This window comes from Lipophrys pholis (genome assembly GCF_963383615.2).
Source record: "Lipophrys pholis genome assembly, chromosome: 15".
NCBI classification, from domain to species: domain Eukaryota; kingdom Metazoa; phylum Chordata; class Actinopteri; order Blenniiformes; family Blenniidae; genus Lipophrys; species Lipophrys pholis.
Genome location: NC_137642.1, coordinates 22,622,441 through 22,764,747, shown reverse-complemented (window position 1 = coordinate 22,764,747; position 142,307 = coordinate 22,622,441). Strand labels below are relative to the sequence as shown.

General features: G+C 42.2%; 10 protein-coding genes across 12 annotated transcripts in view; 7 read left to right on the top strand and 3 right to left on the bottom strand.

Moving 5' to 3' along the window:
• LOC308120809 (poly(rC)-binding protein 3) overlaps positions 1–1,719 on the bottom strand; it is a 15,649-nt gene extending 13,930 nt beyond the window's left edge. The window contains exon 1 of one of the 2 annotated variants that reach the window (XM_080481650.1): positions 1,072–1,719. The gene's annotated coding sequence lies outside the window, so the exon portion shown is untranslated. The remainder of the gene's footprint in view (positions 1–1,071) is intronic. The other variant, XM_080481651.1, reaches the window with a different exon arrangement.
• A 3,162-nt stretch (positions 1,720–4,881) lies between these two features.
• Positions 4,882–15,841, top strand: mocos (molybdenum cofactor sulfurase). Its single transcript, XM_080481748.1, has 15 exons — positions 4,882–5,068; positions 5,168–5,257; positions 5,369–5,435; positions 5,528–6,172; positions 6,288–6,364; positions 6,518–6,717; positions 6,829–6,945; positions 7,037–7,417; positions 7,522–7,684; positions 7,794–7,881; positions 8,316–8,440; positions 14,264–14,360; positions 14,507–14,648; positions 14,745–14,849; positions 14,982–15,841. Exons 1-15 carry the CDS (start codon positions 4,957–4,959, stop codon positions 15,087–15,089), a joined length of 2,517 nt encoding a protein of 838 aa, XP_080337874.1. The 5' UTR covers positions 4,882–4,956; the 3' UTR covers positions 15,090–15,841.
• A 5,614-nt stretch (positions 15,842–21,455) lies between these two features.
• Positions 21,456–33,750, top strand: LOC308121102 (lysophosphatidylserine lipase ABHD12). Its single transcript, XM_080482179.1, has 13 exons — positions 21,456–21,741; positions 28,678–28,793; positions 28,888–28,993; positions 29,115–29,234; positions 29,374–29,404; positions 29,503–29,548; positions 29,872–30,001; positions 31,156–31,193; positions 31,285–31,364; positions 31,469–31,551; positions 31,658–31,736; positions 32,369–32,490; positions 32,604–33,750. The coding sequence occupies exons 1-13, from the start codon at positions 21,650–21,652 to the stop codon at positions 32,629–32,631; spliced, it is 1,071 nt and encodes a 356-aa protein (XP_080338305.1). The 5' UTR covers positions 21,456–21,649; the 3' UTR covers positions 32,632–33,750.
• Positions 33,751–36,262: 2,512 nt separating this feature from the next.
• tm9sf3 (transmembrane 9 superfamily member 3) lies at positions 36,263–49,787 on the top strand. The gene is made up of 15 exons (XM_080481481.1): positions 36,263–36,795; positions 37,883–38,078; positions 38,214–38,336; positions 40,868–41,028; positions 41,194–41,271; positions 41,727–41,858; positions 42,803–42,969; positions 43,119–43,213; positions 43,303–43,433; positions 46,089–46,228; positions 46,953–47,021; positions 47,104–47,250; positions 47,335–47,418; positions 47,512–47,588; positions 48,530–49,787. The coding sequence occupies exons 1-15, from the start codon at positions 36,703–36,705 to the stop codon at positions 48,595–48,597; spliced, it is 1,761 nt and encodes a 586-aa protein (XP_080337607.1). The 5' UTR covers positions 36,263–36,702; the 3' UTR covers positions 48,598–49,787.
• Positions 49,788–49,935: 148 nt separating this feature from the next.
• On the bottom strand, positions 49,936–55,758 carry prdx3 (peroxiredoxin 3). Its single transcript, XM_080481482.1, has 7 exons — positions 55,666–55,758; positions 52,915–53,017; positions 51,897–52,038; positions 51,673–51,808; positions 51,373–51,476; positions 51,129–51,294; positions 49,936–50,404 (listed from the first exon to the last, which is right to left on the bottom strand). Exons 1-7 carry the CDS (start codon positions 55,699–55,701, stop codon positions 50,354–50,356), a joined length of 738 nt encoding a protein of 245 aa, XP_080337608.1. The 5' UTR covers positions 55,702–55,758; the 3' UTR covers positions 49,936–50,353.
• Positions 55,759–58,755: 2,997 nt separating this feature from the next.
• LOC308120476 (uncharacterized protein) lies at positions 58,756–67,578 on the top strand (the record flags this gene model as incomplete). The annotated part of the gene is made up of 3 exons (XM_080481092.1): positions 58,756–58,842; positions 59,840–61,489; positions 65,923–67,578. Exons 2-3 carry the CDS (start codon positions 59,849–59,851, stop codon positions 67,576–67,578), a joined length of 3,297 nt encoding a protein of 1,098 aa, XP_080337218.1. The 5' UTR covers positions 58,756–58,842; positions 59,840–59,848.
• A 1,735-nt stretch (positions 67,579–69,313) lies between these two features.
• Positions 69,314–75,640, top strand: sfxn4 (sideroflexin 4). 2 transcript variants are annotated; one of them, XM_080481677.1, is made up of 14 exons: positions 69,314–69,497; positions 69,574–69,639; positions 69,715–69,771; positions 69,862–69,888; positions 70,517–70,571; positions 71,775–71,800; positions 71,892–71,945; positions 72,026–72,088; positions 72,181–72,249; positions 73,440–73,530; positions 73,637–73,752; positions 74,844–74,929; positions 75,024–75,141; positions 75,210–75,640. In XM_080481677.1, exons 1-14 carry the CDS (start codon positions 69,459–69,461, stop codon positions 75,285–75,287), a joined length of 945 nt encoding a protein of 314 aa, XP_080337803.1. In that variant the 5' UTR covers positions 69,314–69,458; the 3' UTR covers positions 75,288–75,640. The 2 variants fall into 2 exon arrangements, with proteins under 2 accessions (XP_080337803.1, XP_080337802.1); XM_080481676.1 differs by having other exon boundaries at positions 72,178–72,249.
• Positions 75,385–80,641, bottom strand: dennd10 (DENN domain containing 10). Its single transcript, XM_080481675.1, has 10 exons — positions 80,471–80,641; positions 80,086–80,140; positions 79,687–79,883; positions 78,853–78,932; positions 78,618–78,766; positions 77,866–77,977; positions 77,683–77,783; positions 77,442–77,549; positions 77,259–77,353; positions 75,385–77,179 (listed from the first exon to the last, which is right to left on the bottom strand). The coding sequence occupies exons 2-10, from the start codon at positions 80,129–80,131 to the stop codon at positions 77,012–77,014; spliced, it is 1,056 nt and encodes a 351-aa protein (XP_080337801.1). The 5' UTR covers positions 80,132–80,140; positions 80,471–80,641; the 3' UTR covers positions 75,385–77,011.
• A 1,323-nt stretch (positions 80,642–81,964) lies between these two features.
• eif3s10 (eukaryotic translation initiation factor 3, subunit 10 (theta)) lies at positions 81,965–90,123 on the top strand. Its single transcript, XM_080481643.1, has 22 exons — positions 81,965–82,137; positions 82,751–82,941; positions 83,021–83,157; positions 83,552–83,715; positions 83,927–84,126; positions 84,225–84,433; positions 84,513–84,684; positions 84,832–84,936; positions 85,024–85,122; positions 85,206–85,322; positions 85,405–85,590; positions 85,683–86,030; positions 86,115–86,219; positions 86,305–86,418; positions 86,516–86,638; positions 86,720–86,873; positions 87,030–87,214; positions 87,459–87,544; positions 87,621–88,132; positions 88,751–88,883; positions 88,966–89,210; positions 89,407–90,123. The coding sequence occupies exons 1-22, from the start codon at positions 82,089–82,091 to the stop codon at positions 89,586–89,588; spliced, it is 3,816 nt and encodes a 1,271-aa protein (XP_080337769.1). The 5' UTR covers positions 81,965–82,088; the 3' UTR covers positions 89,589–90,123.
• A 4,319-nt stretch (positions 90,124–94,442) lies between these two features.
• On the top strand, positions 94,443–98,802 carry emx2 (empty spiracles homeobox 2). Its single transcript, XM_080481213.1, has 3 exons — positions 94,443–95,167; positions 96,182–96,366; positions 97,632–98,802. The coding sequence occupies exons 1-3, from the start codon at positions 94,777–94,779 to the stop codon at positions 97,797–97,799; spliced, it is 744 nt and encodes a 247-aa protein (XP_080337339.1). The 5' UTR covers positions 94,443–94,776; the 3' UTR covers positions 97,800–98,802.
• Positions 98,803–142,307: the final 43,505 nt, after the last annotated feature.

Sequence of the window (142,307 nt, the reverse complement as noted above, 5' to 3'; positions counted from 1 at the left end):
GTATCTTTCCTCTAACGAGAGACTCAGCTATTCTCCCCGGTGTGTATCATCATAAAGTTACAGTGAATACATCAAATAAACAGCAACATCTCTGACTAATCCTATAGGCTGGGATTTGTTTGGTTAATGCTAAGACCCTTTTGACCTATTTCTGTCACCTCTAGCACGTCAGCGCCCACTCAAGACTTCCGAACAAAAATGCTCGTGAAAAACAGCACCCACAGAGTGTACATGATAAAACAAGAGAATCTACAGGAACTCAGCTCCCACAATACTGACAGGCAGAAGTGTGTTTCAGATAATAATAATAATCATTTAGAAAAAATGAAAAATAAAACCAGGGCATTAATCCTTGAGGGAAATAGAAAACAATGTCTAAGTGGATTACTTGAAGGATTTCAAGTGTATTCAAAATTTGAGGGCAAAACAAAGGATATACTATCACGTAAAATGTAAAAAATGATTACATTTCATAGGATTATTAAATACAATTGTGATAAAGTATAAAATTAATTCTTGTAAATATACAATTTATTTTTATAGAGTTTAAACATGTCAAATTACTAATTTTCATCACAGTAAAAGGTTTTCAGTGATCCAACAGAGATCACTGCTTAAATAAGTCTATTTTTAGCTCTTTGTGAGCCACCGCATATCAGACGATGTGCGTGAGGCCTGACAGCGTGGCATTCCTCCCTCAACACAAAGGTTACATTATTGGAGATTCATCACATGTCTGGTTTAATATGTTAATTAATTCCAGCCCAGTCTGCGTCTGAAGAGAACAGCACAACAAAATGCATTTACAGCACAGCAGAGTGCAGAAAAACAAGCAGCTCAAATTATCTCAGCCTAATGGGAGTCAGGAGTGGTGCATTAAAACCGAGCCTCGCATTATTTAGCTCCCATTAAAAGTGTAACATCCAACAACTTCAACTTTCTTTGCTGCTAAATCTCACCGCGAGCGTAGTCCACAACGACTGAACTTACCAGTAAATAACATAACATAGTCATACACTCACAACTTAGCTGGAGACCTGTAATCTGACAATGATTAGTGATAATACTGACCTGATACACAAAATTCTTGCTCCTTTGCTTTATTTCCGATAACTTCCAAAGGAACGGCCTTTGAGTTGGTTGTCCGTGTTCAGTGTTTGCCCCCTTTGTTGTCAGTTATCCACAGAGTGGACAGATGGCTCCCTGTGCCCTCAGACCGGCTGGAGCGGAGGCTGGCTTTGCTATTAGTCCCTCAGCTTAGCCCAAGATAAGCCCCTACGCAGGGCAAGTGAACCCGCATCTCTTGCCTAATTCTCCCTGTCACAGCCACCAAAGAGGCGTTCCTCCGCACGGAGATCCACGAACCGAAGAGGCCCGAGGGCAGAGCGAAGAGCCTCTTTGGCTGGACACCGTCCAGCACAGATAGAGCGGGCTACAGTTACAGCACCACAACCCCAAAAAAAGAAAGGAAGGGGGAGAAAAAAACCCGGGAAGGTGTTGCCTTTTTGCAGCCGTTCAAAAACAGAGAGATGGTGAAGAGAAGCTTTGTTAAGCGATGTGGCTTTGTGACTAACAACTCTGCATGACTGCTGTGTTCTTCATTAGATTTTCAGAGCGCTTCCTGCCTGCACAGGGCCGGATTTTCTCTAAAAATAAATCTCCCTGTATGAAATCATCGCTTTGTACAAGGAACCCGACTAATTGAGGCTTGGGAGGAACAATGTGGCGTTTGAGGTATTTAGTGATGTTAAACACAATGTCTTCATGGGGTGCATCCCACCCCCCCCCCCGCCCAACTCCTCATGGCCTCTGCCCTCCCCCACGCCAAGCCCCTCGGCCCCCGTAATGAGGCCATACTGGATACAATACCACCCTTCTGCCCAGAAAAATGTATTCAGCTGAGCTGCGAAATGGTGAAGGAAATGAATCAGTCAAGCATAAGTGGCATATTTAATTACTATTCAGTGCGTTGCACGGAGACAATGATGACTGCTGTGAGCCTCATGGCTGTCGAGCAGATATCTGAGAGCAACGTGCTCCATTCACTTCTCAACCGGGTTTTTTGGTTGTTTTTTTTAAAGAACAACTTCCAAGTTGTATTTCTTTCATAAAAATGTTCACATGAGAACAGGAAGATGAAGATGATCATCTCAAGCACGGTTATTATGACACGTGTTTAGGGTCAGAGGAAGTGGAGGGAGGGTCAAGTAGAGTTCAGAAATGTGTACAAGACCGTTTCTTTTTCATGTGCCAAACAGAATCAGAACCGCGGCCGTGTCGTAAAAACTGGCAAGAACGGGGCCATGTGACAGAGTATGTGGCGGTTCGTTTATCCGTTTAGAGACCGTGAGATGATCTGGCGTTTTATGCCAATCACTTGTGACTAATTTCCTCTCCTCTTTCTACCTTGTGTGGCAATGAGATTAAGGATTGGGTGTAATTGGATTACTCTGAAGTGATTGCTAAGACTTGTTGGTGTGATCAGTTATAGTTGCTGTTATCAGAGTATATTTTGAAGCGTCCTTAAAAACTCACTGAAAAACTTTAGAAGGCAGTTGCAAATAATTCTGGCAGCGCAGAAAACCCGTCTGAAAAGATGCACACGGGTCTTTGCTAGTATCTGTAATTGCTGTTTTGAGGGCTGCTCAGGAAAAAGAAAAATCATTAGACAAGATTAGTGTGAACTAATCAATATTCTTTTTAGCATACTGAGAGCAGGTCAGCCGTGGTCATTGCTCCCCTCAACGCTCTTTACTCATCAGTGAAGAAAAGAGACAGATTGTATGTAACGAGATCACTGACGTGATTACTCGGAGTTGGGGGAGTTATCAGTTAGTCACTTAAAGCTGCATATTGAATTCAAATATGTTATCACAAACAACCCAAATGATGACATTTATGGGCTTTGTTTATTCCAGAGAAGTTTTAACGTCACATAGACTGATAGCAAATAGAACTGTTCAAGTTGCGACAGCGAATGAGGCTTCAGTTTTAAGAACAGTTCTACTAATCGGGTTTTAGGTATCAGCAATGTTGATCTGATCACCTCTATTAACACAGAACAATGCAACGTGCTCACTTTATGCTTGACGGCAGTCACGCATTCTCACGTGATTCCCTAAAGCAGGGTTGTCAAACTCATTTACTTCAGGAGTCACATGGAGCCCAAATTGATCTCCACTGGGGGAAATGACATAATCGTTACATGGAAATACCAACAACTCTGAAGTTTTCCTTCATTGAAGTGTGAAACAATGCATCTTGTATCTCTCAGACATCACTTCTTCAGCCTTTATCATGCTTGTTTTCACAACTGCAGACATACAGTGAAGCACAATGATAGTGATTGTTTGCTTTCTAAGTTCTGTGACATCCACTCAACTACTTTCTATATTATATCTTTTTTTTTTATCTTCAAGAGTTCCCTGGTGTTAGGATGTTGACACTGAAACAAAACAACAACAGCCATTTGTTTCATTGAAAGTTACATTTAAGATTAAGACTACAATGCCTTTATTGTCAATGTATATTAAATACCATGAAATTCTGTTGGAAAGCTCTGACAGTAGCAGCATAGAAAGTCACAACCAAACATGAAAAGTAAAAACAAATAAACATGAATATATACGGGAGTATTGTCAATTATTTGTCATTTCTCCATTGTGTAAAGTAATCCTGTGTGCACTACGGTGCCCTGTGTTGTGCTGTTTTTCTCCCCCACAGCCATTTGACAGCCCTGCCTGAAATCAAAAGGTGTATAGTTTCCATGCTGGCACAGGGGCGGATTTAGAATTTCATCTTTATACTGGTTGTTTCGAGTCAGGTTGTGTTTGTATGTTTAGATTTGGAGTTGTTAATTAAATACATTGTAAAATTATTTGGTTGAGTAATATAGTAATATTGATATTAATAATAAATATAATAATAATAATGACGTGTTAATTGAGAGAGAGAGAGAACGAGAGTGGGAGACCCTAACCAACAATTACATGAGATTTTTTATATCAGTTACTCTTTCTTTTTATTCTTTCCAAAAACTAATAGAAGCAGTTTTTGAAAGAGGCCTTATTCATACTGGTAAAAGAAAATACTGTAAGAATTGTGTGCATTTTACAATATCTTATACAATTTGAACTATAATGAAGTTATTGTGCGTATTTGACAAGATCTCACATGATACACATGAAATGTGTTAAAAATGATTAAAAACATAATAAAGGGGAGAATACATAAAATAAAAGCTTTATTATTTAAGATAAAGTAAAATGAGTTAATCTATTGTTTACATCCTGTACAAACCCAAACAACCACCTCAGCATCGTGCCCCCCCCCCCCCCCCCCCCAACCCCAGTCTTTTTGTGAAAGAGACAATGAGAGTGACCGTGTGAGTCGATCTGCAGTATTGGTTTCCTACAAAGGTCTAGGTGGCATTAAATGCATGTCTTTTTCCTGCCTTCAACCACAACTGAACACAAACCAACATTTTAAAAGATCTTTTACTTTTCTCACCATTGATGTTGTCTTTTCTTTGCGCAAGATTTTCCAAAATGTATAAATAAAAACATCGATGAGAAAAAAAATGGAGAAAAAAAAGATTGTAGGTGGAGTCTAAAGATGTCACGTGATATCAAAACAGTCGTAAAAGTAGGGGTTTTTTTTCTTCTTTTTTTTCAATAATTTACAAACTTTATATTGATATTGTAGTTTCCTGAAACTTCTCAGTGCATCATAGGTAAACGCTAACTTTGTAAGTTAGTTAGTAAGTTGTCGTTTATACACAGTAGGTCTGCGTGGGGACACTTTGACAGACTTGGGAGAGAAAACAGTGTCAGCTGACGGACTTTCACCCGCTGTTATCAAAGAACTGCGTGCGCCAGAGTGCGTAAAAAGACGCACGGCGGCACCACGCGCCGTGACTGCGCTCCTCCTCAGCTCTCCCCCGGCCCACAGCGATCGATGGATTTCCAACAACTTTGCACTTTTGAAACTTTCCAGCAGCTCTGGAGTCACTACGGCTATGGAGAAAACTTCCGAGACGTGATCGAGCAGGAGTTCACCCGGATTAAAGGTAACGATCGTGTTCAGTGGCGGGATAGTCTTTCCCTCGGCTGACTGAGGTTTTTTTTTTTTTCTTCTCAATACATGGCTGCTCCTCTGTTGTAAACAGGAATAACATATCTGGATCATGCTGCAGCCACGCTGTACCCTGAATCTCTGGTCAGGGACTACTGCCAGGACATTATAGGGAATGTTTACGGTCAGACAAGTCACATAAAAAAATCTTGTGAGGTGTTTATTTTTATGTGTCATTTGGCTCCTATAAAATCCAAAGCGTCTAAGTGCTGACCCCCCCCCCCCCCCCCTGCAGGAAACCCTCACAGCCACAGTCCCAGCAGCACACTGACACATGACACCATGGAACGAGTGAGATTCAGGTGAAGACCTTCAGAATAAACTCTCATGAGTTTACTTAATGAGTCCTTTCAATGTAATGGTTTAAAAAGAAAACCTGTCCATTTTCTTACAGGGTCTTGCAGCATTTTAACACCACCCCTGAGGAGTACTCTGTGATATTCACGTCTGGCTCTACGGCCGCGCTCAAATTAGTGGCTGAGAGCTTTCCCTGGAGGCCGCAGGCTGAGAGCGAGGCGGCGAGTCTCTTCTGCTACCTCACTGACAACCACACCTCGGTAGTTGGCATGAGAGGACTGACCTCCACCCGGGGGGCCGTTACACTGCCTGTCCTGCCGCAGGATGTGGAGAGCAGGGCAGAGGGGGAGGCTCCAGTTGACGATGTTATTTGCCAGACAGCTCACCTCTTCTGCTACCCAGCACAGAGCAACTTCTCCGGACGAAAGTATCCGCTCTGCCACGTGAGAGGCATCCAGGCGAGACGCCTCTACCCAGCGTGCGACCACCAGGGCCGCTGGTTCGTGCTGCTCGATGCAGCCTCCTATGTCAGTTGCTCCCCTCTTAACCTCCGAGACTGCCCTGCTGATTTCATCCCCATCTCTTTCTACAAGATGTTTGGATTCCCCACCGGTCTTGGGGCCCTTCTTGTCCGTAATGACGCGGCGAGCATACTAAAGAAGTCTTATTTCGGTGGAGGCACAGCAGCGGCTTACCTCTCCGGAGAAGATTACTACGTGCAGGCTGCAAACATCACTGACAGGTAGAGTGCCGAACAAGGCTGTCAAATCCTAGATATTCTCAGAGAAATTCACGGTAGCTTTATTACCCCTGCACCTTCATTCGGAGGCGTAATGCTTTCTCTCTGCCTGATAAAGATTCGAAGATGGCACCGTCTCTTTCCTGGACATCATCGCCATAAATCAAGGGTTTGAATCGCTTCAGCGGATCACAGGTGCTGTGACAGAGTGTCTTGATTCACACAAGAACATTAAAATCCCTTCGTTTAATAGCAGTATGCTAATCCATATGCACGGTATTCATTATGGTAATCTGCTTCGGGGTAACACTATCTTTATCCTTTTTTTTTTTTTTTTTTCACCTTCAGGGAACATGCACAACATCCAGCAGCACACATTCGGCTTGGCGCGCTACACTTACATGCTCCTGTCAAGCCTTTGCCATGGCAACGGGAAACCGGCGGCTCACATATACACCGAAGGGCAGTTTGAGAGTTCAATCACACAGGGTGCGATAGTTAACTTCAACCTCATGGACTCTAATGGACAGATAATTGGGTATTCACAGGTGCGTGTGATAAATATGATTTAGATCAAAGTCATAACATTTTAATTGGAGCATGTTTATGTTCGGTGTGGGCTTTTTTTTTTTTAACAAGAAATCCTCTGCTGTCCTCAGGTAGACCGAATGGCCAATCTGTACAATATTCATGTGCGGACAGGCTGCTTCTGCAACACCGGGGCCTGTCAGTTCCTCCTCGGGATCGATGGCCAGCAGATGAGGAGAAATCTGCAGGTGAGAGACGGAGGTTTGAAAAAAAAAATCATTCCGAATCTGTTATGCCATGTGAGGGGAGAGCAAAATGTTGTCTTTTTCTCTCTTTCAGGCCGGCCACGTCTGCGGAGACAGCGTCGACCATGTGGACGGCCAGCCGACCGGATCTGTTCGAGTGTCCTTTGGCTACATGTCAACGTTTGAAGACTGTCAAAAGTTCCTGAAGTTTGTTGCCGAGTGCTTCGTGGAGAAACCGGTCACGGTGGACCACGCCAGGCTGCAGAAGCTCAAAACAGCCACAGCAGCATCAGAAGGCTCCAGCGAATATCCTTCAATGAAAAAGACTAATGGAGAAGTGTATAAAGTAGGTGAGGAGAAGCCTACAGAAGCGTCACTGAAGGGATTTGGATTCAGAGACTCAAACAGCCATGGGGGGGCTTATACTCTGACCAGCATCTACATTTATCCCATCAAATCCTGCGGAGCGTGTGAGGTTTGAGCACAACCCAAAGTTACTCTTTTTCTCTCTTCTCTTTCTTTCCTGCTTTCTCGCTCCACCTGCTTTGGCTCGACCTCGATCCTCTGCTCTCCATGCAGGTCCACGACTGGCCGGTGGGACCGCAAGGTTTACTGTATGACAGAGGCTGGATGGTGGTGAATGGGAACGGCGTGTGTCTGAGTCAGAAGAGAGAGCCCCGCCTGTGCCTCGTACGCCCACAAGTCCACCTCTCTTCAAACAAATTGCTCCTGCAGGCCTCAGGTTAGGCAGTCGGCGCACGGCGGCGACGAGAACTTTCAATCAGTCGGACTTTCAGCTGCGAATTTGTCAGAGAATTTTCTGACTTTTGTCTGTGTCCATTGTCCCGCAGGGATGAATACCATTTCAGTTCCACTGAAAGACAACGCTCAATTGCACCCAGGCTACCGGGTGTGTCAGACTAAAGTTTGTGGTGACAGGTGAGCTGGATCTGTGATCACATCTGAGAGCAGCAGCAGCAGGAAACGCTGTGACACACATCTTTTGTCCCAGATTTTCCTCTCGTATCGTTTGCTTCATGTCTGCATGGGTTTTTATGCCGTCCTCCTTTACTGGTCGCTATTATAAGGCCTGCCTCTCTCCGCTTCTTATGACATTCTGCCTGCTTCCTACTTTTTCTTTTTTTATGGACCACAAACAAACAATGAGCAGGAGGTGATATTAATCTGGTCTGACAGATCCCCCACATGACGAGGCACGGTTAAAAAAAAAAGAAGAAAAAGCTATTCATGCCGAGATTCTTGGATTTAGATGTCATAACAAGTAGTAAGCAGCATCCATATTCGGTAGATTTCCCCAGGGACCTCCTGAATGTAACCCCCACCCCCAACCTGAAGTCCTCCTCCCCCCGCAGGGTGGAGACCGTCGACTGTGGAGACGAAGCCGCATCCTGGCTCTCAGACTTCCTCGGACAGCCATGCCGCCTGATAAGACAAAGGCCTGATTTTACCCGAGAAATGAAGAAAAAGCCCATCGGAGGTATCTATTCATGCATCCCACCTGTTTCACTTGCTTTTCTCTGGGTGCTCATTGTCAGTGTGCGATTTGTAGGAAGGGATGGGGAAATCTGAAAAACCCTGATCTGCTCCTCATCTGAATTATTTTCACTTCTCGTGGGGGTTAAAACCTGTCTTGCTCATTAGAAAGCGACTTCACCATCATACCAGACAAAACACATCAAATAAATGAACTAAAGGTGAACATTCGCACACTAGAGAAAAAGTCATGTCATTCCAAAACTCTATATAGGTTTCATGATAAGTAACATATTTTGGTTGATGTCAGACTTCATGTTAGTTACAAATGTAATAAAACCAATAATGTCATAAAATTGTCAAACATTAGGGATTGCCGAATAGTTTGTATCCTATATGAATCAATATGCCAACTATCTCCTCCATTATACACATTTTGGAAAAGCAAACTGCACAAAATTTGGAAAAAATTATTTTATTTTGAAGGAATATCATCCCATTTATGTATTTTGCCATTATTGGCTACAGTTATCACATTTTTTTTATTTTTAATGCAACTTTATAGTATTGTATTAACAAACAATAATTGGTTCAAATATTTTTAGCACACTATTGGAGAGTCATTGCATTATTGACATAATAACATTTAAAATAACCAATATTCAAAGGGTTGTACCTGTGACCCCCAGTCATCCTTCTGTCGTACTGTAATTCACAACAGCTCTGGGTCAGAGCAGGCGTCCGTGTTGTGAAGGATGAGTAATTCGCCACGCGGTCATGAGCATGCATGTGAGGGAGGAGTGTGTGAGAACTGCACTGCTGCTCGCTAAGTCGTCTATATTAGTATAGGGAGTACAAAGATATTCATGGGTCACTTAGAGACGGCAGTGGACTGCCACAGTTGGAAGTAATTACAATTTAGTTTTCAATTTTAAACTGTAATACCACTCACTGTCACAAAATGTTTTCACCGACTGCAGGCCCATCTCGGGGAGAAGAGCTTTCCGGTGTTTCAGATTAAATGGTTTCCTGGTTTACTGGTGATCCTTTAGCGTCCCTTGTTGCTACTACTTACAGATGTTAAAAACCCGACAAAAATCCAAATCCGTCCTGACGAACGCCATTTAACACCTTTTACAATGAAGTTCCCAAGTGTCGTACCTTTTGTGATTCTTATTTTATTATCTGCTGTTTCTCATCTGCGAAGATGAACACTGAAGGAAGTCAGTCACCATTTACCAGGGAAAGCAGTTAATCTGAAACACCGGGACCATGCACTAATTTTAACGGTGGATTTATTGCTATGACTCACAGAAGCACTGTAGTTCAACCAGTTAGAACCAGAATCTGCCCCAGAGGGAGAGGATTGTGTTATTTAGTTTGGTCCTATGTTTTTGGAACAGTTACTACCAAGCAGCTAACACTAGCTCCTGCTAACTTTAAGGGTAAATGTTCCGGTTTTTCATATTATGCTGATTTTATTGAGGATATCAGGAAATCTTTCTACGTTTTTATTATCAACTTGTGAGAGCGTCAAAGTGAGTATCCACCACCAGGGGGAGTGGTTATATCCCTGCATGACATCGTGAAGGGGAAATCTCAGATTCACCTGTATGAGCACACGTTTGCTACAAAAAAAGGTGGAGCAAGCAAATGAGGGAGGTGAGAGACTTTCTTCACTTAAGTGAATTATGCATAATATGGGGAACTTTATAACCGTATTGCTGATTAAGGACTTAGTTAAACCTAGTTATTTATCCAACACTGACAACGCTGAAACCTCTTCACATCCACAGAACTCTGCAAGCGACCAAACCAGAATGTTTGCCTCAGACCACTTTAGTTTCAGCTTTTGCCCAGGATGATCAGTGAGTCTCTGAGATCTTGTCGAGATTGAAATGTGAAACTGAGGTGTTTAGAAAACAGAACAAAACAAAGAATCAGAAGCTAAATTATTTTCTAGAAAATAACACAGGTAAACAAAACCTGACAGCACTTTAAACCAAACACTCTCAGTTCCAATTAATTCCTTTTATTTTAAAAGACTTTCACATTTGACATATGCACTATATGATGAAATAAACTCGCCACTGTCCATTGCTCCAGACTCTGTACATGCCTCTCAGTGGTTAAAACAAGGAACATGTAGATAGTACAAGTAAAAGGTTTTTGTCGCACACTGATTTGTTTTGGGGAACAAAAAGAGCAACTGTTTCCAAAGTTCTAAAAAAATAAATTACTTTGTCGTATGAAGAAAACATCGGCAACAAATGTTTTTCTTCACCTGTATCAGCTTCAAATTTCACAAAACCGGAAACCACGTGAGTGACTTTTCTGGGGCTCGCAAATAAGAAGGAGAAAAGAAGTATTCATATTTCATTTTCTTCATACTCTATGAACCAAGTAATCCACTTCTCTCCTTTTAAACTTTACTGAGTACGGCCACAGTCAGAATGATTATGAAAACCTTTTGATCTGCATTTTAACAAGCAATAAGCTTATTAATTTAACATGAAAATCAAATTTTTTAGTTATTTTTGCATGACTTCTATGCACTTTATGGGAGAAATGTGCTTTAGATGGTTCATACAGCTGAATTGAACTGACTTCTCTAATTAATTAACATAATTAATACTTTGATTTTTGCAGCGATTCCTTTGTACCTGATTAGTGTTAACGTGTGACCACATCTCTGCAACGTGTTCCACCACAATATTCTATAATTCACTTTATTGATCAGATTCGACCGCTACTCCTCTTTATAATCAACACAATGTACAGATTATTAAGCTTTAAATGATTTTCAAGTCATTTAACTTTCACAAATTGTATGCCTCTGGAGATTCTGCCGAGGTTTGCTATAATTGTTGGGTTTGCAAGATTGCAGTTTTCTGGAAAGTCTGATTAAATATTCTAAGATGTATAAATATGGATATCTACAGCACTTGTGAAGTCGAACTGCAGGAAGTTTGAAGTTTTCAGATCGTACTTGTGTGATCAGGACCAGAAACTTGGTTTTATACTGGTCGGCATGCTTGATGAAATCGGATTTTCTGACTGATTTTATTGTAAAGAGACTGGTAGTTAAGAAAAAAACCTTGTGCCTCAAAACCTCCAAAAAATGTATATCCAGGAATTTATTGTGTCCTTCATGAAACACAATGTTGAGATCCAAGAATGACTTTTTCCTAAATATATCACCCTGACATACTTGTTCCAGGTATATTGGCCCTCAGCGTGGGAATCGTACATGTTCTGATGCACTCTCAATCAGAAAATGATCTTTGTCATTTGTATTCGTATTAGATGAAGTAGCAACAGATGATTCAGGTTGATCAATTCAGAACAAGCCTGACACATTAATGCAAACATCATTTTGAATCTCCAATTCCTACTCATGTTTCAACCAAAGTCTTCCATATTACCGTAGCGGTTTCAGAGATCTCAGCTTGATGCACCAGAGATTCAGGAGGTCGAGGTATTATTTCTTTTCTTTTCATTTTTGGGAAGAAAACTAATCTTAAGAACAGTTTTTTAATGTAATCCAAAAGAATACACGAGGAAGTAACCAAGGAAATGAAAATAGGGAAGGATATCAGCACTATTGTGAGACGTTTCTATTCAATCTCATCTTTTAAGTAGTGCACAACAACCCAAGATCGCACATTGTTCAACATTTGTAGCTAAAAAATCAGTTTTTTGTGTGTGTGTTACAAATTTAAAAAGTATCTAAAAACCACACTGAAATAGGATTTACTTGAAAAAACAACTAGACGTATTGGATACATATAATAAATACTAATAATTGAAATATAACAGGTGTTTGGAATGCCTATAGGCTCTGCATCAGTTTTAATAAAACCGTGTAAATTCAGTAATCTCAGTTTGAGCAACAGATATTCAATGCAAAGCTGCTGTTACAAAACTGGTTGTTAGGAATCTGAAAGTCGCTAGTGTTTCACAGCCGGGGAGGATCACAGGAAGAGATTTAAAAATACTGAAGTTTATTACAGGAGGTGTAGTGTGTGAAACTAGATAGGACGTCTTCTGTTCGGAATCTGACCATTTCTTAAATGATGAATACATTTTTATTTTTTTTTTTCACTTTTCTGAATGATCCTGCCAGCTTTGTTTCCACATTGTGGGTTAAGCTCCACAAGCCTTACATTTCTCACATCTATTAGTTCCCATATTGCAATAGATACGGCTCCTGTAATCCTCCCAGACTGGTGAACGCCCACGGCTTTCATCGGCTTGAATCCAGGTTTTCCGTTGAATGATTGTCTCCAAAATTCGGCGTGAGATACCCTCCGATGACTTCCCCGGGAGTATTCTCGGAGGTGTGGAGACGCTCCCTGCAGAGCCACAGGAAACTTTTAGGCAAATGCTTTTACCGGCTGAGTAGTTCTGCTTGCAACAACCAGAGTAACCCTCATGAGTCCCATCTTTAAGACCTGGAGCTGTGCTGGGCCTCCCTTTGCAGTGTTGCACATAAATAAGCTGGACGGCTGTGTGCCGTTATAAAAATCACTACTATCGTGCTCTCGGTGGGGGGGATTTAAGGTGCTTTTTTCCATCTTTTGTGTGTTTATGTGTTAGGATTTTATCCATAGGAATTGTATCAGTTGACTTACTAGTGTTGTTGTAAATTGCAACGACTATACTTAAGTAGATTTGTTTTTCACCCAGGGTCAGTTTTTGCCACTTTCTACCAAGTCAAGTTTAACCAGAGCGAGAAAAAAAGTTAAACATCCAAAAACACAGCTCTTAAAGTTTCAAACACAGTTTTTATATATGAACGTAAAGTGTGTTCTTTTGTTGCAATTATGACGTTTCAATTATACTTTAGGATGGTAAACAGTTCATGACATTCCCGTCTGGTTTTGTTTCTGATATTAGATGTTTTAACCTTCTTTTTCAGCATTTTTTAAATTTTTATTTTAGTTGTTTTGGCTCTTTTTTTGAAGCAGTTTTGTGTTTGGACTGGAGACCTGGTCAGGGTGAAACTTATTAAAAACATCCAGCACAGTCAGGTCAGGTCACAGTCGTAGGTCATCCGCACATAGAGAATCTTCCTTCTATCTGTGTATTTACCTTGCTGCTGCCGATGGCAAATAGTAAAAAGGATTAAGCAGCTCTCCTGGGTCCCTCGACATAGATCAAAATATTCAGAGTAAATGATTCCATTCGACTCTATTAAATGCTTTATCAGCATCCAAAGAGACAAGGCATCTGACTCAGTGTGTTTGGAAGAATACAAGATGCTGAACGTTTAATGAATGTTAATATATGAATGACGTCCTTTTATGAACCATGTTTGATCAGGTGCTAAAACAGAGAAAAGAATACGTTTCAGTCTGTGGGCTTGGACTTAAACATGAGCTTTACATCTGTGTTTGGTGATGAAATTGTTCTAAGAGAACAATCTAGGTGTTCTATATCTAGGAGACAAAAGCTTGGCGAGTCAAATTTAGTAAATATTGAGCATAGAAGACAGAGCCTCTCTCTAGTTCTAATCAAATGATTAAATGTATATGCTTGTAATTATCTGATGAATCTTTCATTCTTGGAACAGTTCAATCAGTCATTAGAAAAAGGTTTTAAAGATTTCTTCCCCCCAGGCTCATAATGGTCAAACTGTAAATGCACATCGTGATAAGTTTCCACTCCAGGCACACACTTCACTCTCTGTGTTGCAGTACAGCCCTTTTTTTTCCCTTTTTTTTTTCTTCACGTTGCTGTCTGCTCAACCTGCAAATCAAAATACTGTATTTGCTGATTTGGTACCAAAATCACTGTGGGTAATAATACTGTCTTTCCTCTCTAGCTGCCACCTCCACGTCCCTCTCCCTGGTGAACGAGGCTCAGTACCTCATGATCAACTCTGCCAGCGTGGAGCTCATTCACAAACTAATGAGCTGCAGGTTTGAGCGCATGACACGTTATTCAGAATACGCTGCGCTCCGGCGAAATGATTGGGCCGCTGCCACGCGCGTGGCATTTACATTACAGGGAATCGTTTACGCCGAGCGGCAAAATAACATGCAATTTCCACATTCGTCTCTCTCAGGCAGGACAATCGGGAGGGTGATCAGCTCCTTGACACACAGAGCGTCATTAGCCGCTTCCGAGCCAATTTAGTCATCGCTGGAGAAGAACCATTCGAGGAGGATAATTGGTCACACTTGATTATTGGCAGCACCCGATTCGTGGTGAGCAAGCGCTTCCGGATAAACGATGAAATCTACAGATGTGTTGAAAGGGCGATTTTGAAGAAGTCACGCGCTCAATGTGGGATCAATCCGAAGGTTGCAGGTCAGTGCGGACGATGCCACATGGTTGGAGTCGACCAGGAGACGGGGACCAAAACAAAAGAGCCACTGCTCTCCCTGTCTGCCCATCGCAAGGGGAAGGTCAGTGTGTGTGTGTGCGTGCGTGCGTGCGTGCGTGCGTGCGTGCGTGCGTGCGTGCGTGCGTGCGTGCGTGCGTGCGTGCGTGTGTGTGTGTGTGTGTGAGAACAGTATAATTCCAGCCATTGTGTTTAGGTGACTTTTGGTGTGTACCTAACCCACGAGCTCCCCGACGGCTCTCCGCCTGCGTCCAGCCTCCTCTCCGTCGGCTCCCCCGTCCAGCCTGAACCGCGCTGCGCTTAAAGAAGCCACCTGGAACATCCTCTCTTATTTATTCTGCCGCCATCTTTCATCCCTAAGTGACCATTTCTATGCTGCTTCTTGACTACCCCGTCGTGCTCTTTAAATATATCCAAGAATGAGCTGTTATTTGATTCAAAATGTCGTTGGATATTCCCACAGAAGGTCATTTGCAGAAATCTAAAGACATATATCAAATCTCTCTGGAATAGAAAAATGCATTGGGCGCTCAGTGACTTGTATATCTAAGGCTCGAGAGAATGAAGAAAGTGTGTCTGGCCTGTGAGCTTCAGGTCTAGATATTGGGGTCACAAGACGTTACAGAGCAAACGTGCCTTCACACAAGAATTGACACAAAAATATCCAAATGGTATCGCTGCATTGTTTTTAAATTATTCCCCAGTAAACTTGTCATCAGATTAGCTTTGGCGGGGGAAAAAAAATCCATCTGATAAATATGGATGTCAGTCACATCAATGTCAAAATGCTCCGCGAGGCCATCTGCAGGCTAAAACATATCTAACGGTATAACCCTGGGAAAATGTGAAAAATGAGCACTTACTTTGAAAATCTTGTATGTATGATGTTATATAATATCCACACTGAGTCCACATGCTTGTATAGTCATGATTCACCCATAATTCCTGTAAATTCCCTTTTAATGAGATGTAAAGAGTTTGACCAGATTCTGAAGATTCTCTTCTTGAAGTCAATTATCAGGATTATATTCTGTGGATTAAAGATTTACCACTGACAAAATGACAGTTTCCAGCTTTATTTAAGTGTTCAGATTTGGCTGACGGGTTGAAATTGGCTTAGAGGCTTTTCTGTGTGGAGTTTGCAGGTTCTCCCTGTGCATGTCTTGATTTTCGCCTGTTTTCCAACTTGGTCGTCTGCCCATGCGGATGTCCGTGTTATCCCATTGTTAATGTTTATAGCGTGTCGTTCTCTGCACGCATATCTGTGTGGTCTCATTACAAAAACTAACAGCACCGACTAGTGGCCCGTCATGAAGGCAAACGTCGCTTTCAAAACGTTTCCGGAAAAAACGCAAAATGTTTCTGAAACGAAAACACAAAAACGAAATGTTCTCACGTTAACACGGCTTCAGTTACAAAAAATAATGCTGCCATTCAGTTTTCTCCGAACCTGTTATTTTCCATCACTTCTCTGGAAAATCTGGGGCCCATAATTGGGTAAATCTGGATAGAAGATATATAAATGACACACAAATAAAAGTGGGTATGAAAAATTACATTTTAATGTCAGTAATTAAAATGGAGCCCGGTGATTTTATTCTAAAATAATGACTAAGTAATTAGACTTAACAGATAACAGATTTATTTCCCTAAAATCAAAAGTAAACCTATTTTGCAGCGCAGTCACCTTCTTTTAAACAACACAATTTGTGGTGGACAACAAGCAAAGTGAAGATAGTGTTTCTCCTCTTATTATTATTTTTTAAAATAGAAAAGGCGAATAGAATTTACTTAACTGCAACACTGCCGTCAACTCAGCTTGAAATATGGCTGATTTACAACTTTAGTTGAGTTAGAACATGTTAGAAAATGTATCATTAATGCAAAACATACTAAAAACTGCATTTCGCAAACAGTTATTGAACATCCTCATCCCCCAAATGTTATAATTTGTTTATAGTGGGAATTAAAATAAATCCATTTCATAACAAATTAGTGTGGGTAGTATTTCAGTACTTTTTGAGTACGTTTGTTCACATTCATGTTGTCATTATCATTATTATTGTCAGAAAAACTTAATAAATCTACAACACACAGCTAAAAAAAAAAACCAATTGCTCACCACTACATTAATTGACCATTACAGTAAAGAAAAAAAGGTCCAAATTCAACAATTCCCTCTTATTGTCATATTCACAATCCATTTTTGTATATTTATCCAAAATGTGTGAGACTGTCTGCAGATTGTGATCAATCGAGTGTTTGGGAATCAGGTTGCAGCTACTTTCCTGTCACAGCCTTCTCTCTACCCGCAAGTAATATCACTAACAGGTATTTGTTTTGCTCTGGAATATTGCCCAAAATAAATCATAGGGAAGGAACAGTCAAGTCCCACACACTTTCTGTATTCATCTGCATTATCTCCTGCCAATATGGCCAAATTAAACAGGACAGAATAGAAAACCTTAATTTATCCCACAGGGAGCATCTTTGTAGTGTTGATCCACAATGAATAAATAGAATAGAAGTTAAAATATCAATAAGACAGAATAAAGATTAAATAAGTAATATTAGATATCATCGATGACTGGCAGAAGAATTGAGAATTAAATTAACATAAAGAAAATATGAAAGTGCCTTGAAATGACTACTGTATGGCATTATATAAATAAAATTGAATTGCATTGAAAATAGTTTAATTTTAAACAAATTCCCACGAGTAGTCGACACAACAAACCACCGAGACCAGAGCTGAGATATCGGCGATGCTGCCATGAACGCCAACCACCTCGTTGTTATCAAACCTTGGGGCTACCAAGGCCATGCTGTCGGGGGGAGTTTGTAAAAACACCCATGATTCTATTTTAATTATTTTGCATTTATTATATATTTATAGCTAGGAGAACCACATTGAGCTTAATAATCTGTTTGACAAGTGTGTCCTGCAGAGCCGGGGGGTCTTGCTCAGGGACCCCCAGTGCATGTTTTTTGGATTCAACAGCTACAGGAGAAGTTTGGTTTTTTTCTGGCATTTCTTTGTATTTTGCACCAGAAAGTTTAATCAAAATTGACTTTATGTTGAGTTTGTACTAATTTTTGTCTGTAATTTTGCTTTGTTTTTAGTGACAACATTGACATTTTGTGCCGCAACAAAGAAATACTTACTTTATTATAGCACTATTTTACTTGTCCGGTCCACACAAGATGAAATTGGGCTGCATGTGGGCCCTGAACAAAAATGTGTTGGACCCTCCTGACATAAAGGATAGACTCATAGAACACCGTCAGCATAGTGTGACTGATGAGGACCTCAGCCGCCTCAACAAATAGAAGCAGCCTTTGCCCTTCTTGTAATGGACTTCAGTGTTCTTCACCCGGTCCAGTTTATAGTCTATGTGGACCCCCAGATATTTATACTTTTCCTAAATGTACACACCACAAATTAATCATGAACAATAAACATTTCAGCTTTTGTTTATAAAGTGCCTCATTGAATTTTTTCAATTAAAATTCTTTCCATTGACCTGAAGAAGTGGAGGTGGGCGGGGCACATATTCGACCATTCATTCTCTAAAGTTACGATCCAAGATCTTTGTCCCATTTCAACGTAATTTTCCAGGTTGAATGATTCTTCCTGGACTCAATACGACTGCACGATACGATTTGAACACCATTTTCTTGTTGTCGTTTACATCAATCATTTACATCTTGAAAAATACCTGAGAAAGTGAATTCTATCCAGACCATGTGCTTCAGAACATTTCTGGAAACTTCACGGTTGAAAGTTTAGGTCAAAGTTCACCCATCACAGCAGTTGGTCTTTCACATGCTGTTGACTTCATTGAAACGGATTTTGAAGGGAACACTTCTCACTTGTTGTCTGTACAAATTCCTTCTGGATCTATTCCTTGCATTTGCTATCAATCATAATACTTTTTCTTATCCAGGTGCAGCGTTAAATAAACACCTGATGGTCAAGTACGTAATCCACGAGTCGCGATCACCCTGAGCCCTCTTCTGCAGGCTGCCTGTCTGGTTTATAAGTGAAGAAGTAGTCAGTTTGTGACACGTACGTCTGTGTGGTAATTAAACTTATCAGGGCCTTTTTTGGAAAAAGAAGCTTCGGATATATATAAAGTGACTTATCTTCAACTAACATCAATGTTTTCGGAAGGTTTTCACAGCCAAACAATGAATAACTTATCGTGTTGCCCATTGGACAGAAGAGCAGGAGACAGAAGAAAATCATGCTTGTTTAAGTTTAACAAGCCTCAAATGTTTGTGGTTATTAATTTTCCTCTGCGGATATTTTGCGAAACACAGGTGTCAAAACTCTGTGTGAAACCAAAATACTGACCAAGCACACTAGTTAGATTATCTGACTGTATAACACCGACATAGAAATAAAATGGCTTTGTGTCGATGTCGGGGAGACCGGGGATGGTTGTAACACTTTTTGCTTCAGCACTTGTAACTCACTGAATTTTTGAGCTCAAGTTCTCAAACGTTCATACAAAGTACTCACATTTATTTACTACAAATGGCATCAATTCAAACCTCTGCAAGAATATCACTGACAGCGTGAGTTTATGTCAAATACATGGTGTTCCTTTGTCACAACCTACCCCACTACTGGGGTAGGTTGTAACACATGCTGGGGTAGGTTGTAACAATTAGATGTTTGTGGGTGTTTTATGTTAAATATAAAAATGCAAACTTTATGATCTAAAAGAAAGTGGAGTAGAAAACCTGAGTACAAAGACATAAACAGTTTTTCAATTTATCTTGCTCTTATGCCAGTATTCAATTCTTCTCTGGTCTAACCTGTCATATTACTGACGAGCCTGGCAAATGCTTAGTCCATAATCCATAAATCCATAATAAAGGTCTGCTGAGTCAAATAGTCAGTTAACATTTCCTCCTGCTCCTCAGAGCTGCTTCAGTAACCTACACTGGGAAGACCACTGGAGCCCTGGTCTCTGAGCTTATGCAGTGTTTGCAGTATCTGCTCAGAGTTCCATGGCAGAGCACATGTGCCTTCGCCACTGATCTGCCTGACTTGCTCTTCTTTGTGACTTCATCAGATGCTTTTTTAAAAACATTTGCAGGTTTGAGGTTAGAGAGGTCGACTTGGGAAATTCCCAGGTTTGATCCCTACAGCTGACAGGTCACTACTGTGGGTCCCTGAGCAAGACCCTTGACCCCCGCCAGCTCCCCAGAGCGCCCTGATGTCGCTGCCCACCGATGGGTCAATGGAGAAAAATTGAATTTCCCTCGAGGGGATTAATGAATGATGATTAGTTTAGTGAACAACTGTTTTTAAGTCATGCCAGAGATTATCAGTTGGATTAAGTTCTGGACTTTGGGCCATTCAAACACATGAATATGCTTTGATCTTAATCACTCCATTCACTCTGTACATTTTTTAGTTTTTAATTTATGAAAAAAATAAAAACATTCATCATTTACCTTCCACTTCGCAATTATGCAGCACGTCGTGTTAGTCCATCGTAAAATATTCATTTACATTTGTGGTTCCAATGTGACAATATGTAGAAAAGTCAAAGGCTATGAAGACTTTTGAAAGCACTATATGTATTGATTTTTGCTCGTGCTTAGTTATATATACACTATACTGTATATTTTACGTGTAACATCATGTCCTGTCCTCAGCCCACTATTTGAATTAACATCAAACCGTTTGATCTTTTGATTTGTACCCTATGACTTTTTATTTATATCCATTTTTGTACACACAACTAATTACTATAGTTTAATTCTGTGTGCCTGTCTCTTTAACAGCCAAGGCACAAAGATTGCTACCCTGGGCTTCCATTTAAATGTTTTTTTTTTCCTTTGTTGGATAACTATTCCTACACTTTTGGAAGCACATGCATAAAAAGCACATCAAAACATGTGGAAAATTCAGAAATAGTGTATTATGACTTTTATTTAAGATTCGGAAAACTTTCTGAAACAATTGCAAAAAACCGAGAACAATTTGCCATTAAAAGCAGATGGAATTTTAGTGAAACTGAGAGCACGTACACAAAATGCACATCAAAACATGTGGGAAATTCAGAAATAGTGTGACTTGTTAACTATTTGGTAAAGTGTCTGAGCAAAAAAAAAAATAACACTGTTAAAAAGAAAAATAAAACTACAGTCAAACCGGGTGGGATTTTGGTGAAAACACAATATGGAGGGGATACTAGTCAGCAGCATAGGTAGGAATACACACAATTTCATCTATAAAATGTTTAGTTTTTATATACTTTACTGCTTGCCTGAGAAATGTGCTTGATTTGTAGAGATTTCTTATTAGTAATTCGAACCGAATAGAATAGATTATATCACCTTTCACAGACATGTGTCACAAGGCGCTTTACAGCACCAAAAACAGAACAAATAAATAAAAACAGAGATAAGATCGGTAAAAATACACAAATATGAAAAGCATGCATAGCCTATACAAAAAAAAGTTAAATTGAGCAACCACAGGTCAAAGGCTTGTCTGAATAAAACAGTTTTTAGCAAGATAAACCTTTGCTTGCAATTCATTTCAACAGTTGAAGTTGAACACAACACATTTTCTTCCAGTGAAGAATAAATCCCACATTCCAGTTCACTTGAGGAAAAGCTGTGCTCGATGACTAATCTAGAGTATTGTGTAGTGGGTAGTATTTAAGGAGGAAACTGGAGTTTGTGGACTTTGGCAGGCTGTGTTTAACATGGAGTTGGTGGTTCTGCCTTAATAGCATTCACCGTCTGTGTTTACACCCACTTTTGAATAGCTGGTAAAAAGCCTTGTGTGGCAGTGTGTGTGAACACAGAGAGACAGAATCAGTCAAATTGTATATTTATATGATGAAGAGGAGAACCGCCAAGCAGGGTCAGCCACCCCCCACCAACAATGCCCAGAGGAAAGTCCAGAGACAGACGATGGAAACACGGCAGTGAGTAAATTCCACCCAGTCATTCAGATTTTACTCACTCCTTTTTCTGCATGTCATCAGACACTGGTTCGGAGCAAAAAGTTTTAACAATTATGCTTAAAGTTCTGTGTAATCAAATTCACCTCTGCTATAATTTCCTGCAGGTTTTTCAGTGTCCGTGAATGCACCATTGAAAGTTGCACAATAGTGCTGCAGCAGCCAATGAGAAGTGTTGACGAGCCTATGACAGATTATTACACCAACCTTTATGACTAAAAGAGCCAAATTGGTCACTTTAAACCAAATAAAATTTACCTGGAGCCGCAAAACACATTTAAACTTTCACATGCGGCTAAAGCAGCTTATAACGTTTCATATAGAGTTTTGATATAAACTGTCTTATGTTGCATTTATGAAGTTTCAATTACAATTTAGGATGGTAAACATTTCATTACATTTTCAGCTGTTTTTCAGAGGTTTCAACTGCTGTTAATATTTTTTTTTAGAAATCCTTCTCATTTGAGTTGTTTGTTTTTTTCAAACCAGTTTCTTTCCCCTAATTTCTTGTGGTTTTAGCAAATTTTCCCCATTTTAGTCATTTTCGTTGTGCCTTTTTTTTTTTTTTTTTTTTTTAAAGCCAGTTAAAAGTCCTTTTTAAAAAGACATAGTGTTCATATATACGATGGAAATTAGAACAAATGTTTATTTCGGTATAACTTAGTGAAAGCTTCATGGAGCCACCACAGAACACAATGCATGTGTGGTAAGACATGCAATGACAACTGGTTCATTTGTCACCATACAAAGTGGACTTTAATGATTCAAAGAAAACAAGGAAGGCTTCACTCAGGGATGAGAGTTAACGTTATATCAGTATGCGTGAGCATATCCATAGTGTTTGCACTATCTGCAATTAATGAGACGATAAGTTGCTGCTCATTGCAGTTTGTTTATCCTCCTTAAGTTCAGTTAATTCCAGTAATGGTCTTCTAACATTTTGTGAAGATCACGACTGCTGAAGATCCTCTTAGTAGTATGTGCAGTGGAGCCCTTGCATTTAGAAATATCTGATCATAATGGCTTTAACGGCTTATTAACTCAAACATATTCAATGTCATGCGGGCACCATGATTTGACTTCCAACTAAGTGATATAACTTCAGCAGGATTTAATGAGTGAATCAGTCAGCAGACTGACTCACACGTCGCTGACAACTCTAATGTGTCACAGCAACACTATATGGTACAGCTGTGTGCACAAGAACACACTGAGGAAAAAGGAATGGTTTTAAAGAAACGAGTTACATTTTGAGAATAATAGCCAGTAAAGTAACTGCACTATGATTTGTAGCGACAGGGGTCTCCAGCATGAGTCATTCCCACCAGCCAGCCGTCTGTCTTTATTGGCAGTTACTACCTTGATTCTACATTTGAAAGCACATTGCGCTTTGATGATTGAAGACAAAATCAGTCTTTTAGGTCGGGGTCACTTTAACTTCACATCTAATGTTTACTTTGACCCAACAGTTGTTACACTTGAATCTCGTTTGCAGATTTAAGCTGAAAATACATTTCTTCTATAAACAAAACAAAAAAGAAACTATAAATAACCATTTGAATAATAAAACATTATTGTATTTACTTTAAGCTACTTTTTAGTTCAAAACCAATTTATTTGCCAACAAAAGTGGCCTCTGATTGAAATGAGGTCAAACTATACATCTGATTTGACATAATTAAGATAAGCTTTAAAGTTTTGTTTTGTGCAGGCAGTATAGACGATCGCCTTTGAAAGTGGGATCATTTACAACATCGATTCGACAATAATATATTGAAATGGTGGGAATTGATTCCCAGTCGACCTGATTCACTAATGGGACTCTGCACGGTCAGTTGGTTCAGGGTTGATTTTGTATTGGCTTGCTGCATCAGAACTCATGATTTGGACTCACCCAAAGCCTTCAATAACTTCAGTATATGTACATCAGTAAGTTGCAAGCCATGCAGCTATAACCATCTCATGAGTTGAATACTAAGCCACTCTCTTCTGTTCTAGGTAATGTAATGAATGTTACTTGTATTGGCTCCTTCACCTTTCTGGCAAACTCATGAAGGCCAGAGATATTCATTAGTAATGCACCAATACCACTTTTTTAAAGGTTGAGTGCAAGTACGAGTACTAACCTTTAGCTATTTGCAGATAACGAATACCGATACAAGTACTTATTAAATGCCAAAAAGCATTATTCGTACGCCAGACACAAACGATATGTAAAGGCGAGGTTTTGCCGCAAACCATCTCCGCACAACCTCGCCTAGGTATCGTGCATCCCTAATATTTATACTTACCTAGTGAACTGCAGGCGGCACAGTGATGTGTTTATCTTCTTGCCTGATCGCAAACACACCCTGCCTGGTTTTCTTTGTGCAGCTCGCATGCCTCTTTGTACATGGATTTCCTGCAGGTACTCATACTAAAAATCCAAAAAGCAGCCTGCGAGGTCCGCTGGGGACTCTAAATTGTGTGGCGCTTTGTGCCTCTCCGTCTCTCCGACCTGCTCATGGTGTATCTGGCCTTTACCCAGCGTTGCCAGCTCCCCTCGACCTTAAATTGAATTGTGCCTGGAGCTGTCTAACCTGGAAAGCAGCAAATGGCTGTATCAACAAAGTAATGATGGATTCACAAACTGTGATGGACAGAAAATGTGGGGGAACTGATGACACCTGAGGGTAATTATCAGAGAGTAACTTGTGCTGAACAGCAGCATTTTAGCAATTATGTTGTTCTGTGGTGAGTTTAGCCGCCTGTTTCGGGGTTGTTTTTTTCTTGTGTTTTTTTTTCCAGCATTTTGAAACCTCGTCCAATAATTCAAAACACTTATTTGGATATTCCTCTGCTCGTGGCAATGCTTGTCATTATGCCATAGGGCATCACACTGTTAAGCTGTACCGATTTCGAGAAGTTGTCATTTTTCCATACTACAAAAATTTTATAATTTTTTTTAATTAATATTTATTTATTTTATTTTTTAAAAGTTGTTTTGCGCTCATTGTCCTCTTTCAGCTACGAAAACCCTCCAGCTCGTACATTTATGGGATCATACAAGCATTGGTACGGTTGTCTTAATAAAACTCAACAAATGCAAATGTCTGCATTGGTGAAATTTATTGTAAATAAGCTTCAAAAGGTCTCTATTGTGAAGATTGTCAAACATTATTGGTGTCAGAATTTATTTTATCACACAATTTAAAAACCAATGGACAGATGTCCCTTTCATTTGTATCAAGGGCACAGGACGGATGCTAACCTTTGGCCGAGCCCCCCAGTGGGTGTAATATTCGGTTACTTCTCCCCCCAACCGGTCAAGGCGGATGGCCGCCCTTCCAGAGTCTAGGGTCCGCCCCACGGTTTCTTCCTGAAGAGGGAGTTCTTATGAACTTCTCTCCATGCGAGGGAGTTTTTCCTGGCCACTGTTGCTTGTTACATCTGCTTGCTTTGGAAGGGTTTAGTTGGGTTCTGTTGTACTCTATCATTGTAAGAGCGCTTTGAGATGTTTGTTGATGTGATTTAGCGCTTTACAAATAAAATTGAATTGAATTGAATTGAATTACTGGGTCACTTGTGGAACTGGCAGTATCTTTACTTTCCCCCTGATTTGCGTTGATTGAAGTCGCTGAGTCGTCGTCACAAAAGTTCCAAAAGCTTTTAAATTTCATCCGTATCCTTGATAATGAATGTTTTGTTTTGTTGTAAGTTTCCCGGATGCAGTTTTCTTCCGTCTTCTTCTCCTCAGCTTTCAATCGCAGGTTTAAACCTATTATCTATTAATGTCTAATCTGGAAAAACAGCCCAGATTAGAGTACCAAACTCCAAAGGTTTCCTCTGCAAGGTTGGTCAAAGGGTCCTAATTAGGAGGCTGTCTTTTTAGGTCAATGTGTAACTACGTATGACAGTATGACTGAAAACCGAATGTAACCTGTGACAAACAAAATTAGCAGGCTCTTTGTCTTTTAACAGATTAGATTAGCGAGCTGAATATTTACACGCTATATCATGGACTTGATGGTAAAAATTAAATGTATCACCCAGCATTGGTCCATATAGAAGCAGAATGAGTTTTTACATTACAGTGTGATAATGTTCGTGCAGTGGAAATTGCTGTGGCTCAGTTGGTAGAGTGGGTCATTTTCCAATCCAGAGGTTGGAGGTCCAGCCGACCCATCTCACTCTGTCCAGATGTGGAAATGGATCCCAGCGGTCCCACCTTCCGTGACAGCTGTCATTATTGGTATTTGTGTGTGAATGGGTGAAAGTGAGCATTTAAAAGCATGTTGGGATTGATTGATGAAGTATTTTAAAAAAACACTGTGGCAGTTTTATGCTTAAATAAACAGTTCACTTTAATTAGAATGATTCTAATATGATTTTTCCAGTTTTGTTCTTGTGTGCTACACAAAAGGTTTGAGTCCCTTTGTTCGGTTCACCGGCACTTCGGCCTCATTTCTTTGTTAAAACAGTGTCTGATTTGTAAGTACACTTGAAAATCTTGGTAATCGACCAAATATCCCTCCCAATTTCAGAAAACTTTAGATTTCGCTTTATTCAGTCACTCCTATGGCCTATTCTATATTGGCCCTTTTTAAGCCCATAGTTTTTGCTTTAGAGTCCCTGGTTTGAAATCGCTGTCATATGCTATCAGATTCAACAGTTTTATCTTGTTTTGTAGTCTGAACTTCCTTAATACTTTAAACCAAATGTCCAAAGTGAATCTGGTGATTGAATCCAGTCTTCATTCTTTTACTTTGAACATATTTCTCTCGGCTTACTCTGTACCGAAACACTCTGACTGAATTTCCTCAAAGCTGTCAGTCAAAATGACAAGACGTTTCAGATATGCCTTGCAATGCAAGTTTTTCACTCGTGTTAAGTACAGCTAATTCAGAGTCACTGATTACTGTAACGTGCTTGTCTTCGGGAGGGCCGAGGAAACCGGAGTATCCTGAGGAAACACATGCATGCACAGAGAGAACATGCAAACCTGATCAAATTCAGGAATTCTTGCTTTGTAACAAAAAAAATAAACTCACTCCATCCATCTATCCATCCATCCATCCATCCATCCATCCATGGAAAAAGCTGCTTCCACTTTGTGATTTTGTTGTCACTGTAACGTGATGTCGTTAAAGTGGCTGAGCACAGGCAGCAGACGCCTCCTCTGTACAATGTTGGATTCGTTACGACACTCGCAATGAAAATCTGGGATGAGATTTTGGATGTTTCCAGACAACGTTTGAAAGTGAATAGTCGAGCGAAGGAGTGAACTCTCGACAGTCTGACAGCTTGTGGAATAAATAACCTGCAAGAAGTTTCCCCCGAGCAGCACAGGGAGATCAGTGTTGCAGTAAAAGTGCTCTTCTGGCTGATTGGAGTGTTAATGGACGGGGCGGCGATGTATTGTTCATTAATTGGCAATAGTCTGAATAGCATCCTCTTTTCTGCCTTTGACTTCAGGGAGTTGAGACAGACTGCAACGACAGCCGGCCGGCTTGATTATATCGTGCAGTTCTTTTCTCCCACATTCAAGCTGCAGCCACACACTGGTGCGTCGTGTATGGAGCAGCTCACTCCATGCCAGTATGTCTGAACACGCTGTACGTTTCCCTTGTACATCTGAAGCACCGGGCTCGGAGACCCTTCAGTGCTTCTCTGAAGGGAGATTTTGGGGGATTTTTCCTTTCTGGCGTCGCCTCCACACTGTGGCAAATGATTCTTTTTACAGCACTGAGCAAAGTCCTTCACACTGCCCCACACCCCCTTCTCTATCTCCACTCACTCGATGCTACTCACATCTGCTGAGTCATCACACTCCTGCAATGTAGTGGAAGTTGGATGTAAAGGGACTGAGTAGGAACGGTGGGATGGAAGTGTTTTTTGTTTTAATGTTAATAAATGTACTTGAGATTAAACAAGTGGGTGAATAAACATATAACCTTTTGGTGCATGTCTGTGCACTACACTGAGTGTTTACTTGTGCAATATTGAAGACGTGCCTGTAAGTTTAAGTCTATAAATACAACTGTAAAGAGCCACCACATACGGCTGAATCAACCGTTCTGAAAGATGTACACGGATTTCCTGACGGTGGATTATTTGGGACTACAGCGGACTACTTAGCATGTTATGAAGGATTGTTGTACTTGTTGGCTTTCTAATCTTCTATGGAGCCAGTTCATCCTCTATGAGCTCCCTCTGGATTCTGTCTCCTCACTATGTACCAAAGCTGATATTTGTATGCACATGGAGTACGTGCGCTGTGCTTTTGGAGTTTCAATTGCACTTTAAGGATTTCTGCAAGAGACATTGCTGTGGAGCTGCAGGTTTTGCTATCTGTCTCATGTATTGACAAGTGGTGATTCGAGGCCCCCCTCTGTGTTGCGTATAAATGTTCTCCCCCTAATTACTCTGGTTTCCTTCCACAGTCCAATGACGTTGCCCTTTTGCCCTTGCCATCTGCAAGTGTTCAGTCGTACTCATCTGGGAACGGTTGCAGCACCCAGTCGAGTCACTGTGTGACTCCAGTCTGCTTGATCAATGAATCCCTTTCATTTAACATTTATTTTCTGCTTGTTGCAGTTTGATCAGCGTTCTTTTTTTGCTTCGCTTTTGATGACTTTCTGAATGCGAGTGTCTTGGTTTAGCTTTAATAAATACTGACTTGTGAAGGAATTGCTTCCATGTGCTATGTAAGTGATAAATGTTTAATCTGTCACGGGTTATCAGTCTACAATAACGGAAAAAGTTATAATCTAATTTATAGCAGAGTTGCTCTGAGACCAGGAGGGTTTTTAAATGTCCACAGTCATAAGTCTGTTCCCTTTATTGACATACAGAATGTGAAATAAAGGTCAGTTAGCCAGTGGTCATTATTTTTTTACTTCTCTCTTTGCTTTTTTCCAGGTCATTCCGGTGGCTGAAAAGGGGCTTATTTGCCCTCCTTATTATCTTTATTGTGCTTCCTTTCTCTGTGAGAGTTTTGCCAGAGTTAATCCAACACCTTGTTTACACTCACAGACGTAAGTGAACATTCAGTCTTTTCTTTGGAGGATCTGTAAATCAGGCGGACATTAAAAAGGCCCACCGTTTCCTCTTCTCTTTCTTGTGCTGCAGTCAGGGTGCCGTTCTTTGCTGACCTCAGCCGACCTGCCGAGTTCTCCCTTAATCACACTATCAACATGTACTTAACATCAGAGGAAGGGATTTCCCTCGGTGTGTGGTGAGTGTAAGCCATTGTTTTATTTTACAGCATAGGTGAAGAGAGAAAAAGGTTCTGAATGAAAGACAAAACTTTTATTAACGACGCAGTAACCAGCCGTTTGTTGTTCAACCAATCCAAGGCACACGGTCCCTGCCAGCCAGTGGGAAGAAGCACAAGGGAAGGACCTGGCTTGGTACCAAAACTCTCTCAGAGCTGGAGGTCCAGTTTTCATATATCTTCATGGGAACACAGGCACAAGGTATGATAAATAATGCATTTGTATTATCAGCGCCTCCTGCTTCTGCAAAAAGTTAAAGTTCCTTCCAGATAGATGTATTTGTTTCTTCTTGGCTCAACACCAATTTATTGACGTGTGTGTTGGTTAATCTTTCTTGCAGGTCATCCCCTCACCGAGTGGGAGTGGCTAAAGTGAGTTATGACCAGCACTAACATATTAATCTTCTCTAGGTCTGATATGAAAGTCTTGCACGCTGTTCTTATGACAAATAAGCATCATGTGTCAACAGATATTGAGTGAACTCGGCTACCACGTGCTGGTGCCCGACTACAGAGGTTGGTGCAAATGAAGATTTATGACTCCTCTTTTCAACATATTTTCCTCTCTATGCTTCTTGGCCTCTATATTGATTATAATGGACTACCTCCTCACATTGATTTCATGCCACTGGCAGCCATCCGATCACAGCAGACTAATGTAGTTGTGCTTGATCACTTGTTTGTTGTAAGGCAGTCAAAAAGACAACAGTTCAACCTCAGGTCAGCATCCTTAAGTGCAGTTTTCTTTCCCTCTGAGTGGCTGCCACCTTGTGGCAGTGAGCCGCGGTGCTGACAGTGAGCCGCAGCCGCTGATCTGATGGGAGAAACTCTCTGGGCAGGTTTTGGAGACTCCACAGGAGAGCCGACCGAAGACGGCCTGACTACTGATGCCCTCTACTTGTACAACTGGGCCAAAGCACACAGCAGAAACAGCCTCGTCATCACTTGGGGACACTCTCTTGGCACAGGGTCAGTAAGGATAGCGTGACTCAGATTATTGTTACATCAGCTATTTTAGATATTAATGTTAAAAATGCTCAACATTGAAGTTGTACTCTGCAACACAACCACTTCCATGACAGTTTTTTACATATGCTGCAGAAAGATTTCTCTATAAATTCATCTACTATGCCACATTTTTGAACTCGGGGGTCATGAGCGGGCGAGAGGCATCCATCAATGCATCCATCTTCTCTATACCGTTTAGTCCTGTGCAGGGTCCCAAGGCGCTGCAGTCAATCACAAATAACTGCGCAAGTGCAGGGTACATCCTGGACAGCAGTCGATCACAGAGCAAACACAATGTATAGTTCCCAATTAACCTGCTGTTTTAGGACTGTTTGTGGAAACCAGAGTACCTGGAGAAAAAAAAACAACAACTATGCACGCCCGGGGAGAACATGCACCTCCACACAAACAAAAAGTCCCTGAAGCAGAGCCGGGACTTTCTCGCTGATGCGCACCACTGCATTACTGCAACACAACAGGATTTTTGCAAAATGCAATTCTAAGCAGCATGTTTTTAATACAAACTTGCTGTCAAGCAAGTTGAAGATTGTCAACCAAGGAATCTGTTTTTAGTTAAACACACACATTACATTATGTAAGGAGATACATAACACTGATTATCATGGCACCTGTCATGGCTGGTATACAACAGGCAGCAGGTGAACTTGTTGTCCTCAAAGTTAATGTGTGACAGGAAGAAAAACGGACAAGCTTGAGGACTTCAGTGAGTCTAGATGACTGGATCAAAGCATCTCCAAAACTGCCACTCTTTAGGGTGTTACTGTCTGCAGCGGTCAGTGTCTATCAGAAGTTGTCCGAGGAAAAAACATGATGACCCAGTGACAAGATCATGGACAGTCGAGACTCGCAGAGCTCAAACCTGCTGTAGAAGTTTCTACTGCTTCTGATGGAAAGCTTTCAGAATACAATTTATTCTAAATGGGAAGCAATGAAAAAGGCAGGCGATCATATAGTTATGACTGACGTGAATATGCAGTGCATCTAGGTCAGAAATGTTTGAAATTGGCCTGGAGCTACAAAAAAAACCTGTCTCATATTAGAACATGTGAAAGGAACCAGACAAACCTGAGACGTTGCTTTGTATCTCCTGTCAGAGTGTCCACGAATGCTGCAGTCAAACTGGTGAAGCAAGGTTGGTTCTCATTCCAGTGATATTAGGCAAGCATTACGATAACTTTGTGATTCAGCATGTCAGAACATAAACGGGTAACTTTTCTCTGTAGGTGTGGTTTTGGATGGCGTCATCCTGGAGGGGGCTTTCAACACCGCTCGACAGAACATTCCAGTTCACCCTTTCCTTTGGGTAAACCCATCAAACCTATTTATTTTGACTTATGTCTCTAGTTTATGTGCCTGCTCCTACTCCCATCACACCTGAATGAAACCAGTTGATCTCTTTTCCTTTAGTTTTACTGGAAATATCCAGGCATCGGATACCTTTTCCAGGAGCCATGGGCAGAAAATAAGGTTGTTTTTCCTACAGAAGAAAAGTAAGTTAGTAGCAACTGTCAAATATTACCAAAAGCATCCTATCAAACACTGACTTGTTAATCTGACAAGTTATGTGTGATGACATTGTGTTTCATTGTTTTCCAGTTTGAAAAAAATTAGAAGCCCGATACTTTTCCTTCATTCAGAAGACGATCACTTGGCTCCTCTTTCATTTGTCCAGCAGGTATTGTTATAGCGAAAATTATCTCATTCAATTGTGACAGCTTGGAATCCGGTTGTGTGAATATCTGTAGTGCGTGCGTGCGTGCGTGTTATAATGGGATTTTATTCCACTGAAAAACAGTTCATTTGAAATCTGGATCACTTTATGTCTGCCACTCCTATTAAAAAGTCCTTTTGTAATTTTCTTCTTTTTTTTTTTTTGTTCCACTATTAAACTCACCAGTTAAGTGTCGGCAAAACAACTGCAGTGTTTTCAAAGATAAAGTTACTGGGGGGGGGGGGGGGGGGGGGGTTTCAATTGCATTTGTTATCTTTGATGTGATCCTCTCAAGTGACACAGGTTTGTACTGGACAGGGAGTGTGTGGTTAATAAATACTCAGGGTTCTGAATCTATGACCTAAAATAAGACCGTTATTACAGTACACTTTATCTTTTCTGTGGTTCCTTGTTTGTGCACAGTTCACTTTAATAAAAAAAAAGGAATAGAAACAGACCCTGTGTTACTATGATGGCGGCTGGTCCTCACCTACAATAAATCTCACTGTTCCTAACTTACTTCAATAACTAAGCACTTCCTTTTGGAGCATTTTCTTTTCAGGGATTAATAAAGTTTCTTTGCATTTCTCTCCCAGTTGTATGAAGTAGCAGCAAGTGCTCAGGATGCAGAGCGAGTGAAGATGGTGACATTTGACGGCTCTCTGGGATATCTACACAACGGCTTATACAGAGACCCCCATCTGCCCGACATCATAAAGTGAGAGAAGATTTCAGTAATAATACACTAGATAGTATTCCATGCCAGCCAGATAAGCCTGTGTTTGCTGAAGGATGTGTTTCATAGCGATATTGTGCACGTCTCCTCTACAGGAAGTTTGTGCAGTCGCTGGAAGGATGAATGAAGCAGAACGACCTCGTCATCATTCAGACTGAAAGCACCGATTTCATTTGATTGAATGAAACATGCGATTTCCTTAAATGAATCTACAATTTTGGAATTTGAATGTACTTAATGTGTTTTCTTTTGCATTTCAAGACCACTTTTCAGAGATGATAAATGTCTGTTTTAACCTGTCACAATTGTTTCAAATTTTCAACTGATGATTTTATCATTGTTAATCAAGACAGGAAATGTAATTATGATACGACAATATCACAGAGGGCGTCCTCTAGGGCGTTGCTCATTTGCTGTTTAATACTGATCAATCAGCCTGTTCCTCTGTTCCCAGGCTTGCGGCCGATGTGACATTATAAGAGGAATGCCGAATAAACAACTCCTGTTGTTTTGTAACTTTCATCACAATAAATCAGCATAGCTGTGTATTTGTAACTATTCAATTTCATTTGTGTAGCACCAAACACAACACAGTCATTTCAAGTCACTTCTATGGAGAAAAAACCAACAATTTCCACATGAGCAGGTAGAGGAGACGGTGGAAAGGGATTCAAACCCTGGGTCAGGTTTGGATGGGGACTGAGGATCAGAGTACGATCTTCCACTTCTACTGTCAGACATCCTGCAGCGAGAAAGAGAGAGGGAGAGAGCAGGAACTACAGGAGAAAGACAAAGGTTAGTGAAATGTAATAGTGAAACCTGGTGAGTGAGAAAGCGAAGAACCTCGGTGTAGTTCCTCCAGAAATCTTAACTTAAATCTTCTGGAGTGACACGAGACTAATGGCTCTTTAAGATATGATGGAGAAGGATTTGAAATTATTTGCTTGATTTAACAGGAAACCAATGAAGATAAGCTAATATTGGAGTGATGTGATGTCTCCTGCTGGTTCCTGTCAGGACTCTTGCTGCAGCACCTAAAAAAAAGACTACACTCATTGGTCTAAGATGTGTGAAGGCCCATGGATGAACTCACGCCATCTTTTTTCAAGTGAAATTGTGAAATGTGTCCTTTCATTATAATGAATGTGTTTTAGATCTAATAACCAAAGATACATGTACGTTAGTATTTCACAGTAATGTTACCATATAGTTTCTGCTTAGTATAAAATCCTACAACACTGGAGGTAATGATTATGTAATGATTGTTTTTGTGATGAACATGCATTTATGGGATGAAGAGCAGAGCTGAGTATGTGAGTGGTGCCCATGAAGAATTGGCCAGGTCTTTGTAAATACTGAACAGTGTTCCTTTGTCGCCGCTATTGAGTCTTGTTTTGAGCTTTATCTCAAGAGTCTGGGCCTTGTATGTTTGGTTTTTGACACTCTACCTTGACTCTTCTTTGTTAAATGGATAAATTGAGTAATCGTCAGTATGTCTTACTTAAGTCAACAGAAGACAAAAGCTGTTTTTTCCCCCCTTGTCCTGTTCGGCAGCTTGGGCCAACAATATTATGTGATTGAGAACCTTCTGGTGTCAGAACAGTTTTTGCTCTCGCAACAAGAAGAGACCTGGAGTCTCCTCCTGTTGCTGCCTTTATTAGAAGTTGGCATGGCTGCCGTACACGACCGGGGGGGGGATGCTCAAAGAGAGAGCAAAGAGAGAAGATTGATGGGGAGCGAGAGGGGGGGGTGCAACATACAATACCCTTGTTGGTGCTACATATATTATTTGCAGTTATCACACTGATCCAAATACTTTCCAACTGTTATTAAATTAAACCAGCCTGAGCAGCTCTATCTAGACAGTAACATGATTTTCGAGATTAAACCAGCCTGAGCAGCTCTATCTAGACAGTAACATGATTTTCTAGATTAAACCAGCCTGAGCAGCTCTATCTAGACAGTAACATGATTTTCGAGATTAAACCAGCCTAAGCAGCTCTATTTAGACAGTAACATGAAGCAGGAACATGAATTAACAAAGAAGCAACAACAAAAGAGGAGCATGATTTTGAATGTTGAGCAAATGATGACAGAAAACATGCAACTTCAGCAATACTTCTCATGAGGAGTGGAAATGTGTGTGTGTGTGTGTGTGTGTGTGTGTGTGTGTGTGTGTGTGTGTGTGTGTGTGCGTGCGTGCGTGCGTGCGTGCGTGCGTGCGTGCGTGCGTGCGTGCGTGCGTGCGTGCGTGCGTGCGTGCGTGTGTGTGTGGTTAGCTGTTTGGCCTCAGCAAAAAAGATTGCAATCCACATCCTTATCTCTGATGCTCATGCCACAAATGCATGTCCCCTGAAATATTCAAATGATCCAATATCTTACTAAAAGTCAAAGATTGGAGAAATAAAATGTACGTTTCATAACTTACTACCCTTCAGTGGGACCAAACATCTTGCTGAGTTTAGTTCACTGCTCAATCACTTCTCCTATCCGTGTAGATAAGGTAACCACTCTTCTTTATTATTTATTTACTAGTCTTTTATGGTTTTTATTGTGTTATTTCTTTTGTGTACAGCACTTTGGCCCCCAGCAATTTTTAAAAAGTGCCTTATGAATAAAGATGGATTGGATTGGACTGTGAACAGGATAGATTAAATGCAGAGGAATAATTTCTTTAAGCGGATCAATAAAAAGTAATTTAACTTTTGGAACCAGTGGAATAAACTTGAACGCCACATCTGAAAGTACAAACAGTGATGCTGCTCACTCACCGATACTTTACACATTTATGTTCTGATGTCAATTTATTAAACTTTGAGTTGCGGGGGACTGGAGCTGGTCCCAGCTGACATTAGACTAAAGACCAGTTTCCCACAGACATGTCACCTTTTTATCAAAGGACAAATGAGAGTCATCAGTTTACCCCAAATACTTGCTTTTTGTTAGGAAAGTTCTGCACATGGACTACATGCAAACTCCACACAGAAAAGCCCCTAAGCCCAGCATCGAACAAAGCATTTTCTCACAGTTTAAAAACTGAGGTCCACTGACACTTTATGTAGACTCTGATGATAATGCATAATTTTGACAAAGATATAAAACACTTAATGCCTGTGGTGGAGTGCTGATCTGGCTCACGAGGTGCCAGCTCTTTGAGCAACAGGCTCCAAATTGAAAAAAATGTCCAGCATATAATATCAAATAACTTTTTAGGAGTAAAAATATCAATAGCTGTAACAAAATCACCAACAGATACTTGGGGTTAGGTTGAAAGCAGGGCCCAAGATAACAAAATGGCTTATTTTTTAGTTTTAAGTCGACAAAAACAAATTTTTGAAGAGATGTTTTACTTTTTCATAGATAGATAGATAGATAGATAGATAGATAGATAGATAGATAGATAGATAGATAGATTTTATTTATTCCAGAAGAAATGTCGTTGCTCCACACAGAATAGAACACACATAATCAAATAGAAGTCGAAATCTCACTTTTTGTTGGTTTTCATGCCTCTATTTTTATATTTTTACCGTTTTTATCTGTACTTTTATTGATTGGTTTTAAGATGCACAGATAGATTGGCACTTTTTTTTATTTCGTTGTACACTTTAACGATGGCAATAAAGATTCTATTCTATACTATCTATTCAGAAAGGCAGAATAATAGACGGATAGATCGCAGCTTTACATAGTTTACTAACTTGTCTTAACACGAGGAAGCCCTCCAACAGGAAGGGGAACACGTAAAGTGTGCAGTGCGCACTTTATACACATGTGACTGTATGAAAGTGTGTTATTGTCCTGCAGCTTTAGGATCATTGAGGGGCCACTGGGCCCAGTGGAGGGTCTCTCGGCCCGCCTGCCGGGGGTCCTGCTGCTTCCTGCCGCGGCTCCAGGACCCGGAGCTTCAAGTCCTGGCACTCGGATGACGTGGCTGAAGGTTGCGGACGCCGCGCCGACACCGTTCCTGAGCTCACCGCTTTCGCACGTCGTTCTCCACGCCGACTGGAGCTCCGCGGTCACGTGGTCCGCATCGGCCAATCCGAGGCGCGTACGATGAGCGCTCGCGCAGCGTTCTACGCCGTATGCGTACGAGAGCATCCCTAAAACTGCCTCTGTCATACAACCAGGAAGAAGGTGGGATAGCCTTCCGAAGCTAACTGCCCCAATCTCTGCTCACTTTCTCCGAAAATCATGGGATCCTCCCGGTGGAAGGTGGCGGCGGTGGCGCTCCTCGCCATAGTGGGCTCTTTCTCACCTGCCGACGCAGACGAACACGACCACACGGTGAGGCGGCGTTTGGAAGAGGCCGATTGAGAAAAAAAAAAAAAGGGGGAGCCTTGAAAAATAATGGACGTTTGTGCTCAGTCTTAACCTGCTGCTATCTGGAGCCGCGACGGCTAGCCGCACGCCAGAAAGCCCCGTCGGGGGACATGACAGGGGGCTGGCGGCTCGGCCCAGCCGGCTCTGCGGCGACATACGGCGGTTTATCAGACCGATACGTGTAGGATTTCTCGGTGAAGTTGTCTCCACTTTATCGGCCTAAGTGCTTACGGCTAACGCTGCTGCTAGCTCGTTAGCACGGCGGAAACTGCTCTCAAGTTAGCAGCCAGCTAGCAGCAGAAGAGTTCTGCGAGCTGCTTCAAAAGCCCCCCGAGAGACGGATTCTGTGGGAAATCGTCTAGTGAAACACGGGTTAAAGCTTTCCAGAGCACCAGATGTGTTTGAATGTCACTCCATGGCCCTCCGGTTACAGTTGGTTAGCCTAGTAATGAGGTGAATTACACTGCTGCCTCCACGTAATCCAGGATGGCTGCACCAACTTCCTCCTCTTGCAACACGGATGCAGTGATCATCTAATGTTTTCCTGGGGTAATTAGGTATTTTGCACCGGGGCTTTGTGCAATAGGTGCAGTGGTAGATGTCACTATGTTATAAACTCCTGCATCAGTCTGATAGGGAGTTATGGATGTTTTGCTGAAACACAATAATGTTTGTGATCTTACTATGAGAAGAGTGAAGGTCCGTAATGTTTATTTTACTAAACGTTGATGAGTCATATTAGACTTTGCTGGCCTCCCACGTTCCCTGTGATTGATACGACACGTTTGTTTGCATGGATTTGACTGCAATTTCAATTTGAATAGGATGTAACAGCCCTATTAATGTCAATGTTAACCCCTGCTGGACCTGTGTTATTACCATGATTATAGACATAGATTCAGAGTGACCCAGAGCTCACCAGTCCAGATTCAGCATTTCATCTGAGCCTGTCAATATAAAACCAGCCAGACTTGCCAAACTGGTGCATGTAATTCAAGACAATATATTCGACCTTTTAAGGATATTTTTTTTGTTTCTTTGTTTCCTACAGTACACAGACAAGGAGGAGGTAGTTTTATGGATGAACACGGTGGGGCCTTACCACAATCGACAGGAGACATACAAGTATTTCTCGTTGCCCTTCTGCGCGGGCTCCAAGAAGACCATCAGTCACTACCATGAAACCCTCGGAGAAGCTCTGCAGGGAGTGGAGCTGGAATTCAGCGGCTTAGACATAAAGTTCAAAGGTATTTTACTGACTCTTGTTCAGCTCGTGCAAAGCAACATGACCAGTAGTGTACTAACTTGTCATGCAACTCAGAATGCAGAGGTCTGAGCTTTTTTTTTCCTTTCTGATGAAACTGTGCTTTTGATTCGTGCAGAGGAGGTCATGCAGACGACATACTGTGAAATTGATTTGGACAAAGCCAAGAGGGACGCCTTTGTGTATGCCATCAAGAATCACTACTGGTACCAAATGTACATAGATGACCTGCCCATCTGGGGTAAGTGAAACCATTTTTCTATTAAAAACAACCTGTTGCTCTGCAGCCTTGAGATCCTTGTGGTATTACTGCAGTATTTATTTTTCCATCTAACCTTGTCTTCGGTTTTGCCTCAGTTAGAAAGTATACTACCAGCCATTACGCTGATCACAAAGGTTATTCCAGCTGCGTCCTGGTCTTATCTGAGTGTTTGAAAAGTTAACCTGTGTATTCATGATTGACCTGCCTTGTAACAATATCCTGTACTGTGTGTCAGCCAGCACAGTAAAAGGCACTGCAGTGTACACCTATGGGCAATCAAGCAGATTTTGTCCCGAGTCTATGGAATTTAACCGTGTGCTGGTTAATCAGCTATTAAAGTTGACCATGAGTCATCATATTGCACAGTAAAGTGCTGACTGAATGTTTTATATGAGGATTAAATGCATCCAACAAAACTCTCATTTAGATATTTTTCTAAAATGTACATGCCAGTCTTTCATAACTTCTGCACTGTTGAACCTGTAGTTGTATGACTTCCATTTCCTATTTCAAATCGAATGTTCAGTGAGAAGGATATTTATAGCTCAGGATCATTGCTGGTTCTTGAGAGTGATCAGAGTTAGCAGTTTGTATAGTGGTGCCACTCCCAAAGCTGCTCAAACATCCCTGTGTAAGATAATGCTGTTGGTGGATTGCCTGTGTTTATTTAGATATTCCTCAGGATTATATGTTGCACTCGAAGATACTTACAATGTGTCCACAAGGCAATCAATTGATATAGAGGTAACCACTGTGGCGCCACTCAAAAAAGAAAAACTCTTTAAAAAAAAATCTATGTACAAACTCGTGAATTTATCAGCTCAACCAAAGCTAGTGGTTTGTGTCTGACTGCCACCAATGGTAAATTGCACTTACTGCGAAGTCTCGCCAGTGTCAACAACCACCAACTAACCAGGCTGATTAATAAAGCCGGTTTAAAACTATAATTGTAACTTATTTCACAAACATGCAGTAATTTAGAATAATTGCTGAGCTCCTGCAAACAATTTTTTATTTTTGAAATGCTGGTCACAACGCAGCATTTCAAGAAAGTTGCATGAAAGACACAAAGTTCATTGGGTGGAAAACAGGGCTGTACAGTAATTTTTCAGAATTCTGGCCTGTTGGCACCAGGTGTGGTTATATGTCTTGTCGATCTAGTGTAGCAGAGCTCCATCTGATCAGCTAATATGTCGACGAATATGCTGCCATGCAGAGCATGAATGAAAATGCATGGAGACATCACATGTGTTGCAGTTGAGTCAGTCTTATGTCCTACGTATATTCATGTTCAATGATGCACATAGTGAGCAGCACTGTGGGAAGTAATCCATTGTGCCTTTTATGTGGACTGTGATCAGTTTCTCCAGTTTGCTCATAATTTCAGTCAAACAGGTCCAATCTTGTCAGAAAAATGTTAAGGTGGTTCAGTTGGATTGGAAGTTATTCAGATTACTGATGGTCCATGTTCTTGGAAGTCGCTGGTGTAAAGTCATTAATGACTATTGAGGTTCCACTTCTTCTCAACTCCTGACTTGTTCTTCAAATCTTGACCCACGCAGAAGATGTGTACATAAAATAAAAGCAGCAGGTAACCTGCAGATTGTAAAAAGTGTTTTCACTTTCATTCCCTTCACGATAAACCTGCTAGCTGTGATAGCGTGCGGTTCAACCCTGGCGCGTGCATCGTATCTCTGTCTGCCCGCCTGCTTCGTCCATTTCAGGGTCCCTGGGCGCCTGAGAGATTCACATTATTTAGTTATCATGTTCTAACATGGGGAAGTTATTTAGAGGCTAATCTTTGAGTTTGTGTTAACCGTTGCGGAATCAACGCAGAGACGCTCCCTGTGGCAGGGAAGCAGATTGAGGACTTGTGTGAACCATATTTTTCCTGTAATTTTATTGTTACAATATGTGTAACCTCGTGGGAAATAAGAGTGGATTTATATATAGACGGCTTCAGTGCTGAAGTATCTTTGGAGGCCAACCAGCAGTTTAGGATCACTGGAGTTTGCTTCTGTTTGGGATTCTGTGACCCACACACTTGGATTATAAATTTTTTACCTGAAAGCACTGAAAGTATGAAGCCGAATAGAGGACTACGACACAGTTAAACACTTTCTAAATTTAAAACTTGTTACTGTACAATCTTCTGAGTTGAATAGTCTTCAAGACGATGGCTGTCAACACAAACTGGCTGTAAAGCTTAAGGACTTAAGCGTTCCAGAGAGTCTCTGTAGTTTCATCAGACTGTTTGTTAGATAAGTAAAAGCCTCAGACCTTGAGTCTGATGTTTGGCGTTTGATGCTGTAACATGTTGGGACTGTGTCGACCACAGACCTTTCCAAACCAAAAGCACAGATTATAGGATGAGTGTTACGAGAGTTTTAAATCCCAAGGATTCCAGAGGAACTGTCTTTTGCAATTTCCTGAAGCGCCAGGGATGAACTTTGACTCTGGATGAAGTTCATTAATCCTCTGAAGTGCACGATCTTGCTCTTATTTTGAAGGGATTGTTGGCGAGGCCGATGAAAACGGCGAGGATCATTACCTGTGGACGTACAAGAAACTGGAGATAGGCTTCAACGGCAACAGAATCGTCGACGTGAATCTCACCAGTGAAGGGAAAGTCAGACTTGTGCCGAACACGAGAATCTCAATGTCTTACTCTGTGAGTATTGATCTGTTTGTTTCTTTTGAGCGATGCCCGCCACGAACTGCGATTTTAACAACGCTATATGTTCACAGCCAGCCACGCTGAACAACATGGTGTTTTCTGTGTGCAGTGACATCTCTGTTTGTGTTGAAAATTGCAAGTGATCCTTTCTTGTCGCAGGTCAAGTGGAAGAAGTCGGACGTGAAGTTTGAGGACAGGTTTGACAAGTACCTGGATCCGTCCTTCTTTCAGCACAGGGTGAGTTCAGCGTCTGGTCTTCATGCACGACAATCAGCAGCTTGCGGTTGCAGCACTCAAGTTTTTTTTTTTCAGAAGGAACAAGTCTTTCTCTGTGCCCAATGTGATGGAGTTGACCAAATCAAGAACTTTGTGCTGACGCTACAACTCTTCCTGCTATTATGGCAGAGAGCCAGCTGTGCTTTTTCTTCTGAGATGATTTTCAGAGTGAATTTTTGGAGTTTGACAGTCTGTTAATGAAAACTGATTTTTCTCCACTATGGCTGGACATCCTCAGAGACTTTAACAATCGACGTCTGCGGCGTCTGTGGTTTCAGTTGTACACTGTAAACATTTTATCCACTTCCAAAATCTACTTTGTTGAGAAAGGGTTCTTCTCCAGTGTGTCCCTGCCATAAAATCTTTAAAAACATTGTTATCTGAAGAGGTGTTGATTTACTGACTGTTGGTTTTAGATTCACTGGTTCTCCATCTTCAACTCCTTCATGATGGTCATCTTCCTGGTGGGCCTGGTGTCCATGATCCTCATGAGGACGCTCAGAAAGGATTACGCCAGATACAGCAAAGAGGAGGAAATGGATGACATGGTAAGTTTGTACTTGAATATGTGTTATTTGCAGAAATATATGAAAGATCTGGGTCATCCCGTATGAACTGTGCTTCTCAACTATATTTTTCCCCCCCTGGGGTTTTCCCATATTTCCTTTTTAAGATGCTCTTCAGACTTGCTCTGTGATCTCTGATTTTATGAAGCATTACAGCGAATCCAAACACTGAACACATCCACTTTCACAAACATAAAAAAAACCGGAACCTTCCAAATCAAAGCAAATCGCAGTTTCCCAGCTACACTCTAGATTTTAGAAAGTATGTTAAGGTTTTCTTTTGGCATGTGCAAATCTGATTCTGACTAACTTCAGAGCAGGCCGAGTGTTGTGACTCTGCAACCTGTAATCTCTGCCACCTTTCAAATAAATATTTAACAAAAAACGATTTGGGATCAACATATTTCTTTATATAATTCATTGTCTAAAACATATACAAAATACAGATAGACACAAAAGAAATATAAAAAAAAAAATACTAATCTATATATAATTAAATCCATATTTTATGAAAATACATTTACACAAAATAAATTATCTATATTCAAGTATACACAGACCTATACATGCACACATAACTGGCTATATTTAATTAACCATGTCTGAAAAGGAGGTAGGAAGAAGTAAAACATATTAAATTCGGCCCCTTCTATGTTCAATGATCAAATTTTATAATTAAGTGTGTATTGTGTAAGTATAAGAACAAAAAGGTATACTTCTTTAAAGCTATAAATGTTTTTACGATGGTGAAACCTCCATAGTGCTGAATCTCACAAACGACATAAACTGCAGAATTTTCACTGTAGCGGTTCGGGACATTTCCATCTTCACAATGAAAACAAGTTAAGCAGATCTTTGATTGATCTTTGACCTGAATCGATCCGTCGGTGGTGTTTTTGGATCAAACTGTGGGTTTCCTCCAACAGGACCGAGACCTGGGAGACGAATACGGGTGGAAGCAGGTGCACGGAGACGTTTTCAGACCGTCGAGCCACCCGCTCATCTTCTCCTCACTCATCGGCTCCGGCTGCCAGATCTTCTCCGTCTCCCTCATCGTCATCATCGTCGCCATGGTGGAGGACCTATACACAGAGTAAGAGCGTGTTCAGAGCGTGGTGGTGCTCCAGCGCAGAGGTGGAGCCGAGTGTAGGAAATACAGTTTATTAAAGGGGAAAGAAGCCCCAACACGTGAAGAAGTGGCCTTCGCCCGGTTCAACATGGCTGATTTTTCCTTCTCTGCAGGAGAGGCTCCATGCTGAGCACAGCCATTTTTGTGTATGCTGCAACTTCGCCCGTTAATGGCTACTTCGGGGGGAGTTTGTATGCAAAACAAGGAGGTAATAAATCGGATCTCACATTTGCTGTGCCATTTCATTTCAGAAGCCATTAAGTTGCTCATGTTGTGATTTTTGTGCGTACATCACAGGCAGGAGATGGATTAAACAAATGTTCATTGGGGCCTTTATGATCCCGGCCATGGTGTGTGGGACTGCCTTCTTCATCAACTTTATTGCCATCTACTACCACGCCTCCAGAGCCATCCCCTTCGGCACCATGGTGGGTTTCTACACCGCAACGCTTCTTTTAAAAGTCAACTTCTTGCAGTTTGTCTGTGTGCCACTGTGGAGGGAACTTAACCATTTACTGAGTGTTGCATTGAAAACCAGGTATTTCCACGAGGTAACTTGCAGGATTTTAAAGATGGGCTCAATACAGAGTTTATATAGATGTTTCTTCAATACATTTTATCTTACTTTCACTGCACAGAAATCCAGGTCCAGTCTCGTTTCAGGCGACTCCTCGCAATGGGCTCTTTTAGCTGTGAATTTAAGAGTTTGAATTGTTGCAAGTTGATCCCTGAAGTTGCACCATCTGTTGTCGGTCCCGCATCCACAATCGGAGGATTTGGAGGTATTTCAAAATGCAGAATATCTACAAAAGTTTAAAACACTGGAGACTGGTGGTATTTTCACACGTGACCAGAAAATGCGAGTGTGATCGGTATTCATCTGAGGGGCCAGTGTGTGGTGTCGGATAATCAAGAAGTAGACAAAGAGGAGACTAGGTCTGCTGGTCTTAAAATGAATAAACATAAGCAAACTGATAATAGACGGTGTGAGATAATGATTGATATTTATGTTGTTTTATTGAACAGAGTGAGCGTCACAACTGCGGTCGTTTTGAGTCCACTCAGATTTTAGCCTCGTTAGATTGTGGAGATTTAAGAAGTTTGATGACAATTCTAACTGCCGGATCTTTTATTGGCTTGAGTCAGAGATCAATTTAATTCACACAAACTTCAGCAAATGAGGGAAATGCTATTGGATGGATTCTTTGAACCAGTATAACTATATAGTATGTTCTATAAAGAGAAAAATAACATCTCAATTAGAGCCCATCCTAATTAGGGCTGATAAAAATTCTGATATCTGGGAATAAAAATAATCTTATTAATCCAAAATATGATGTGGCAGTAAACCTCTGGGTTTATAAAAAATAATCAGACATTTAAAAATACATTAGTAAATAGACGAAAAGATAGACTCTTAAAACTAATATTTCAATGCAAAGAGAAACCATGTTGTGTTTTTCAATCTCACATTTCAGGAAAATCTCAGCCCCGGTTAACATTGGCTCAGTCGACCAACTTTGGGCAGATCACCGATAATTCCCTAATAGCTGTAATTGCTGGGGTCCTAATCCAAATATTGTTCCACCTTCTTTACCAGGGGTGTCAAACATGAGGCCCGTGGACCAAAACCAAGAGGCTCCAATCCGGCTAAACCATCAAGCAAATTGTGAAAATGTCAAAGAAAACATGGGGTTTTAAGCGAATTTCTTTAGAGTAGTGAACACAACACTGAGATGTCGGTGATGCTGCGATGAAAACGAACGACGTCGTTGCTATCACACCAGCCTCAAAGCCATGCCATCAGGGGGAGCTTGTAAATAAGGCGAGAGTACTAACCACTACTACAGCTCAAGAACATTCATTCATTCATTTATTTATCAGGGACAGTGCAATATACATAGAAAAAATCTGATGTGTTGCAAACGGAGTATTTAGCTCGACACTAATTTGCAACTCTTGTCCCTGGAAGGGCTTTTCAGAGGGTAAAAGAGGAAACAACAGTACATACAACACCAAGATACATCAGACAAACAGAAATACACAGAGTAAATATCTGATTCACAATTATCTGTTGTCATAAAACACATTCCCTCCCTCCCTCCCTCAATCATTCACTGGGGTAGGACACATTCCCTCTCTCCTTCCTTCCTTCCTTCACTACAGTAAAAACATTTAACAACACAACACACACACACCTTATGTTTTCTACCTTTATTTGGTGACTTCTGTGCGTTTGCTGCTGGGATTCTTCGTCGTCATTTATTTTACTGACATTTAAAAGTTACTGTTAATTGGTTCTTTGCATTTTTGCGAAGTTTTCTGGTATTTCATTTCATCACTGCCACAAGTGGTGGAATTATAGTGCCGGTAATCCGTCATGTGAGGAGTTGTTTCTACGTCGTTAAAATATCCTTTTTGTTTGCTGCAGAAAACTCTGGAATGTGTTTTTAATCGTTGTTCAGTATTGGTTTCCTAAATCAGGGGCTCTGCTTTTTTTTTTTTTTTTTTTTTTTTTTAAAGCAAACAGGATCAAAATGTCAGTGTGAACAAAGACCCAGCACACGTGGATTTACAGTTTTCTAAAGTTGAGATAAAGTCTGCATTTAAAGTTATTCTTTCAGCCCACAGAGGCTTTCTACACCAACAGCTGCTTGTAATTAGTAGAAAGAGGAGTTTGTTTGGCTCTAGTCAACAGCGGATCAATCATAATTGTTAAGTCAGCATCCTGAAGTGGAGCCTCGCTTCTGTTGCATCTGCCAAGAGGGGGGGGGGGGGATTTGTGGCAGTTTGCCTTTTTTTTAAATTTATTTATTTTTTGTTTCTCTGGACAAACCTGAAGGTCATCAGATAATAACCAGCGTATCCATTTCTTATCCTTCTAATTTAATAAGCAAAGAGGTCTTAACCCAGGATCACTATGAGCATTAATAACGATGGAGATACGGCGCCTCCGAAAACGGATTCCTCACTTTATTAAATGTCATTGAGCTCCAGGAGAGTGTTTCTGGAACACGGTCAAAGGACATTACAAACAAGTCGGGGGATGGCTGTAAAATGAGTCACTCTCGTCTTTTCTGCAGGTTGCCGTCTGCTGCATCTGCTTCTTCGTCATCCTGCCGCTGAACCTGGTGGGAACTATTCTGGGGAGGAATCTGTCCGGCCAGCCCAACTTCCCCTGCCGAGTGAACGCCGTGCCGCGGCCCATCCCGGAGAAGAAATGGTAGGTGGTGGCGAGGATGCGACCATTTGATTCGATCGTGCAAATGACAACAACTAAATCTTAGACTAAACAGGGATTCTCGCTCTCTTTAATGCTAAATGTCAAACCATGTATATATATATGTGTACACACACATAAGAAAACGCTGCAGGAGCCCAGGTGGAAACCAGCAGCCACTCTTCCAGCACCCAAAAAAAAAAAGAGATGAGATGGAGACACAACAGAAAGAGACTGTTCCTACCAATGGAAACTGGTCCAGCAGGAGAAAGGACCTAAAACTGCTCAAACCTGTTGGTCCTGTCAGTGTGCAGGATGCAGAGGAGTGACACAGCGCCCTCTGGTGGGGTCCAACCATCTTTTGCACTTGATTTAAATAATTCATGACATCTCAAAACTAGGCTGCACAGCGAGTAAATCTCGGTTTGATTCTCAGTTGGAGTCCTCCCGATGCGAAGTTTGCATGTTTGCATGCAGGTTTTCTCCCACTCATGGCGTTACACAGTTGTAACACGACCTGCACTGAGCGGGGTGATAACAATGGGAGATCAAACAATGACAGAAATACAAAGCCAACAGGTATAATTACAATAAATGGAGAGGAAAAAGTCACGGGCAATAACATCCCATGATACTTTGCGCTACCCGCTGACCGCTACCATCTACTGCAGTTATTTCCTCAGATCGCCTCCGTGCTCCACTCACTCCCTATGTGTTGAATGTCCAGGTTTATGGAGCCGGCTGTCATCGTCTGCCTCGGAGGGATCCTTCCGTTCGGTTCCATTTTCATCGAAATGTGAGTTGATGCTGTGAAAATCAGTGAGGCGTCGGCGATCAGTGGCGGCTCATCCACATGTTTCCCGTCCTCGTTTTCCCAGGTACTTCATCTTCACGTCGTTCTGGGCCTACAAGATCTACTACGTGTACGGCTTCATGATGCTGGTCCTGGTCATCCTGTGCATCGTGACGGTGTGCGTCACCATCGTGTGCACGTACTTCCTGCTCAACGCCGAGGACTACAGATGGTGAGCCGACACTTTCCGCCGTGCGGCGCTGGAACAGTTTACATGTTAAAAATCCTCACCTCAGGTTTTGTGCTTGATCTGCAGGCAATGGACAAGCTTCCTCTCTGCTGCGTCCACTGCTGTTTATGTTTACATGTACTCTTTTTACTACTATTTCTTCAAAACTAAGTAAGTAGAAGTCTGTTCGTAGACTCCAATATGAGAAGATTCAGTCGGTGAGGGTTGTAACGCGGGGTCCTACCCGTGTTGTTTTCCTTACAGGATGTACGGGCTTTTCCAGACATCTTTCTACTTTGGCTACATGGCTGTGTTCAGCACCGCTCTCGGGATCATGTGTGGTGAGTCTGGACTCAAATAAATTTAAAAAAATTTTTTTAATTCCTGGGACATGTAAACCCCATCGACTGTTGTTTTGTTATAAAACCAACAAGTGTTGAAGAGTTTGGGTCTCATGAGATGGAATTTCTGTCATTTTCTACTGTTTTTATGTGATGTGGCATTTACCTCTTCAGTTTTACTCAAGTTCCCCGCACCACCCCCCTCGCCCCTTTTAGTGTAGTTGGCGCCTCCAAAATGCTATATTTGGTTTAGTTTATAGACAATTTTCATTTAAATGTCAGCCAGGGCTGCGAACAAGGCTTCTTTTTTCTTTTTTTTTTAAATAAAGAGCGACAAGTCTTGCTGTCTGACATCAGCTGATAAAAACAAACTCGGCAGTGAATGTCCCGAAAACAATTTAAAACACAAACACAGCTGTCATTGAAGAGGCTTCAAACTACAATTGACTGGTGAAAATATCCCGTTCCATCAAGGACGGCCATTATTCAGACGGATAGGCTGGAGGAGGGCTGGGCAGTAGATTGATATTTAACAAATGTATTGATGTATAATTGACAAAAAACATTGCGAATACCAATGGGGGGGGGTACATGCAAAACTGCATTTTAAAAGAAAGCAAAAATGGTTTAAACGGCTAAAATGTCAAAATAATGTACGAATAATGTCGCAAAAGAAGAGTGAAACCCGGGTGATAATGGAATGTTTAGCAATAGAATGTTTACCTGGATTGTGATTGAAACTTCATAAATGCAACTTAAGGTGCCGTTTTTCCATAACCATATTTGTAACGTTTTTGCTTTGTACGTCTCGTCTTCCCGGGCTGCTATATTTTGCAGGTATAGAAGTGTTTCTCCCTGACCTTTATGGGAAGCCCTCGCCAGTAATCGCTCCGTCCTGCGATGACGTAACGTCACTCACACGTCTCCTTTTGTCTTCCCAGGCGCCGTGGGATACATGGGAACAAGTGCCTTTGTGAGGAAGATCTACACAAATGTGAAAATTGACTAGGAGCGAGCGAGCGAGCCAAACAGGGATGTTTAATGGATTTGCCTACGTGTACCCTGAGAGACGACGGGCACAAGTCATTCTTTATTCTACTTTTCTTTCTTGCAAAGAGATTGAGAGAAATCTCGCTTTGTACTATGTAGGTTTGTTTTTTCTCGATTTTCTTTCCGATTGAATTTCGACGCCGCAGCTTAAAGCCGACAGGAGGAAGTCTGCGGGAGAGATCTCACTCACCGGGTTCTGTTTTTATCAGTTGCTTTCAAACAAAACGTTGGGTGAATATTTAAGGCCGCCATGGCTTCTCCTTCCTTTCCAACCCGAGACCAGAGAACATAAATGTTTATGGATGGAACAGCGTAGCTCTCTTCAGTGAAGAGGCCTAAAGTGTGTTGAAAGCCTTTGTTCTGTTCTGCCAGGATATCGGAGGGTTTGTGGTCCGTGTCTGTGTTCCGATTTCTCTTTTGTATCCTTGACGTTACTCGATTTGTTGTCGCCACACAGCACAGTAGTTTCTTTTCACTCCCACCGGAAAAAAAAAGAAAGAAGTCTCCACTGGATAATCATTCCCCCAATTTGGACGATTCCCGGTTCCAGTAGCAATCCATCCAGTCCTGCTGTAGTTTACTGTACAGACCGGAGCAGCAGCTAAGGTACTGCAGCAACAGATTTTTAAATGGATGTTTGGTGTGATCCCATTTCCCCGTTGAGTCTTATGTTCTCCTAAATGTTTGGGTTTGAATGAAGTCTACTTGTAAAGATAATATATGGATGGGGGGGGAGTGTATATAACCTTAATGTACCTTTAGATGTAGATCCCGGATGTATTTTCGTTGTACAGATTTACTACAGGGTGTTTTTTTTAAACGAATCTTTGATTTAAAGCAAAAAAAAAAAAAAAAGGATTTTGTTTTTTTGTTTGGTGCTTGGGGTGGGGCTGCTGGCGCTGTTACATCTTGCCTGAAATTGCATGAAGTTTTCATCCGACCATTGATTCTTTTCTGTCGGTAGTTCGGTTTTTATTTCTCAATCTGGAAATGCAACGATGCACATTTTTGACCCGCTTATGTCTTGATTTGATTCCACATATGATTTAAAGCTTTAAAAAAAAAAAAGAAAAAGGCTCTACATCTTCTGGTTAGCCACTTCCCCCTCACTTTCCGTTGCCTAACCTGGAACCATATTTGTGAATGTCGGAAGGAACGAGGCAGTCGTCGCTTTGTTCCTGCGAAAACATACTGTACAAAGTGAAGTTTATGTACACTTAAAACTAGATGTTTTCATAACCACACAGTGCTGCAGAGTGTTTCCAACGCTCCCCCCCCCCCCATTTAATGTAAATACAGTATGTACCCTTGTATGAGAAGTGGCAATGCCTTTTCTTTTTTCTCATTTCCAGTTCTCCCCCACTGAAGTTCATTTCTGGCACCTCATGTTGTGTACCAATGTCTGACGGACATTTTGAACCTGCATATTAACTTGCTGTAAAAAGAGAAAATAAACATGTTTATGTACAGGGGTTATTAGGTGTGCTTCTGACTTTGACAGTAAATATTGGATGGAGTGGCCGGCAGAGTAACTTAACTTAATCAGTGGGTTTATCATCAATCAGCCTGAGGAGCACTTCACTATCTGCCACATTCATCAAGGAGAAGAGCTGTCGCGTAGAAATAATATATTTATTGCATTCAGCTTGTGGGAGTAAGTACATCTACACTGGAAGAGATCACTTTATTTTTGTGTTAAAGCAAGTGTTGAAAGCTTAGTTGACTTTTTCGAAGTACTCCTTGGATCCCTCCGGGGTCGGTTTGATCTGAAAAGCAAAGATACGCAAGATTTAACTTACAATCGCATCTCCAGTAAACATTTAACCGCCAGAGGAAATTAGTTCAGAGGTGAGGAGTTTAAGTTGTGCGTTCAATCTCAAAACCTTTGAGAAGGAAGTTAGTTTGAATAAGATATAAAACAATGTTTGCATTCATTCTCAAAAAGAGTGCAATAGCAGCTCTCGTGGAAACACTTGGTCACTGCAGCTGTTGGGAGACTGACTGACTAACATTATTTTTCTTCACTGAGGTTCAGTACACGTGACGGCGTTTCGAGTGAAAAGGCATCGTTTTTACATTTGTTTCAGAAAAGTTTGGCGTTTACGCAACTGTTCTGAAAATGATGTTGCTGTCATGTTGGGCCACTAGTGGGTGCTTTTTGTTTTTCTAATGAAACCACACACGCATGCACAGAGAACAATACACTCTGGAACACGGACATTCACATGAACAGATGAACCAAGTTGGATGTTATTACGTTGACTAAACAATAAAACTACCAAGTCCCAGGAGAATGTGGACTGGGAGTCGTGACACTCTGGAGGAAAACAAAGTAAAATCCATACAAACCAATAAATAAATATACGCAGACGAACACATAACCTTCTCGCCCAACTTGGTTGGTGAAGGTAGTCATGGTGTTTCATGCAGCTCTGCGCCACTTTCCGAGAAGAAGCCAACAACAGATCAGCCAGTTACAGCGTTACTCACCGTCGGGGACTCGGGGGTCCAGCTCGCCGGACACACCTCCCCGTGAGTTTCCACAAACTGGAAGGCCTTGACCAAGCGCAGGGTCTCCTCCACGCATCGGCCCACCGGCAGGTCGTTCACGCTCATGTGCTTCACCACGCCGTGCGGATCGATGATGAACAGACCCCTGGAGGACGATACGACGGTCGGTCAGAAAGATCAGGACGACATGAGAAACGAAGAAAAGTAGAGGAAAGACAGTCACCTGAGTGCGATGCCGGGACCGTCCAGCAGCACGCCGTAGTCCCTGGAGATCTGCTTGTTGAGGTCCGACAGCAGCGGGATGTGGATGCTTCCCAGCCCTCCCACCTGGACAAACATCCCGAAATGGAATCTGAAATACTGCTGCAGCAATAACTACACTCTAAACTCATTCATATTTTTACAGCAGCCATTAAAGGGGTCAGTCAGTTATTGAGGCTTCCTGAAAGTCCAACGCCAAAGCAAATGAACCTTGAACCGTGTGTGTGTGTTACTGATTAATCCGTCCAGGATGTGTGTCTACCTTCCGTGGCGTGTTGATCCAGGCCAGGTGGGTGAAGTGAGAGTCCACGGACACGCCCACTACCTCACAGTTCACGTCGTGGAACTCGCTGGCCTTGTCGCTGAATGAGATGATCTCTGTTGGACACACGAAGGTGCTGCGGCGCCGCAGCCACGAGGGGAACGTTAGGAATCACGACGAGGAAACTGAAAATACGTGAACAAGCGAGTGTCTCCGCGACTTACAAATCCAGCGGGTAGAAGAAGAGAACCAGATATTTGCCCTTGAAGTCGTCGAGACTCATCTCCTTGAACTCTCCGTTGAGGACGGCGGTCGCCTTAAACGCAGGAGCGGGCTGAGTGACGGCGGCGGCCCATCTGGACGCTCCTGATGAGGAAAAAAGTCAACCTTTAATTCATTCAGCAGGATAAGAAGCCGTGAAGAGAGCAACAGCCTTTTTCTTTTATGTATTAATGAGTGTGAGAGGAGCAGCGCTGCCTTGTAATCTCCTAATGAGACCATCATGACACGGGAATAAAAACAAGCCAAATCATTCAGGGCTTGTTTATTCAAGCCAAGGATCCAGCCACGAGGACTCATACTGATGAATCCTTATCTAAAGTGAAGATAATGTGGAACTACGAGCTCATTTTTTACCGACAACACAACCTACACGTTCAATATTTTAGTGATAAATCTCCACTGATGCGATCTCGGGATTCCTTGTCGTACATTTTGGGACAAAGCGAAGCAATTAATCAAAGCGAGGGCATCTGTTGAACTGAGGCTGAGCGCTCACACCATGTCGGTGTTATTAATGCACATTACTTTAAAGTCGCAGTTACCCGTGGTCACTAAACCCTTATATTTACATCGTGGCCTGAGGGTGAACATGTGTACAAGCACATGCCTGGAAATGTTCACATGTAATGCAATTTATTACTAAATGTATTCGGGATTATATGAAATTTCTTTATAGAGAAAAAAAAAGGCACAATCTTGAATCCTGTTTCTCATCATAACAGGCAAAATCTTCTTGCATGTTTTCACAAATTCATCCTGGGCTGGCTTTAACGGTTTTAACTCGGCGACAATCACCATGTGCCGTCAACTGCTGTTGAGCTTCGGGCCTCAGTATCACGTTACGACCTTTATTCTTACCAGAACAGAGCAACAAAGCTTTCTGTTTTAACTGATTGACGCTATTCTCTTTGTTTGAACGTGACAACGACCAGTTTGTTGTAGTAGGATTAATAGACACACCGGTAGAGAAGCAGCATCTCTGCAGTGCAGGTGCAGCGAGGACTCTGGCAGCTCCATGATGGCCGGCGGCGGCTACTTTCAGCCCTGCAGCTGCAACCCTTACCTAAACAAACGGAAATAAAAACTTACACAATGAATAAAAAGGGGAATGTAAGAAAACAAATCCACTGAGATACATGGACAACGTGTGTGTGTGTGTGTGTGTGTGTGTGTGTGTGTGTGTGTGTGTGTGTGCGTGCGTGCGTGTGCGTGTGCGTGTGACTTCCCCATGTGAGAGCCTATGAAGCCCCATTCACACAACACTTTTTTCGTTTTCATTTCAGAAACATTTCTCATTTACACGGCAACGTTCTGAAAACAATGTCCGTTTACACGGAAACGGCAAGGACGCTTAAAACGACGTAGTTTTAGCATGTCAGGCCACAACTTGGTGCTGTTTGTTTGTTTTTGTAATAAAGTTGGGATTGTTATTACGGTGACTGACAATTCTAAAACTACCAAATCCGAGGAGAATGTGGACCGGGAGTCGTGACTCTCTGAGGCGAACATTGTTGTCATCTACGGAGCATGTGCAGAAGAACCGTTTACTGCAGCCGCGGTGTCGCAGCTCTTCCACCATCTCCACGGAGGCGGAGCCCGAGCATTTTTAGAAAGTGTTGTTTTTCACCCGTTTCCATGGAGACGAAGCCCGAGCATTTTCAGGAAGTTCCACCTTGGGAGCAGTTTTTTCTAAAAGTTACATTTTCAGTGTCTCCGAGCACCGACACTCAAAACGCAACACGTTTTTTTTTTTACCTTTTCACTTGAAGTCGTTGGCGTGTGAACAAGCCTTCAGTCTCCAGAAGTGTTTTTTGTATCTATATCAACTCTTATCACCCAGGAATTGTGCTCTCCTAGTTTGAACTTTAATGACTTTTTCTCTCAACTGTTTTGTTTGTGATTCTGGCTGAACGGAGCCATAGTAAATAAAGAGATTATCAATAGTGGTAATAAGCGAACGGGAAACTCGATGAGTGCGGTTTTAAAGCATAAGATTGAAGGGCGGTTCGGCCTGTGATGGAAACGCTGAAGGGTTTGTCCTTCGTTAGTTTTCTTTCACTCCAGTATCTAGTGAGAGAAAGGACACGTTGAAGCCTGATGCAAATTAGCGAGGCTTGTTTAAGAAACCTTGACAAGTGCTGGTGAAATGGTGTTTTGACGCACTTGACACTTTTGGAGGACTTTTTTTTTTTTTCAGGCTGAATAAAACTTGTGCTGTTCTCTATTCAGGAGATTCGGGGCCCGTTTTCAAGTGAAAACACTAAACCTTTGTCGTGTTTTGGGTGTGGGTTTAAGCGACAATGGTGCTCAGAGCCACTGAAAACTGAACTTTTGGAATTGTCTCCCAAGGTGGGACTTTTCAAAAAACACTCAGATAGAGGAAATGCTGCTAACGTTACATTATCAGGTTAATAGTTCTTGTACTTAAGATATCATATAATACACACCACAAACGATTAATACGTGAGCTGCTTTCAACTGTTTCTCTTCCTCCAACATATTTTGGAGTTACTGAGGGAAACTTGTCCTCTTGTCATGCTGCCATTCCAACGCAAAGAAAAGTGGTTTATTTTTACAGACATTCAGCACTTTCCTGAGACATTAAAAAAGGACTTTCAGGGACACTTGCGTTGGGATGAAAAGTAATGCTGCACTGCTGTCTGGAGGTCAAACGGTCGGCCACAGGGCACCACACCCCAAACTCTGATATCACAGCAGGCGGTCTTAAAACGGACTGCCGTTACAGGCACACAGAAGACCACAGTCTTCCATGGTTTTTTGTTGTCTTCCTACTCAAACACAAATTAATTAAAATTAGTGATAAAACAAAATCTTTGCAAACTTTTCAAATGCCACCTTTTATTGCTATAAACTCATGTGGAACAGTTAGTCTTATCTTATTTATGCGTTTCCCCTGGTCTCAGGATGTTGCATCATATTTTAAACTGCTTGTTTTAATAACTGGCTGTTGTGGCGGGGAAGACTTTGTATGAGGCCTTTGGTGTTTGTTCTTCTCCTGCACAGAACGTCGACCTAGAATAACTATAAAGTACCACATTAAGTTGCAAACCGTCAGCACTGAAACTGGCAGGTGCATTGCAGTTTTCCACCAAATATAATTAGTCTGGAGCCGTAAAACATGCAAATGATCTGAAATGATAAAAAGCCTAAAAATTACATTCATAATATTTAATAGTTACAATTTTACATTGCGATTTTTTTTTACTTCAACAGATAATTTAAGCAATGTTTCATCTTTGTTTTTCATGGATTTCATAATCCCCCCGCCACTTTGTAAAATAGTAAATCTACCGGCTCCATTTGAACTTCCTGTTTGTGTTCCTGCTCCCACACTGTTAATATAAGCAGTGCAGATAAGAATCTTTAAACTGCTCTGAATAAGGCTCGAGTCCCTTACAAACAGGACTTTCCTTCCACCTGTATAGTCAGGATTTGACAAACCCATCCACACGGTCAGTTCTTATGTTGAAAGGTAGCCCTGACCTTGAATTAAAGAGTCTATTTTGAGCCATGTGCGTCTCACAGAGCGGCCGCGGGCCTCAGGTTGGCAGCGCGCTGTCTACGCGACACGCGCGAGCGGACAGCGGCTGCGTACAGCCGCTTGTCTACATGCCGGTGCAGCAGGAGCGGAGGAGACACACGGCGCGGACAGGACGGCTAAACGTTACAAGATATACAAGTTTCACTCACAGAGGTCCCGAGGAGTCTACCCACGGTGGCTGCCATCTTTGCGTCACTGGAGGGCGGGGCCTGCGTTCTGCTGCGTCATTTACGCGCTGACGTAATGCAACGTATTCAAAACATTATTATTCAATCCGTGGTTACTTCACTAACATTACATTTTAAGGATAAAATTAACTAAAATAAAGATGAAAAGCAGTAACCAGGAGTTATTTTAGGCTTAGGCGTGCTGCCTTCAGGTGTCCATCACTCCCACAAAACTCAAGTACAAAGCATGCTGCTAATTATAATAATATATAAAAGAATAATAATAACTAATTAATAAAGCTGCAAGCAACATTGAACTGGTCCTCGTACACCCACGCATGCTGGAACGTGGTGCATGTTGACATTTGATAAACGTCAGAGTGCAATGGAAATGTGGACCAACTATTAAGTGACAAAAATGTCAAAATTCCACAGACACCCCAGAGCTAAAGTCACTGTTGTTATGCAAATGAGCCGGTGTGAGGTTTGGGGGCTTTTCCACAAGAAAGAACCAGGTGCTAGTTCGGAGCCAGGGCCAGACTTAGCACCAGTTCTTTGTCTTTCCACTGCCAAAGCCCCGGCCAAACAGGGGCTAAACTGGTGCTACGCTGGCCCCACTTCGTTGCTGGGCCAAAGAGGAGCCAGTCTGGGGCCCGACGCGTCATCAGCTGGGGGCGGAGTTATCGCTGGAGTTATCGCTATCTAAAAGGCCGAAGCGAGACTGTACCGGTTTTCTGAAAACTACAGCGAACACGGAGCCCAAGAGTGGTTATAGAGAAAAAATAAATAAATATCTGCGTGGGAACGATATACTAAGTCGCTCCCTGAAGTTAATAATACGAGGGAACGGGATTATTTAATTCACGTTCGCGGAGCCGCCGCTCTCGAGAGCGCTGCCATGCTCCTCCGCTGTCAGTCAGCTACGTCACATATAATTTAGAAGCAGTTTTCCATTGTCGTTTGTTTTTCACACTTTTCATGGAAACATTATTATAACTAACGTCACGTCCAGGTCTTGTTTCGCGTTCTGACCGCAGGCTGAGGCGCTGCAGACGCTGCGCAGTGCAGTGTGCGGCTGCATTGCGCTCCGCTCTGAGACGCTCCAATATTATTTACTTTTGGTTCATCAGCAACTAAAAAACAAACTACTGTAAATGAAAGCTTGGATTTTATAGGCATAAAATGAGCCTTTTAACGGTGCTTCATGTGAAAGAGAATTTTAATCAGTGTGTTTACGTAGGTTGCCATTGGAAACAGCTTTTAGAGCTTTGTTCTATCATCCTACACCTCCATTCTTCTCCGATGTTGAAGCATTTGATTCAGACACACCCAGAAATAAAGTGAAAGGAGCAGAAATTCACAATGTAATGCCCAAATGTTGAAAAATAAGCCCCAAACTCATACATGTGTTATTTTTTTTCTCCTCAATGGCCACTCCGGGGCTCCGGACTAAAACATGACGGATGTGAAAAAACACCAATAGAAACAAGAAGTGACGTAAGAGACAGTCCGTCTCCTTGTACCTGGATGAGCGCTGTAAGTGCGAAATTGTTGAAATCAGTGATGTATCACGTTTTGGAGTGACGCAACGACGTCGTTCTCACTTGGCTCCGCTAACGGTGGAAAAAGAACCAGTTCTTTGGTGGTGCTCATTTAAGAACTGGCTCTGGCACCGGCTCTGAACTAGCTCCTGGTTCTTTTTGGTGGGTAGCCTGTCTGCCGCTTACAGGACACAGCTGGCCATGGGTCTCTCTGTCAAAACGTGATCTTTCCTGTTGCCAGCAGGAGGCACTATATCTGTGAATGGATATTGATCAGGGGAGCTCTTTGATCAAGCATGTAAAGTTTTAGGCCCATTGCAACATGTAGAGCAGAGTTACATATCACTTCCTGTTTCATGGCGAACCAACAGATTTTCTGTGCAAGAATTTTGATACCCTTTTCATCGAGAAGGACTGTTGTAAATAGAGGCCCACTTTTAGGTCTCTTGGACTTACCCTGTCGGAGTTCAACACGAGAATTTTACAGTTAACGGCAAATGGCAGACTTCATGTTAGGTTATGGGTGTCGCGACATTTTTGTGTGTCCTGATGGGCTTCATATCCCTAACAACAAAGTTTGGGGCCGTGGTATATGAAAATGTAAATCCTTAAGCTTCCTCTTATGTGGCGCTGTGACTATGAAAATGCATTAACATATGGGCTTATTCAGGGTGGAACTGCGATGACACACGTCAAGTTTCAGGCAGATTGCAGCATGTAGAGCACAGTCAAACCATCAGATATTCAATGGAGCGCCATGGTCGCCCCCTTTCAGATTATCATTAAATTTTGATTGGATTTCATGAGGTAGGCTTGTTGTATATACTGGCCAAATTTCAGGTCTTTAGGACATAAAGCCTAGGAGCACTGTGTTTCACGTGTTTCATGCATACATGGCAGACTTCCTATTGGGGTTAGAGTATGGGTGTCAATAACATTTTTCTGCAGGTTCACATGCTGCATGCATCCACCATATTTCTTGGATTTAAGTGAAACGTGATAAATGTGTTGCCTGTAGTTGATGTTACAAATGTCTATGGAGCCATTTTGCCAGACACACATGCAATGACCATAAAAGTTCAAATGGGTCGCCACTTCTGACATGATGTTGTCCGACATGCTTGAGCACATTTAGCCCATCAATAATGAAGCAGCTTGGGCAGAACCAGAAAGTAAAATAATAATAATAAATGTCTTTCATTCCAATAAGGTCTCGCCCAGCTCTGCTCGGACCCTAATGACTTTGAGTTCATCAGAGCACCAGATGTATGTCACAGTAATCCTGTGGGAAGCTGATGGAGGAAACAAACACTGACTAACAGTGATGTCAATTGTGTACATTCAATTAAGCTTTGTTCTCACTACAAACATAAGTCGGTCTCAAAAAGCATCAGATATTTGATATCCAGATATGCTTTTGTCCAACTGTATTCTTGAGTTTTACTACAGTTAGACTTTTAGTCAAACTGGTGGTGGAGGAAGAGGAGGACACACGTCACACTGCGGAAGTGAAAGTGAAACTTAAAGTCAAACTGCAGTTCAGACGCGTCTCTGTTTCTGTGAGAAGAAATGTAACCTGAGTTCATCTGTACTTTCACAGAAACCGACTCCAACACTGGTGAGTACAGTTGATCACTTTTGTACTGATTCTCAGGAAATTGCATGAAGAAGGTGAACAAATGTCCTCTTTTGTACAGACATGTCCACTTTTCAAGTCCTTTTCAGGAAGTGTGACAAAAACCCATATTTAAGCTGTGAATACGAAGTAACGAAGATGTACAAAATACAATAAATGAACAATGATGATGCTTTTGATGATCAGTTAAAGAAATTAGATTGCATTTAAGAAACTCTTTCTACCTCCTTGTTTACAAAATTCATTCTCTCTGCTTTCTACCGTAGACATAAAGAATAGACGCCCAATCGTCCGCTACTTCCGGTGGCGCCGCCATATTGGCCTGGTCGTCCGCTCCGCCCAGTCTAATCTGTTTAGCAGGAGCAATGCTGTGTCAGCGACTTTAATCAGTCATAACTCGCTGAATACTTTCACCAGGTTTTCTTTCCTGTAAACATTATACAGTAGTTATGTAGTTCTGATACAGGACACATGGTTTGTTGTAGTGTATCTGTCTTTGCTGTGAGGGGATGATCTTGCTCCTTTTAATGCTGTAAATCCATACCTTTTCTGACTGTTGTCTAACTTTTGTAATTCCACATGGAGATATATCGTACATTATATATGTAGCTTCACTTTGTCATTTTGTGTCTGTGTGAGAAAGGGAGATTGTTTGTCTACAAAACCTAAGCCTACATGTAAATAATGTGGCTCTTTGAAGCACAGTTTAATTTAGATAGAGGTCAATCAGCCTTTACATTGATGAGAGACACAATGAAGGAAACTCCAGAAATCCTGTCTAATCCAAACATAAGTGAACCATCAAATATTGTTTTTGAAAAAGTGGTAAATAAAAACAAAAGTTCTGTTAAAATGTGGGTAGTAACAGTATAAAAATTAAAACATTCAGAATGTAAAAACTACATACAGCCGTGATGTACGATGATTTAAAATAGTAAAACTGAACAATAATGTTTTACTCTCTGTCTTTTGTCCTCAGTGTGTGAAGATGTCTGCTGCCAGCAATCTGCGCTCTGAAGATCAGTTTCTTTGCTCCATCTGTCTGGACGTGTTCACTGATCCAGTCAGCACACCATGTGGACACAACTTCTGCAACCAGTGCATCACTGAGCACTGGAACTCCAAGGTCATATGTGACTGTCCCCTGTGTAATAAAGTGTTCAGAACAAGACCTGAACTCAACGTCAACACTTTGTTCTCTGAGGTTGTTGCTCAGTTCAGACATGAAGCTGAACACAAAGCCAGCAGCAGCAGCAGCTCAGAGCAACAAGCTGCCAAACCAGGAGAAGTTCCCTGTGACGTCTGCAGTGGAACCAAAGGGAAGGCCCTCAAGTCCTGCCTGGTGTGCCTGGTCTCCTACTGTCAGACTCACCTGGAGCCTCATCTGACAGTGTCAGTCCTGAAGAAACATCAGCTGATGGAGCCTCTGGAGAACCTGGAAGACAGGATGTGTCCGAAGCACCAGAAACCTCTGGAGCTGTTCTGTAAGAGCGAGCAGACGTGTGTCTGTGCTCTGTGCACTGTTTTAGAGCACAAGACTCACGAGTTTGTTCCTCTGAGTGAAGAATATGAAGGAAAGAAGACGGAGCTGAGGAAGACTGAGGCTGAAATGCAGCAGATGATCCAGAAGAGACGAGTGAAGATCAATGAGATCAGAGAGTGTCTGAAGAAGAGTAAAGCTGCTGCAGACAGAGAGAAAGCAGAAGGTGTTGAGGTGTTCACTGCTCTGATGCAGTGTGTTGAGAGAGTTCTGAACCAGATGATGAAGAGGATGGAAGAGGAAGAGAAAGCCAGAGAGAAATGGGCTGAAGGTCTCATCAAAGATCTGGAAGAGGAGATCAGTGAGCTAATGAAGAGGAGCTCAGAGGTGGAGCAGCTCTTACACTCTGAAGACCATCTCCACCTCCTCCAAGGCTTCTCCTCCCTGAAAGCTGCTCCACCCACCAAGGACTGGACGGAGGTCAGCGTCCGTCCATCATCATATGAGGGGACTGTGGTGAGAGCTGTGGCTCAGCTGGAGGAGAATCTCAGCAAAGAGATGAAGAATCTGTTTGATCCTGAGCTGAAGAGGAAGCAGCAGTTTGCAGTGGATGTGACTCTTGATCCTGATACAGCACATCCCTGTCTCATCCTGTCTTATGATGGGAAACAAGTGAGTGACGGTGATATGAGGAAGAAGCTTCCAGACAACCCAGAAAGATTTTCTATTTGTGTGTGTGTTTTAGGAAAACAAAGTTTCTCTTCAGGTAAATTTTACTTTGAGGTTCAGGTTAAAGGAAAGACTAAATGGACGTTAGGAGTGAGCAAAGAGTCCATCACCAGGAAGGGAAAGTTCACACTGAGCCCTGATGAAGGTTTCTGGACAATACGGTTGAGAAATGGAAATGAGTACTCAGCTCTTAAAGGGTCTCGAGTGTGTCTCTCTCTGAGGTTTGTTCCTGAGAAGGTGGGGGTGTTTGTGGATTATGAGGAGGGTCTGGTCTCGTTCTATGATGTAGATGCTGCAGCTCTGATCTACTCCTTCACTGGCTGCTGCTTCACTGACAAACTCCTCCCATACTTCTGTCCCTGTGGTAATGATGGTGGTAAAAACTCTGCACCTCTGATCATCTGTCCTGTCAATCAAACTGTCTGATCAGTTTTTATCATTAAACGTCACCAACAATGAATAAAGTGGTGAGAAAGTGACGGATTAACTGTGATTGATGGTGAACAATTCTATGATTTCATTGAGCAGCAGTTTGTATCTACAGAAAGGTTCTGACAGTTTGTACAACACAAGTAAAGATGTGATGAGAAGAGGAAACACTGAGCAGTCAGAGTCGGTATAAACCTGTTTCCTCTGTCTGATTCATGGCAGAGCACCTTCATGGTTGAAGCTCCATCAGGATCTTTTTCATGTGTTTCTAGAGCTTCATGAGCAGGAATCTTTCAGTCTGTGTGTCTTCAAGCTGCAGAGTCACATTGTTAGTTTTTCTCTCCAGCCTCAAGGTTTCTTAAAGGGGAAATTTAATCTTGAGATTTTACAATCAAATGTAACACAATCTGGTGGAAGAAGTACAACAGAGGATCCAAACAGAGAAAACTGTGCAAACTACGTCCTAATCATGGTCATTTAGGATGATTGAGCCTGTAAAAAGTGCTGAATGTGGGAAACAATATTAGAAATGTATTAACCGCTTGATATTATCTGTAATTGTTTATATATCCATGCAATATTTCTGTCTCACATAAACTTTAATAAAATGAAGTGAAAAAACCCCAACTCAGATTCTGTCTTTCTAAATGAGTTTTGGTAACCAACAGCACGGCCCTTTTTATCTTGAGCTCAGACATCACATCACTTTTACCTGTGTACTTCTTGTACTTGTGTATCAAAAGTATTTGTCCTCACCAGTGTCGCTGAGAAACCCCAGATGAACACAGTAGAGTGGAGCTCACTCACACACTCAGAGGTTTGTGTGGACTGCAGCTCATAACTGTACAAAGTTCAGCTACTCTCCTCCTTCTATCCTATTGGCAGACTTCCTATTGGGGTTAGAGTATGGGTGTCAATAACATTTTTCTGCAGGTTCACATGCTGCATGCATCCACCATATTTCTTGGATTTAAGTGAAACGTGATAAATGTGTTGCCTGTAGTTGATGTTACAAATGTCTATGGAGCCATTTTGCCAGACACACATGCAATGACCATAAAAGTTCAAATGGGTCGCCACTTCTGACATGTGTACATATTTTCACAAAGGTTTGAGCACATTTAGCCCGTCAATAATGAAGCAGCTTGGGCAGAACCAGAAAGTAAAATAATAATAATAAATGTCTTTCATTCCAATAAGGTCTCGCCCAGCTTTGCTCGGACCCTAATGACTTTGAGTTCATCAGAGCAGCAGATGTATGTCACAGTAATCCTGTAGGAAGCTGATGGAGGAAACAAACACTGACGAACAGAGCTGCAGTCAGAGGAGGACACACGTCACACTGCAAAAGTGAAAGTCAAGATAAAGTCGGAGCTGCAGTTCAGACGCGTCTCTGCATTTCTGTGAGAAGAAATGTAATCTGATTCATCTGTACTTTCACAGACACCGACTCCAACACTGGTGAGTACAGCTGATCACTTTTATACTGATTCTCAGGAAACTGCATGAAGAAGGTGAACAAATGTTCTCTTTTGTACAGACATGTCCACTTTTCAAATCCTTTTCAGGGAGTGTGACAAAAACTCATATTTAAGCTGTGAATACGACGTAACGAAGATGTACAAAATACAGTAAATGAACAATGATGATGTTTTTAATGATCAGTAAAAGAAATTAGGTTGAATTTGAAAATTTCTGTCTACCTTCTTGTTTACAATATTTATTCTATCTGGTTTCTACAGCCTGGTCGACATTAAGTGTCACATGATCGTTGCATTCGTCAAGGTTAAAGGTCACCCCAAATATGATTGTTGTAAAATCAAACAAGTTTTAGATATATGACAAGAGCAACCAGAGATTTCTGACCTCCGCCAAGGGAAGACATGGACACAGGGAAATGACACATATTCCACATCCAGATCAACTGCCTTTATTGATTTATGCAGTTTGGTGATCCTGTGATGTCACTTCATAATTTGAAAAAACACAAGATAAGACAAAATATTGCAAAATGAACATTTTCAATTGTAACGATTATGTTGATCGGGATCACCACCAACATTTAATGGTTCTTCCTATTCTCATGAAGATCAACACATTAGTTTATGAAATATCTTCTTAACAGACAGACAGACAAATAAACAGGTGATTTTATAACATCCTCAGCCGAGGTAATAAAGGTATTGAAGTTTAATCTGACAGGAACTAAAGTTCTAAACCTTCCACCAAGGTTGTGCAACAGTCCGTTTTATGTTGGGAGTATCAACAGGGTGAACAATGAATTACAGCTTCCAACACAGTCTCACTCCGAATTGTTTGATACCTACGTTTGTCTACAGCTAAAAAGAAACAAAGTCATTTAACAAAATCGTACAAAAAAGTTCCCAAAATGTAACATGGGTACGTTTCATCTGCCTAATATTTACTGCGGGCAGACTTCGGGTCACTTGACTGCCGAGTTACTCCCGACAGGAAGACAAAACATGGCGGACACCCTCACTTTCATGGAAACATGGACAGTCCTAAAAGCTGAATAATGGTAGGCATCAGTTAGTAGTTCAGTACTTTTGACATGGAAGGAAACCATTCACATGTATTTTTGAACTCTCTGCTCATAATTCCTTTCAGGGTTTTGTTTCTGAAGAAAGGAACTCCGGATGCAGCTCTGGTGGACAGAAACAAACTAGTATGAGTTGTGCTTTCATGTCAGGTGAAGGTTTACCCTCTGAAGCAGTGGAGGTCCACAACAGTCTCTGGCTATGCCATGAGGGGGCGCTGTTCCAAACCTGAAGACAGGACAACAGAATGACACAACTGGTTATTCTGCTTTTGCAGGTCTTGTTCTTGATGTGATCAGAGGTTTAGTTGGCTGCTGTGTGTGTGGCACACGACAACATTAAAGTTTCCTTTCTAACAGTTTAGGCCGTCAGCAGACTGAGTACGAAGTTACAAAATGAATTCCTTTGCTTCGGTTTGTAGAATTAGTCACACAAGCAAGACAGAGCCACTGCCAAGTAGGATTAACAGCAGCTACACACACACACGTACGAATGCACACACACACTCAGTCAATGATTACCAAAGAGCCAATCAGGCATGAGGCAAGCTCTTTGATTTATTACAGTCTCAACATGCAGATCAGCATCAGGCGACTGAAGTTCAAATCATGGAAAAGGATCAAAGTTTTATTATAGATCATAAAACCTTGGTGGAGTTGAGTGTGAAGTACGAGGTCAGCATTATATTTCCAGTACAAGTATTACAGTGGTGAGGAAGCACTGGCCACATATGATTGATGTCATATATTCCTGGTGGATTACAATCTTCTCATCTGACATGGTCTGATACAAAAACAGTGCTGAGGTCTGAGTTGTCCATATTTCAGATCTTTGAAAGAAATATGTTGTTATTTGATATCTGAGCTGAAGGTAAAAAGGGCCGTGCTGTTTGTTACCAGAACTCTTTTAGAAAGACAGAATCTGTGACTGTCTCTGTTTCACCTCTTTTCATTCATAATTTAAATTAAGAGTGGAGTCAGAAACGTGTAGCCTGAACCACAACAATGTTTTAGTATAAAATTTTTCTCCACTTGTGTCACAACTGCAAATTTTCTCTGCATTGATCAACCCTTTTACAACATGGACATTATGAAAATGCAGTCTAATTTCATATTATTTCCTGACCATTCCCTTTCAATCATGAGCTTTGTACGTCCACTGTCTTGTTTTGATGGAAAAGTATAATGCGGCTCTAACTACTATCATCTGCATAGAAACTAATGTCGGCTGGTTTACACTGTTAAACAGCTCATCTGTGCCTCCAACCGTAGTGAGCACTTCCTCACTACCGGCTCCTGGCTCTGCTTCTGACTCTAAATCAGTTTTAAAATGCTCAGAATTATCAGCACTAATCTCCACTTTTACAAAGATTTCTCTTCAACTTTCACTTCAACTTCATTTTACATGCAGTCGAAACAACTATAGGTTACGAGGAACTAGACTGAGAAGATTAACTTGATAATATCTCATCTTGAATATTACATCAAACATTTTGTCGTGAAATAAATCAAACTGCTGAGAAAAGAGTGAAAAACTGAGTGTGGTGATGATTTTTAGTGGCTGGGTTGTTTGACAGCAGCTTCACAGTGAAATGATTGAGAAAAGTTTAGTTTAGATAAAGATCAATCAGTTTTTACTTTGATGAGAGACACAATGAAGGAAATTTTCTCTAATGCAAACATAACTGAACGATCAAATATTATCTTTGAAAAAGGTGGAAATAAAAACAAAGTTCAGTTAAAATGTGGGCAGTAACAGAATAAAAATGAAAACCTTCAGAATGTAAAAACTGTACGATGATTTAAAATAGTAAAACTGAAGAATAAAGTGTTGAACTGTGTTTTACTCTCTGTCTTTTGTCCTCAGTGTGTGAAGATGTCTGCTGCCAGCAATCTGCGCTCTGAAGATCAGTTTCTTTGCTCCATCTGTCTGGACGTGTTCACTGATCCAGTCAGCACACCATGTGGACACAACTTCTGCAACCAGTGCATCACTGAGCACTGGAACTCCAAGGTCATATGTGACTGTCCTCTGTGTAAAGAGGTTTTCTACAAGAGACCTCAGCTGAGGGTCAACACGTTCATCTCTGAGGTTGTTGCTCAGTTCAGACATGAAGATGAACACAAAGCCAGCAGCAGCAGCAGCTCAGAGCAACAAGCTGCCAAACCAGGAGAAGTTCCCTGTGACGTCTGCAGTGGAACCAAAGTGAAGGCCCTCAAGTCCTGCCTGGTGTGCCTGGTCTCCTACTGTCAGACTCACCTGGAGCCTCATCTGACAGTGTCAGGCCTGAAGAAACATCAGCTGATGGAGCCTGTGGAGAACCTGGAAGGCAGGATGTGTCCGAAGCACCAGAAACCTCTGGAGCTGTTCTGTAAGAGCGAGCAGACGTGTGTCTGCATGATGTGCACTGTTTTAGAGCACAAGACTCACGAGTTTGTTCCTCTGAGTGAAGAATATGAAGGAAAGAAGACGGAGCTGAGGAAGACTGAGGCTGAAATGCAGCAGATGATCCAGAAGAGACGAGTGAAGATCAATGAGATCAGAGAGTGTCTGAAGAAGAGTAAAGCTGCTGCAGACAGAGAGAAAGCAGAAGGTGTTGAGGTGTTCACTGCTCTGATGCAGTGTGTTGAGAGAGTTCTGAACCAGATGATGAAGAGGATGGAAGAGGAAGAGAAAGCCAGAGAGAAACGGGCTGAAGGTCTCATCAAAGATCTGGAAGAGGAGATCAGTGAGCTAATGAAGAGGAGCTCAGAGGTGGAGCAGCTCTTACACTTTGAAGACCACCTCCACCTCCTCCAAGGCTTCTCCTCCCTGAAAGCTGCTCCACCCACCAAGGACTGGACGGAGGTCAGCGTCCGTCCATCATCATATGAGGGGACTGTGGTGAGAGCTGTGGCTCAGCTGGAGGAGACTCTCAGCAAAGAGATGAAGAATCTGTTTGATCCTGAGCTGAAGAGGAAGCAGCAGTTTGCAGTGGGTGTGACTCTTGATCCTGATACAGCACATCCTAATCTCATCCTGTCTGATGATGGGAAACAAGTGAGTCATGGTGATGTGAGGAAGAAGCTTCCAGACAACCCAGAAAGATTTTCTCGTTATATTATTGTTTTAGGAAAACAAAGTTTCTCTTCAGGTAAATTTTACTTTGAGGTTCAGGTTAAAGGAAAGACTGACTGGGATTTAGGAGTGAGCAAAGAATCAATCACCAGGAAGGGAAAGTTCACACTGAGCCCTGATGAAGGTTTCTGGACAATAATGTTGAGAAATGGAAATGAGTACTCAGCTCTTAAAAGGCCTCCAGTGCGTCTCTCTCTGAGGTTTGTTCCTGAGAAGGTGGGGGTATTTGTGGATTATGAGGAGGGTCTGGTCTCGTTCTATGATGTAGATGCTGCAGCTCTGATCTACTCCTTCACTGGCTGCTGCTTCACTGACAAACTCCTCCCATACTTCTGTCCATATCCTAATGATGGCGGTAAAAACTCTGCACCTCTGATCATCTGTCCTGTCAATCAAACTGTCTGATCAGTTTTTATCATTAAACGTCACCAACAATGAATAAAGTGGTGAGAAAGTGACGGATTAACTGTGATTAATGTTGAACAATTCTATGATTTCAACAGAGGATCCAAACAGAGAAAACTGTGCAAACTACGTCCTAATCATGGTCATTTAGGATGATTGAGCCTGTAAAAAGTGATGAATGTTGGAAACAATATCAGAAATGTATTAACCGCTTGATATTATCTGTAATTGTTTATATATTAATGCAATATTTGTGTCTCACATAAACTTTAATAGAATGAAGTGAAAAAAAAAACCCAACTCAGATTCTGTCTTTCTAAATGAGTTTTGGTAACAAACAGCACGGCCCTTTTTATCTTGAGCTCAGACATCACATCACTTTTACCTGTGTACTTCTTGTACTTGTGTCTCACACTAAAGTATTTGTCCTCACCAGTATTTCTGGCTGAGAAACTCCAGATGAACACAGTAGAGTGGAGCTCACTCACACACTCAGAGGTTTGTGTGGACAGCAGCTCATAACTGTACAAAGTTCAGCTGCTCTCCTTCTTCTTGTCTTCTTGCTGCGACTGAACCAGAAGAGGATCTTCACTTCTTCAACTCTCACCTGATGGTTGATGTTATGCTGACCTCTGCTGGTCACAGGGAGAAACTGCAACACACTTCAACCTTTTATTTTGAATGAACCTCTTTCCCTGACTCACAGTTCTAATGAAGATCACCGTCATTTCAAGTGGATGAAAAACTAAGAGATTCCTAGTTACTTATTGACTTACTCTATATCTTTAGAAAACCTTTCAGAACCTAAGTATCTGGGTTTATCAAGCATTAACATAAGTAGACTGTGATTATTCACCTTACATGAGGCATTCAGTATATATATATATATCTTTGGATAACTAAAATACATCCACCTGCTCTGTAGCAACTATTTCTTGGATTTGCCTTCGTCTGCAGTCTCCTACTGTCTGACTCCTGAATGGTTGTCAAGCTTCTTAGTGGGAGGGTTTGTTTTTTTTGCATACTGTGAAACAAATGAATTCAATCACATGTTCACGTTATTCTGTGGGGGCTTGGAAGTCTTACAAATATGATTTTTTAAATTCCTTGACTTGTATAATCGGTCTATCATTATTATGTCACCAAGATCTTTATATGTCGATGATGCAGCTTTATTGATTTGGTTTTATCCATCAAAAGAAAACTTTTCCTCCACCACCACTTTTACTGATAGTCTAATTAAAATGTGTTCAGTTTTCAGTTTCTTAATCCTGGATCACATTACAGAAGTGCGACCATTGGTTTTGTGAAGGCCACAGAGGAAATATTCAGTGAAAATCTGCAACCTGTTGGCTGGATGACTGTAAAACCTCAGAATTTAATTTTGATGTTACAACATGGTGCTAATGACATGCTCTTATTTCTCTGGTTTTAGTGTTTGTAGATATTTCATCTTTTTAAGAATCCAGAAAAAATGTCAAAATTAGGAACAAATATAACTTTTTTTTAATTTCATCATGAAACACAAAAATATGATCGTTATCTAAAAAATGCTTCAAATGTTTTAAAGTAGATGCCAACACTGTAAAGAATTTCCCTACATGATAGATATAGTATTTTCTAAGCTATTCTATTCTAATAAAAGTAACTTGGAAAACGTAGATGATCAGATTTCTGATGGTTTTTTTTTGGTCCATGAATGCAGCATGAAGCTCAACTGAACACGTGACCAAATGCGGAAGTGTCTTTCTTCTAAATACAGCTTGACCTCAGCCGCATGGAGCATGAATGCCTGTAGGAGCTTCACCACAGTAGTTTAATTCTCAGTTTTCCCCCACAATATAATTTATTTATAAGAAGTAGGTGTACCGGCGGCTCTGATGGATCCTAATCTGTTATACTGGAAAACAAAGGGGCAGGTAATACACCCACAGCAGCAGCACCTTCATTATAATTCAACTGTGTATATTTTGACTGAAACCTATTTACTGTCAGTCTTTTTCCAGTCGGCTGCAGACCTGGTTAAATCTTCTGGATCCGACCCTGCTGCTGGCCTCTGAGGTGAGAGGTCACCTATGATTCTGTGAGATGGATTGAAATAAAACTTGTTGTGTGACACATCTCTCCCATCCTCAGCCTGAAATACAAAAGGCACACACTCTTCTAGGGAGGGTGGAAGATCTGGGTAAAGAGGTGAGACTCAGTCCAATAGTTTCATCTGGACAAAGCTACGCAAATGGTCAATGCAGATAGTTTAACATCTTATTCTTTTAACTCCTCCAGGATGAAGCTGCAGTGACTCTCTCACTTGTAAGTCACAACTAATACTCAGTCACATTTCTGTGTGAACATTCTTGACATACATTCAATTAAATTCAGTTTATTTCTGTAGCACGGAGTCCAACGCGGTAATTTCAAAGCACTTTTACAGAGAAGACAAAATAATTCCACAGCAGCAGATATAGGGGACGTTGGAAAGGAAAAACACTTATTTCACAGGAGAAAACCTGCAGAACCAGACTCAGGTGGAGACTTTCTGCCATTCTGGTTGGAGTTAGAGGATATAAAGGGAGAAAATTAAAGGATAGAAACGAAGCGCAACAAGCTACAAACAGATGGTTATAACAAAGTCATAAATCCACTCGTTGCAGACGTGATGCAGGCAGGAGGCTCAGACCATAACTGGAGAAAAGTCAATACGCACAGTGGGATCGAAGAGGAATGAAAGAAAAGGCCGATACTGGAGACAAATTAAAACAAAAAGGAGAGAGAAAGACAGACGTGTAATAGTGAAACATGGAAAGAAGTTCAGTAAAGGTCTCCCAGCAGCCCCACGAGAGCCTGAGAGCTGAAAGCTCTGCCTCCCATTCGACTTTTAACAACATTGGCGTGTTATTAACTGTTGCCCATTGTCCTGACGACTTCTCTGCGTTCACAGTCTTCAGTCCACGATGACTCTGGTGCACCTCTGCCACTATTTTTCCGTGCTCCAGGTAAAACATCAGCAACAACTTGGCTTTTCATCTGCTGTGAAATATCGCACTTACACTTTCACTGTTTTGTCGTCTCACTTGCAGATCACATAGTGTAACACATCTGCACATTGCAGCAACTATAAACGTTTCAGGGTTAATTCATATTTTAATTTCAGGCCTAAAATAGGTTTTCTTCGTTTACATATTCAAAATTCTCTTTATACACCCCTTTGACTCTGATGAAAGACGTTTTCACTTCAGATGTTAAAGTTTAGTTTTACTTTGATTTTGCCCGACTGATGAGATCAACGAGGGGCTTCACCGACTCAACAAGCTGATTCAAAAAGTTGTTTTTTTTTAAAGTTTGTAGTTAATTCGGGAACCTGAAAATTAGTTTTGCCCAAATTCAAAGGCCTTATTGTCACGAAATCAATTTAAACTGAATTTGCAAATTTCAACGAACTCCATGTGCAAACTATTTAATCCGTCCCAACATTTGAAGGCAGCCCCGTTCCAAATTATTTTAACCTTTTGCTGAGTCATGTTTATATTTGTTCACACATTTCTTCCCGTTTCTCACAAACTTCTGATGGACAGTCTCACAAAACACAGATAAATAATTGTTCTCAGCTTTGAGTTAAGTGCTATCTGTGTAAGATTAGTAGATTTTGTTAAAATGATAAGAATGAAAAACTGTTTCGATTGACATTCGCATAACAGCAGAAGTATTCCTGCATTTTCAACACTTGTTTGAGCAAAACATCTCTTTACTCAATGCTTTTAACCAATACCTCCAATGTGGAAATGTTATGAATAAAGTAAATTTGTCAGTACATTTTAAATTTTCCAATCTTTCTATTGTTGTCTTTTTTTAGATGGTTACATTAAATCAGCAGATTTTTGTGTTGAATAAATGTTGTGGAATCATAATTTTCTTTTTTCAGATTATGCACTGTTAGCATATTTAAACATGTAATTTGATAAACTTGAATAATGAATATTCAATCCTTTTACTTTTTTACCTGATGTAGATATAGAAACTGAAATAATAGACTGTATTTCTTTCAAGCCAATAAGAAACTGTGTGTCATATCTGGGTTTTATTTTTATCAATCAGCAGCAGGCACAAATTAACTAACTTCAAGTCATATATTAAAAAATATAAAAAAAATATTAACAGGGCAGTTTTCAAAAGCTGATGCAATCTTTTTTTTCTTCTAGCTGTGATTCCATTTTCAGGACTGATGGTGAGTGTTTCCTCCTGCACTGACGAATACTTGTGATTCTTTTTCATATCTGGTTGTTAAAGCTATTTTTTTTGGTTGTGGCTATTTGCAGGTGGTTGCCAGTCTTGTGCCTCACAGTAAAGTCACACTCAGTCTTTCCTGGCAGGTAATGAACCGCGATCATCACTGCGGCTGAAACGTTTTACACTCTGAAGATGTTTAACGTTGGACTGTCTTTGCTTTCAGTTTTTGCTGCAGAGTTACTGGGCAGGGTTCAACTTCGCCAACAGAAATAGTTCATCAGAGCAGGTAATGTGGCTCATTTGCTTGAATCCTTCTGTAATCTTTTGCCCTCCTCCCGTCTCCGCTTCACTGTATCCCTCTTTATCTCTCTGCAGCAGGGCGCGAAGACGAGTCTGCGGCAGCTCGTGCTGATGGCGGGAACCATCTCCTACACGGCGTGTGTAGCGGTGTGTGCAGCGCGATTGTGCTGATGGTGCTTAATGGGATATTCAGCGAGTTCGCAGAGGCTGTGTCTGTGGGGCGTCGGTGGTTCACGCATGGCCCAAGTCAGTTCTGCACAGGGAGCTTGATCGATGGCCAGAGGTTGCACAAGTTCCCACAGTCATTGTTAAAGTAGAAGAGCAAGTCGTTGTGCAAAAAGTAAAAGTTCTTCACGCCAGCTAAAGGTCTCATATTATGCAAAATTCACTTATAAAGGTTTTCTAACAGTAATATGTGTCACCATAGCCTATGTATGAGGCCCCAGAAGTGAAGAGTGTCTCATTTCCCTCACTTGCTCCACTTTTAACAAATGTGTGTCTCATACAGGCGTTTCAGAGATTTTCCCTTCATGACATCACCCAGGGAGATAACCACTCCCTCTGGTAGTGGATACTCACTTTGACCCTCCCACAGATTCTGGTTGAACGACAGCGTTTCTACGAGCCATAGAGATAAATCCACTGTAAACACTAGCGTATGGTACCCGTGTTTCAGATTAACTGGTTTCCGTGGTAAATGGTGACCGACTTCATCGAGCATCCATTGTTGCTGTGAGTAATGGCATATGTTAAAGTAAGAGTCACAAAAGGTACGACGCCTCGAAACTTAATTGTAAATGTTGTTTAACGGCTTTGTCAGGACGGCCACAGATTTCTGTCGGGTTTTTAACATCTGTTATTAGCAGCAACAAGGGACGCTAAAGGGTCACCAGTTAACAGGGAAGCCACTTCATTTGAAACACATTGTCTTTAATGTAACTTTTTGTATTTCTTAAAATTTTTACATCTACCTTGTGTTCATTGATGCACACAGAGAATGTTTTATGAGTTGGTGAGCAGAAATCAGTTTTGTAAGGCATGAAATTATATGAACAGACGGTAATAATTATTGATATCATTGTGTCAGAATGTGGGAAACAAAAGTAAATTTGTGTTTGTGGCTTTTGCTGGAGCCTCAAAGAGTTTGTCTCTAAGACTATACAATACAAATCCACTCTTAGTACAAAAGAAGAAGGCTTCTCGAGCTTCAAAAGACGGCTTCAGAACACAAAACTCTTCTTTAATGCCTCCCAAAGGGTCCAAACCCGTGGATGTGTGGATTTTACTCAATGATCCAAATTCCGTTGAAATTCTGATTAAACCCTCTTCTGTTTCAGACCCTCCCTCAGATTATGATTAACCGACTGAACGTAAGAAGTCCTCCAATCCAGACCTTCTGTAGGACCGTATTGCCGATCCCACTCTCAGGTAACTCCTTCATCCTGAAGCTAAAGTGCTGCTGCGGAGAACTCGGTCCAGACGCGCGAAGAGAACTGGCATTTAAAGTAGTACCAACGTGTGTAACCTTTCCCAGCTGCTCTGGCCTTCTTCAATGTGTTCGCCATACGAAGTGACGAGTCCGAAACTGGCATCCAAGTGTTTGATCAGCATGGGAATCTGGTCGGCGTCTCTAAAGCAGCAGGAAAACAGGTAAAGATAAAGATGTGCCTAACAGCCTGTTGACACGGCAACGATTTCAAGTGAAAACCTTTTTTGCGTTTTGAGACTGGGTTTAAATGACAACGGTGCTCCGAGTCACTGAGGGCCTGTCCACACGAGAACGCCGTTTCTTTTAACCGCATCGTTTTTGGCCGATCATCCACACGGGGCGGCGTTTTATGAGCCTGGAAACGGGTTCCAGAGTGGGGACATTTTAAAATTCCGCCTCGGCTTTGACGTGTGGATGGCCCTACCTCTTGATCTAGAACCCCGCAACCATCTCTGCCACGTCACTTAACAACAACAACATGCTGCAGAAGCTACTGATGACATTTGGTGGAATATGAGAGGCGAGATGTTGGATTTCTCGAAAACAAGGATTTTTTTTTCAATGGTTTTGCACGCTCCATGTCTTCAGCTCCATTTTTGGTGTATTTCTGTGCTGATGAGTTACAGCGCCACCAACAGGCTCGACATATGTACTACATCATTTTAAGCTGTGTTCATATTGACATCTGTGCAGGATTTTTTTAAATTTTTTTTTTTTAAACGACGGGGATAACAAAGATCATTTTGGCTCGTGTGGACAGAACCTGAACATTTTACTTTTGGAAACTGCTCCCAAGGTGGAACTTCAATTCATTGGAGTTGAATCCAATACTGGATTTCATTCCTTTTTTGTAATCGTGTGTGTATTAAGATCCTTTTGATTCCTTGTCTAGATTGAACCAGTTCACAGAAATGCAGCGTTCCATTAAATCTTGGTTTTGTGAAAATCTCCGTTCCTTTCAAGTTAAACTTACTTTCTCTTTTTGCAAATCCATGTACGCCCATAGTTAATTTTTATAGCGTATTGTTCTCTACACGCGTCTGTGGTTTCGTGACAAAAACGGCAGCACCCACTAGTGGCCCAACATGACAGCTGCATCGTTTTCAGCGTTTCTGCCGTTATTTTTAAAATGTTGCTGTGTAAAGGGGAAACTTTTCTGAAACGAAAACAATATATTTTCACTTGAAATGTTGGCGTGCAAACGGTTCCTAAAGAAAAGCAATAATTTATTTTCTTAAAAAAATTCTATCAGGCTGTAAAAGAGACTGCACTGTCGAGGGCGGTGCTGTTCGGTACGACGGCTGCTCTTCCTCACCTGCTGCTGCTGCTCCTCAAGAGGTTAGTCACTCCCCTCGGTTCTGTTTTATGTACAATCTCCGGGATTAAAACCTCTCAGCTGTCAGGATTGAAAACGCAACATTATCATACACAGAACAAGACTCTTCCAGAGGAACTCTCTGCTGATCATGCCGGTCCGTCACGCCAGCACCTTGTTGTTCCTGAGCCTGATGCTCCCCGTCTCCTTCAGTCTGTTTCCACAACTGGGCACGGTGAGATCTCCAGTCCTCTGCCGTTTCTCTGAACCATGACCTCAGCTGACCCTGGCCTTGTTTTACAGATAAAGAAGGAAACGTTGGAGGAGGAGCTGCAGGCTGGAGCAGCAGGACCACACTTATTCTACCACCGAGGACTCTGAGGAACAAAAACACTGAATCTCCTCGCAGAGTGGAAGAAGTAACAGACTGAAAGACCCGTATTCACGTGTGAGGTTTAGTCCAAAAAACAGTCTCGGCCCACTTTTTGATATTAAATTTATTCTGCTGGAATATTAGACAAGTGTAGCAAACATTACATCGGTTCATGAAAATACATTTAGTTTTCAAAGTTACATGATCATTTCTTTGTATTGCACGCGCTGTCTCACCTGAATTACTGAGCCGTCTGTTTGGCAACATGGTGAATAACAAAAACTACGATTCCAACTGCACGTGACCTGAAGACGAAACCAGTCAAACGCTCAATGCAATAAAAACATGGAGGCAAACATTGATCAGTCACACGTTTGATTTGCTTGTTGTGTGTGGCAATAATATTAGTAAAATACAAAACGGGACTTTGTTATATAAACAAAAAAAACCTGCAATTTCATTCACTGTAGCGATCTGAAATCTACAAACGGTTAATATCTGAATTAAGACTAGATTGGACACATGCTCCTCAGATCTGGCTTCTTTAAGCTCTGCCTGCTGCACAAATACATCTGGCCCTGAACCTGCAGCGAGGGTTAGTTTTTTTTTCTTTATCAAGGACCGAGCAGATTAGTGACGTCTGGAAGTGCAGTGTCGGCTCGTTTGTCTCCACATAACGTCACTAACCGCCGTCACTGTAAAGTTTTAACTACCGCTGCCCCACTTCAGCGGAGAGACGACACCCTGTGAGATCTCTACTCAAACTACTTTTTGCTCTTGAGCTGTAAAAAGTGAAGTTAGAATATGTTGAAAATGAAGCTGCGTTCATGAACGTCTGGGAATAAAAAGATGCATTTTTTCCTAGTTTAGATGCAAAAATAGGGAATTTGGTGTTTGGAAGATTGTAACAATCCCATTTGACAATAATTCCTCCTGCTGGGAAGCCTGTTTATACACATTTGTAAGATAGATGCATCTGTGGGATGAGCACCAAGTAGCACCAATAAAGAAAAAGTTGGAAAACCAAACATGAGTCAACAGCAAAGAAAATTTCCTTGGGTACAACTCACACACCCAACACTGCTGCTCATCCCACAGATGAATGTTTCTTACAGACATGGAGCCATTTAAAGGCAATGCACAGGCAGAATATTTACTGGCAAGGAACATAGTTCAGACAATTTCCCAAACACAAGTGGACTTTTTAACATGAGGAACCACCTTTAAAAAATACAAATAGGAGTCGTAAAAGTTGTGTTCCTTGGCGTTTCAATGGACCGATTAATACTAAATGGCAACAGCACTTACATTTCTTATTTTTTACTTGTTCGGGAAAAAAACCCCAGACTTCGTTAGCTTAACTAATTAGGAACAAACGTCACAGATCAAACTGAGAAAAGACTGAATCTATTTTAAACCCCTCGCCTGAAACTTTTCATTATGTTAAACATCCCAAACCCGTTTCAGCCTGTCCACGCTGCTGATCCTTGGTCCTGCTGATCTCTGCGGGTGCGTTTGATTCTGGTCTTTTCATTAACTTTGTTAAGAACCCGTCCTTTCTCTCTGATCACTCCGCTTATTGGCACAACAGTTCACATTATAAACCGACGCTACTCAGACTTCGGTGGACGAGTCGACATGTTTGACAGGAATCGTCTCAGCGTGCGACCCGGCGCTCGGCCGGAGGGCGTGCTGCACGCAGCGACGTCCCCGCCCGGTAGAAACCCCGAGTTTATATCCGTAAGAGTTGCTCGGCTGCTGCCAGGTGAAAGAGGAAGTTTTCTGTGGCCGGGGGGAAGCGGCGCTGCTTCAATCCCTCCAGGGTGATCTTGGAGTCGTCGCACTCCTCAGCCAGACTCATCAGCGTGGAAATGACTTCTCTGGTTTTGACAGAAATGTCCTGCGGGTGAAGGCGAAGGTTAGACTGGAGGCGATAACTCCTCCAGCTGATGAGGGATGTGTCCGGTGTGTGTTCTCACCTTGATGACCTGACTGTCGGACCGCTCGGCGTCCTCCGCCGACTGGACGATGAGCTGACCGATGTCCTTGTGTAGCTTCCCCATCGCCATGGCTTCTGTAAGTGAAACACAACGGTGAGACAGAGCGAGGGGAACCGATGTGCTCCAGGAAGTGGACCGCTCTCTATGTCAACATGCCCGTACCTTTGGCACTCTGGGACACTGTGATGACGCTCTCTGGGAGGTTCACAAACACGTCGAACAAATCCGATCTGTTGCTCACGTCTGGATCCACAAATCCTGCTACGTATGCTGTGCAGAAGAAGCATTTTGCGGAATGAATTACTAATTTTCTCACTGTTTGATCTCGGCACACACGGCAACTGATCTCCAAGCGTGCAACAAGTCTTGATAATTCTATAAAAGAAGCAGCAGGGAGCCGCACCAGGACATTTCTTTAAATCCTCCAGTTCGGGGTCAGCGAGGTGCACGTACGGGTGCAGGATGGTCCAGTCTTTTCTGTGCCACGTCAGAGCCGGCAGTACTCTGAAAGCAAAGACGGTCCAGAATCAGCCGCCGACGGAGGGAAGGATTAGGATCGACTTGATAACTCAAGTTCAAATTTCACCTGGTGAACTCCAACAGCGCTTCAATCCGAGGGTGATGCACAACGACCCTCTTCTTCAGCATGAGCGCGGTGTAGAGGATGATGGTCTCCATCCCAAACTGAGACACCACATCTGAGAGAGAAAACACACACACACACACACACACACACACACACACACACACACACACACACACACACACACACACACACACACACACACACACACACACACACACACACACACACACACACACACACACACACACACACACACACACACACACACACACACACACACACTTCTGTTCTGAGAGTTAAACTATGTGATGAACCAAATGTAAAAACTGATTTTTCATTTGAACGTCATGACCCTCTGGAGGCAAAACCTTGTTGTTCTTGTCCATCCACTGGGCATGTGCAGAGGAACTCTTCACTACGACTGTGGTGTGCATGTGCGGTACAATCGCTTTCGCCAGCAGCTCGGGACGGAACCCAAGTGTTTTCAGAAGGTGTTGCGTTCACCCGTTTCCATGGAGACAATGAAAGCTTTGTGTTTTCACTAGAAATTATTGCCATGTAAACAGGCCCTAATGCTAGTTTTCTTGCAATGAGGCAGTGATCTTTTATGGCAACATCACCGATGTCTCAGCGTTATGCCGAGTCTGCTACTCTATTATCTGCTTGGTTATTTGGCCGGATCAAAGCCTCTTGTGGGCCGGTTTAGATATGCAGCTTAACCCTGAGCAAAAGAGAGAAAGGGTGCATCTCACCTTTGATGGATCCTGCCAGGTACGCCTTCCGAACGTCGTAGTCCTTGATGAGAAAGGAGCCGTTCTCGTCGCTCTGACAGATTCCTTTGGTGAGGACGGTGATGTAGGCCTCCATCATCTTGACTGGACTGCCATGTTTGATATACATCCTGAGGATTACACTTCCCTCCATCAGCACCACTCAGAGGCAACATGTAGACCAACAAATCGTGATGAAATGGATTTGTTCCGTTACCTGCAGAGGATTCGACTGAGCGCAGCGTACTTCTCAGGGTTGAAGTCTTTTGCTGTCACGACTATTGAAAAATGAGTGACCTTGGAAGGGGAACAGAAGAGGACGAACAGGAACATAAATCAATACAAACGGCCTAATTGAATTAGCTCCTGCAAAAAAAACGTTTGATGAACAGAATACAAATGAGGATTTCTTAAACATGAACATCTAAAGTCAGTGCAAAACAAATCCATTGATTTGTGAGAAAACTAATGCTGAAATTGAAAAATGTTGACATTAAAAGATCTCAGGTAAGTTTTATTTAACAGTTTAGTGTTGGAGAAATGTGTGAAGCGTTTGTGGTTTCAGCTTCATTTATAAAACGGGCGTATCTGCAGCAATTCTACTGATGATTACATCATAATTGTGATATCCACGCAATAAATAAACATACCACAAAAGACTGACTGAACAGTGACTAAGTTTACATGCACTCTGTATTCATGTGCTGCATGTCAATATATTTAGGTAATCAGATGAAGCCTTAATGCCAGAGAACACGTTGACAATGGATCATATGACGCTGAATTATTCCAACATGAAGGCAACACCTGATGGCAACAAGCTAGAAGTCATTAACACAACAAATTCTTGCTCCTCTTATTCAGACATTCAATCAGTTTTGAGGATATTATTTGTAAGATACCTTTTGTTTGATGACATATGAAATTAATTGTATGTTTGAAAGGCATCAGTATCATTTACTTGAGTGCTTTTTTGCATTCAGAGTCATATGGAGATACCGAACACATATTGTGGGTTCAAGTAACATCCTGCATCTCTAAAACATGGCACCTTGTTGAGGGCTGTAGGTTCCTGCACCTCCACCGTGCTGATGTAGTACCAGGTACGACAGAACTGACCAAACACAAAGGTGTGGAAGTCCCGGCCATCCTGTGTCAGACAGCACTTCCTGAGCAGGACCTGCCTCAGTTCAGAGCCCACTGATGGGTAGCACCACACCCACAGCGTGTCTCCGTTCACATCTTTCTCTGGTGGGGGACAAACATCACACAGGGACGTTAACAGTCCAACAGGCTGCAACACATTAGTGAACACACAGAGCAATACAGGAACCAATGAGGGACACTTATGGGTCACACTGCTGTCATGTGATGTACTACTGCTGCATGTCAAAAGGGTTTCTGATAAATGATTCCACCAGAAATTCTCCCCTAAGAGGCCAAAACTCACCGATTAACCCGACGCTCAACATCAGCTGCGTTTCAGTCGTTGCCATTTCCCATACCTGGAAGAGTTCAGAAAAGCTCAGCCGGTGTTTCGGATTAACTGGGCTCCCAGTTAACTGGTGACCCACTTCCTTTAGCGTCCATCGTTGCCGCTGGTAACAGCAGATGTTAAAAACCAGAGCTGTCCGGTTGAACGCTGTATAATCGCATTTACAATAAAGTCAAACGTGTCGAACCGTTTATCTTTTTTTAACATCAGTTGTTAGTAACAACGACGGACATCACAGAACGTGGGTCACCAGTTAACAGGGAAACCGCTTAATCCGAAACACTGCACCGGGAGCAGCGTTCAGCCGCCTCCGAAGACCCACAAAGAGCCGCCTGCTTACCTTGAAAGCTCCAGGGAGCTCCAGGAGTCAGACAGTGACACTTTCAGGATTTAACGAGACAGAAAAAAAGAGCTGGAAACCGTCTGTGGCCCTGCCCATGGGTCTGTGGCCCTGTTCAGGGGGTGTGAAGATGTCAACACACCTTCCTCCCTTACTTCCCTCTTCCGGGACACGCTGCTCTCAGCCAACCACAGCACACCCGCATGCTGCGTTCAGGGACATCGGAAATAACAGACAATGTCAGAAAACGTTAGCATTTTTGAAAAATACCTAGTAAGTTCTGACTCTAAAGAGTGAAATTTAATCTAATTCACTATTTTGCATTTTACACATTACGAGAATACACAGAAGAGAAGGAAGGAGTTCAAGTTTTTTGTTCAAGAAAAAAAAACTTTCGGTAATATGCTTCAAATGTCTACATTAAAGACACAATATTAGGGGAAGCATAAAATAGATAAAATTTTGTTTTGAATATTTCAAAGTACTTTTTAAGAATTAACACATTAAGAAAACACTTTAGTCAAGTTTCTTACTCCATACCTCACCCTTGTGCAAAAAGTAAAGTAATACAATAAATGCACATGAAACAAATATCTTAAGCATTCGCTATTTGTTGTTTGTTTGTTTCAGGATTCCCATTAGTTGCAGCAAGTCCCGAGAACTATTCTTCCTTGGGTCCAGAAAGTTATACATCCATTATATGATACTCATAAATCACTGATAAAATGCATAAACGTATCCAATAAATAAAAGTTGCCAATACAGAGACACTCACAACTAAAAACCAGCGCTACAACTGAACAGAAAGAAATTAAATAAAAAAACAAAAACAAAGATAATCTGTGGCTTTGAACAAATCAAAAATAGATACATCTCATATCCTTATTCACACCTGATTTCTTCAGTTTTCTTTTGAGAATTGTTCTCCTATTTTCTAGAGTAATTTGTGCTATTATCGTGGAACAGTTTTTGCTATACAGCATGAAACAGGGAAGCGGGAAAATGCTACTTTTTGGGAAGTATTTGAATGCACCTTCCCTGAAGCACATACGGGAACTTTATACAATCCAAGTTGCCAGGTTGGTGAAAAACCTTATTAAAGACGTAACTTTGTGAAACCTTTATTCATTTGCAAATTGCATATTTAAGCATTTTCCCAAAACATTATCTGGTAAATGAAATACAATACAATACAATGCAATACAATACAATACAATTTAATAGAAATACTTAATTAATTCTAAAGAGAAATTATTTTAAATAGATGGGTTTGCAAAAACTGTACCTTTAAAAAACAGTTAATTCATGTGATATGTAAAGTTAGACAAAAATCTTCAGTAAAAAGCCTATTTTTTTAAAGAGAAGGGTTCAGAATGATGTAAAACTGAATATTCTTTGGGTAAAACAACTATACACGCATTCTGACTACGCTCGCACGTCATGCATTGTGTGAGGGGGATGTCGCCGGTGCCGCGTCGCAAGTGGCAACCCTCTGTCCGCCGCTCGCTCACGAGGTTCTTCTCAGCGGGTCGGAGCGTGGCTTGGATGGATTGGTGAAATTTATCCACATTCTCTCACTAAGTCATCCGTTTCTGAGGTTCAGTAGAACGCCACCGACATGCCGGCGTATTTTCAACGGCCAGAGAATGCTCTCAAACGAGCGAACGGTGAGCGGAATCACTTTTCTTCTCAAAAGAACTCACTACGTGTCGCGCTAACGGTTAGCCGCCGGGCTAAATCCTAACTGTCTGGAGTGGCGCGGAGGCCTTGTCATTACGAGCCGGCCTGGGCTTATAATGTGCTCCATCATGCTCAAAGTCAGTCATATTGTTTAAAAAAAAGGGGCGTTTTTAAGCTTGCATCAGTATTGTAATGGTAACTAAGCGCCTGGTAGTCACTGTCTGTTCGTTAGATCTGATAGTTGATTCTACCGTTTCGACACGGGGCAGGCCTCACTGGTGTTTCGGATTTACTGGTTTCCCTGTTAACCGGTGACTGAATTTCTTAATGTCTGCAGTGGCTGCTAGTATTAACATCAGTCAATATAAGACTCACAAATGTACGACACTTTAAACACTTTATTGTGAATGCGGTTGAACGGTGTTCGTTTAGTTTCTAACATCTGCTGTCACGAACAGCAACAGCGGACGGTAAAGGAAGTCGGTCACCAGTTATCCGGGAAACCGCTTAATCCGGAACACCGGAATGTATAACGAAAAAAAAAAGAATAATGTTATTGGCTTATTTTAGCGTTTTAACTCTTGTGATCTTTTTGCACAGAGTTTCTCGAGGTTGGCAAGAAGCAGCCAGCCTTGGATGTCTTGTACGATGTTATCAAAAGCAAGAAACATCGGACATGGCAGAAGATCCACGAGCCCATTATGCTCAAGTACCTGGAGCTCTGCGTGGATCTGCGCAAGAGCCACCTGGCCAAGGAGGGTCTGTACCAGTACAAGAACATCTGCCAGCAGGTGCGTGAGGAGAAATCTGTGGTGTTTGATCTCAGCAACATGCTGTTTACACAGGAGAAATATCTATTGTTGTGTCCAGGTCAATATCAAATCACTGGAGGATGTGGTGAGGGCTTACCTGAAGCTGGCAGAGGAGAAGACGGAGACGGCCAAAGAGGAGTCCCAGCAGATGGTCCTGGACATCGAGGATCTGGACAACATCCAGACTCCAGAGAGGTAAGGCCACGCTGTCCCTCTTAACGAAGTTAGACCTGGGCTGTTCCCAGTTCAGTTCAATTTTATTTTATTTCAATAGTGCCAAATAGGACACAGTCATTTTGAGGCACATTTACAGAGAATACCCCAACAGTTCAACCTCAATCAGCATATGTGATGGTGGAAAGGAAAAACTCCCTTTTAACCAGAAGAAACCTGCAGAATCAGACTCTGAAGTGCAGGCTTTCTGTCATTCTGGTTTGGGTTAGGGGATAGAAGGAGAGGACAGAGCGCAACATGTAAACGTACATAAATCCACTTGCTGCAGACATGATGGAGGCTCAGACCACAGACTTCCAGTTTGTTACCACAGTTTAAAATCTGTATTGTGAATACAGTTTGTTGTTGTTTCCAGTGTGCTCCTGAGTGCTGTGAGTGGAGAGGACACTCAGGACCGTACTGATCGCCTGCTGCTCACTCCCTGGGTGAAGTTCCTGTGGGAGTCGTACCGTCAGTGCCTGGACCTGCTGAGGAACAACTCTAAAGTGGAGCGCCTCTATCATGACATCGCCCAACAAGGTAGGGACACACTTTACACCAGTTTTAGTAATTTGTAACTATTTTGCTGTCATAATGGGTAAAAATGATATGTAAGCCCTATAAACTGGAGCGTATATATCTACTGTGTGACAGGGTTATTTTCATTTGAAATTTAAGGCTGTAAGGTGTCAAAGTAATATAAATGAAAATAGTTTCCTAAAGTCAACATCTATCCTCATGTTTCCCACAGCATTCAAGTTCTGCCTCCAGTACACCCGGAAAGCAGAGTTCCGTAAGCTGTGTGACAACCTGCGCATGCATCTGGGTCAGATCCAGCGCCACCACAACCAGAGCACAGCCATCAATCTGAACAACCCAGAGAGTCAGTCCATGCATCTGGAGACACGCCTGGTGCAGCTGGACAGCGCCATCAGCATGGAGCTTTGGCAGGTTTGTCAGTCTTTTACGGTACATGAGAAATTTTCTCATGTTCTGTTTGTGTTGTTGCAAAGGAAAAATACAGGTTTGTGTTGTTTTCCTCTCACCAGGAAGCCTTTAAGGCTGTAGAGGACATCCATGGGCTCTTTGCTCTTTCCAAAAAGCCTCCCAAACCCCAGCTGATGGCCAACTACTACAACAAGGTGTCTACTGTCTTCTGGAAGTCTGGAAATGCTCTTTTCCACGCCTGCACCCTCCACCGGCTCTACCACCTTTCCAGAGAGATGCGAAAGAATCTGACTCAGGATGAAATGCAGAGGTTTGTTATTTTCCAGTGCTGAGAATTTTCCTCATGGGTGTGACCAGGTGATAATCAACACCTTTGTCCCTATTCTCAGGATGTCTACCAGAGTCCTTTTGGCAACACTGTCCATTCCCATCACCCCCGAGCGTACAGATATTGCTCGGCTGCTCGATATGGACGGCATCATCGTGGAGAAACACCGCAGGCTGGCGACCCTCCTCGGCCTGCAGTCCCCACCCACCCGCCAGAGTCTCATCAATGATATGGTGCAGCTTCATTGTTATTTAGAACATGTTTCTCAAAGTGTATTTATGAAAAACTGATTGTATTTATTGAAGGAATTTAAAGAGAAACTGAAAGCTTAGCTTCTTAAATGTCTAAATAATGAATTTGTTTTTCTAATTGTGTTATAGGTGAGATTTAACTTGCTGCAGTACGTCGTACCTGAAGTCAAAGAGCTGTACAACTGGCTGGAGGTGGACTTTCATCCTCTGAAGCTGAGTGGAAGAGTGACCAAGGCAAACCATCCAGCAACATGCAGCAGATGCAAACCCAAACCCTTGATATGATGCCTACCAATCTTAATTGATGTGCTCTGCTTCTAGGTGTTGAACTGGGTGAGAGATCAAGCTGAGAAAGAGGCTGATCTGCAGCAGTATGTGCCACACTTGCAGAATAACACCATCCTGAGGCTCCTGCAGCAGGTACTTCTATTTGTCCTTTTCACAATCTTTCCTGAATCTCAGTTGAAGACAAAGTCACTCATGCACTCGGTCTCTAACATCAGGTCGCACAGATCTATCAAAGCATCGAGTTCAGTCGCCTGGCCACTCTGGTTCCATTTGTGGACGCCTTTCAGCTCGAGCGCTCCATTGTGGATGCTGCCCGACACTGTGACCTGCAAGTAAGAGAAAATTCACAATCGTTAGATCGATGATGATGGTGGATTCTTTGCACAGCTTAATGTTTTGTTTTCCACTTTAAAGGTCCGAATAGACCACACCTCTCGGACCCTAAGCTTTGGCTCAGACCTGAACTACTCGACCAAAGAGGATGCTCCCGTCGGTCCTTTCCTGCAGAACATGCCGTCAGAGCAGATCAGAAACCAGCTGACCGCCATGTCTGCCTCTCTGGCTAAAGCCATCTACATCATCAAGCCAGCTTCCATCTTGGTGAGTTCACCCTCATAATTCTCTTACAACTCTGTGTGATGTTTCATCTTATTCAAAATTGATCTGTTCATAAACGGTTTCTCCCAATTCAGCAAGAACGCGATGAACAGAACCAGCAGGCCATCGCCGCCTATCTGAAAAACGCCCGCAAGGATCACCAGCGCATCCTGGCCCGCCGGCAGACCATCGAAGAGCGAAAGGAGCGTCTGGAGAGCTTGAACATTCAGCGCGAGAAAGAGGAGCTGGAGCAGCGAGAGGCAGAGATGCAGAAAGTGCGCAAGGCGGAGGAGGAGCGTCTGCGACAGGAGGCTAAAGAGAGGGAGAAGGAGCGCATCATGCAGGAGCACGAGCAGATCAAGAAGAAGACGGTCCGTGAGCGGCTGGAGCAGATCAAGAAGACAGAACTTGGGGCCAAAGCCTTCAAGGATATTGACATCGAGGTAAAATGCAGACAAAAAAACAAAAAATCATGAGATGCTAAGCGATTGTTTTTAAAAAGGGACTAATCAGCTGTTTGTGTGCAGGACCTGGAGGAGCTGGATCCAGACTTCATCATGGCTAAACAGGTGGAGCAGCTGGAGAAGGAGAAGAAGGAACTTCAGGAGCGTCTGAAGAATCAAGAGAAAAAGGTAACCGAAGGATCAATTGGCGCTCAATTATGAGTCGTATAAAACTGGACTGGACACTCACTGTTTGATTTTGTTTGCCAAACAGATCGACTACTTTGAGAGGGCAAAGCGCCTCGAGGAGATTCCTCTCATCAAGAAAGCTTATGAGGAGCAACGTGTTAAGGACATGGAGCTGTGGGAACTCCAGGAGGAGGAGCGGGTGGGATATGAAATAAAAACAATATAATGATCAGTAGATAACTGAGCTGTAAGTAAGAGATGTGACTTACGGAGTGTGTCTGTCTTTTCCCTCTCAGATTAGTAACATGAAGGTTGAACGGGAGAAGGCTCTGGAACACAAGAAGCGCATGTCTCGGATGGTGGAGGACAAAGACGGCTTCTTGTCCAAGATTACCGCTGCCCGCAGCTTCATTTACGAGGTAGGAGCCGTCGGCCTCGCTTCTGGCTCACGATATCTCGAAATCTCGGTTTGTTTCACGCTCACTTTCTTGTCTTCAAAGGAAAAACTGAAAGCCTTTGAGGAGCGCTTGGTCGAAGAGAGGAAGAAGCGTCTCGAAGAAAGGAAGAGGCAACGCAAAGAGGACAGGCGCACCGCTTACTACCTCCAGAAAGAAGAGGAGGAACAGCGGATCCACGAGGAGCAGCTCAAGAAGGGTGATTAAGTTTTGTTCATAAAGCCTGAATACATGTGATGGATATGATCTAGAAGTGTTAGCAGAGACGACCGATCGCAGGCGCTCCTCTGAGTGTCCTGCGCTGCACCGTTATTCCCAACCTGAGCTCAGTACCGGCTGTTGTCCGATGTTGCAGAGCGTGAAGAGCGCGAGCGCGTCGAGCTGGAGCAGCGCGAGGAGGAGGAGAAGGAGTACCAGGACCGCCTGCGCAAGCTGGAGGAGCAGGAGCGGAAGCAGCGCGCACGTCAGCAGGAGATTGAGGAGCGAGAGCGACGCCGTGATGAGGAGAGGAGGGGCCCGCCTGAGGAGAAAGCTGCCAAGGTCCAGAAACGGACATCGATATTTATAGTTTATCTGATGATAACAGGCTACATTGTGATGGACAATGTTGAAGGAAAAAAAAGCTCTACATGTAGCTATGTAGAAACTTTCCACTTTTTAAGAAAATCTTTTTATTTAACTTAATTGTAATGCCTTGTTGAACAATCTGGAGGAAATCAAATCTGCATAGTGTGAAGCGATCATGGAGAAATGTCGTTTTAACCGAGATGTGCTGCTTCTACAGGAGTGGCCAGAGAAGGAGGAGGGAGGATGGAGGAAGCGCGGCGAGGGAGAGCCGGAGTCGGAGTGGCGTCGCTCTGTACCTGATAAGTGAGTTGTGCCGTCGCCTCACTCCGCCATGCCGCGGCGTCTCCATATTTTTTCTAACCTGGAGTGCTTTCCGCAGGGAAAAGAAGCAAGACGGTCAAGAAGACGACCAGGAGGAAAAAGAGACGTCCTTTAGACGGGCAGATGCTCCTCGACGGGGTGGAGATGACAGAGGACCCCGCCGGGGCTTCGATGACGACCGTACCCCCCGCAGAGGGCTGGACGAGGACCGTCCCGTCCGCAGAGGATTTGACGATGACCGTCCCGCCCGCAGAGGGTTCGACGACGACCGTCCCGCCCGCAGAGCGTTCGACGACGACCGTCCCGCCCGCAGAGCGTTCGAAGACGACCGGGGTCCCAGGAGGGGCATGGATGATGACCGCCCCAGGCGAGGCTTCGATGACCGCGGGTCAAGGCGCGGCTTCGATGACGAAAGAGGCTCTCGCAGAGGCATGGATGACCTCAGGGGTCCCCGGCGCGGGGCTGATGATGACTGGGGCCGGAGGGGAGATGATGACCGAGGTGGAAGGAGGGGCATGGACGATGATGATGACGACGACGCCAAACCGTGGAAGCCACTGGGCAGACCTGGTAAGTCTGTGGAAACATCTGAGGGGGGAGGGGACACAGCTCTTGGTCTAAAACCCAGTTTACATAATGATTTCAAGTGAAACTCAAAACTTTTATAGCGTTTTGGGTGTCAGTTTACATGACAATGGTGCTTTGTTTTTAAAGGCTCCAACTCCGTCTCCATATGGTAAATGATGCTACTGCATCATGGCCGTAGTAACTATTTTTTTTTTCACATGCTCAGCAGATGGACAGTAAAAACGATGTTTTCTTGCAGAGTGTCAAGACTCCCCGTCCATATTCTCCTGGGACTCAGTAGCTTTATAGTTGACATTCACTGTATTAACAATCCAACTTGGTCACCTGTCCACTAGAATGTCCGTGTACTCCCATTGTTAATGTTTATAGTGTATTGTTCTCTGTGCCCGTGTGGTTTCAATAAACAAACAACCAACAGCACCCACTAGAGGCCCAACGTGCGAACTACATTGTTTTCAGTGTTTTAGCTGTTGCCAGGCATCGTTCTGAAAACGTTGCCATGTAATCGTTGAACTTAACGCAAAAACTCTTTTGAAACATTGTCGTGTAAACAAGGTCAAAGGGTTGGTGTTAAACGTTGGGGTATCCATTGTGATTTAGGTGGCTGGCGTGAGCGTGAGAAAGCTCGAGAGGACAGCTGGGGGCCGCCACGTGGTGGATCCCACAACGATGGGGAGGACGGCGAAGAAGAGGACCGATCCAGTGAGCGCTTCGGGGACCGTCGGCCACCAAGGTGAGTTTGAAATATGATATTCTACATTTCACAATTGCAGAAACTTCTCAGTTCCATTGATGGCGTTTCTGTGTACCAACAGAGAGGAGGGGGTGTGGAGGAGAGGGGGCACAAATGAAACCAGCAGCTGGAGGGAATCTCGCAAGGAAGACGGCGACGATCGCCGTGAGCGTAGCGATCCCCGTGAGCGCGAGGATACCCGTGAGCGCGAGGATACCCGTGAGCGCGAGGATACCCGTGAGCGCGATGACCGCCGTGGCGAACGCCGGGACAGAGAGCGCCGTGATGATCGTGAGAGCAGAGGCCCACCCAGAGAGCAAGAAGAGGGTAAGTGGAGCAAGAACGTCGTCCAAGCTTCACAATAATACGATGAGACTTCAGGCGAGTTTAAAACTGTCAAAATACAGACAGAAATATGAAGTTGTCGTGTTCAGCCAGCAGGGGGCAGTGTTTATTTATAGTGGTTAGACACCAGAACGTTCTACCTTGGATGTATCCTGACGGTCAGATTTTCGTCACCCAGGAGGCTCGTGGCGTCGCGGGGGCGAGGAGAAGCGTGAGGAGCCCGACAGAGAGCGACCGAGGGAACGAGAGCGTGAACGTGACAGCGAAGGGGAAAAGTCGGCCTGGCGCACCGATAAGGACAACCAACGCCGCACCAAGAACGAGACGGACGACGACGGCTGGACCACCGTCCGCCGCTGAGCGCCACCTCCCGCCTCCCGGAGCGATGGTTGAAGAAAGAAAAGTAATCCAGTATCCGATCAGATTTGTTACATCATCACTCTTAACGTGTGTCGTTTCTTTGAATCTAAATATTTGTAGACAATAATGTTCACATGGTTTTATTTTGTTTTAGTTTGTTGACTCATAAAAACACTGTTAACCAGTGGACTCGTGTGCAGAACGACTCCCCTCCTACTTGGTTCGTAGTGTTTTAATGAAGTTAACCGACGACCAATAAACCTGTAAACCTTCAATTCAAACTGAAGAGTATCACCATCTGCCTCGATGAAGACTTCAGCTCAGAGTTCTGCTCTTTGCCCAACATGAGACGCTTCTGATCTCTTAAGAAACAAAACTAGTGACAGGTTTTGATGTGCATGCTCAGAGTAATGAAATGGTTTTGCTTGATAAACAATGTGTGCTTCTATCTTGCTGCAGTCTGAGTGTCAAACCAGGTTGATGTGTACAGATAAAGCCTTTAATAATAAAGATGACTGGTTGCTCACCTGCTCCACCTTTCAGTCTCCAACGGGCTTTTATTCAAACATCTCAGCCGAATGATTGCAGTACTTCTTTTGTCTTAACTTGATAGTTGATAAACTGAAATACAAAAATAACATTCAAGTAATTTAAGCTTTTTATTTCCTTGATATAAATAATTTCCCCCTGGGCTTATTAATCTTGTCTTGAAAATAAAAAAAATTATTTCTACAAAGTTTACTGGATTTAATCCTCTCCTGTGATTGTGGGGGGGGGGAACAACCCACAGCTATTGAGTCTAAAGTGTATTTTAGCTGTGATAAATGTGGCTCAGCGCCGCTCCTCTCGGTCTACACCTGTCGCATGTTCTCCCTGTGCGTATGTGGGTTTTCTCTAGTTACCTCACATACTTCAACAACCTGTATTTAAAGTTAATTTGTGACTAAATTGCTTGTAGGTGTGAATTCAGAGGTCTCTTGTTATTCAAAATTGACTTCATAATGATTTTCTAATTGTAAGATGTCATCTCACTTACTTGCTCCCCTTCTTAGCAAAGGTGTGCTCATTTATGTGATTCAGAGTTTTTCCCTTCGTGACCTCATGCGGGGAAATGACCCCTCCCTCCGGTAGTGGATACTGCAAAACTCAAATATTTTTACTGAAACATTCTGAAACGTCCTGCTGCAGCCGCAGAGTCTGAACTTCTTTAGCAGCCTCGCCTTCTGGGTCAGATTCTGCTTCAAACTGATACGACAGAAATATTATTTTTATGAACCGTGGCGATAAATCCACTCTAAACATTAGCGCATGGTACCATAAAGCTGTCTTCTCCAGGGTTGCCAGATTTGGTACCAACATGATAAAAAGCCAGCTCAAATCTCAACCTCGGTAGAAAGTCTTAACCATAAAAGCTATTATATGTGTAATGAAGAATAAGTCATAAGTACACAACGGTACGAAATACGGTAACACACAGGCTCACCCAAGAAGCCCAACTGGGCGAAAACCCGTCCAATCTGGCAACACTGATCTCCCCGATCAGACGCAGAAACAGCCTGTTCTCAGTAGAGGGACTTTTAGACTGGCTGAAATTCAGGACCAAGGCGATTTGGGGAAATAATTATACATTTCTTTTGCACGACGCTTTTCAGGACACTGAAAGACATTTCACATCTTCACATTATGAAATACAAAGTAAAATTTGAAATACTATACTCTTGACACCTATGTGAAATTGTTCAAGAACTGTAAAATATGGGACATTTACGTTTCTCTGTCCTTTTCTTTTTTTGAATGACACAATAGATCTATTCTCAAAACATTTTTAGCAACTTCAGGAATTCTCTACTTAAACCTTAATTAGAAACCAAAGAGAACCACTTGTATAAAATTGTCTTTCATGTTAATAACATGAAGGTATATCACACATTGATCGTTGTTCGTAATCCCGTTCGGTCCTTAACTTTTTTTTTTCTTTCCAATTGTGCTTCTTTGGAGTCTTGAGCGTTCATTTTTTACATTAAAAAGATCTTTTGTTGATGATGCTTCTTTAATCTTTGTTAGTTTTTTTTTTTTTTAAATTAGGCGAATACAATATTGGACATATAACTATTACACATATCCTGTTGTACATGTCATTGCTCGCTTTTTTTTTTTTTTTTTTTTGAGTAACGAAGAGGTGAACCGGATTCTAGAAGAGGATTTCCTGCAAGTTCATGAGTTGGTGGTCAGAAATTCTCATTGTAACTAATCTTTCAACATTTTCCTCTCACCTTCTAAATGTACAATAGTTAGAATTTTTTCCATCTTAAAATGATTCTGAGCAAATGAATATAAAAAATAGTAACACTTCAAGCTCTTTACTAGATTCAGGCTTTATACCTCCTGAGTGTGTTCATAAATGAAATTAATGACTGGAAGTGTAATGACTTTTTACAACTTAACCCAGAAAGAAACTAACAAATTCAACCCACTACATGCTACACTCATGCATTTATTTCAACAAGTGTGTTTGAATCTGTCAGACAGCTGCAGCTCATCCAGAGTCGTCACCAACATGCAGAGCGTTGGAGCACATCACACCGGAGCTTCAATCTCTGCACTGGCTGCCTGTGCATCAAAATATCTACTTCAGCATCTGAGTTCTGCTCTATAAAGCTTTGAATGATCTCGGGCCTAAATGCTTCTCAGATTTACTTGGAGAGTATGAAACATCCAGAGCCCTGAGGTCCTCAGGAAGAGGTTTACTAAGTGTTCCCAGAGTCAGAAGAAACGAGGTGAGGCAGCTTTTAGTTCCTACGCTCCTCACCTGTGGAACAAACTGGACATAAAACATTATTTTCTCAGGCTTTCCATTAAACAATAGGTTTTACTCATTGTATTACCTTTATCCCAATGAAACATTTATTTAGTCTCCTTTTTATGGCTTTCCTAATCACATTGACTTGATGTAATTCTTTATCAAGGATTGTGAAGTTGGATTTTACCTATATAGCACTTTTTTACTGTTTAAGCCATCCCCAAAAGGCCTTTCCACTGTTAATCATATTCACACACGCTTAAGGACCAGGGGAGATGGGGACTCTAACCGGGAACCTTCTACCAATGCCACAATGTCTGAATGGTGCTATGTAAATAAATGTGTCTTTTGACTAAAACAAGACATCCACCTGAGTTTTAAAGTGTACTTCTTCTCTGTATTGAAAATGAACTAAAAGAGGAGTTTTATTATTTCTTATTTTATTTTTTTGAAACGTGCGAGCTGTTTTGGTGAAGTCTGGCTGCAGTTTCGTGTTTCGGCCGCTGGAGGTCGCTGCAGCATCGTGAAGAGGACAGGCGTGCTCAGCGACTCAGTGGGAATAAAAGTGAAGAGAAACACAGGGGGAAGAGAGGAGCCAATTACTAAACCTGGAGCAGAAAACTTCAAAATAACATGAAAAAAAAAAGTCAACAATACAGGACATTTGGTTCTTGAAAAACAAGTTAATTTTAAACTCATTTATTTACCTTTTCTTGTGTTCATTTACAATGATGAACTGACTACGATATGGATGATATATAATAATATTAATAAAAATATGTATAATATAAGAAGCTGATATTCCATCAGTAGGTGTTATTTAAAAAAGACAAGGTGAAGGAAACAACACAGCGAGTTTACACAAAATCTAAATGTTTCTGCAAAGACATCATACAAACTATTATGTGAGGTTTTTGTTAACATAAATCCGGTTTGTGTGTGTGTGTGTGTGTGTGTGTGTGTGTGTGTGTGTGTGTGTGTGTGTGTGTGTGTGTGTGTGTTTATATCTGCTGCTGCTAATTTGACATCTTGCTTTGAAATAATAATAATAATAATAATAATAATAATAATAATAATAATAATAATAATAATAATAATAATAAACTTGGTTTCAGAATTAAATATCTTGGTACACAATTCCTTTAAAGCCAAACACCCTTGTATTTGATGACACACAAAAATACAAATGAAAATTACTAATAAGAAACGAATGTATAAATAAATGTCCTGTGTGGTTGGCGGTGTCATAGAGACATCAGTTTATTCCCCAGCAGAATCTGCGCTGTCCTCTTCTGGATGTGTGTATTATCTGTGTGTGGAGGCCACGGCTGCCCTCACTCACTCACTCGCTCACTCACTCACTCACTCACTCACTCACTCACTCACTCACTCACACACATTAAGTGTGACACACAGGCGCATCAGTGTGTTACTGAATATTATCCATCTTCACGTTGTGTCCCCCCAAAAAACAACAACAACAAAGTTGGTCCCTGCTTATTTAATCATCCAAAAGACTGTGTTTTGTGTGTGCGTGGGGGGGGGGGGGGGGGGGGGGGGGGGGGTGACAAGAATAAATAAAAACAAGAAAAGAAAAGAATTTATCTGCAAATCTTTACTCATAAAACAATTCAAACTAAACTAAAACCAGCCCATTTGATTGCGGGGTGAAGTTTGAGTCCTGCGTGTGTTTACTACCTTAATAGAGCCGATTTGCAATTTGCGCAATATTGTTGTGCGTAATTAAAGAATAATGCCTCAGTGGCAGTAACGAGGCTGAACTGTCGCGGGCCTCACGTGCTACCTTCAGCTTCTTTCTTGCTGCTTCACATCAACATGTTATTAAAAGTCCCGGAGATCTTTTTATTTTTTAATTTTTTTTTTCCTTTTCGATGTGATTGTATTTGGACGTGCGTGCGTGCGCATCCGCGCGCACGCTGGGGGCTCCTCTCCTCTGGACGAATCGGTTCCGTGTTGCGCGCTCGAGTCCGCCTCCCCGCGCCCCTGCTTCCCCATTGACGCACTTTTTAAGCGTCTTCCCACTTCTCCACCTTAAGGCGAGCAGCAGCAGCGGCGGCGACCAATCACCATGCCATTACAGCCTTCAGAGGAAGCTGTTTATGGGGCTGCAGCGCTAATTAGGCTCATGAACTAACAAATCTGCCCGCACGAAGCCGGCGAGGAAAACGATCACATCCATGGATTAGTCTGGGAGCAGCCGGACACTTTTTATTTGGGCTTTTTTTTCCTCGAAGCAGCCGCGTTTTTTCCCCAAAACTTATTTACTGCGCAGAAACTTTCCCCCTTTTCTTGGGTGTGGAGTATTTTTTAAAGCAAGAGCACCTCCGACAACTTTAACTTAAACTGGGGAATCTGGACTATCAGACCATGTTTCAACCGACACCCAAGAGGTGTTTCACTATAGAGTCTTTAGTGGCGAAGGATAATCCGGTACCGGTGTCCCGCTCCGAGGAGCCCATCAGGCCAGCGGCTCTCAGCTATGCAAACTCCGGCCAGATGAATCCCTTTCTCAACGGCTTTCACTCCAGCGGCAGGGGCGTCTACTCTAACCCGGACTTGGTGTTCGCCGAGGCGGTCTCACACCAGCAGAACTCCGCCGTGCCGGTGCATTCGGTGGCGCCGCCGCACGCGCTGGCCGCTCACCCGCTCTCATCCTCACACAGTCCGCACCCTCTTTTTGCCAGCCAGCAAAGGGACCCCTCAACTTTCTACCCCTGGTTATTACACAGATATAGGTACTTGGGTCACAGATTTCAAGGTAAGTTTCGTTTGGATCACTTTTACGCACGAAAAGCGCGAACTTGCGTGATTTTTATTTTCTCCTTATTGTTATTATTATAATAATAAGCGCGGAGAGCGGCACGGAAACGGAATAAAACAAACAAACAGTTAAGCTCTTTTAAATCTGCAGCAGCAAAACAAGCAATTAAAGTAAAATTTCCCTTTAAAATTCATCATTAACGAATCCCTTCGATTTGGGAAAAAGTTAACAAAACCCTGATGGTGGAAATAACAGTTTCTTGGAAGATGCGTGCAGCTTCTAGTGTCTTCTGCAAGGGGTTAAAAAAAGACCAACAGAAACTGACATGTTTGTACACAGTTAGTCTGCAGGTTATATATAGCATATGATCTATTTTCACACCTGAAATCCAAACCAAGCAGGACCGTTGTGCGGTTTATTACACAATTTTAACGCAAAGACGCGTTTTTGATTTTATTTTAAATTACGGGGGAAAAAACCCTTTGGGTGGGTTTTAATTTATGTGATTCTTAATTTTAAAAGAAAATATTAAATTCACATTTTATTTATTTTTATTAGTTCAATTTGGCCTTCATGTTGTTTAATTATTTTTTAGGTCCTCAGTTTATTATATTTTTCTAATAAATGCAACACTATTATTACATGTTATGATTGATTTTAGATTAATTTTAGAACAGGTGCTTTTAAATTCACCTTTAATGTGATGTAATTTAATGAAACCCAGCATTTGCTTTGTTTTGTTTCGTTCTACCTGCCAAAACGACAACTGCTTAATCACAAAGAAATTCATGAATTATAAAGTAAATTACAACCCGCACGTTTTCGATCATTTCAATTCTTTTGTTCGTTTCCAGACACCATTATTATTATTATTATTAATAATAATAATAATACCTCATTGTGTCGCTGTGTGCTCGGGCCTGCTTGTTGTTATGGAAATGTCACTATCTTATCCAGGACTATTTTTTAAAAACAAAATACCAAAGCTCGTGGTTTTGTGCTCGTTCCCAGGTAATGAAACGAGTCCAGAGAGCTTCCTTTTGCACAACGCGCTGGCCAGAAAGCCCAAAAGAATCCGGACAGCTTTTTCGCCCTCGCAGCTTCTGCGGCTCGAACACGCGTTTGAGAAAAACCATTACGTGGTGGGAGCGGAGAGGAAACAGCTCGCGCACAGCCTTAGCCTCACAGAAACTCAGGTAAGAAAAAAACTAAACAAAAAAATATACAACGCACTTTTACTCTTCACCTTCGACACCATGCGCAATTTCAAGCTGCTTCTTTCGGACTGTATTTCATCGTTTAAAGTGTTTTATTATATAAAGCGTATGCTGTCTCACACCCTGAGTGATGTTTAAGAACTCCATGTGCTGTTTGCCTCATTTTGCTTTAATGTGGTGCCGCTGTGCGTCACGCAGCCTGTAAAATGACTGGACATTTACGCCCGGAACCAAAGAATGGCTGCGCTGTTTACGGAATAATAATTTGAAATAATCACCTCTTAAATTGTTTAACGGGGGTCCATAAACGCACGCTGTCAACTGGAGACAGAAGCTTTTCTTGCTGGATCAAATCCACCCTCATTGTTTGGGCCTAACCTCGTTTCAGGAGGGGTTGAATTACTTTGTTTTGGGGGGGGGGGAGAATGTTGCCTTTCAAAATGGAGGGCAAATTAACCAGTTAACCATTTTATGGGATAGTCGATACAAAGAGCGAGGCGGGTTCCCCGGATTCCCTCTGCCATATTTAAGATGCCGTTTGAGCCCATCGGCCGCTGCCTTTTGTCCGCTTTGGACGGCGGGGCCTTTGGAGGAGCTGAAGGGAGAAATGAACCGTCACACACTTCAATTAGTCCACCGAAGGCTTATTAAATGCACCTCAGTTGCCGTTTAAGAGCTTAACAAGGAGCCACAAAAGAGGAGCTGATAATTTATCGATTTGGGTAATTCCCCGAAGCTCCGATCATTTGAAAGAACACAAAAAAGAAACAGGCTAAATATAGTTTGGATTTAATTGTCAGCATTTTTTTTTTTTACCTAATACATCAAAAACAGTGACCTGTCATTAAAGTTCCTCCACACAAAATGTAAACAAATGAATTTGTTGCACCTCTTTGTCTTTATTTCTGTTTGCGTGGGTCGGTTTGAATGTGACTGGCCCTGTTGGATAATACAAGTTAAATGACCTTTTAATGACTAGAGTCGCTCTTTATGTTGTAATTTGCTGTTATTAATTACACCAATTATTCTAAAACAATCATTTCATTTCACATTTTCCTGGAAATAAGAAAAAAGTTGGCTTGCTGTTTGGAGTCTACCTCTCTGCTCTGTTATACTCTTTACGCATGGTTTTTACGCACCGGCCAACTGCGGTTTATCTCGTGACACTGATACCAGTCTTCTTTTTTTTCTCCCTCCCCCTCTATTCTTTCGCCCTTTTCTTTTCATTTCCTTCCCCTCGCCAGGTAAAAGTGTGGTTTCAGAACCGAAGGACGAAGTTCAAGCGGCAGAAGTTGGAGGAGGAAGGCTCGGAGTCTCAGCAGAAGAAGAAAGGATCGCATCACATAAACCGGTGGAGACTGGCGACGAAACAGGCGAGCCCAGAGGAAATTGATGTCACTTCGGACGATTAAAAACACAGAGAGAGAGAGAGAGAGAGACAGAGAGAGCGAGATACACAGCGAGAGAGAGACTATAGACGCGTCTGAATGAAGGAGGACATGGATAAAGGATGCCGTGTAGAGACAGTGAGAGGGTGCAAAGCCAATGTCACATTTCAGATGTGCGGATCGGCAGCTGAGGGTGAGAGAGAGAAACCCGCCTGGCGCTGCTGCTGCTGTCACCATGTGGGTCTGTGTCTGTCTGTCTGTCTGTCTGTCTGTCTGTCCGTCTGTCAGTCCAGAATGAGCCGGGAAAATGTGACTGACAGAGTCTCAGTCCGCTTACCTGAACCCTTCACCGACCACCACTACAACCCCCACCCGCCACCAACTGATTCTATTCTTCTTCAATCCATATTGGACGTTTGCACTTCCAGATTTATTTTATTTTATTTTAATTTTTTTTAAGTTTCCACTCGAGATACCAAAACACCAAACTGCTTTTGTAAAACTTGAATTGCATGGTCCAGTTTTTTTCCCCCTGATAGTTGTTTTTAATTTGACAAGTTTTCTCCAACCAAGAAGTAAAAAAAAAAAAAAAAAAAAAAAAAAAAAAGAGAGAGATCACTTTTGTTTTTAACTCTATTTTCAAAATTGAGAGATGTCGTGCTTCTTCCTTTTTACCAAGTGTGCAGTCTTTAATTAATCGTGTAAAAGTGATTGTGAAAACATATGAAGTAGCGGTGCTGCGTTATAGTGTTTTTTTTCTTTTCTTTTTTTTTTTTTTTTAAGAAAAGAAAAGTTAAAAAGTTGGATTTCGATGACACACACACACACACACACACACACAAAGACAGAAAAAAAAAAAACTTTTCCTGAAATTTGAATCAGAACACCTGCAGTTTAAAAAAAAGGGAAAGGTATCAGGACATTCCTTAAAGCTTTACAATGTGTCGCTGTGGCCTCATGCAGCCTTCAGTCAGGACTTGACCCTCCAGTGAAAGTTGCTACGAAGGACTAAAAGGCAAGAATGGTCAAAAAAAGAAAGAAAGAAGAAAAAAAAAAAAAAAACTCCAAGCACTGAGCGTATTCCATGTACAGAAATGCTACAAAGTTCTTGTTTCTGTTAAACCCTCTTTTACAGAATGTAAATACTTTTTGTGTTTGTGTTAAGTTTGCTACAATTTTAACACAAAGTATACTTCCAAGAAGTATGTAATTGTCAATATTTTGTCAATAAAGTTTTATCAATATGTTGCGCGCAGTAAAAGTAAAGGCTTTTAATGAGAGGAGCTGCAGGGGAGGCCTGCGTGTCAACTGCACACTTTCTGCTCAACCAGTACGATTTAAGGCTTTTAGTTGGTGATTTCAGGATCATTCAGAGAGGAGATGATCTAGAAAGAAGAAAAAAATGTCCGGCGTTTGTGTGACACACACTCACACAGCTCTGGCTTTATTTTTGCAGGAGCTGCAGCGTCTGCTCCGCTCCGGCTACAAAGAGTCCACACAAGCTTTTGTGAAAGTGCAAATCAGTTTGGGCAATTATCATGCGAGTAATATGAGGGGGAAAGAGGGGATGCATTGCCCAGTGGTCCACTTTAATCTCTTAATCCACGGATCCAAGGGGGCTTGGTTGGACATAATTTAGTACAATCTGACTACCCCTCACGACGCGATAAGGGAAGGTTGCAATGTGCCGCAAAATGGGATCGTTGTTTAAAATCTTGTCTTTTAGGCTCCATCGTCGCCGCAAGCTGCTGCTGCTGCTTTGGACTAAAAGGGGAACATTACAGGACTTCATTTAGGAGCCTGTGGGCGCGACGGAAAAAGATGCAGCAGGAAATTATTCCCCCATTTACACATAAACAAACAAATGACAAAACAAAGAACAGAGCAGCTAAAAAAATAAAAAAATAAATAAAAATCCTGCAATTTTGAAAAATGGATTGTATTTTCATTCCGGTGGATGCAGGACAAGAAAAACTCCAGTATTTCTTTTTTTTGTTCTCTCTTCCTGGTTCGAGGTGTTTGTTTTAATTGTTTGGTAAAGTAAAGAGAGCTGTTTTTGTGGTTTGGGTTGGGGCGGGCATGGCATATAGGGAATTCTTAATCGGTCCATAGATTATAACAGCAATAAAAAATCTACAGAGAATACCATTAGCTTTGGAGGAAGAAAAAAAACAACCCTAAAAGCTTTATTACAAACCCAGCTTTGAAATAGGGGGGATTAGAGGACTGAAAGGGTCCCACAATAGTTAGAAGAAAAGGTTTCATGCTAATGAGGTTAATGCCCTTTGTATCTCCGGACTCCACAACTTCATTACTCCTATCTCGGGCAACACCGAGCGGCTCAGAGCCTCACAATCCACTCGAGCTTTTCCCTACCCTGCCTATAAAGAAGGATTTGATAGCAGTCCTGTTCAAACTAGATAATTATATCTTTTCAAGTTGGAATTAAGATAAAGAAAGTGCAGTGGAGGCGGTGAGCCTTGATCCGCCGCAAACAAATTTGGCGCACCAACCCTGAACCCCCCCCCTCCAAATCTCCTTCCCCTCTTTTCTCTGTGTGCGCCTGTATGGACACACAGGAGACAGGACAGGCTTCTCATTAGAGCCTGGCACGATTTGATTAATTTAACGCGCTTGATTTCAACCTGAAAAATACCCCCCCACCTTTTTTTTATTTTTTCATTTTTAGCGGAAGATTCAAATCCAGAGAAATAACACGCGCATTTCGATTTTTTTAAACCAATTATAATGTTCTGCTTTTTATATTTAAAATGTTAAAATAATTTGAAAACCAATTTAAAACCAGAGAGTACATTTTTGAAATTGCTCTTATTAAAAAAATACGCGAAAGGGATTTCTGTATAAGTGTTTTCGTGCGCATTTTTTTAAAAACATAAAAACAAAACAAAACAAAAAAAAACCCAACATCCGACAAGCTCTACTTGTCTGATCGTGCCACTTATTAGAAGACACACAAACGCGTCTGGACACTAAGGTCAAATGAATATAGTTGCTGTGGACAGGATGTTGATGTGAAGTGGGCCCTCATCTCATCACATCCTCTTTACGCACGCTGCTGTGCGTAAAGGTCCAGCCCGGGTGGACCTTCCATGACCTGCTTATCTAAACTTCATAAGCCCCGGGTTCAAAACTCTTCATAAATCACCACAGCTTCACAACTATTTTCATTATGCCTCCGTTATCCACCACAAAGCCGTTTTGGGGACATTTCGGACCTTTCTCATCTCCTCGCTGTATTAAACATTTATTCCACGACACGAAATGATTATCCGTCATCAAAAAGAGTAGTCGGGCCTATCAAGTGACCCCACTGACCCAAAACCTCTAATCTGCAATTAGTAGGTATAATTACGTCCGCTGACACCACTAATGTGAATAGTTGCTGAGGGAGGGGGGAGGTGGAGGACAGGCCTCGTGTTGAGCGCGTAAAGTCAATAATTGATCGAGTTGAAATCTCTTAAGTTGCTAGAAGTGTGTTTTTGAAAAGGGGGGCTTTGGGCCTGTTTGTCAACATGTCCATCAAGTCTTTCTGGGGGGGCTGAGGACGGTCTGAGAGGTGGCACCTGTAGGCCGAGGCGACCCCGCAACAAAACCTCCGTGAGGCCAAACTTGATCTGTCCCGTTTCACAAATTGCGTCTGAAATTGATCCTTGAAACGAGAGAATCAACCCCCGAACAATTCCCCGGCCTTGACATAAGGTGCAGCGATAAATATACAAGACTAATGGGCAATTACCATACAATCACTCTTCAAATAGCTTACATAATAATAAATTAAACAAGGCAGCCTCGGATTCAGTTTCTTTCTTTATTATTAATAAAGGAGGGAGGGGCGCTTGATGCGCTCGGATGATTATGTTTTCCAAACGCAGCAATTTCCAGGTTGGTTATCGGGCACAGTCAGCACTTATTGACTCCAAGAAACTCACCAGTCCGGCGCTTCCTGAGCTCTAAAATAATTCAAATAACACGCGTTTTATAGTCTTCGTGTAAGTCGCTTATGATTTGGATTTTTGGCGGAGATGGTGGTTTAAGCGCATGTGGACACAATCCGATCTTTAAGTGCTGCGTGTCGGCCTGATGCGTTCAAGGACGAAGATTCTTGGCAACGTAAAAGTCAAAATTGACGGAGAAATAAAAACACTATTACAATCAACATATTGAGTGAAATAAACGGAAATTACGTTTCTTTTTTTTTTAAAAGAGGGACACACACATGTAAAACTGCTATGAAATTGTTGTTGAAAATACAGTACACTCACACTCACACACACACACACTCACACACACACTCACACACGCTGGCACCACAAAGTGATTGTTAATAGATGAATGAAGCCAAGAGCCACATTACAAGCAGGTCTGACAGAGCAGCCGAGGAGTTTCACTCCAGAGGTCTTTGGTGCTCCATTGCACACGCTCACCGAGGTCACCACCCACATCATACAACCAGGGGATGTCACAGACCTACAAGAGACAAATGGCCATCTCATGATGAAATATTCATCCAGCGGTGCAGTTCAGAAACACTAAACTTTTTCCACCTGCACAGATGCTTTTCCCCTTTCGTCTGTCAGGCTCCTTTATATTGGCCTCGCTCCCATCCCATGATGCCCCTGCTCAGACTGTACTGACACCCCCAGCATCTGCCTGAACTCTGCCAGCTCAAGCTTTGGGAAGCCTCAGAGGTCTAAAGCCTTATTTTAGCTGTTTGTTCCTCTTCTTATTTTCATTGGTTACAACAGTAAACATGTATTTCTGATGTATTAATATTCCTGCTGCAGCCCAACAGATTCCAAATGTTCATTTTCTCCGATGAGACAGGGGGCAATTTGGCCTGTAATTTGACGCGGCTTTTATTTGCATATAAGTGTTTCCCACATATCCACCAAGCCTTAAGAGAGCAATTGTCGACCTCCCTGTCCTCTGAAGTTTCAACCTCCAAACATTTTATAGGTTGTATCTGCAACCAGCATTCCCCTCAGCACACTAATGTGTAACATATGGCGGACTGTACACCTGATAAAATACCTCAGGGGCCCTGCAGTTTGGAAAATCCTCAATTCGCTCTCTAAATAAAACAAACAATGGCCTCACTAAATATATCACATGTGCCCGCTGAACTATTTTGTGTCTCTTGACTTGTGAGTTCCCCCCCCCCCCCCCACCACACACACACACACACACACACACACACGCACGCACACACACACACACACACACACACACACACACACACACACACACACACACACACACACGCACACACACACGCACGCACACACACACACACACACACACACACACACACACACACACACACACACACACACACACACACACACACACACGCACACACGCACGCACGCACGCACACACACACACACACACCCCACCAGCACCGGTCTGTCTGTGTCGTGACACAACTCGCAGGTACATCAGAGTATCATGCCAGACTTTACAGGCGTCTGGAGGCTCCCGGGCCTGCTTGCTGCAGCCACGCTGCTCATGTGTCTGGCTCTTTGAGGGCTCCTCATTCCTCTGCCCGGGTCTCGTGCTTGCTCCATGCCAGGATGCGATCACATCCAATGAAATCAACTCTCATCTAGGGCTTTGGTTTGCCCATCCTCTTGCCGTTGTGTCTGTGTGAAAGTGCTGAAATCGTCTGAAATGTGATGGAGCTGCTGGTATGTGGCTTCAGGAGCAGGCAGGTGAAATTATGGGCACCTGCTCTTCTGTCCCTGCTCTGCACCCATCTGAGCTCTGCTGTGTCTCCCCCTCTTGGCAGCTGTAGGAGCAAATGCTGCCCCTCCGAAAGGAGAAAAAACCCCACTATGAAATATCACGTTTCTTCTGGCTGAGCCTGACAGCAGTTGAGTGTTTAGTGTCTGGAAAGTGAAGCAGCCTAAAATACTAGTGGTCGTTTTTGGACTGGGGGCTTGTGAGCTCTTGGACAGTGGATGGTGCTTCACTCTCACTTCTTTTTTTTTTTTCAACACCAAAGTCAACTGAGCCTGTGACACATATTTAAAACGTAATGGGAGACCTGTGGATTCTTCATTGAGTGCAACTAAACTGGCCCGAGTAAAACACTGGACTCAAATACACCTCACATCAGTGAAATCTATCTAGACACACACACACACACACACACACACACACACACACACACACACACACACACACACACACACACACACACACACACACACACACACACACACACACACACACACACACACACACACACACACACACACACACACACACACTTTAACTTTCACGTAGCCTATTGTATTAATTTGTTTTCATGCATTCGTATTGTTAGTGTTATTTCAAAGTAATCTCTGGTTACAATCCACAAAAATCTCTGATCTATTCTATTCCTAGAAATTCAGTGAATAAACATAAAAAAAAAAAAAAAAAAAAAAGGAAAAACAGAAAATCATTATTTGAACACAAGAAAAAGCCACACAAGCTAAAAGATCCGGTCAACAAGTTTTTTTTACTGCAATTTATTTTCAACCTATTTGTATTGGAGTTTCCAGATGGGCGTTGTGTTGTTTAGAAAGGTAACAAACCACCTTTCACCTCTCAAGCCGCTTGGAAGAATGACAATAAAACGAACTTAAGACTTAAGGTTGAAAGTGTTTCTTTCAGCCATGTTTGAACTAAAATGGGGATGAAAAGAGCAAAAAGAGCATGTTGAACATTATAGCTGATGTTGGACAGCATCACATTAGATTATTAAATCGAGTAAAATCTCACAACTTTAACGATGAGTGAAATTTTAAAAATAGTTCCAATACAAACCGCGAGTGGCTGAGCTAATAAATAAAGCCACAGCATTTTAAGTATAATTAAATTCTGAAGTTGTTGCAGTACAAAACACCAACTATGAAACAAAAAAATCGTCTATGAATCAGGTGTTCAAAGTGTTGGGTGGCCTCCATCTAGGGGGCGCTGGAGAGCTTTAAGGGTCGTGTAGCAGCAGGTCACGGGGATGCCTATTCCTAGCATTTCTAATTCCTTATTTATTTTAAAACATGATTTAATGGCAAAACTATAATTAGTTTTATCATAAGTGCATGAGTTTGAGTGCAACATCTTACGCCGTTACAACAAACTATAAAGGTTGAACATAAAGATTTACTAGATATTTCAAGGGAAAGCGTTTCCATGATTAAGGCTTTGTGTGATTTTTGAACGTGTGGAGGATGTGGAGGTTAATATCAGGAGTGATGAAAACCTTTGGAATGTTTATGAGCGTTCTCAAAGACACAAACCTTGACAGACCAAAACAAAACCACAAACAAAGCAAATAACTAACAGAAACCCAACATGACTGTTTGCTGAATCATCATTTTCTTAATTTAAGTTTTACATGAATTAGTGCAATGATACACATATGAACCTTTTCAGCGAGCGACTAATATTTTTTTAACACAAATTCAAACTCCTGACTGAAGCTTCAAACTATTTTTGCGTTCTTCAGATTGGGAAACAGAGGGTTTTTTTTTTTTTTCCCCGCCGTCTGAACTTGAGAATGACAAGTGACACTGACCAGAACACTCTCCTCTCTGTGAAACCTAATTTACAACAGACAGCTTTCATAACACGGGCCATTTTTTTTGTTTGACACTTATGGTAATACACGAAGTTTCAGCCGCCGCGTGGCTTCATGTGGCGTCTTCACCAACGCTGGTCCAACTCTTACGCCAGCTCTCATTAGCCTCCCTCACAACACGGAGCTTATTTGTGGCATCGATGCGAAGCTGTGCCAGTTGTCTGGTCGGCGCTGTCATAATACTCCGCTCAGACGCCTGAAGTTGGTTGTAACATGACTTTTATTCATAAACAATATTTTCCGTGGGGGTTGTGTGTGTGTGTGTGTGTGTGTGTGTGTGTGTGTGTGTGTGTGTGTGTGTGTGTGTGTGTGTGTGTGTGTGTGTGTGTGTGTGTGTGGTGTGTGTGTGTGTGGGTGTGTGTGTGTGTGTGTGTTTGTGGGTATCTCTGCTCTCGCTGCTCCTCACAGTGGAAAAATGCAGCCCGACAAAATAGTCAACGGGTTTGTTTGAAGAAGCTGGATGTCCTCGGTCGTTGCCAAAAACACTCCGATTGTACGTTCAGCACAAACACCTAACTGAAGAAGTGGTTTTGTCTCGTGAGCCTGAAGGCTGCCACTTCTGCCGAGATTAAACAGGAGTTGGTTACAAAACATAAAAGTCGTACGGAGAACGCCGGGCTGGAAGAAAGCGGGAGAAGGCTCGTGTTTGTTGCTCCTTTTTTTTTTTATTTATTTATTTTTTTTACCCCGCTTGTGGCAGATGTTCTCCAATTCCCTGTCGTAAAACAGTGCGGCCATGTGTGGGAAACGTGTTGGGAGAAATACAGTGTGCCGAAGTGTTTGACATCCAAACACTGGCCACCATGTTTATGCCACGCAGCGAGCGAGAGGGGAACGGAGGCGTTTGGTTGTTTGTTGGGAGCGTAAATAGAAGATTTCAGTGGTGAAGTGAAGCGCCGCTCGACAGGCCGGGTCAATGATTGGTGGCAGTAATTCAACTTGTGACATCTATTATGGGCCAATGAACAACTTAGCACCTCCACAGAGAAACTAACCCAAATTACACTCGCTGATCATTCACTTCCCTTCACTCATAAGGCTCCTCCTCCACCGCCGGCAGTTTAGCCATTGCAAAAGCGGGACGCTAACGCCGTCTGGACATCTCGAATGGGGTTTTGGCAGAGCAGCCTGCTAATTAATAACAAGCATAACTTCTTGCCGAGGGTTTTATGGAAGCTTAAGGTGAAATAATTACTTCTCAAGAAGTGGCGACCGCAATCCTCGCACACCGAGAGACTTTGAAGTCCGAGCGGTGGCGGCGGCGGCGGGAAACCCCACCAACGCCGACGGTTGTGCAGCGCTCCATTATGCATTAGCACCAAACTGAGAAGTGCTCTGTGCTTCACCTGACTCTAACTGCTGCTAACGCTCGCCGGCCGAACCGCCTTCCACCATATAATTGCGTGCGGTGTGAACGTATGAACTCTTAAATGCATGTAACCCAGAGAAATGAATGGCAGTGGACTTTGAAACCGTGTGGTTCGGGCGGGATGAGCTGCACTGGTGCTGCCCCTCTCTCTCTCTCTCTCTCTCTCTCTCTCTCTCTCTCTCTCTCTCTCTCTCTCTCTCTCTCTCTCTCTCTCTCTCTCGATTCTGGACATTCAGAATAAACAGGTGCAAAGCCAAGTGTGGAATATATAAACGAAGTAATGGCAATATATGTCTTTTCAAGTCCAATTACTGCAGGAGCCAAAGCCTCGGCGCTCGGTCTTGTTGCAGCTTTTGTCCTCCCCTCACCCCCCCGCAGGCCGTCCTATGTGTTTATAAGTGCGGTATAATGGTAGCAGGGTGTGTAAGTGCTGCAGGTTATTTTGTATTTGGAGGTGAGGACATGGCAAATCAGACCACTTCACACATGAAAGGCAGTCGTAGGTCCGTTTAATTCTCTGTGCCTCTCTTACTCTGGATCTTGCTGTCCTTTTTTTGGGGGTGTGGGGGTGTGGAGGGGGGGGACTCCAGAGGCTAGTTAAAAGGTGTCTGATTCTCACCATGAATCTAATTAGATCTCTGACTGAGGTCTCAACATCTCCTTTGAAAAAAAGAAAAGAAAGAAAAAAAAAGAAATGCATGGAGGAATAAGGTGCTAAAGCACACAGCCCTCGCCTCCACTGCACCTTGGCCTGAGCTGTCCCCTGCTCCCTCCTTTTCTGCAGAAAAACAAAGTCCTGCAGGCTAATGAAGTTTGTAATTACGGGGATTCTGTCAGGCTGAATGAGTAATTAGGACGTGGTTTCTCAGGGGTGTTAATGGTGGTCAGGCTCAGTGGAGCACAGGCTGCCTGTACGGCCAGAGTGCACTCTTTCATAGCTCAGCAGGAAGTGGAAAAGAGAGAGGAGCTGCCTTGTTTTTTTGGTTGTTTTTTTTTTCACTCCGACCAGACGAGCATCCCTTTCAGCAACCCCTTCCTATACATCAACATTCCCGGGCAAGATATCCAATGTCATTAAAGATCAGGAACAATTGGCAGCGGTCGGGCATCTAGAGCAAATGTCCTTCCTGCCGAATGCTTCCAAATTATCATGTTTATGCACATCTATAGGAAACAAGGCCGCTTTTCCCCTCCCGACTAATTTGCTATAGATTTCTGATGTGTTGTGAAATCAGATATAATTTGAGGCAAATGGCTGCGGGACAGGACCACGCTCTGTTCTCGGTGAAGACAACTCCGTTCTAATTATCACATTTACTTCAGATTGGTTGACTGTGCGGCTGATAAAGAAAGTTCACCTGGCCTCAATTAACTATATTTATCTCAGATTATCCCTCCATGAGATTTCTGCTCTGGCAAAGAGATTAGCGTTATTAAGAGTCGCATATGCAGGATGAATACATTTTCAGACAAAGTGACATCTCTTAAGGATGAGAAATTAAATCAATGAAATGGGAATCAAAAGGGAGCAGCAGCATGTTCTTGGGATTGTTCAGCTGCAGTCTTTTTTTTTTCTTCTTCATCCAGTAATATCAGTCTGTATTCGCTGATACGTTCTTTTCATTCGGACAACAAATTGAAAACTACATTTGATAATTGTTTAATTCTTATCTGAAGTTATCTACATGGCGGAGCAGTAGTGAATCAAGCTGAAATCTCCTCTTTACACTGGACTGGTGCATAGGCCTTATAAAAAAAAAAAAATCACATGTTGATATATCTAATCACGTATGAGGTGAGAACATTAAGTTATCACGTACACTTTACAAAGAGATGCGCGTGGTTACACTAGTTAATTTCCAAAAATCATGCAGTAGGTGCTATTAAAATAATAACAAAATACCAAAAACTACACAATTAGTTGCATCTATGTTACGAACTTGGTATTTTCAATTGATTTTATTGATCACTAGTGTTGGTTTTAAATCCTTTCTCTGGAAAATGTATTTCTTTCAGGAGAAATCCAGATTAATCTCACCTCGATAAAAGAAGTGAGCGCCTTCCCCAATTGGAGAAATGGTGAACATCAGCGCTATTCTATTGCTGTGTCTCAAAAATGTGCACACTTCTTTTCCTATTTTGAGTGCATTGGGGGGGGGGGGGGGGGGGGGGGGGGGGGGGGTCACACTGTCAAGTAACCCAAACTGTCAGTCCCCGGAGGGAACACTAAAAAAAATGGTTAAAACCATCATTCCACGTGACTATTGTCTCGGTGCTTTTCTGTTGGGTGCTAATTATCTGTGTGCGGTAGCAGCAGTCACTCCGAAATCTTTGATGCTGTCAGAAGATGATTCCAGGACCGACTTCAGTTTACTTCGGACAGGCGACATCGTGTGTCGTCCAGCGAGAGGCTTGAGCAGAGGTCTTCAACCTTTGCCATTAAAATATGTTTTTCTCACTTTGGACCAAATAAAAATCTTCTGGAGCCACAAAAAACCTATTTCATCATAAAAGATCACACAGCTTAGAAAGTTATTTATGTAGTTTTGTTAAAAGTACATTCATGACGTTTCATGACTACAATTTGCAGTGTCAGCTTTCGTAGCCACTTTTGGCAGTTTTAACCTTTTTGGCTGACAGATTCCACTAGTGTGGTTGTTTGAGCCATTTTGAATTTTGGCCATTTTTTTTTTCTAGTCCAGTTATCCACTTTAGCTGTTTTAACAGTTTGACCTGTTTTGTACCATTCTTGACAGTTTCAGACATTTTGGCCACTGTTTTTTCCCCTCAATCCTCAATCTAATACGTTTTTCCTGGTTTTGGAAGTTCCTTTTTAATCATTTTAGGCAGAAGAGTTGTTTTGAAAATACACCAGGTATTAAAACAAAACAAAACAAAACAAAACAAAATAAAATAAAATAAAATAAAATAAAATAAAATAAAATAAAATAAAATAAAATAAAATAAAATAAAATAAAATAAAATAAAATAAAATAAAATAAAATAAAATAAAATAAAATAAAATAAAATAAAATAAAATAAAATAAAATAAAATAAAATATTGTTCTAGATCATTTTCAGAGAGCCAATACAGAGGAACTAAAGAGTCACATGTACTGTGCTCCAGAGCCGCAGGTTACTGACCCCTGGGCTTGAATAACCTTAATTCTTTTACTTTAACCAGGTTTCTCTCTTCACTCAAATAAACATACTGCTATACTACAGATGTAAGTCTTCAGATGAGATGGAAAAATCTTAGTTGCTGAATGGTGCCATGCCTCCACTCACAAATCTAACTCATGCATTGGTGCTTCAGTCTAAACCTAAGACACTCACAAGGTTTTCATAGCACAATAATTACATGTGCTGTATTGAAAAATGTATTACCTTGATTTCCTTTTAACCTGGAAACAGTTTCATCCCTTCACTGATATTTACTCCCTCTGCTCCTCCACTATGGCAGAACAACGATGCCCCCTCCATGTTTCCCAAAGCAGAGCAACAGCACAACAACTCCAGGTTTTGACAGCTACAGTAGAGGGAGTCTCCTCAGAGGATCATTTCTTTGATCGCTGGGTTAACCTCTGCATTCTCCAAAGTCATTGACACTGTTTAGACTGGGAAGTGTCCTGCTGTGAGGCACAACACCTGGGCTTTGAACCCGTGACCTCACATCTGAGTGGTCTCGCTGAAGCTCCCCCCGAGCTGGAGGATCAGCTCGGACAGACGGACGCAGAACTCTTCATTTCCTGTTTCGCCTGCAACCAACCTTTCCCCAACTCAACACACACACACACACACACACACACACACACACACACACACACACACACACACACACACACACACACACACACACACACACACACACACACACACACACACACACACACACACACACACACACACACACACACACACACACACCAAAAGCAAAGCTACCTGTGTTTCAGGTAATATAGTCAACATAACCAAGGTATGACCTTTACGAGGACAAGCGAGACGTGCTTCCACTGTGTTGTGGATTAAAGAAAAACAGAAAACCAGAGGCGCTTGGTGATAATCTTCAGTTTAAATGCAGATACACCAAAGGAGATTCCAGCCACAGTTTCCCAGTATTTACTTTGTGTTTTCTTAAGATCGCTCTCTCAGACAGAAACGGACGAGACGACTCTGCGTTGCAGACTCATTACAGGTTAAGTGGAGCAGGTGTTTGTCAGCTCCAGGCAGACCTACGTGGACGAGGCCTTTTCATCTGGGCTACTTCCTCACACATTAGTCTTCACCCAAATTGCTGCAAGAGGAGGCTTCGCCCAGCCCATCCCTCATCGTCCACCGTGACCTCTCCTCTCCATGCTGCAGGCAGGGCTGGAGATAAAAAAAAAAAGAAAAAAAAAAAGCTGAAAAACGGCTTGAGGAATCCTAAATATTAGTGGTTGTAAATCAGCCCCCAGTGGCCTATGAATAGCAATTATCTTTCTCACACTAATAAATCCCCCTAGTCACAGATAAGATGGTTTCCTCTTCTAACCTGCAGTAAAAACAGCTAAGTATTGAGCAAGCAAAAATGAGAAGGGTGAAGCAAATAAATGAGGCCTCTTTAGCCGTGGATTACACTAAGAGGAAAATAAATGTCGTCCTTTGTGCCGGTGCTCCTCGCTACATCCCATATGACCTGAGAGCGAAACAGCGAACGATCACAGGACTTTAGGAATTCAGATGATATCAAGGAGCGAGCTCCAGCTCTTATCGGCCTTATCAATACCTGCTAAACATGATTCACTTCGGTGCACAGTGACTTTCGGCTGGTAGAAGTGCTGAGATTTCCTGAAAATGTCAGCAGGAGTGGGGGAAGTGGAGGCAGCACGGTGAACGATAGTGAGGTTCTACTTGTCTGATATCAACGTCCTTTGATTTTTATCTACAGCGGGTCAGCATGGGCGAGGTTTAGCCATTGTGGAGCGCTTTCAACTGATTAAACTGACCACCCTTCAACCAGAACATCAAACTAACTTCCCGTCTACTCTTCAGGGTTCACAGTAACCCTGCAATCTGCTGGGATTTACCAGACTTCACGGTCATCATCTCTATAGGAGGAAAATACTGCAATCAGTGGCTTTTTTTTCTTCTTCCTTCCTCTATAAGGTGACTGAACCTTCATTCCATGTAAAGACTTAAGTTAACCTCATTAAGCTCGCTCACACACAAGATACATAATTATCCCTGAGAGGATAGCCAGTGCTAATACAAATTAGAAAGATAATTAAGCTACTGAGACTGGCCATTGCATCTCCCTGAGCATTGGACCTGTAGAGCCATTATAGTGAATTAGAGCCTTTGTTTACAGTCACAACAAGAGCCTTTTACCAGTGGCCATGTTTGTCAGTGGACCCATATAACTGGGTTCAAGTCTGCTGCACTTTAGTTACTTAAAGGGATTAAATTGCCATGAGTCTAATATTAAAATGCCGATTTTCTAAAACTCTTCCATTGTGGGTACCATCGATTTAAAATCACATTTTTCTTACCAAACATGGGTTTGCTTTGGCTCAGTGTGAAATCTGTGCAGGTACTTTTTGTCACCTACAAAGACAGACAGGCATGGAGTGTAACTTCTTTTTCCCCCCTTCAGGGAAACCTGACAGAGGACATTCAACTGTCTGCAGCGAAAGATGAAAGGAAATTGCTCCCAGGAAGGAAACGTTTACAAACCGATGGTTTAAACCTACAAAACCGGTGGCGCTAGTTACATTTTCTGTCTTTATGTCAAATTCAAGCCCAGCCATAAACAAGGATATTATTATTTCTGAATCTTTGTACACGTAGTTCGGGTTTGCATTTCACAGCTTTTTTATTTGGATATAACGTTCATCCAACATTACTTTTTTTTCTGTTGAAAACATCAATGTAATAAATACAGTTTTTAATTTGACAGCTTGTGATATTATATTAGCATGTGGATTACCACTTGTTGAACAACGCAATAATCTCATACTAATAATTTTAAATCTTGAACATTTGAGTCCTAGTAATACTTATATGAAAACACAAATGCAGCTATTCTAAAAAAATAAATTTTATATATGTATATATACATATATGTGTGTGTGTGTGTGTGTGTGTGTGTGTGTGTGTGTGTGTGTGTGTGTGTGTGTGTGTGTGTGTGTGTGTGTGTGTGTGTGTGTGATGCAGCTATTTGTATGTTTGCAGTGCAGAAGAGACAGGTTAATGTGAATTCCTTTCTTTCCAGTGTCAGACACAACGGCTTCAAGCTGCCCCCACCTCGCTGAAAGCTAACAACCCAGAGTTAGTTTGAGAGGAGAGGTGCCTTTGGGCGTTCATAAAAATTCAATCTAAATGACAATTCACTTGTGAAGTGTGCGATGCATCTGGCCCTCTCTGTAACGAGGATGTTTAGCGCACCGAAATGTCTCCCAGCTACTTCAAAGATACCTTTAAATGCCTCCCCAAGTCAGAGGAAATATTTCTCTCTTCTCCGCTTTTGCAAACTCTCAGTTAAACAGGAACAATAAATCTGGCTGATTTCTTACGTTCCACTTGAGATCAAATGATACCAAAACAGGCGAGCAGAGAAGTCAAACTGCTCCAGTGTGTGTACCACAAACATACATGGTAAGTCTGGTCTCTGTGCAGCGTTGTGATTAGATCAGGGCTGAGCATTTTTGGTGAAAATATGTCAGGAGAAAAAGATAAGTACACACAGCTGGATGCATTTTAGACAGCAATTCCCTTTTGTCATAGGAAGAGCACACACGGTGAAAGGCCCAAATAAAAATGCTGTTGCATTTGAGTGAACCAAAAGCAATTGTGGGAGGGAAATTGTTCCACAGACTTCAGCTATGCCCTAAAAAAGAAAAAAAAAGAAAAAAGAAATGCAGCAATCCAGCTTGTGATGTTAGGAAAAGTTTTCTTGGCCTCGGCAGAGGGGAGTGCGAGGAAGAGGAGCACGCCGCTGGTTGTGTGCCAGCTCTGCCTCCTGTGGTTTCACGCATAACAACCTTGCATGTGCACAGCTCTAAAGTAAAGCATTGATTTAAGAGGGTACTTCTTCTTTCCACAGCTTTAGCAAAACAAGCTCCTATGTTTGGATAGACCCTGTAAGCAGCTCACTGACCTGAGCAATGGGTCAGATTAAGTTAGACCCCCACCTCCAAAACCGCCGCCCTCCCTCCTCCCCTGCTTGGGCCCGGCGCAGAATGAGAAAAAGGGAAAGTGCTCTTCAGGGCAGCCAGGCCTGCCAGCCAGGTCAGGGGAGTTGCTCAGGAAAACAGGAAACTGACAAGAGAGACAAATGATAGGTCTCACCCAAACACAGGCGTTTAACCAGTTCACCACAAAGGTTGATCATCCATAATTGCTGCAAGAGTCATACTTAAGTCTTTAAATGATGTGAGATTTGATTTCAATATCAAGAAATGTTATTTTTTTTCCCGAAAGCAATTACCACGACTCAGAGTCTTTTCAAAGCTTTCTTCTTCTTTCCACAGTGGTTACACAACTTCAGGAGTGCTCAGGTAAATCTGTCACCACTGGAACAGTCCGGGACAAACCGGGGATATAATAACCTATGAAGGAGCTCTTGCAATTCATCATAAAACTGGCAAACTACCTGTTTTCATCTACAATTAAAAGAAACATTAACTGCGAGTGTATTTTACTGGAAAACCAGAAAGCAAACACTGTGACATGGCAACAGCCCGCGCTGATATTATCTATTGACCCTGCTGAGAGCCGCTCCACAATAAGTTAGTTATATATTTTCTCTGGACAAGCCGGTGGGAGGACGGTGTGTGTGCGTGCGTTTGTGTGTGTTTGTGTGTGTGTGTGTGTGTGTGTGTGTGTGTGTGTGTGTGTGTGTGTGTGTGTGTGTGTGTGTGAGGGGAGTTGCGTTCAGACTAGTGAAGCTGCTTTTGGCCAAAGGCAACGATAAGCGAGGGGGAGTGGAGGCGGTGGGAGGGACACAATGGATTGAGTCGGGCAATCAGCGAGTGATCTGAGGTGGTGTTTAGTGGTGCTGTAAGATCTGCTAAACTCGCCCTAATTTCCCCTGTTGTAGGAGATGTGTGAGTCGAGGTGGAAAGGGGCAGGAGGAGGAGAGGGCCTTTGGTCTGTCAGAGTGGAGTTAATCTGAACCTGAGGCAGCACGTTTCACTTTTGATGGAGGCCAGAGATAGGAACGCTGGAGTGGAGGAGGAGGAGGGCCGGGAGGATGAAAGATCACCCACACCTGTGAGGGGCTGCCGAAAGTTACAACTCACTCAAAGGGGCCTTTCTGCTGCTGCTCCATTTGTCAAAGCTGATGGGGGCAATAGCGGCGAGAGCTTCACTCTGTTCCTGTTTTCACTAGTGACCCATCATACGGGATAAAGATTACGCTGATTTGTCTTTTCGCCAGTAAATCTTTTCCAAATGCAAGCATATTGCATATTTTCAGGGTGAAAAATAATCACAAGAACATGTGTTTGTAAAGAAACTATGAGTTAAACTGAACTGTGGTCTTAACACTTTGGCTTCTGTTGTTTAATGGAAAGTCTTGCCACCGGTCATGTTACATTTATGGTATTATTGTCTATTGTACTCATGATTTATAAAGCTTATTTCATCTTGATAAAATCAAATATGAATCAAATGATTGTTGTAGGGTAAATAGCACTGTACATAAACAAGAAACTACATATTAGATTACTGATTTTTCCTAAATATTAGCAAACAAAACCTACCATAGTCAAAGAAAACTCTTGAGCATGGATCCAACCAGTCTACCTCGACTTCTGTGTCCCGCTGATCATTGGCAGGAAATGATCTCTGTGTGCATGGAGGAAAGAATATTCTTCAATGTTACAAACTGGATAAAATCTAGCCTTTGTGGTAAAGTCAGGAAATTGGATGACATCAGCTCCTTACATACAGTATATGTGGATATCCCTTACATGCATATTAATCTTTTAAAAAAAAATTTTTGTGTGTGTCATGATTAGTTGTTTGCAAAATGTTAATCCATTCAGTAATTTTCTACTGTTACATACTTTTATGTAACAATAAGACAGGAGGTTTTAAATAGTAACCATCCAGGAAGTGTATGAAACACTAGAAGGTCTTTGAATCGAAACAGGAACTTCTAATTTGAGCCAAACAAAGGAAGTTATGGTATATTTGATCACAAGGTATAAAACTCTTTCTACTTTAGCAATAGCTTTATTTTGACAAACTTAAATTTGTCAACGCTGTTGTGAAGAGAAATAAATAACCAAAAGTTAGACTTAGTCCTCCAGAGGTTCTGACTTCTGCTGTGTTTTCACCGCAAACTCAACCTGTTGCTTCCTGCACCCGCACGTCAGACACTGACAAGTCTAGCAACATGCATTTTTTTTTTGTTTTATGCACAGAATCAAACATCATAATTATGGTTTAAAATGACAGTATTGACCACTAAAATTTACTGTTATTTGGCAATAAACTGACTCTTATAACAAAGTCTCACACGAGACAATAATATATGTCGGTCGAATTTTTTCTTCCAAAGTCCCATATTTAATGCAACCATGGCCTCTTTTTGGTTTCAGGAGGTGTCCATGTACGAAATCCCAAATAATCCAATTGGAGAGAAACACGAAGCAGTGCCTCTTGTGGTTTTGTCTCTCTGGTTCATAGATTTTCTTTCATACTTTATAAAAATTCATCTGCACCATCAGGAGCTTCTGATTAACCCGGATGATTAAAGATCTACGTTAGTGCCATGAAACACTAAGCTGCGCCTCAACAACAAGCCGCAATGTCATAAACAATAATCACAGGCCATTCTTTACCGCTGCGAGGATTCAGGGATGAAGTCTGTTGGCTTTAAAAGTTATCGTGGAAATCAATAACTTTGTCGGCAAAAGGAACAGAGGTTATTTTGGGGAGGCAGGTGCGAGATAAGTTTGATGAAGCAGAAAAGTTTGTTTTTTCATTGATGTAAGTAACAATCCAGTAAAAAGCTGGAGGTTTCCAGTGTTTCATTTGGCCTTTCTGGTGTGTGTGTGTGTGTGTGTGTGTGTGTGTGTGTGTGTGTGTGTGTGTGTGTGTGTGTGTGTGTGTGTGTGTGTGTGTGTGTGTGTGTGTGTGTGTGTGTGTGTGTGTGTAGTGTGTGTTGGACAGGTGGGCACTGTGGACACACTCTCTGAACAGTGGGGAAAATGCCCTGCATGTGTGTGTGTGTGTTTGTGTGTGTCCCAACATGGCAGAGTGGAGTTTCAGGCAGAGGTACCTGCTGATAAACTAAAGCATACGTCGAGGTACAAGAATCATAAAGGTTTGGTTTCCGCTGGCCCCGGGAGCCCCGCTGAGACCCAAGTATCAGCTCAAGTCAGAGAACGAGTGAAATCTGTAAATTATTATCCAGACGGGAGGAACACGCATCTCTCCTCCAGAAAACAAGGAGAGCTCCCAGCTGGGAGAGAAGAAAAGGACTGCATGTGTTTTAAACCAGTCATGCTAATCGCACACTCATGTTAACATATTGAGATGTTTTACAAGTCAAACACGCCTGCTTTGACGTTGCTGCTGGACGCATTAGTTTTCAGATCTGTGACGCTGCAAAATGCTCCCCTCTGCCCGGGACCACCGAACTCACCAGTGGAATGTTTCTTTTGTGTGTGTGCGTGTGTGTATGTGTGTGTGTGTGTGTGTGTGTGTGGTTTGAATTTACATGCTTTTGAATCTCACTTTCAAATCAATTTCCATATGTCCGTCTGGACCGCGAGGAGTTTGAGAGTGGATGCGTATGTGCGGTACAAGAATTTTTTTTCTCTGGTATTCTAATGAGACTCTCTTCAAATACAGACAGGAGAATGACTTGTGCCATATAAAAACAAAGCAAAACTGCTGCGCCTGATGAACGGACTAAAAAAAGGCCTGTGTGTGTGTGTGTGTGTGTGTGTGTGTGTGTGTGTGTGTGTGTGTGTGTGTGTGTGTGTGTGTGTGTGTGTGTGTGTGTGTGTGTGATTTGCAAAATCTATGATTAACCAGATAACGGATTCAATATTTGCACAAAGATCCTTGGAACCCTAACGCTAACCCCTAGCGCTTTACGCGGTCAACCAATACTTGCGCAATTGGCTAACATGTGCGCTAAAAAATGATCCATCACTTTCGCAGCACAATCGGTAGATCGCGGCATCACCTAAAAACGCTGGACATGTGCACTTCGTTGGCATTGGGCTCGGGGGCTCTCGTCGGAATGATTTGCGAGCAAAAGATGTGGAGTTGAATCCCTGGCAAAGCTAACAGGTCGGGGAATATCCACTCTATAATGGCTTGGTGTTGTGAACAACAAGTGAACCAGCAACTCGTAGATCACGTTTCACACCCAGGGCCAATTAAGGCTGCTTTAAATAACATCAAGAGCTGATGGCTCTGCCTTAACCCTTAACACCACAGCCGTGGAAATAGGAGCGCTCGTCACCCCGCTGTTTAGCAGCGTGTGGCCAACAGCGGTCATACACAAGACAGTCTTGGAGTGAAAAATAATGGGCACATCTTTACACCCTCTGGCCCTTTACACCTGAAAGCCATGTCTTCCCCTCTAAAAGTGGCTGAAGTGGCGGTGTTGGCAAGAAACAGCGTAAAAAAAATCACCTGTGAGAGCCAGCTCTTTAGTTTTTTTTTCCCCCCTCTTTCTTTTTGAAGGAGGCACCTATTCCGTTGTGATTGTGAACAGCTAACTGGTGATGCTGGGTGTGAGAAAGTGTTGCTGGGATATTTCGCCACATGAAGGCAAGACCAATTGTGTTGTGCAGCACCGTCTCTGCAGGGATTAGTGGTGCCATTAAGTGGCGATGAGTTGCGGTGGGGGGCCGCATCCCCGGCTCCCTCATTAAATCGCCGGCAGCTGCCCTTTATCACAGCTCTCCTCTGCCACCGTACTGTACCATCAGCACCCTCACAGCACCCGCCGTGCCAGCCTAGGACCCCTTGGCCTTCATGAAATCTCTTTTAGTAGCTTTAAGAAACTTTAATTACAGGCTGTTGTAAAGACCACTGGGCTGGGCTTTTTTTTTTTTTTTCCCCCTGCTGTGGTTTCCATGCTTATTTATCTTTAGGGTAATAAATCTCTGCATTGAATGAAGAAAACTGAATGTTTTGGTGACAAAAATACAGAAGATGGTATAATTTAAGCTGGAGAAATCAAGGTTGAATATGAGTAATATTTCTAATATTTCCAGTGTATTTATAGATGTTGAGCAACCTGGAATGTTCTTATCCTCTATTTCTCTTGCTACACATAATTTATTTAGTCTGGGATGTTATCTGGTGCTGGATGGTGACTAACCACACAGCAGGTGATGTGTGAACACGCAGACCAGGATTGATTTGTTCTGTTCACGCGACAACACGACAAACAATCGTCAGAGCAAAGAGCTTTTTCCAGGAACAGCCGTTTCTCTTACGCACACCTCGTGGTTTTTTTTTTTTCTTTAATCCATTAAAAATATTAATCCATCGACTTCTGCTTTGAGTGCGGGCTGAAGGAGAAACAAAGGAGCGAGCCCATTGCGTGGAGTTGTGGGCGCACGCCAGACACTTGAATTTATGTAAAGCTATCAAAAGGGATCCATAAATATTCCCGGGGACTGAACACCTTTTGAACAAGAGGAGACATGGGTGTGTTCAAACACCACCCAGAATGCAATGCCTGAGGCTGAGACCAGCCGCAGGGGCAGATACTGGGAGGGGGGGCACTGGGTGGGACAAGCAATAATGAGAAGCTCTACATCTCCTTCAAATACTCCCACTTTTCTGAAGTTTGTCATTTCCTAAAGGCATGATTCATTCCTTAAAGTCTGAGCTGAATGTGATTTGAGTCATTGTGGACATGATGAAAAAGACAGATACACTCTGTCTGTACCTGAAGCTGCTGCGTCAACGTTTCCACTGCGCTGTAAAAGAAAAATAAAGCATAATGACAAACATTAGAAAAAAACATTCTGCACCAGAGCTTCCAAGTGCTGCTTATGTTGACATAACACAACGATTACAGTAAGGTCAATTAGCTGCTCTGCCATTAGCATAAACATTTTAAAACTATGATCTATTTCAGAGGTTTTCATTGCGGGACTATGTGTCCCTGATCACACAGTTTAAACCACACTGGCCACTCACTTGCCACACACACTTTGGCTCAAGCCAAGTAGTACTTTATGAATGGACTTTGTCATGTTTTTCACATTATAAGACATTTTTCTCAATGGCTGTTCGTATCCGTAGAAAATAAAAAGAATAACTCTTCTTGTGCCCCTAATAAAATATAAATCTCAAATAAGTCTTGATGCTGATGCTTATAGTTTTACAGTAAAGCTTATTTCACAATTTGAATTAGTCTCCGATAGGTACAATAAACTCTAACAGTGTGTATTTCAATAAAAACAAATCTATAGTTTTATCTGGGGATGCTGATTGTGGCTGCACGGTGGTGCAGTGGTTCGCGCCCTTGCAACTTGCCGCTCACCAGCTCCCCCTGAGCGCTGCTCTGTGTGGCTGCTACCGATGGGTCAATACCGGATGGAATTTCCTCTCTAGGGATTAATAAAGTGCAATAAAACAAAAACAAAAAAGTCTGATACCGTGCAGAGTACTTGCACTCATGAAAGATCCCCAAAACAACCCAGCGAGAATTACGTGACGTCATGTTTTCCCCTGGTGTTCTTAAAAAAAGAAATCCGTCCACACATCACTGTGAACACAGCTCAACATGATGTAGTATGTATGCCAGGCCTTTGGGTGGCGCTACAACTCACCAAATACACCAAAAACGCAAAAGAAAATAGAGAATACTACCGCTCCTCCTCGTACTGAAGAAATCCAACATGTCACCTTATTAAACCAACTACCATCTGAAGCTTCTGCAGCATGATCTTGGTCATGTCGTCCGCCATTGTTGTTGTTATTAAGTGACATTGCAGGTCGCTATGCCACTTGAAGAAATACAAATTTCAGGCTCCTAAAACACCGCGTCGTGTGGCTGATCAGCCCAAAATGATCACCCCCCCCAAAAAAAGGTTCAGAAACTTTGCGAGAATTTATGCAGCGCAAAAAAAAAATCTGACTTGGCATGATCATATTTTTCCCACCAAAAGACAAGAAACAATCCACTGAGTTGCCGTCTGTTTTTTGGCTCAGCCTTCCTACGAGGCCTTGTCTCATTTCCAGGGAGAAACACAACGGTGTAAGGATCTCCATTGCCTTTATCAAATTATTGTGTCTTAAAATCTATTGTTTTTCCCTTCGTCACCTGCCTGCAGACTTCAGACTGCAGTGGAAACACATGGCAGTGGACTCAGGAACCTTTTGCTTCGCTGAAGGGAAGTACAGAGCACTAACAAGACTTTCTCTGAAACGACGACAACAAACACTTTCCATCATATTCTTGTCATCATTTTGTACTGAAAGCCTGCAAATGACTTTTACAGTATCTCATTCTCTAAAGACACACACACACACACACACACACACACACACACACACACACACACACACACACACACACACACACACACACACACACACACACACACACACAAAAACAAAGACATTTTAGCTTTACACAGTGAGTTCAGCTGCCTTGAATCGGCCCCCGAGGCAATGAGGCCCGGCTGAGGATTCAGAAATACAATCATACACTCGTGGATCTGGGGAAATTACAGTTTCACTTAAATATAAGCATTTACAGGTGGTAAATATCCTGTTGGATTTTATGAATGTAGAAGTATTAAGTATTACACCCACAGGCTGCAGACAAGCACACACGCACACATTTGTGCTGCAGGTGATTTAGTATTCAATATTAAGCAATTCAGATGCATAATTCTTTGGGGGATAATCTACTACATCTTGAAACAAACACAATTTCACTGATACGCCATCTGAGCATACAAACAGTAATATGCCATGTATGGCAATCAGCAACCCAACTGGTGGATAAACAACTAAAATCTCTAACCTATGTCAATCTCTGATATCAGCACCGTGGAATATGAGTCTAATTTCAAGGTAATTAAGATGATCTCTTTCCCATTTATTTTTTCAATTTACGTGCCTTTTCAGTAATATCTTTTTCCATATATCACCCCTGGAAATAGTTAAATCAAATTTGTATCCCTTGAATCGGGTATATCACAAACCTGATTGCATCTGCAGCTCCACATATTTTCTGGGGTTTGACTTTAGTTATGCTTTGCGTAATTACATGGCAGGGGACGGCGGCAACACTTGAGACAATGGAATTACTCCAGCGTCGGCCCAAAGTAATCGTCCAACCGCAGCGTCAAAGTTTGTCGTGCCGCCTGAAGTTTGTGGCTCTTTCATTGCAGCGGAACAGAGATTGCAAAGATGATTGATGCCACTCAGTTCCCTCCAATTTGTCACTGAGTGCTTTGCCATTACCTGGAGAGCTGCTGTAGTTAAAAGAGAATAACAGCCATAATGGAGATCTCTATCCGAGGTTGCATATCTGATCGAAGGGCTTTAAAGATCAAACAGTCAAGCAAACATTTGGCATTCCTCGCAGAGTTGCTTTTGATGCTGTGGACCGCCTCTCTTCAAAGGTGTTGTCTTCATACCACCATGAAGATGTAAACATTATTGCTGATAATCCATTTGGTCATATTTGGATTGCTTTCAGGACGGAAACTTATTCATTTTACACTGAATATAACTGACATTACTGACCAATTGTTATATTGTTTGAACAGGGAAATATAAAGTGAATGAAAAGATGTTGGTGTCTCAAAATGCTTACAAAAAATACATACTTCAGCTGTTTAAAAAAATTTTGAAACAGAAATGAAAGTATTTTCAGATATTATAGTTGTCCAGTAATTTAATCTCAGCTTAATTATTTGCTTTTTTTTTTATCTCCACATAGAAAATAAACACTTAAACCCGCATCACCGGCAGTTAAATCAAACAAGTCTGTTCACATTGTAGAAAACACTCTATATTGCTTCCTGACTTCTATATTTGGATTTATCCATCGTTTGAGGAGCCCCTGGATAATCCACGTTCTTCACCTGCAGTGAACGGCAGTGTGCAGGTTTCATATATTTTACTCGACAAACTATTGAGCTTTCTAAACCAACAGTGACATTTGTCTGAGGAACCGGTTACACGACAACGAGGTGAAGTGAAAACGCTACACGTCTGTCCCGTTTTGGGCGTCAGCTGACATGACAATGGTGCTTGGAGACACTGAAAGTGCAACTTTTTTGAAAAGGCTCCCTGGTGGAACTTTTCAAAAACGCTCCGACTCCATCCCTGTATAGACGGACGAAAACAATAATTTCTTAACATCACCACGACCGTGGTAAATAGTTCTACTGCACATGCTCAGTAGATGGACAATAACAAATATGGACACTCCTTAGTGTCCATATTCTAGTTTCATAGTTGAGTCACAGCATCCAATTCATCGTCTGTCGATACGAATGTCCGTGTACACCCCATTGTTAATATTAATAGCGTATTGTGGCCTTGCATGCTAACTATATTGATTTAAGTGCTTCTGCCTTTTCCGTGTAAACTGGTTCCAGTGTAGACATTATTTTCAAAATGTTGCCGTGAAAAATGCAAAACTTTTCTGAAAAACAAAAAATGCAATCACGGTTGCATTTTCAATTGCAACGTTGGTGTGTAAATGGGGTTTAAGGGTTTCTTTGAGAAACAGTTTGCTGAGCAGCAACATTAAAGTAAAAAAAATATGTTTATTCACAATATATATTATAAAAGAAGCAGGGAACCAATACATCGGGGCCAAAGAGCCGTACAAATGACTTTCTATGGTGACTCTGTAAACTGCAGCATCCCAATATTTTACGTATAAAAGGTTAACATCCCTTTTAGCATTAAAAACTCACTTTCGTTAAAATGAGCTTTATCAATTGGGATTTGTTCAGTTTTGCACGAATGTGAAGAAATGAAACAATTGCGATACTTTACATTTGGATGGAAACAGGTCTTATCCTTGACTTGCGTCACCTTGATTCCGTTCAGATGGATGCAGCTATTATCTGGCAAATGATGTCTGAAATGTAGAGAATATTAATGACGACTGTAACGCATGCCCAATCACTTCCCGAGAAAAAATTATAGAGGATTATTTCTGAAAGGCTGAAAAACACGCCGCTTATTAAATCATCATCCCCCCCTCCTTCTTCATGCTTTTCATGGGTGGTCAACAGTAATCAGTTTACCGTCTGGCTCTTTCAGGGTGTTAAGACATCCACTTTTCATTTGCACAAACAGTATGATAGTTTCGAGCACTCATTTAAATTAATCCCCCTTAAAGTTTTGTGCAGTCCCTCTAGAAAAAACCCCCCAAACCAGCCACTTTTAATCTGAAACCTATGTTTTTTTTCTTTTTTGTTTAAAAAAAAAAGAAGAGGATTTGCTCATAATTCTTATTGCCTGCACCCCCCCCCCCCCCTCCATTCGCACAAGACACATCTGCACCTCTCTGCGCGCGCACACACACACACACACACACACACACACACACACACACACACACACACACACACACACACACACACACACACACACACACTGTATAATTTATAAAGCCTAAGCTCTTTCAATACTCCAAAATGCCAGATAAACTTTTCTCATTTGCTCCTAATTTGGTCACGCAAGATAATGCCAACATCTGAAGGCTTTTTAAACTGCTTTTTAAAATGCATTCCTGAAAGGAGCTGGCACCGGCACCTCTGCACCTTGTCAGCTCCAATAATTATTTCCAATCCGGAGCTAGCCCTTAATGTGCTGATTAATCCAGCCCTCTCCTTGCTGTGAGATGCATTCAACTCCATTAATTTTTCAAAAAGGCCTCATTCTCTTTTGCTGGGAGCCTTGCAGATGTCAGGGCTATGGCAGAGAAAGCCATTAGAAGTTAACACCTCCCACTCCCCTGAGACTGGCATGGACTTTCCCCTCCCTCACGCTAATGCCAAGCAGCCGCATTAAGGACGTCAGCTGCCAAGCCTGGCATCCCCTGAACTTGGACATCAGCATCTAATCACCACCCCACCCCGAAAGAGAAAACAGCTCGAATAGGAGTGGTTTTCAAGAAAAAAAAAAAAAGAAGAAGAAAAAAACCTAATGAGAAAGCAGGCTGTGACGCGCCAGCAACCACGCTTTCGCCTTTTGTGAAAATTCAGGATTTGAGTAGATTCTCATGTCGTGTGTCAGTGTTCTTATCCAGACTCCTCAGCTCAGAGATTCCCAGCCAGGTTTCAAATCAGACTCTGTGCAAATGTCCTCTAAGGAACAACTCAGTGTGTTTGAATTCAAAGCGATTTGAAATCTGTGCTCCAGCCTCCTCTCACTCCGGAGCTTTGTGAGGCTTCCCCCCTTATGCAGACTGGTTACAAGCTGTCTCAATTGAGGAAATCCCCCCCTTCAACCAGCTTTTATCTGCCGATAGGTAGGTGAATGGTGGAAATTAGGATTCCTGGAGAGACTTTGGATGGAGAGAATAGAAACAAAGACTTCCCCATGTCGGGAACCGATGTCTCTTTTTCCACTGCTTTTCCCTTTCATCCCAAGGGCTCCTGTCAGACTGAGGGAAGGAGAGCGAGAGCACATATAATACCTTTTAAGAGGCTGCCAGTTCTCTCCCATGCGATAAGCTCTGCTCGAATCACAATGGAGTTTCGGGACCCTGCAGTCACCCCACTGTAGGCCTGAGAACACACTCCAGCATACACATCAACATCGATATGCCAGCTGCATTGAAATATGGCACTGTGGCTAATTATACATACAATATTGTGTCCATCCTAGAGGAAAGGCTCTCTTTTCTGCTCTCCAGACCATCTTCACAGTCCCAGTGTTTGCCTCTTGAGTTGTGATATAGCAAAGAAACATTTTAACTTCAGCACTCAAGCACTCCATCATTTGTGTACACCGCAATGCTGCAGGTTGTCAATATGGACGCGTATACCTCCGCTCAACAGTGGAGATACTATGTATACAGTACTTTGTATACAATCCCTACCGCAAAGTATTCATAAATCTGTATAAACAGAGGCAGTGTCAAAATCCCAGCCCTTTTGAATGTTAATGAAACGGAGGTGTTAGGATGTCAGAAATCTGTCCAATAATGATAACAGTACAACTCCTGTTTACACTGAGCACGCTCCAGCTCCCAAAACCCAAAGTGCAGCCTCATTTACGTGCTAATGTGGGGAGGCAGATAAAGGACGGAGGAGCGATCACATGCCCTGTCAGAGAGTCACCCTTTGAACCATCCCTCATGCCGGTGAAGAGGGGGGAAATTAAAGAGCCTCAGCAGGTTTACCACCTTTCAAACACAACTCACACTCCACTCAAGTCCTCATGTTTGTGACAGAGAGCAAAATAACCGTGCATGGTTCCGGTAACACAAGGACACACAAACACACACACACGTACACACACAACCCGAACGCAGTGTGTTTTTTTTTTTTTTTTTCTATATGGGAGATTTTCTCTGACAATTAATCCAAATGATTGTTTGGTTGGAACAGAATTAGGATGAGGTTGATGTAATGTACATGACAGAGCCAGACACAGCCATACTCTGAATGAGGCATTTGATATACAGCGCTATATTAAATTCCTCCAAACATGAAACAGAAATTAAAAGTCAGACAGTTTGATAGTTTTTTTTTTTAATTACTATGCTGACATTTAAAGTGATAGGATGCATACATAACACTAAGAAAGTTATTTACAATCACACCTGCATCTAGATGTTTTTAACATCTTTTAATAATTTTTTTTGTTTATCAGTCCTTTAAATGTGAGGAAGTAGGACCTAGGTGCCCGAAACGTGGATGGTAAATCTTACGGCGACCTCTAGTGGCTGTAATATTTAGGAATGAAGCAATGTGGCGTAACAGAACATGATGCACATTGAGGGGCAAATGATGGGACAGAGGAAAACTAAAAAAAATCATAATGACAGTGTGAAACAACAGTAAGTATAACATGTCTTACACCGAATGTATTTAACTCAAGCATTTGGATTTTTGCATTACACCACCAGTATATGGTGGCTATTTCTCAAAATGGTTATTAGTTATTATGTCAATCAACTTATCATCTCCAATATTTGTGCCACTAGCTGAACTCGGTCATTACCATTATTGTCACTGGACGGACACTTTGCAATGTGGACAATATTTGTAAAGCTCCTCTGATATATTATGTGAACGATTCCAACACGAGAAACCAGAAATCCAAATGACCAAAATAACAGAGTTCTTGAGATCACAGGAGACAACGATGAGATGCTGGAAAGTCTAAACATGCAGATTGAGATTCCAGAGAGCTACCAACACAGAAACGCAGACAAACCAACAACCAGAACGCTAAGAGAAGACGGCCGATATACTATGAGTGAGTTCAAGCTTGTATATTCTACCTGGAGGTGCATTGGTTTCCTCCAGATACTCAGATTTCCTGCCACAATCCAAAACCATGCGCTTGAGGTTAATTGGTGATTCTGAAATCGTGTGTGTGTGTGTGTGTGTGTGTGTGTGTGTGTGTGTGTGTGTGTGTGTGTGTGTGTGTGTGTGTGTGTGTGTGTGTGTGTGTGTGTGTGTGTGTGTGTGTGTGTGTGTGTGTGTGTGTGTGTGTGTGTGTGTGTGTGTGTGTGTGTGTGTTTCTCTGTCTTTGCCCTGTGGTGGACTGGTGACCTGTCCAGTGTGTATTCACCCTCTGCAGTCAGCTGGGATTGACTCCAGACCTCAAGTTATAAAGCGCTATAGCGGATGTATGCAATATATGTATGGATGACGCAGATCAAAGCATTTTTTAATGAAAGGTTCTACACTTTGTAATTAACCCACAGAGAATTATCACAATTCCACTGCAGGGTCTTTTAGCATGCTTCACCTACTGCTTCAGCTTTATACCTCCATGAATACAAAGGAGTTTCACTGCTCGCATCACTTCCAACAGAAAGCAAGGCGTCACTGAAAAGATGAATGCCTGTATGTAGATTAGTTTGTTCATGGGATTTTTTGTTTTACAGAACAGAAACTACTTGTTGACATTCAATGAGTAAAAGAAAGACAAAACTCCACTTAAATACCGATACTTCTTTTTTCTTTCCAACATCATTTTATTCGATTCCTCCCAATTATATTGAATAAAGCTGTTAGTGTAGCCTTTTACACACTCTAAAGTGAAAAGCTAAACATAATTAACAGTGGATTGCTCAAACTTTCCTTTGATCGTCCACAGAGCACCATAAAACCAGAGGAAGAAAAAACAACATTATTTACTTGTAGCCCGAGACTTGAAGAATCTTCTTTAATGAGAAAGCGTCTGCATCAGCCATGTAATGGTACACTATGATGGTGTCAGTGTTTCCGTCTCTGTCCAATATAAAGTCGTCTGTTATGTCTTGAGGTCACAGACATGAAACATTAACACCATAATGAAGAAACATGTTGTGATTATTATGGGAAAGTCCGAGTCCAGTCAATTCTTGGTGATCCTATCAGGACGGCTCCAGATGAGCAAACCCCGCCCACACGGTACGCACAGGACGTTTTAAACAAATTAACTACTGGCCAAAACTTTATGAGGCTGATCTGTTTCGGGGTGAGAGGAGGTAACAGGGTGGGAGCGGCTCAGTCCTCGTGTGGCGTTCAGGTGCACTGCAGTCTTGAACAAACAGACCTCAATGCGCTCCATAAGTGTGCACTCGCCACTCCTTCCCGCCACAGCCGCTTGGCTAATGAAAGCAGCCGGCACGGCCACATTAGAAGTGCTGCATTAACTGTTCCCACATGCGGCTGAAATTTAAAGTAATGCACCTGTAATTTTTCCTCACGTTGTTAATATTTTACGAGCGGGTTTAAGGTCTGTGTTACTGAGTGTAAAAGGCTCAGACGGGCCTGCGGTCACAGTTTGGTACTTCTGTTCAGCATTCATTCACACCTGCTTATAGTTTCACAGTGCCTGTCTGCTCTAACTTGTAGGTGATTGTGTAATGTGTTCACATAATTCATAATAACACCCACATAAAAGCACACAGTCCAACTCAGAGGTCATTTCACGGTGTAATAATTTTCCATCTGTCTGATTTAGTTGGTGTAAGACGAACTGGGACAATATATGGCAGAGTGAAAATATCCTTTACATCCAAAAGACATTGTGTTTTCAGTTACTGGTGCATGTTTGCTATAATACAATACAACAAGGTTGTTGTTTTTTTTCCTTTTTTTTTTTTTTTTGTAACGAGGTTCCCAAAAACAAAATGCCCACATGGCAAGATGAAGGTCTGATCTGGAAGATGCCGGTTCCTCTTCCTGTGATTCCTGGAAACGGATCAGTCTCAGAGCCGCATCAGCGTTGAATAAAATTTCAGTGTAATTATTCAGGGGAGATTTGGAACAGTGGAACATTTAGGCCTTTATCCCGTGTATTATGCAGGGAATTAACAGCTAGAGAGCTATCTGCATTTGGCAAGAGGACCACAGTAAATATCCCCAAATGGATGAACCAGACAACCTAGAATCTGGCTAAATACAATCATTAAACTTGCCTGCGTTTTCATTAACTTTTGGTGGCTGTTGTGTTTCTCTAGTAAAGTGTCGTTCCCTTGGGAGGCTGTGTTTGACGATCTGAAGGCGGCATGCATCGTGCTGCTGATATTACACGACTATCAAACATTGCTGTGAAAAACGTGCAGGGATTTTGCTGCACCTATTTAAATCTTTTTATAAAACATTGAGATGTGTTGGCAACAACAACAATGACAACGACAAGAACAACAACAACAACAAGATCATCAACAGCAACAACAACAACAACAACAACAAAAGGGCCTCCGATGGCTGGAGTTCAGAGAGGGGGCAGATTGCTGAAGAATTACTGTGAGTGGTGGATCGGCATTGCAGGAATTTTTTAATTTCCTGTTACTCAATAATTCTGCTCTAGTTAGGTCCTTGGACAACATCCTGCGCTGTACCTTGTCTGATCAGCTCAATCCATTGGACAGATGCAGAGGAAACACACTTTAATCCTTTATCATTGCCCCACGAGGCCACGACATGGTGGCCCTCTGTGACTGGCACAGACGCTCCGACCCTGGACGGGGAATGTTTGGGGGGCGTTCGGACCATGCAGTCAGGCCCACTGATGTCATACTTGGGGAGGGCATACCCGGACCCCCACCTCGGCCTCCTTCACCTGTTAGACAAGTGATTATTTTATCCTCTGGGCTTTTTATGAGCTCACGGTGATAAACTGAAACGATTCAGCCGTCTTTTACGAGGGAAATAAAGAAAACAGTCCGATGAGAAGCAGAACGAAGCGAGCAGTAAGTGCTTTACAGTGGGGGCGTCGACTTCCAGGCCTCCGGGGCTGAGGAGCTGGTTTTCTGGTGGGGATCTTAACCTCCACCTCGCCGCCCTCCCCACTTGCGTACTCATCATGACTTTTCAGGGTCAAATAAATCACCTGCCATTGCAGGTGCTGACCTGTTGTTTATTAGTAAATGTCTAAAGGACAAGCTTTGAGAGGGGGAGGAGTCGGGTGAGAGGTAGTCAAGGGGTTAAAGCACTAGTCTCAGGTCTTAAGGTTGATTTAGCAGCCCCTCTGGGAGGCTGCTGCACTACCCTGAAGAAATGAATGCCAATAAAGCCTGCAGTGACTGATGTTTGAAAGCGTCTTAATTGTCTTGTTAAAAAGAAAGACTTCGGTATGTAGGAAGAAAATGTGCTTGTGGTGCTGTGAGCTTTTATAACAGAAACAAATGACAGATTTTGAAGACATTACAGCAGAAAAATGCAGCACTGACAGAACTAAAACAAAAAAAAAGAAGATCTGCTTCATGTCTGAATATATGAAAGAGGAGTTTCTCCTTGAGGGTTTATGATTGCCTCAAAAACCAGACGGATAAACTAAAACCTTTGTGCTTTTTTGGGGGGGAAAAACTAAAAATGACAGCGAGGATCTGCAGACTTGTCACCCGCCAATATTTTAATAAGAAACTATTCCAGACCATTTACCCCTGTGTTGTTTGTTTAAACAGTGCAGGATTATGAGGGGGATTATTTGATGAGAACGCCGACTGTCAGAAATGACAGACACAGATGAGAACGCGCAAAATTACTTCCATCATTGCTTCATAACTGAAACAATACAAGAGTTAAAAAGTCTAACCTTTGAGCGGAGCCAGGCCTGACAGGAAAACCTGATCTTCAGCTGTCTAATAAATCGCACTATTGTCTCTCCACTCTTGACTTAGCCTCCTGAAGCATGCGAGCCTGAAAGACACCAAAGCACCCGAGGCCTTAGCAAAACACCATCCAACAATGACTGGCACCATGCACCCAAAGGTAAGTCAACCTTAAAATTTTTAAATTAAAATAATGATTGTCTAAACATTTATACACTCGATTTCTGTGTACATATGCTTTTGTCTAGACGGAGCGTTTGCCGTAAAGCTGGCAAAACAATATTAGCCTGCGAGAGCAGCGCAAAATATCGGTATCAAATGATGTCATCTGCCCATGTAATGTAAAGCTGAGATTGAACTCGATCAATTAGGATTTGCAGTGGAGCAGAAAATAGCTTATGACAGAGCTAAGGTGGAGGAATGTATGAAGGAAAATAAACTTTTCCTCTCGAGCGCACTCTCCACCTTTGCAGATGCAGTCACATTGCATGCGTCCACACATTTCCTGTGGGAAATATGACACAGGTCTTCTTCATGTTTGGCTTCTTGCAAATACATAATATTAATAGACCAACTGCTTCACATGCGGCAATGCTTACCGCTGGATCAATCAATTGCTGGAAATACTCTGTGAAAAGAATAAATATAAGCCTCTTAACTCTGTTGCAACTTGATTTGGTGTTGTTCCACGTCAATGGAACACAACAACTCTCTTACACCGTCCATTAGTTTGATCTGTCTTACGGATGTCGTATAATTTCCGGAATTTCGCTCCATTAACTGAAGTGTTTCAACAGTTTTGGTCTCAGCAGATCCTCTTGAGTTGTTACTCATTAACCAGGATTGCAGGGGACTACCGCAGCATGTCTAAGTTTCACTACAAAATGCATCACTGTTGATGTTAACAGCTGAGTTTTTCTGTTTACCTCGAACACGCCACATCTGCCACTGCAGGAAATATAAAACTTGTTGCTTCTTTGCGTTGCATTCCTACTACAGTGGCAAACCTTAATGAAGTTTGGTCTACTGGTAAAAGGGTAAAAACAGAAATTAATTCAATCGACAGACAAGCAGTCCTAAAGATAGGGCTTAATAGGAGGGCGCCTAACTTGGTTTATTCCCATGTTCTGCGTCATTTCTTTCACACCTTGTAAAAATGTACTTGAAAGAGTAGTTTGATTAAAAATGTAAGAACTGACGCTAAGCAGACATTACCTTGCGAGTCTTTGTTGTTGGACCGAAATGTTTGTCTCCATCTGACAAAGTGGTGAAGAAGGAAACAAACTAAATACAAGAAGTAAAAAAAAAAGTACTTTAATTCACACTGACAGCATAATTTACTGTAAGCTGAGGCTGAAGCAGAGACATAGTCGGCGCTCCACAATCTGCGAGCAAAATCATTTACTGCCACATCAGTGAACCTGTAAAGTAGATTATTTTTTTTTTTTTCACAGCCTATAATTTGTAGCAGATATTATCAGTGTGGATATCGGTACGTCAGAGCCAGTTAAATGATGAATCAGTTAAAATGACTTATTACCTGCTCAATCTGGCTTATCGCCTTGATCTGCTTTCAAAAGCTTCGTCTTTTAACAGAAAACTTCCTCTCGGTGAGCAAGTCTGAGCAGCGGGTCACTCCCGGTGACAGCTCGGATCACGCTTGCCATTGGGCAAGTAGGTTAAGAGCTCACGCTGTGACAGGCAGGTGTAATAAGCCAGGGAGTGGAGATGTCACCCGCGGGCGCAGCCCGTGGCAAACCATGGCGAGGATTCCTCGGCTATAATGTAACTCTTTGTTCCAGTCGTAATGCAGAAACGGGGAATATGTTCATGCTTGACGTGTTCTTGTAATACCGGGGTAATGAGTGTCAGAAAGCGATGGCCTTTCCAAATACCTTTTGGCATTGCGCGGGACTTTGGTGTCAAAACCACAATCCAAACGCAGGTGTAGCCCTAACTGTTACTCTTAAGAAGATGTGATTTATGTCGTGTGAGCGCTTTGAGGAGGCCCTTTGAAGAAACATTAATACTACTTATTAATCAATTCCTCATCAGTGCTTTGTTTCATGGAGATATATTAGCTGTCTGTCAAGGGAACTAAGTAAACTTAGTGTTCTCATGTTTTATTGCGTGCGGACCGTTACAATCAACTGTTATCCAGCAGCTTGTTTAAAGTCACTCTCGTACATGTGAGTGATTCAAATGATTCCTTTTTTTGTACAACTATATAAACATGTCAAACAGCGAGTGCCTCACCAAGACACAAACTCATCTCCCTATTTTTCTTTTTTTTCTTCCATTTACCCTATTTAAGGGGAGGCGGAGAACTCTCCACAATGCTAAATGCTCTTAATCCTTGCCCCGGGCCTCAGACAACAGAAATACAAATTTGCAGCTGCCTTAATTACCAGCTTTCAAAAACAAACAATAAATCTGCCTTAGATAGAGATGCTGGTGGAAAACAAACAACCTCTGGGCTTGTAGACGGTTCTAACCATATTCTGATGTCGTGGAGAGATTAGCATAAAAGCCCCCATGTATTGTGGAAATTGCCTACGAAGGGATTGTGACACTTAAAATGGTACTTTTCTCAAAGTTAATTACTTCTGGCTTCTTGGAGCACCAGTACAATAACAGCACCAACTCTTAGATTGTGCGGAGATACATCTCCGCCGCTGAAACAAGGTGTGTCTGTTTCATGCCAGTACAAAGATGGGCTCTGTTCTGTCCTGACCACCCGAGCTCCGGAGCCCAGCTTTTGAGGTTTAGATTATATTTTATGAGTCCTAATTGTGACTGACCTGGCCCGCAACTGTGGCTTCATTTCATCAGAGGGAAGAGGAGTCCGGGCCCTCCTTGCTTTCCCGGGGCATCTCGACCGATCGGCATGGGCCGTCTGCTGACCTCCACCTCCGCGGGACGGTGCGGGACACGTCTCAAGTTCATCGTCCCCTTGGGTGGTATGGCTCTCAGCTTACCTCCACCTGTCCGCCCGGGCCAGCTTCTCCCTTCACCCCTCGCCCTCCAGCTTCACTCAGAGGCTACTTAACATACCCAACTCAGCTCCTTTTACAGCTCTTTAACAAAACTCTGACATTGTTTACCAACACTGGAGCAGGAAGAACACGGCTTCCAAGTCAAGTTTAACGGCAGGAACGAGACCAGTGGTGGTGTCGTGTGAACCAAAGTAACTTCAAATGGAATTTATTTAATGGTAAATATTGTCCACCACCAATATGGTCACGTCTGTGTCTAAAGAATTTGAATTTAAAGAACCGGGTCTTCACTGTGGATGAACTTTTATTTTTTTGGAGAGCAGATGGAAACATGATGGAACACAACTTCCTGTCTCCAAAACAAGCAAACAAAAACAGAAAGATATTTTATCTTCCTGTATCTGTTTCAAATTAATCTCTGTGGAGTTTTATCATTATTCACCTTATATTGGGTTTGACCTAGTTTTGCTATTTATATATATATATATATATATATATATATATATATATATATATATATATATATATATATGAACGCAAAGCTTTCAGTAAGTAATGTTTAGTGTATTTTTTTGGCAAATGGTACAATATTTTCACAATAACAATTGAGAAATATCTGTGACTTTTAGTCAGTGGTATGCTTATTTAATATGTGTAATAGCACAAATTGTGTTTTTACAGTGACCTTTAAGTATTAAGGATTATCAAGGGTAACATCTGGGGTGGAGTATTGCAATAAATGTCCCTTTAAAGGGTCAATCCAGTAAAACAACTTTTTTTTTTTAAAGAAAATTATTGTAGCAAAGAATGTTCAGGAATCAAAGTATTATGAAAGCACACCCATTATAATATAATAAAAAGTATGAAATAACATATAGATGAATAAATGATTAATAATCTGTGTGGTTTTCCATGTAAAAGTTGTTGAAATGATTTTCAGTGTGTGTCTCAGTGTTGTATTTTACTGCATATTTGAACATGATCACAATAAGACAAATGTGGTGTTAAGCAATGTCCCCTAACGGGAACCCACTTTAAACTGTGCACAGAAATTCAAATATTGGTCCATAAGGATGGAACAATAAGAGGGTTTTTTCACCCTGAAGTCCGGTGGCTGTTGCTCTCTTTAGGTAGTAACATAAGAATGTGAGTCTAACCCTTTATTAAACTGCAGATTCCTCATTGTTTTCGTAACCCCGAAGTGACTCCACAGTCACATTTGTTCTCTAGGCCTCCGTACAGCAGAAAATGGCCGCTGCATGACCAGATTCGCTTTGATGCAATAATGAAAACAAATGAGTGTAACATGATAATATATTGAGGAGTGCCGCAGTTTCAAAGCTGACATTGCAGGGAATTGAGGTGCAACCAGGGAAACACTAAGCTATGTTTGTCATCACTTTCGACATTGTCTCGAGCACAAATTATTTCCTCCAGTTCACTTCAGAGTATTAGTCTTCTTCGGGGTTCAATTAATCAAAGGAAGCACAGTTCCATATGCCTCTGCAGGGCAACTTCGACTGACCCCGGCATCACTAAGGACTCACAGCCATACTTCTTAGCCTCTTTTTTTTTCCAGGACTACAATTCACTGCAATATACTCTAAATAAACACAGAGAAACCTGCAAATCACCTTGGAAAAATACCATTTGAAAAAATAAAACATTTTAAAGATCCCTGTTGTTGCTCAAATAAAACCCCCAGGAAATGATGACTGTTATGTTGCTCTAAATGGGGAATTAAGACTTGACCCAATTCATCATGTGTGAATTGAGTTATGGGAGCTTATCGTCTGTATTTTCATAAACATAATTTTATCTTTATAGGCTGGGTATTACCTGCGATTTAGGCAAACTGCAAGTTATTTTCTACAAGCTCACCTGTTGTTCTCATAGGGAAATCAATGCCTCTCTCTGGCAGTATAATAACATTCCCGCTGGAGAGTAACAGCTTAATTCACTCTTATCACTTTTGGTTGTCTGGCTTCCAGTCAAGCTGGGGTCCAAGAGGTGAAATGAGTTTGGCAACCTCAACTCCAGGCGCGACAAGAGAACACACATCATGGTACAGTTAGTGGAAAAAGAGAGGGAAAATTGCCTGCATAAGCAGGAAAGATAGAGTTTCATCGTCATCCCACTAAAAACGCACACTCGTCTTTGGCAGACTTCAAACACTTAATCGGCAATCATTTTTCAATGAGCCCCAGAGGAGCACATTTTAGTGCTCCACCAAACAGTCTGCTGCTTTGTGCGCTCTAATCCCTCACGGTTATGCATCATGGGGAGCCAGTGGTCGTTCTTTAGGCGGAGGTTAACCCCCACCTCCAGACTAGCAGACAGGCAGACAGAAGGACAGACAGACGGACGGACCCGCAGCACTGCTCCAGCCCTCCTCCACCCCTCCTGCTCGGCTTCACCCACAACATCTGTATCCATCAGGAAACACTCACTTTCTATTGGTGCAGCCCTCAAATTAAGACTGTCTTTTGATCTGGAGGCCGGACAAAATGCAAATGAAACGTGATCCCATAAATGGCCTTCTCATCTGCCTTGTTAGGCTCGGTGAGGAGGTTTCACCAGCCCTCTTGGAGCGAGCCCGGCCTCTTCTGGACTCGTATCACACATGTGACTGCCTCACTTCAGAGAAACCACTCCCTCCCCCAACGCACACACACACACACACACACACACACACACACACACACACACACACACACACACACACACACACACACACACACACACACACTTCCTTTACTCCCGTCTCTTCTTTTTGCTTGTGTTCACAATCTGAGACATAGTGCTGCCCGGGAAGAAATCATATGCAGGGGAAGCCAATAATCTAAACAGCACTTAACCTGGCCAGTGGAGGAGTGTATTTGTGTGACGAGAAAATCTCCAGGCTCCAGCTCCGTCTCATTAATGAGAAAAGATGAGCGTTCCCCACTGCAATTAAGAGTCAATCTCCTGCATTAACTCGCCGCCCCACGGCCACACACACAGCACAAAGACAACAGGCCATCCCCTGTCACTCATTTTCCTGGGGTGAGCAGTGCAGAGAGCACTCCCAAGATAGATTAAATTAGATGCTCTGTCCTTCTGGGCTCACCTGCTGAAACCTAAACTTGGAGAATGTAATGCTGCAAAGCACCACGATGAATGCAGCTCAGGCTCTGTCTGACATTTGATCATGTCACAACAGTCATTTCAGTGCAGCGTCCCAGAGAATCCGACACATGACGGACCGACACGAAACACAAAAGAGCCTTTTTCACAGCAGATGATTTCGTCTTGAGAAAGGAAAGAAGAAAAAAAACTATGGAACTTTACTCACACTGACAGTGAGCTATTAGTGTTATTACAGTTTGGAGTCAAGGTTACACTTCTGCTGTTTATCTTAATGTTCCAGTGTCACAGGATAAAAAGAAAAGTGAATAGTTTTAAGGTTTTCTGACACTACCTTATTATGTGCTGCAGCTAAAGTATATATATATATTTTTAAAATTTAACCTCGTAGGAGTTTAATGTTTGTAAGTGACAGTTAAACTGTTGGGCCAGAGCATAAATTATTGGTTTGCCTCAGAAATCAATCCACAACCAATTAATCACTGAAGAGAAAATGAATCAGAAAATATTTGCATGCAATGGCTAAAAGTTTCAGCATAAGTGAAAAAGTAACAAAACAAATTAATTGTGACAAATGTATTACGGAGTCAAAGATTGTGACGATGCTGCGTGGTAATTGCACGAGTGTTCAACAAACACAAACATCATTTCCTACCGCAACACTTTTTAAGGTGATCTCATAATTGTTTCTGTATTTTCTGTCATAACTGTAACGTGTGATGTGACAGTCTTAGTCCTGGTTGTTTATTCGAATGCAGCCAAAGTATCAAATAATTAACCGATAACTGCTCTGTGGAGAATCCCTGTTTAGACGAGCTCATGTCAGCCTGCCTTGGATTTCCCTTATATGGTCGGATGGTCAAAACAAAGAGGCTGGTGCCAAATCACAAATACTCACTGCTACACAGTATATTGCTGTGCTCATTGCTTGTGTAAAGAAATGACCAATCACAAGATGGAGCTACCAGGAAGGGGGGGCGACGCTGGTCTCATGCCCGCCACACATGCTACAATTAAACAATCTTATAAGTTCACAGCGAGCCGCACTGTACGACATGAATCTAAGAAACTTTGGGCACGACGTGACGTTTGTTGTGTGCAGATTACGATGAAAACAAGAGTGAAGCGTTATAAGCGTGCGCCTTCCCTTCATGAAGAAGACAGTAGTGAACCACGAACGGAGCCGTCGGCCTTGTGGGATTTATGTGCTTTGAGAGAATTCTATTTCTAGATTTTTTATGTCGTGCTGATCAGTGTGTTATTCATGCTGCATTTCTATTGGTTTGGTAGTTGACATAAGTCGCAGCGGCAGTCACGACACCGTCAGAATTTTATCACAGGTTATCTTTGGTCACAAAGCACCGATTTAGAGTCAAGACCGAAGATATCGCTACGATTCTCCCACGATTGTTACCTCTCGTCTGGGAGGATCGCACAGTGTGCATCAAGAAGACAGCAGCTAAATGGCTTGACTGATGGGAAGCTGCATAATGCATTATCTTTTGAACTGTCATGATTAAATGAACTAATCTAGTTGGAAAAAAGAGAAAGTAAGCCAAATAGATGCACCTCAGAAAACATCACCAAGTAACAAAGAAAACACGGGAACCAATTAAATCTCAAAAGTTTCTCTTTACATGTGGCATTCCTCACTGAAGTCTAGCACGTTGTATCACTGTAATGTAATAGATCTCATTATTGCTTTCATTCAGGTACCGCTGTAAGCACGCTGTGCACAGAGACGTGTTTGTTGCTGCTGCCGCCGACTGTCAGTACGGAGGGAGGTTAGTTTGAAAGCAAAGATATGAATCACACCACCCGCATGCGTCCACACACGGCCTCCTGCACGATGCAAACAAAGCAGGGAGCCCGTCACAAAACACTCACCTGTCACAGATTATCTCCAGCGCTCAAGAAAAGTCAAAGAAAATAGATTCCGACCCACAGAAACTCCCTGCACACTAATCGCTTTTCTCATTGGACAGGGGCCGCAGCATGCGTACAACGCCACTTCAGACGTGTAACACTGAATGGAAACCCGAGGTTTGAACAACTCAGCATTGTAATTTGAACAGCAAACATCATTAAGTAGTCTAAGTGCAATATTCATCAAACAGGATTAATGCAGCACTCGAGAAGTGCAATGCTTGGCGACAACAAACAGGCAGTCATTTCAAAGAGGAAGCAGCTGTAGGCGTGGCGGGAGGGAATCTCAGCAGAAATAGTGCGGATAAACGCAGCACTTGAAAAACCGTTATTCTGTTTGTTATGTTACATCACCGCCTCCTTTGCGGGACTGGAAGAACTGAACGGTGCTTGTGGATGATGTGTGGCGTGCGGGTGTTTGTGTTTGTGTTTGGTCGGTGGTCGCGGGGGTGCTCAAGGGTCTCGCTGAAAATTAAGGGACAAGTGGAGGGAGAGGAGATTGAGTCCAGGCCGGGGTGGGCTGGCATAATGAATGGCATATTGTGAAATCTGTACCTACAAAGCAGAGTCTTCTTCCATGCAAATGAGACTCACTTGATAAGGATCTGTTTGATGGGACACATGCGGAATACGAGGCAGCTAATTCCCTCATTAGTATTCAACAGGGCTGATTGGCAAAGACCGCAGAGAGCCAGCCGGAGAGCATGTCTGCAAAACCCAATATTGATTTGTTTAATGGTGTCAGGGAGTCAAAAATCACAAATCTCCTGTCAATTGTTTATGAGGCTGTTTAGCGGGCCAATAGATGCCCCTTGCTTAATTAATACCTCATTACGGAGATGTGATTATATGCTTGAACTGTTAATGGGGCCCCTGAATTTCAAAGACCACCATAAAAGGTGTTTTGACAAACAGAGCTGGGGAAAATGCGATATCTGATGAGCCTCAATGTGTTTGTTGATTTGGGACTCTTTTGTTTGTTTTCTTCCCTTTTTATGCTTCCATTATTCACAGGGCACCCATGCTTGAAGGCTCAATGTTTCCCCCCGTGCTGACGTCCAATATTGCCTTTTATCATTTGACAGCATAATGGTATTTAACGGGAGTGGAACTAGCTGTCTCGTCCATCAAGGAAGTGTTTGGTACGTAAGCAGAATAAACTGATCGCAAACACTCGGAGGAAAGGAAAGCTGCCCGCAGGGTGGGTGAGAACGTATTTCAGAATTATCAGCGACAAAGAGGTCAATCCAAAAAAAAAGCGTTAAATGTGTTGTTACAAATGGCAGAAAATGCAAAGGGGGCTGAAGTTCACCTAGGCAAGCACACATGGCTGATCTGAAGGGCTCTCTATTTAAAGGCCCATAAAGAGAGTGATAATGGCGTAGGTTTATGAGGACTCAGCCCAGTGAGACAGCCTGTTAGTGCTGTTGTTGTTATTCCCACTGTTCCTCGATGGCCACTAAAGCGGAAAAATGGATCCCCACTTTGGGTTGAAATATGAAGCTGGGCTTATTCTCCCTCTCTTTCTCTTTTTGTGTGAAAAGCGCCCAGGCATTTGCCTGCATGGTTATGGAGTTAAATGCTCAGCTCCATGGCTGGGCTTCTGCACGGTTCCCCCCTCTATTTCATTCCCCCTGACAGGATTAGCAGGTCTCCAGTGTTAGAAATACATTAAGTGGACCTTTGCAGTCACTTATTATGCCTGATTATGCAGCTGGAATGGGGAAGGTAGGCTCTGTTTGTAGTTAAATAACTTCTCAGATGCTTTTTTTTTTTTTTTTTTTTTTTTTTACAGCAGCAATCTTCAAAGCATGAATGGGTCAGTGGCTCAGGCACAAAGCCGAGATTGATTTCCACCCTCCTACTCTTTGTTCCCGTGGTTTAAAGAGGACAGGTTCTACTAAATTAGTTTGTCGTCGTTATTAATGGAACAGCCAATTAAAACTCCCATACAGCGGTGTCGTGGCAAAACAATGCAGCTCCACAGCAGTGCACAGCCAGGGTTAATGAAATGGTTAAATTATGTTGATGTATAGATAGGCTTAGGCTCCATCTGGGCAGCACGCCACTCCATTAGTGTGAAGTTTATACTCTTGAAATGCCACAGAGTCCTAACAGCTGTCCATTTTTCTAAAACCAGATCGGCAATCCTCGGCAAAGCGAAGCGTTCTGGGATCATCTCGGGCTGAGGCAATATATATATATATGTGTATATATATTGCATATATGTGTGTGTGTGTGTGTGTGGGTGTGTGTATAGCTATATATAAGTCTACGTCGACATCACTCGACACTGCAGACGTGCCCGGTGTTGACTCCTTTATGTTTTGACAGCTGGGACAAAACAATCTGAGAGTTTGGGGCTGAAACAAGTGGACGATTCACAGGGTCTGAGAAAGTTTCCATGAAATCAGCAAAGAAGGAGAGATTGACAGGGGAAAGGAGGGAGGGCGGGGGTGCAGGAAGAAACTGGAGGTCTGAGCGTTTAGGTGCGTCAGGAGTCGCCACTAGACGATTTACCACCTATAGCTTACCGCTTTTCTTTTTAATTGGGGGAACGTAAACAGACATGAAGCAAAGTACGTGAGACATTATCCTCACTGTAGGCACTATATAAACAAACAACAAAATGATATATAACAGAGTACAATCAGTGGGCAAAACCTGATTCTAGAACTGATTACTGGACTCAGAAAAAGAAAAAGGAAACTATAGGACATGCTCCCTCTGCCATGACCTCCTCGGATTCTGTGTACTAAAGGTTTTAATATCAACATAAGTGTTCAATCAGACAAGAATCAATAAATCTGCAAAGTGAGATTAAACAAAAACAACCTTCCTATTCGAACCTCTTATTCTATATTTTATTTTCTCCCTCTTCATTTGGAATTACCTACAGTAGAATTGTCCTTCATCTTCCCAATACCTCTATTTCCCCTGTCCTACCTTAAAGTATCTTCAGTATCTTTTTTTTTTTTACAAAACTCAAAGTTTCCATCAATTTGTTACATTTCACTTTCCCTTTCAACTTTACCTCAAACGCATTGAAGTTATTTCTTCATGCTATTCTCTACAACACCGTTGCTTTTGATACAAATATTCATTTTGATTGTAAGGCAGCATATTTGATTAACTCACAATGTTTTTCCTAAATTAAGACGTGAAGGGTTCATGCGTGTCAGTATCGCCTTAGAAGAGAAATATCACACTCAAGACTTTATTTATTGTTATTGAATTG

Coding starts and splice junctions, on each gene's coding strand:
- mocos (XM_080481748.1), top strand. CDS start 4,957: ATGGATTTCCAACAACTTTGCACTTTTGAAACTTTCCAGCAGCTCTGG. Junction 6,173..6,287: donor GCTGCAAACATCACTGACAG/GTAGAGTGCCGA, acceptor TGCCTGATAAAG/ATTCGAAGATGGCACCGTCT. Junction 7,685..7,793: donor ATTGCTCCTGCAGGCCTCAG/GTTAGGCAGTCG, acceptor ATTGTCCCGCAG/GGATGAATACCATTTCAGTT.
- LOC308121102 (XM_080482179.1), top strand. CDS start 21,650: ATGATGAAGAGGAGAACCGCCAAGCAGGGTCAGCCACCCCCCACCAAC. Junction 29,405..29,502: donor ACCGAGTGGGAGTGGCTAAA/GTGAGTTATGAC, acceptor ATGTGTCAACAG/ATATTGAGTGAACTCGGCTA. Junction 31,552..31,657: donor GTTTTTCCTACAGAAGAAAA/GTAAGTTAGTAG, acceptor ATTGTTTTCCAG/TTTGAAAAAAATTAGAAGCC.
- tm9sf3 (XM_080481481.1), top strand. CDS start 36,703: ATGGGATCCTCCCGGTGGAAGGTGGCGGCGGTGGCGCTCCTCGCCATA. Junction 41,272..41,726: donor CGTCCTTCTTTCAGCACAGG/GTGAGTTCAGCG, acceptor TGTTGGTTTTAG/ATTCACTGGTTCTCCATCTT. Junction 47,022..47,103: donor GGTTCCATTTTCATCGAAAT/GTGAGTTGATGC, acceptor TCGTTTTCCCAG/GTACTTCATCTTCACGTCGT.
- prdx3 (XM_080481482.1), bottom strand. CDS start 55,701: ATGGCAGCCACCGTGGGTAGACTCCTCGGGACCTCT. Junction 51,295..51,372: donor GGTCCCGGCATCGCACTCAG/GTGACTGTCTTT, acceptor ATCGTCCTCCAG/GGGTCTGTTCATCATCGATC. Junction 50,405..51,128: donor GGACCCCCGAGTCCCCGACG/GTGAGTAACGCT, acceptor TTTGCTTTTCAG/ATCAAACCGACCCCGGAGGG.
- sfxn4 (XM_080481676.1), top strand. CDS start 69,459: ATGGATCCTAATCTGTTATACTGGAAAACAAAGGGGCAG. Junction 69,640..69,714: donor CCCTGCTGCTGGCCTCTGAG/GTGAGAGGTCAC, acceptor TCCCATCCTCAG/CCTGAAATACAAAAGGCACA. Junction 70,572..71,774: donor ACTATTTTTCCGTGCTCCAG/GTAAAACATCAG, acceptor TTTTTCTTCTAG/CTGTGATTCCATTTTCAGGA.
- dennd10 (XM_080481675.1), bottom strand. CDS start 80,131: ATGGCAACGACTGAAACGCAGCTGATGTTGAGCGTCGGGTTAATCG. Junction 78,767..78,852: donor CTCAGTCGAATCCTCTGCAG/GTAACGGAACAA, acceptor TGTAATCCTCAG/GATGTATATCAAACATGGCA. Junction 77,550..77,682: donor GGATTTAAAGAAATGTCCTG/GTGCGGCTCCCT, acceptor TCTTCTGCACAG/CATACGTAGCAGGATTTGTG.
- eif3s10 (XM_080481643.1), top strand. CDS start 82,089: ATGCCGGCGTATTTTCAACGGCCAGAGAATGCTCTCAAACGAGCGAAC. Junction 85,591..85,682: donor TCAAGCCAGCTTCCATCTTG/GTGAGTTCACCC, acceptor CTCCCAATTCAG/CAAGAACGCGATGAACAGAA. Junction 87,545..87,620: donor CGTCGCTCTGTACCTGATAA/GTGAGTTGTGCC, acceptor TGCTTTCCGCAG/GGAAAAGAAGCAAGACGGTC.
- emx2 (XM_080481213.1), top strand. CDS start 94,777: ATGTTTCAACCGACACCCAAGAGGTGTTTCACTATAGAGTCTTTAGTG. Junction 95,168..96,181: donor CTTGGGTCACAGATTTCAAG/GTAAGTTTCGTT, acceptor GCTCGTTCCCAG/GTAATGAAACGAGTCCAGAG. Junction 96,367..97,631: donor TTAGCCTCACAGAAACTCAG/GTAAGAAAAAAA, acceptor TCCCCTCGCCAG/GTAAAAGTGTGGTTTCAGAA.